The 140,350-nt window shown below is 51.3% G+C and overlaps 2 protein-coding genes across 4 annotated transcripts in view; both read left to right on the forward strand.

Annotated features, from left to right (window-relative positions):
• MFSD11 (major facilitator superfamily domain containing 11) overlaps positions 1 to 14,534 on the forward strand; it is a 16,789-nt gene extending 2,255 nt beyond the window's left edge. For all 3 annotated transcript variants that reach the window (XM_057397070.1, XM_057397069.1, XM_057397068.1), the window contains exons 4-14: positions 1,043 to 1,150; positions 1,512 to 1,591; positions 1,696 to 1,792; positions 3,904 to 3,962; positions 6,453 to 6,594; positions 7,416 to 7,456; positions 8,530 to 8,595; positions 10,535 to 10,660; positions 11,851 to 12,025; positions 13,153 to 13,288; positions 13,755 to 14,534. In XM_057397070.1, the coding sequence (XP_057253053.1) occupies positions 1,043 to 1,150; positions 1,512 to 1,591; positions 1,696 to 1,792; positions 3,904 to 3,962; positions 6,453 to 6,594; positions 7,416 to 7,456; positions 8,530 to 8,595; positions 10,535 to 10,660; positions 11,851 to 12,025; positions 13,153 to 13,288; positions 13,755 to 13,922 (1,198 nt within the window). In that variant the 3' untranslated portion in view covers positions 13,923 to 14,534. The remainder of the gene's footprint in view (positions 1 to 1,042; positions 1,151 to 1,511; positions 1,592 to 1,695; positions 1,793 to 3,903; positions 3,963 to 6,452; positions 6,595 to 7,415; positions 7,457 to 8,529; positions 8,596 to 10,534; positions 10,661 to 11,850; positions 12,026 to 13,152; positions 13,289 to 13,754) is intronic.
• Positions 14,535 to 40,332: 25,798 nt separating this feature from the next.
• On the forward strand, positions 40,333 to 105,002 carry MGAT5B (alpha-1,6-mannosylglycoprotein 6-beta-N-acetylglucosaminyltransferase B). Its single transcript, XM_057397071.1, has 17 exons — positions 40,333 to 40,442; positions 46,540 to 46,652; positions 63,557 to 63,701; positions 72,902 to 73,014; positions 74,372 to 74,445; positions 75,873 to 76,043; positions 76,675 to 76,839; positions 77,478 to 77,647; positions 88,401 to 88,532; positions 89,422 to 89,555; positions 90,261 to 90,391; positions 92,511 to 92,666; positions 93,887 to 94,033; positions 96,047 to 96,163; positions 102,306 to 102,380; positions 102,824 to 103,098; positions 104,385 to 105,002. Exons 1-17 carry the CDS (start codon positions 40,375 to 40,377, stop codon positions 104,581 to 104,583), a joined length of 2,385 nt encoding a protein of 794 aa, XP_057253054.1. The 5' UTR covers positions 40,333 to 40,374; the 3' UTR covers positions 104,584 to 105,002.
• Positions 105,003 to 140,350: the final 35,348 nt, after the last annotated feature.

Raw genomic sequence — 140,350 nt, forward strand, 5'->3', positions numbered from 1 at the left:
CTTTCTAGGGAGAAAACCCACCATATGGTCATCACATTGTCAGCATTTTGTCTTAGGAGAGGAAGAATGTGGAAGTTTTAAAATAAATAAAACTGCTCACTAAGCCCTGCTTGTTTGCCTTTAGAATCATAGAATCAGAAACAACCAGGTTGGAAACAATCTTTAAGATCATCAAGTCCAGCCGTTCCCCAGCACTGCCAAGGCCACCACTAACCCGTGGCACTGGGGCCTTGTCTACACAGTGTATGAACACTTGCAGGGAGGGTGACTCGAGCCCTGCCCTGGGCAGCCTGTTCCAATGCCTGAGCACCCTTTGGGGAAAGAATTGTTCCTCAGCTCCATCTAAACCTCCCATGGTGGAGGTCAAGGCCATTTCCTCTTGTCTGATCACTTGTTACTTGGGAGAAGAGACCTTTGTGTAGGATAGGTGGCATGGATAAGCTTCCAGGAGATACGGGAACATAAACATTAAAGATGCAGTCAGAAATGAGAAGCAAAGCCACGAGAAGCTGTTCTGTGTTATTGCACTGGCACATTCAAACTTGTCAAGCGTGAGCAGGGACCTTTTGTATCCCAAATTAACTGGTCATGTAGGAGAACCTGGTTGCTGCTTTGAGGGTTATTATCTTCTTTTAAACTAAAAATACAGTTGGCAGAAAATATATAAATTTTCTGTGGTGTATTTGGCAGAGCATAAAAACCTCACTGAGAGACAAGTGAGGCTCTGAAACATTCTCCTCTAGAAGTCCTAGGCACAAAGTACAGTAACTATTGTTGAGGCACAGTGTGACAAATGCATATTGTAAATTATTATGCTTGCATGCAATAGTCTATTCAGCAATCCAAGAAACACTCCCATACAGAGTGCAGTGGATGAAAGTAACAGAAGAAAGGAAGGAAAAGTTTGACCATGAAGGTTATGCAGTTACGTAAGTTGTGTATGTACTTAACTTGATGTTTTGGAATCAAGTGAACATTCCTAAATCAGTTGCACTTACATCCTATGTTCTAAGTACTTACTCATCTTTGTTTATTTTTGTAGCATGTCCATCATTTATGGAGTATTCTCTGCATCAAATCTTATCTCACCCTCAGTGGTTGCAATAGTAGAACCTCAGCTCTCCATGGTTGTTAGTGGTGTATTTTATAGGTAAGTATTACTTTTGAATTTTTGTCTGCTTCCTCTTAAATGATTGTCTTTTTGACATCTAAGGCTACCATGCCACACATGACATTGTACTGGCTAAGCAAAGCACCTGGGAGAGATACTGTTTGTATCAGTAGATGTGTAATTGCCCAGTTACTGGAAACAGTGTATTTTTCCTCCAGCTTGTCCAGACTTCGGAGTTCAGGTGTGGTCTCAAGGTAGTGACTAGAAAATAAAATTCTACATGCCTAGTGGAGTAAAGATTCCCTTTTTTCACATACAACCTAAGCTAAGTGAGCTATCTGATTGTTCAAAAGCAGTGTTCACTTGTCTGTATGCAATAAACTGATCTGTTCTATTCTAGCCTATACATTGCAGTTTTTATCCAACCTACAACATGGGCTTTCTACACTGCTTCTGTTTTTATTGGGATTGCAGCTGCTGGTAAGTGTTGTTCTTACCCTGCTTACTGTAAGCTATATTTGCTATATTTGAATATACCTGTAAAACATTTTTATTACTTGAGCAATATATTCCATCTCTTCCAGTCCTGTGGACAGCACAGGGAAATTGCTTGACTGTAAATTCAGATGAAAACACCATTGGAAGGAACAGTGGAGTATTTTGGGCTCTCTTACAGTCCAGGTAAGCTTTATTTGTGACTCTTTATTTGGTTGTGTACACATTCTGCTTTTTACATTTTTGGTAAGTGGAGACTGCATTAAAAAACACTCTGCTGGTACCTTATAGTCAGTGAATCACAGAATGGTTTGGGTTGGAAAGGACCGTAACATCACCTACTTCCAGCCCCAAGCTGGAGGGAGAGGTGAAAGGAACATTTCTATTGCTATTGTGCGTTATAGAACAGTGAATGAAAGTTACATAGTGCAAACTTCTGCTCTCAATGTGCTATTTCTGTTAGGGGAACATTGACATATGTGACACAAATCTTGTTGATTGTGAGGGCTGTGCTAATTAGTGTCAGTACCCTGATTGCTCTAATTAGCCCTGAACCATCTCACCTGGCACGTCCACCACACCCTTCCCATCTGCCCATGGGCCAGGCACCCCATTTAAACTCAGTTCTGGGCACCCAGTTCTTCTGGAGCTGTGTTGCAGGGGACTGGGTTTCCAGCTCACCTGTAGCCTTATATGTGCCTGGCAGTGGGTCTTGCTGTTCTGGTCTATAGGCTGTTTTCTTATTTTGGGTTTGCTCTGTCTTCTCACTGTGAAACTATGTGGGAATTGCTGGACCTGACTCTGGTCTGTGGGCTGACTTCCCAGCTTGACCCTCAGACCTGCCTTAGTAGCATGAGCTTCTATGGTGGTCAAGGCTTTAGTTGACCCTGCTTACAGTCTTTGGGTCTGCCCTGCTTGCCTTGCTTGAGAACTGTGGGGCTGGGCTCTAGCTGCTGAGGTGCTTTCTTTGCTGGATGTTTTATCCCTTTGACTTTTACCCTCCTTTTCCCTGAGGCAGCAGCCAGACCTTGCTGCTTATTGAGAAGGTGAAGATAGTGAAGTTGGACCTGTCAGTCAGAAAAGAGATCTTGTTGTTGATAGTACTCTGATAAGCTTGAGTGCTGTTGCAACAAAAAAAGTCTTGGCATCAAGAAAGGTAGTGGGTGCTGTATTGCTGCCATTGAATATTTTGTGTGGATATAGTTTATGGTTCTTGTGTAATGCATTTAGGGTATGGGGGAAATAAAAACATGCAAGAAGGTAGAGTTGCTGACTTCAGAGGCTAAGAAGTTTGGGACTCAGCTGAGGAGGATTATGCCATGTCATCAGAACATGGAGGTTTTCAGCAAGTGAGCTGAACGTAGAACTGTTGCTCACTAAATGCTGCTGCACTAGAACTCAGGTGGCTTGGTGAAACCAGAAGAGGACAGGCTTGAAACAGATAAGATGCTACTTTATACAGTGGGTGATTAAACTCTTACAGCTTGTTGCCACAGGAAAGTGTAGAGTTGGATGGTGTCAGCAAGATCAAAAAGGGATCAAACAAATTTACTGGCAATAGGTCCAAAAATGGTTCCTGAAGAGAGAGACCTTCTACTACCTCTAATACAGCAGTTCTGGATAGTGGGAGATGAGGAGAGGAATGAATTGCTGAAGGTGCTGAGGCTTTTGAGTCTGTACTAGAGGTCATTGATAATGTCTCAACCCGTGGCATGCTACTTCTGTTCCCCGAGTTTCAGGTTCCATAATTAACCTATCAGTATGTTATCAGGGTAGCAATTTCCACAAACCCAAGTAATTGTGTGTTTTACAGTGAGTAAAATGCCTGGCTTTATATGAGGAAACTTGACTCTGGGGCTGTTTTGAATTGCTGTTTATTCAGAGTTATTAGATTTTAGGAAACACTAGGTAGGAACACAGAATTTCCTTTGAGCTGTTAACACCAGTGTTGGAGCAATTCTTCAGTACTCTTCCAAGGAAGTGTTGCATTACCTCCAGAAACATGTCCACTTTCTAACCTATACCCTTCAAAAATGAGACACAGGCAACATAGATGCAGATTGCCTAACTTATGCTACCACTTGGGTCTTGATGGCTAGAAATGAAGAGCCAACGTTACAGGGAAGAATCCTCTGCTGCGTTTGAAGTTTTGTATAGAGTAAGTAGTTTGCATGGAGAGGGATTAGTGTCTTTATTTCTTTCACAGTGGCACAGTACCTTTTTTTCATAGTATTAGTATTATTGTGATGCTACACCCTTAATCTTGTCCTGTTCACCTTTGTCCTTTTTGTTTACAGCTTGTTTTTTGGAAACATGTATATATACTTTGCTTGGCAAGGAAAAACTCACATATCAGGTGGGTACTGCTTGCTTATATGGGAGGCCATCCTTTAAAACATGGTAGCATGTTTAAGTAAGGAACTGGAAAGTGGCAAGAAACTTACTCAATAGCAGACTTTTTCCCCCCTAATTTATTGTAAAGCTATTTTTGGAGTATGCTTTTCATTTAGTGTTCCATGGTACTCCCAGCCCTTGTATTATGTATGTTATTTTTCTACGTGCAGTACACTTTGAGTACCTTCCTTTAGGGTACTGTCTGTGAAAGTCTTCACAATGCTCATTTAGAATAAGGTTTTCCACGATAGCTATTCTGGGATTTTCCGTGCACAGACATGCTCATGCCAAATTACACATTTTGTAGAATCATAGGATGGTTGGGGTTGAGAGGGACCATAAGGTCACCTAGTTCCAACCCCCTGCTGCGGGCAGGGACACCTCACACTAGACTCTGTTTCCCCAAGGCTCCGTCCAACCTGGCCTTGAATGCTTCCAAGGATGGAGCACTTAACGCTTCTCTGGGCACCCACCATCCTCATAGGAAAGAACTTCCTTATATCCAGCCTGAACTTCCCCTGTTTAAGGCCATTAACTCTTGTCCTATCGTTACATTTCCTGATGAGAAGTCCCTCTCTGGCATCCAAAATAGAAATAAAAAGAAGGAAACATTCATGATGAAAGATAGCTAAGTTAGGCAGAAAATATTTTGGGGGAAAGGTATTCTGGAATGGCTGTATTTTTAATATGTGTATGATCCTATTACAAAGGAAATTCCTAGTATAGACTGAAATTGATTAAACTGTAACATAAAGGAAAAGAAAGGAAAGCTATCCCAGTTCACAGTTGCACTAACCACTGTGGTGGTGCAAAGTAGTGTAGGAAGACAGAGGTTGAGATATGCAGCTGCACTGAGAGTGGGCTGCTGCTGCTTAAACTGGCAGTGTTGCTGGTGGAGTGTTTGAGAACTTGGTCTTCCTTTCTTGGCATAATCTATGAAGACTAATTCCTGATGGAATTGTAAAGAGCAGGACTTTATATGTTTAAGAAGCTGGATAGCTGTTCGGACTCAGTGGTTTTAAAGCAGAGATCTATGGCAACTGTTTAAGTAAGCAAGGCAAGTAGGTGGGGGTATCCACTAAGAAAACAGAGCAAAATCTAAGATTGTAATTATAAAAACTGAACACTGATGGAAAAAAACAAACATTTTGTAAACAAATAGGGTTGATTCCTGTGCTGTAATAACTGTGAGAGTTTTCCTTATTGTAGTCTTGAAGTCAAATGTCTACTGGAGGTGTCAATTCCTTTTAACATCTAAAAGATCAGGATACTTCTGCTCTAGTCAATCAGGAATAACATGTTGCCTTTTAAATGATGATTATTAGCCTTCAGAAGTATTGCCCTGTTGAGATGAATAATCTACTTCATGCTGCTGTTAGATCTGACTTCAGGCTCTCCACAGACACAGGCTTGGTAGCACAGCACAGGTTGATTTTTGAAGATAATGTTCCATGTTCCTTCATCTCTAACAAAAAGGTTTAAGTGTTATTGAAAGTACTGGAAACACTTTGAACCTGGTGGGCCTGAAATTCCCTGTGTTCCAAATTTCATTGCTCTTGCTAACCACAGAATAGAGCAGTTAACTATGAGGGAGTTCTGCTCTTACGTTTTCCTCTACCTTTAAATGTCTTGAGACTCCTCTTTATTACAAAATGTTGATACTGGAAGGTTTGATGGTGTTTAAAATCAATCCCTCCTTCCTTTTACAACCTGTAGAAAATATTACAGGCATTTCAAGGTGAAGCCCATATTCACTTTTTGTCCTGTAATCGTACACAGGTTATATTTGTAGCAATTTTACCTTTACATTTAAGCTAAAGGGGAATTAAATAGAAGTGTAGACAATTTCTTCAGAACCATACACTAGTTCAGTCACTATTAGCTGTTTCTTGGTTTTTTTTTATTTCCTCTGCTTAAAATTTGTAAATGGGAGTGAATTCTGCATTGTGCTAAACAAGTGGCAAGTGCAGCAGTTACCTTCCTCTAGCTGCACATCACATGCTCTATTAGTTACTGAGGTTTTGGTGGGTTTAAGGCCTTTGTAATTTACAAGCCTTAGCAGTTCCTGATGTTATGGCACTAATATTTCTGGTGCTGCTAAAGAGCTTTTCTAGAAACCTGAAGGGGTTTGGAGTAGTTTGCTATGTCCACTCTGAATTATGTAAGTCTTGAAAGATGTACTTCTGCTAATAATTTATGCATTCCTCCTTAGTCATACTCTTTGCATGGCAGAAAATGCCAGTGACACTCTTTAGTATGCTGATATTTTGTTAGCATCATAAAACTGAGACAAATTTTCCAGCAGCTGGGTACCTTGTGCTCCTACCTTGTGGAAGGTAGGTTAGAAAATGAGTATGCATTTTAAACAGCTCTGGAGTATGTCTGTATTAGTTCTTTAAGGTATTTGAATTGCTTTTGCACATCTAGTTATGTCTTGTTTGTTTTTCCACAGAGAGTGATCGCAGAACTGTCTTCATTGCTCTGACTGTTATCAGTCTTGTGGGCACAGTTCTGTTCTTTCTGATTAGGAAACAAGAGGACACAAAAGCTCCAGGGGAGGAAAATTCTACTAACGAAATCCCAGGGGACAGCTCGTAAGTACTTGTGGCAAGAACATGTTGTTACTTTTGTGCTCCTAGTCCTCACTGGAGCATCATGCATTTAGTTTCCCCTGTACACTGGAAACATGAATGTTGTGAACAACCTGAACTTTTTAGATTTGATAGAATAGTGTCTGTACTTCAATAAGTGAGAATGAGTGTTCTTTATATGATGTATTGTCAAGGGTGGAGTGCAGTACTGCACATTGCTTTTCCAGTAAGTGCATGCCTTTGGAAAGCTACCTTTTACCTCTGATTATTATTGAACATGTATCTGCCTTTCATAGTCTGTCTTCTACTCGTTAACCCAGTTTAAAGACTGGAATCATCAGAAAACCCTTTTTATGGGTTATCCTTAACATATTGAAATATGCTTTTCATATGTTCTCTAAATATATATATATGTCACCCTAAGCAAAATAAATACACTAGAAACACACAGGTACACAGGTAGCTTCAGTACAGCTTTGCCCAAAGCATCAGTTTAAGTTTTTTTGATTTATTTAAAGAACAATGAAAATGTTAGAAAAAGATTAGTAAATATGCCTGTGAAAAAATGGTTAAAGCTATAAAAAGCTCAGAAGAAAGGTGCTGTTAAGCAGGTTAATTTTGGAATGGCATTCACTAGCACAGAAATAGTTGGTTTTTGTTAATAGTTTAGATTCTCAGAAATATTTAATAATATAATAGCATATTCCAGTATATAGTGCTGGGCTAGAAAGTATACAGGAAATTGGAACAATTGATCTGCCTTCCAGCATAGCAAGACTGTGGTTATTCTTTTTCCATTTTGACCAAGTCATTTATTTGCCCAGGTCTGCACAAAACAAAATGACAAGAGCGCTGGCTGCCTTCAGTAAGTACTGTTCCACATAAGAGTTGCTTTGAAACACACTGACATGTCCTTTCCAGCTCTCCATCATTCTGCTGATAATGTGATCATGTACTAATCACTTAGAGGACAAAATTGTAAACAAATAAGGTGTCAAGAATGCATTTCAGTTATTCCCTTTGAATATAGACCTTCAGGGATGGAAGAATGACTGCCAGATGATAATATCTTTCAGACTGGAGATGACAGTTCCCATAGGTACACAGGGCTGATGAGCTTTAAGCCTCAGAGGAATTGAGTTGTCTATGTGATCATTTGGGATTTTGAGCCTAGATGAAATGGGCCTTGCAACTGGAAAAGCCTGGGAACCACCAAACTCCTTTCAGGTGACAGTATCATACGAACAGATGACTGAAAGAGAGGAAGTGAAGTAGGCTTCACTTCAGTTACGTACTAGTATAGTCTTGGAGAAATTTGGAGGGGTACTGCTTTGTAAAGTAGCTTGGATCTGAAACTAAATCAACAGCTTCCTTATATATGAGCTTCTTTATAACAGCTGCTTTATATTTGTGCTCGTATAGATGAGCACAAAAAGAGCTTGAAACCTTAAAAAGAAAGAAGAACTTTACTACCAAGATAAAGAAGTGGTTACATACTGTTTTATTTAGTCACCAAATGAACTTAACAAGAATTTGAACTGGAGCACCTGCAGTTTCCACTGGAGCTTGATGTGCTCTGCATGTGACTGTTAAGCTTGTTTTGAGAACACAGGATCATCACTGAGAATTTATGTATCATTTTAGGAGACAATTGCCATGGACTGAGTACAAATACACAATGAACAGAAAATTGTATGCTCATTGAAAGCTGTGTATCCTGTGTTCAGCATTTCCCTCCTTGATTTCCTTACAAAACAAAGATTTCAGATCACAGCATATCTTTTAAAAGGCAGATCAGGGTCAGTTTTAGCTCTCTGTTCAATGAAGTCATAGTTTGCAGAATTTTAACCTGATTTTGCTTTAAGCAAAGCGCAGAAGAAAGTGTAATAATCTCAGTGCTATCAGAAGTTATTAATTTCCATTATTATGTCTTTACAGAGAAATCTATAAAGCTGAGCTTCACCAAAGAAATTATGCTGCTCAGTGTTACAACAGCATACACAGGTATGGAGCAAACAGAGTGTGTAATGTAGTAATGTCAGGGCATTGTTCGGAATGTTAACCCCAGGGCAGGTTTGCAGTTCCATATCTCTGCAAACATTACTTGAATATTTCAGTTAACTTTGAATAAGTTACGACATTCCTGTGTTCTGAAAAACATTTCTGTACAGGAGGAGGGGTGCACAAAGACTGCAAGTACTGACAGATGTTGTAACTCTTGGCTCAGTACAGCTCTGGGTCCCAAATTGAGGGTTAGGCAAAATGGCTATCAATATCAATAGGCTGTAGATTGTTCAATGCAGTTGCATTGGAATTAAAGTAATGCTTGTACGTTTTAATTTTTGTCACCTTCATTAAGGCATGGGAGATTTCTAACAGTTTTTGGTTTAGTCTTGGTTCTGTTGGGGAAAATTTAGCCATTTTCAACTATTTTTGTCATTAATATTTGCTGTGGCCAAGGCTCTCCTTAGCAACTTCTAGTTAATCCTGGTCTGCCATTATTAGACCAAGATATGAAATTTAAACCAAATAACATTATTTTTGCTGTATAGAAGTGGTTCTTCCACAGAAATACTCTTAAAATATTCAAAATGTAACTGAGATCTTTTAATGATTTTTTGGGGGGGGGGCTTCTTGCTACTTATTTGGCTTCAGAAATAGTTTTGTTCATGACCAAATTAAGTTTTAGGGAGAATAGATACCTCAGTTCTGAGTCACTGTTATGGAAAATTGTTGTTAGCTCTTGTAGGTGAAAAGAAAAACTTAGATGTGAACAGACTCTAAACAGTGCCACAACATCTGCTGAAGTTTGCAGTCGGCTTCTGGTAGAGAAATAGTGGTGGGAGCTATGAAGTCAGTTCGTACTAGCCACTTTACTGAGTTACACGTTGCTTCACGGCATCTCCAGTGTTGTGTTAACCCAGTTTAACTAACTTGAATTCCTCTTGTAGCACAGTGGGGATGTGAGCCAAGTAACAAGGGGAGGCGTTCAGGCAGGTTTGGCCTGATTAATCCTAAATTTGAGTTTACAGGTAGCAGGAAAAAAGCAATCCAGTTTGGGAAAAACAGCTGCTGCCACCTGGTGGCTCCTGGTCAGTATTGCCACTTTAGTAGGAAAATACAAAATCCTATCAATCGTAGAATCAGGTTGGAAAAGACCTTTAAGATCATAAAGTCCAACCGCTTCCCAGCACTGCCAAGGCTACCGCTAAACCATGTTCCTGAGGGTCTCATCTACATGGATTTTGAGCATGTTATCACTTACTCCTTGGGAGCAGAGATCAGGCCCCTGCTGGCTCCATCCTCCTTTCAGGTAGCTGTAGAGGGTGATAAGGTGCCCCCTGAACGTTCTCTTCTCGAGACTAAACCCCCCAAGGTTCCTCATTCATTCGTCATCACACTTCTGCTCTGAATCACAAAAGCTTTTATTAACAAAAGTTGATGGTTATATTATTAAGACTGCTCAAAGTTTACCCTTTTTGAAGCTCTTAAGTTCCTGTGCCATACAGGTAGCCTGGACTATATATATATATATGTGTAAATGGTGTACTATATATTTGCAGTAGCAAAAGGCAAAGGAGGTAAATCATAAACAGTTTTATTTTGAGCTATTTTTCTTTGTTTAGGCATAAGTTTGCATTGTTTTAAATACACTTTTTATTAAAGAAACAGGTATTTTTATACTGATGGTTGCTTATAGTCATGCAAGTTGGACTCAGCTTTGTCACCTTTCCTCACAGTAATGGCAATAAAACCGAGTATTTTAAGCAGCAGTTCTTTCTCATATTACATAGTTTAAAATTCCCTGTTGAATTCTCTTTCACATACCTCTTTTAAATATATTTACATGAAAGACACTGTAGAGAAAACCAGACTTTAGACATAAAGATTTGTCATTACTTTGGTAATGGTTCATTTATTATTTGCTTGGTTTCCTTCAAAGGTGTGGAATTAACCTTCTTTTCTGGAGTATATGGGACGTGCATTGGTGCTGTGAATAGGTTTGGCAATGAAGCAAAAAGCCTTATTGGGCTCTCTGGTATTTTTATTGGTGTTGGAGAAATTTTGGGTGAGTCTATATTTATTATCTGGTACACAAAAAAGGATTAAGATGATATAGTTATTCAAAGTGGGGGGGGTTATATTTAAACGGTGTCTTTCAAGCTTCCAGCAATGTGTATGTGAACAAAACCTGAAATAATAGGAGCAAAATGGGCAATGTGGCTCCTTACTGCACTGTGAATTACACGTCACGCTTTGTAAAGTGGTTCTGGAGTAGGAGGTGACATATTGAATCCTAAGAGTCTGCATTTTTTGGATTAGCACAAATCATAGAATCCCAGACTGGTTTGGGCTGGAAAGGACCTTAAGATTATCCAGTTCCAATCCCTGCCACAGGCAGGGACACCTTCCACTAGAGCAGCTTGCTCCAAGCCCCTGTGTCCAGCCTGGCCTTGAACACTGCCAGGGATGGGGCAGCCACAGCTTCTCTGGGCACCCTGTGCCAGCACCTCAGCACCCTCACAGGGAAGAGCTTCTGCCTTACATCTAACCTGAACTACCCCTGTTTTAGTTTGAGCCCATCACCCCTTGTCCTAACGCTACAGTCCCTGATGTAGAGTACCCCAGCATCCTTGTAGCTCCCTTCAGACATTGGAAGCTGCTCTGAGGTCTCCACCCAGCTTCTCTCCAGGCTGAACAGCCCCAATGTTCTCAGCCTGTCTTCATATGGGAGGTGCTCCAGCCCCTGATCTTCCTCGTGGCCCTAAAAGAAGAACAGAAATACCTAAATCTTAGCATGAGAGAAACACTGGGCTACAATGTCATTGAGGAGCTGTCAACCTTTTGATATTCTGTTTTTTGAACATTATTATGTTTACTTTTTTATTAAAGTCATGTTGTAACTTAATGTTTTAATAAATTGTTGCACTAAAGATGTCTTTCTTTTAAAGAGGTTCGCTTGTGTTAAATGAGATGTAACATTTGAATAAAATTGCATTAAGTAATTGTTTTTTGCTTAAACTTAAGTACTACAATGTTTAACCAGAAACCACTGTTCACTAACAATGTGCATGCAGAGAGAGAGGTGCATGCTCTTTCAGTTAAGAGCTAAGCACTTGTCCATTGATCTTTCAGTTATCCAACATGGAGGAATTTATAATCTTAAGTTGTCAGCACTTTTTTTACAGTATTCTAAGTTTGGTTCTATGTTTATATCTTCAGTTTTGGTTTAATTATTCAGCTTTTTCACTGCTACAGGTGGAGGAATCTTTGGTTTGCTGAGCAAGAAGAACCGCTTTGGCCGGAACCCTGTGGTGATGCTTGGCATCATTGTCCACTTCTTAGCCTTTTACTTAATTTTTTTCAACATACCAAATGATGCCCCTATTGCTCCTATGGAAGGAACAGATGATATTGCGTACATGATTCCAAGGTATGTGAACTTTTCCCTTTGGCTGCTATAACTCAATGTATATAAACAGCTTGTTCCTGTAACAGAAAATTCCTTGAAGCTGCTTTTCTGTGTAGTGACTAACTCCATAGAAAAAGCTTTTAGGAATTCTGTTTTTATGCAAGGTATATATTCTACCAGTGTGCATCCAATTTAGGCACTTGAATGGCATAAGAATTAAAAGCATTAGGATGTTTGATAGCAAATATATTGCTTTTGAACTGCCATTCCTGACATCTAGTCAGGACAGCCTGACTAGCGAGACCAGCAACTATTGTACTAGATGTCAGGAATTCAGTTTATTTTAAAACAGTGTTGGGTTCAGTTGTACTACAGCAGGAGCACTGAGAAGATGTTTTTAGACACTCCATGTGGCAGCCTTGTGCTGTTGCAATGGTTTCCAAGTCTTTCAGTGCTTGTTGTCAAATCCACTTGGTCTAACTGGTGCTGTCCTATGCCTGTCTTACAGCCCTAAGTGTTAGGGGAAGGATGCAGGGAGCTTTCTTATCACTGCAACTTCCTTTTGAAGTGTTTTTTGTCAGTTTGGGTGAAAATAGTGTTGTCAGTTTGTGCAGGCACAGCTGCTAACTTGCAACTAAGCATTTAGAATCATAGAATCAATAAGGTTGGAAAAGACCTTTAAGATCATCAAGTCCAACATTTACCTCTGGACTGCTAAAGCTACCCCTAAACCATGTCAGTGTGTGGCAGTGTGGGTGACTTTTCTTTAACTGGAGTGTTTTGCTGCAGAATGAACTGGTATTTTTCTAGTATTCCTGCAGATTTTATCAACTTGCCATGTGTATATCAGCTTCTAGTCTCTGCCTTGTGGGTTTTGTGGCTCCAAGTACCAATCAGAGTTCTTTTAGTGGTTCTAATTCAGACTAAAATTGACTGCAGGTAACAGTACCAGTAGTCTTGGCATTCAAGAAACTAAAATCTGATGAAACTATTCTTTTTTTGCCAAGCCAGGCAGTCCTAGTTCTCTTTCAGTGAGTTTTAGGTTGATAACTTCCATTCTCAGTTTCCAATTAGTCTGCCAATTAGTTTATAGATGTGTAAGCTGTTTGAATGAATGGCTTTTAAATCTGATTCACTCTCTCCTTCAGCAAAAACGTGGCCATATTCTGCAGCTTCCTGTTGGGCCTGGGAGACAGCTGCTTTAACACCCAGCTCCTCAGTATTTTAGGCTTCCTGTATTCAGAAGACAGTGCTCCTGCCTTTGCCATCTTTAAGTTTGTTCAGGTACTACTTAACAAAGCCTTTTGACAGTATGATTGTGGAATGTTATCAAAATGTTGGGTTGAGTTTTTAATGAGCTGAGAAAGAGAATGTTTCTGAACAGATTTCATCCTGAATTTTGGTATAGAATAGTTTGTAATGCTGTAAAACTGGAAGTAACTGACTGACTTCAAAGCCTTGGCTGTGTTGTTTGTAGACAAACTTTTAAAATAGCAGAGAAGTGCATTTGAGATGCTACAAGCACTTGAGTTTTCTGCAGTGAACACTGTTTAAATACAAGTAAAAACTAAATCTGTTGTATATCATACCAAGCCATATGTTGAGCTGTAATGAAGTTTTATGATTGCATGTCTTCCACAGAAGCATGCTACTGAGAGTTGAACATTAAACTGTATGTATCAATTTGATTCTTGTGCAGTAATACTGGATATCTCCACTGATAATCTCTTTACACTGTTTTTCCTCTCAGTCCATCTGTGCAGCAGTTGCCTATTTCTACAGCAACTACTTCCTTCTGCAGTGGCAGCTCCTCATCATGGTGGTTGTGGGCTTCTTTGGAACAATTACCTTCTTTCTGGTGGAGCGGAAAGCAGCAGCAACTCTTGCTGCCCGTGGCTCGGACTACAGCAGCATTTGACCCATATACTGTGCCTAGTCCAACGTAAGGAACAGCATGGGCACCTTTATTGTGAAGTGATGTGAGAAGGTGAAAAGATCAAGTTGCTGCAGAGTTTGGGATGAAGGAAGCTACTACTAAATCACCATCACTTTAACTGAATGGGGGAACATGAGAGAAAATGCCACATTTGAAAGGCTTTTCTTGCTTTAATCAGCTGGGTTTGGTATTTATGGTCTTAAAAAACCCAGTGTTAGAAATGGAAGGGAATGCAGAGATTTCTGGATTGAACAACTCTGGTTTGAGATGTACCTTTCAGGATGTAATTGCCTCGTTTCATTCTGCCATGCACTACAGAATTAGTGGGGTTTTTTTCCTCCCTAAACTATTTTTCCTATATCCTGGTTCTGCAGACACTTGAATTCTTGTATTGAACAGTGATATTTTTATAGGGTACATGGTATACAGAATGCCTGTGCAGCTGAGGAATCAATTTGTCATTGACTTTGCCAACAATTAGACATGCAGAAGTATTTCTGTGGGAAATGTTGCCTTCTTATTCTGTATCATACAGTTCCTTGTTTCCCATTTGTTTATTAATGTATTTCATGTGCTTAAATTTTATCACATCCATGTTTTGGAGGGTTTTTTGTGTGTGTTTTTTTTGTTTTCTTTTTTTTTTAAAGAAAATAGATGAGGCTGTAGTGTGATGCAAAAGATCTGAGAAGAATTTGAAGTAGTTGCCCTTAGCCACCTTAAAGATGTGTTCCTGAGAGCTGTGAAGTGTTGATAGTTGAAATGAGCCTCTTGGTTCAGCATCTCAGAATTGAACTGTGTTACTGTGTTGGGATTGCTGCTGAACCTTTCTCAGGGCAATGCTATGTGAAGGACCATAAGGCACAGCTTCGCTCCCAGACTCCCAAATCGTGCTTTTGAGTTCAGTGAAATTTTCATCACAATTGGTGATGGGAGCATTGTCTAAGGTAACTTTTTAAAGTGCAAACAGTTCAGAATGTGAGTTGCAAGAATAATCCTGCAGTGTTTGATCTACTGCATGGCCTAAAAAGACCTGAAAAACTTGATCCGAGTTGTTTCATTCAGGATATTTTTGGGAGGACTCTACTGTAATCTTATGCTGCCAGATGCAAAAGCCAGTTACTAGCAGAGTAGCCAAGTTTTAATCCTAAATCGTTACAGATGATGTAAATACAGGCAGTGAATACAGCTCACCTGGATTTTTATCTGTCTACATGACTGTAGTACTTGCAGTTATGTTTCTGTCTAGTGGGCAAACAAGATGCAATGCAAGAGCAGCTATGGGACAGTGATAGGCTGTTTTTAGACACTCCATTGAGCTATTTGTAAAAAGGTACCATTTTCCAACCTTTTTCTGTGCACAGATCAGGATATTAATGTCTCTAATAAGATAAGTAAAAAAATCAACTCGATATGTGTCAGTAGCTCCTACATGTCATAATAAAGTAGGTGTACCCAAGGTTAAGCTTAGTGAAAGGAGTATGGTATTTCTTGTGACATCAGCTGTCACTTCTGCTCTCGAAGAGCACATAACATGCAGCTCCCATGAAGCACAGCCTTCTTCATGCACAGTCAGACAGCAAAGAGGGATTATTTAACAGGCATATAGAAAGGGAATTTTAAATTCACTGCAGGCTTTTGCTGTGAGATCAGTAAGTTGTTAATGGGAGGATGAGAGGGTACCTGAACACTTGGCAAGCAATCAAATCCATGAGGACAGCCGGGAGAGAAAGCCCTTGTGTATTCACAGGAGATTTAATGAATGATGGAAAAGAGAATGAGGCAGAACACACACTTGAGCGGGGGGTTACCAGAGCCACTCCAATTTGTCAGACAAACTGGAAGAGCATTCAGTATTCAACCAATATGTATGATTAATGTGACTAGCAGCATTCTAATGCCTCTCACTGCTGTTATCCTGTAATTTGAAGCAAACTATTCTTATATACTAAGCACCATAAAAGGTATAACTGATAGGAGGCTGCCATTGATGAGAGTTCTCTTGTTGCTGCACATTTGTGTATTCTCCCAAGTAGCAAAATGGATAGCTTCCAGTATCTGCAAGGGGCTCCAAGGATGCTGGAGAGGGACTCTTCATCAGGGACTGCAGTGATAGGACAAGAGGTGATGGGTTCAAACTTCAACAGGTGTAGTTCAGGTTAGATCTAAGGAAGTTCTTTACTGTGAAGGTGGAGAGGTGCTGGCACAGGCTGCCCCAAAAAGCTGTGGCTGCCCCATCCCTGGCAGTGTTCAAGGCCAGGTTGGACACAGGGGCTTGGAGCAAGCTGCTCTAGTGGAAGGTGTCCCTGCCTGTGGCAGGGGGTTGGAACTGAATGATCTTAAGGTTTTTTCCAGCACAACCCATTCTATGGTTCTGTAGCTAGGTAGCAGCTCACAATTTGCCTTTTAAATTGATCCCTTTTAATGAAGAACTTCTGTGATGTTCATCTGCCATGTAAGAATTATGTGAACTATTTTCTTAGGTAGTTCCAAAAAGCATTTTGAGACTGAGTTTAAGAGATACTAATGAACTGAAGTTTCAGAACCTCTGCGTAGCTGATATTTTTTCCCCTCTTCTGCTTGGTTTGACAATATCAGATAATGTTACAAGGCTGTTCAGAAGTATTTATTGGGGCATTAAAGTGAAGAAAGTAGTACTCTGTGACAAATTGTACAAGAAATGATGGCATTCTCAACACATGCATCAGAACAGACTTAATGATTATCCTAATGAAAATGCTTTTATATCAGGTGAGTGTCCTGGCTCTTTACAGTATGTTTTTTCATGGTCACAGCCATACAAATGAAAATGAATCAAAGAGAATGCTTTTGTTAATATGCTTGTTCAGTTGTCAGAATTGCTCTTGTCATTGTTTTAAAGTCATGTTAAGGGCTGTAGAAAAGGGAGATGCAGTTTGATGGATCTCAGAAGTGCTTTGTGGGCACCTGTGAGGACCTGCTTAGGAAGAGGAAAATGTTTGGTTTAGTGCTAAGCTGCCCTTTGGAACCACTTAATTCTAGTTGTGGTGTGGACTAGTGAAATGTCTTGGGGAAAATCAGGGTGGCTGCTTCAGTCCTAGCTGGGTTCCTTTCCTTGTCCTCTTTGAGAGCTTGTCTTAAGACTGATGCTGTTGTTGAGAGGAGAATGTCTCTGTGCCTTCAGAGGCATCAGGCTAACAGAATAGGCATAAGACTGATGCTCTCTGTTGTTGTGTTAGGGCACACAGCAGGTAGACACTAGGCAGTGTTAAACTCACCAGTACCACAAGCATTTCTGCTGTAATTGGAAGTCCTGGAGCAAATACAGTGTGAGTGAGGCTGAAAAATGAGTGTTCCAGCACTCGCATTCACATGGCATCCTTACCTCACTGCAGAGTGAAATAGAGAAGCAATTGCGGACAAGTCTGAGTGACATTTATGGATAATTATTATTATTATACTTCATAAGAGCTTAATTCTGCAGATTCTCAGATGTGTTGGTGGGAAGTGAAGCGCTGCCCCATCGCAGTTAGTGGCAGAGGACAGTGCTTCTCATCCCTGTGGGTGTGCAGCGGCATCAGCATGGAACAGCTCTTTGCCCGTGCTCCATGATTTGACACATAAAACATGACTGCTGGGGAAGGAAAAAGTGTTATGCACACACTGGATTTCATTTCATGCACAAAGCAATTGGATTTACATTTTCCAAGCTGGTAAAATTATTTATGGTGTTCTACAGCAAACAAATACACCACCAGTCCCAGGGATAGGGAGAGGAGGATGACTTGAAATGCTGTGACACTGGAAGCTTCATGTTCCAGACACGCTTCCCAGATATACTGAGGGAGATCTAGGTGTGCTGTGTAATGCTATTAGTTAAGGAAAGTGCTGTTAGACTCCAGTGGAGAGGGGCTGTGACTGTCGATAACCCTGAGGTATTCTGAGGGACTGTTCCCCTGTGGGTTAGCCATGAGCTCCTTTGCACATGGCCATTTCCAAAGCTCCTGCCTGGCAGCCTTACTCTAACCCCCAACTTCCCTCAGGGCTTATCTTTGAGTCCAGGTCCTTGCTGTTGGTCCATGTTTGAGCTACAAAGAGGTAGCACCCCTGCGGATGGAGCTCTGGGGTGAGGACTGCATTCCTGGGGCTGTCACAAGGGCACTCAGACCTTGGGTGTTACCCACCATGATCATTATTTTTTTCCCCAAGTAAGTGCTGTATTGCTTGGATTCATGGCTGGGCTGGAGAATGGGTTCCAGGGCATAAGCTGGTTCTGCTTGGGCAGTTTTAAACATTCCAGTTTGAACTTGGGGGGGGGGGGGGGGGTTGGAATTAAATATATATGGGTCTCATTCTGCTTTCCAGCACCAGGCTGCAGATTCACTGCAGGATCAAAGCAAAAGGATTCAAGTTTGTGAGGGAGCCAAGGGCTCTAGCTATGTGTGGCCAGGTGAGGCTGGTAACGAGCCGGGTGAGCAGCAGAGGTGAGTGTTTAAACATGCAGGAGGAAAAGAAGGGGGTTACTTTTCATATTGAGGCAACTGAGAGTTCTGGAATGATGAGGTGTGGATCAGCAGTGCTAATGAGGAGCCAGCCAAGTTCAGGTTCTGCTTGTACATGTGGAGCTGGGAGCCAGGCTTGAGCGGAGCACAGGAGGAGCTCTGTGCCCCTGCTTTCACTGGCTCTTTGGCTCCCAACATGCAGTGGTGTGGCTTGGCTTTACCCTCTGTGTGTGTGTGTGTGTGTACACCTCACTTTATTGTGAGGGGAATTAAGGGTCATGTTGCACCATTAAAAATTCAGTTTATTTTTGGATAGTGGGCAAAGTCTGAAGGTGGAGGGTGCTCAGGCTGCAGAGGAAAGGAGTGAGAATACCCTGCTAAGCTCGAAGCAGTGCAGTTTGATGGTCAATATTTTCATGAGAGGCTATATTTAGCAAGAATGATAATGTTCCTGGGTCACTGGGTGAAGCTGTGGACTGAGAACTCACTTTGTCTCTGGTGGAATTAAAGGCTTAGGGTATCGATAATACATGTGGATACTGCTCAATATTTCCTCCTGCTGTGAAATGCTGGATTTGTTTTCCTTCTACTACTAAGTTACTCCCCAGAGAAACTTCATGGGAGGTAAATAATGCAAAACAGGAGAGCTCTGATGTGGTCTGCCCAAGGTGACAGGCATCCTCAGCGCTGCAGCTGGGATTAGCAGTTGGGTGCTCCCGGCTAATCCAGTTTGCAAACCTTCACACAGCACTGCCATCCTGGGAGGTGCTGGTAGCTGTGAACAGCAACTCCCCCCATTCCAAAAGCTCAACATGAGCCCTCCTGTCTGAGCTTGGGTGGGGGGGTGGGAACATCTGTATGGGAGGATAAAGAGAAGTGAGTGCTGGAGGGACTCACTGGTTTGTGAAGCTGTTTGAGGACCTGCAGCAGCAGAGCCTGGGGGAGGCACTGGCTTGTCCATACCTGACTCGCACCCTTGTGTTGCTGGTGTGATGGCTGATGAGAAGCAGCTGGAAAGAAAAGAGTAGGCATTTGTCCTGAGTGGAAGAAGCTGTGCAGTTCAGGGTAGCAGAGGGAAGTGCGCTGTATCTGCTTGATGGTTGGCAGAGGAAAACCTCTGCAGACAAATGCCTTGAAATGGTCTTGTGTCCAGGTGCTGTGGGACAGACCTGTAACTCTTTCTGCTTTGACATGGTTGGTGCTCTCAGTGCAGGGTCTGTATGCACACAGAGTGCTGCCCTCTGATCTTTGCATTAGGCTCATGCTGGCACAAGGCAAACAGGATGGATGCTATGGAGCAGGCAGGAGGGCAGGGAAGCAGCCCAGGGCTCTCCAGCCCAAGCCTGAAGAAGCCACTTTCCAAACCCAGGCTCTGGCCCTTCTCAGTGTAGCTGCAGAGGGAGCTCGTGTGGCTCCTGGCCTGGCTGCCCTGTGCAGAGCATCCCCAAGGTGCCCTTTTGGATCTCACTCCAGCTGCCAGCAACTGCCTTTCAATTAATGCCAGCTCAGGTCAGCTTTGACAAGCAGCTCCCTTGTAACTCCAGCAGGTTACAGCCCGCAGATCATCCAAATGCATCTTAAAAAGTGAAAGACTTGGGCTGGGAGCCAACATAATTTTCTTTCTTTTTCTTCTTTCTTGCCTTTCCATATCTGTAGCAATTCTTTCTGCAGAGCTGGGGCATAGATGGAGGTTGTGGGGACCAAGAGGTGGTAGACTGTGCATGTTAACTGTTTTAATTGCAGCCCTTCATAGACTGGTTTGTATTGGAAGGGACCTTAAAGCTCCTCCAGCTCCAACCCCTGCCATGGGCAGGGACACCTTCCACTAGAGCAGCTTGCTCCAAGCCCCTGTGTCCAACCTGGCCTTGAGCACTGCCAGGGATGGGGCAGCCACAGCTTCTCTGGGCACCCTGTGCCAGCGCCTCAGCACCCTCACAGGGAAGAGCTTCTGCCTAAGAGCTCAGCTCAGTCTCCCCTCTGGCAGGTTAAAGCCATTCCCCTTGGCCTGTCCCTACATCCCTTGTCCCAAGCCCCTCTCCAGCTTTCCTGCAGCCCCTTCAGGCACTGGAGCTGCTCTCAGGTCTCCCCTTCAGGAGCCTTCTCTTCTCCAGGCTGCCCCAGCCCAGTTCTCTCAGCCTGGCTCCAGAGCAGAGCTGCTCCAGCCCTCAGGGCATCTCCGTGGCTCCTCCTTCCAGCCTGTAAACCCCTGATGGATCCAGTCGTCCTAACTAGTGATCACAGAAACAGCAGAGGGGCTCTCAGACCTTGTGCTGGGGGCTTTAAGCCAGTTTCTAAGTACTAGAAACCAGGATAAGCCTTGAGTGAGGGTGGGTTGACCTGTGTGTTTGCAAAGTGTTTCTTGCACCCTCCTGAGCAGTCGGAGCATAGTGCTCAGTGGTTCAGGATGTAGGATCAAGTATAAGCTCTTCTGATGGTCTTTCTGCATTTACATCTGTGTCAGTAATTCTGATTGTCCTGCATTAGTTCCAAGGTGCTTTGTGCTGTACGGCACAGATGGAAGATGTGGGTTTAGCTTTGTAACTGAGGCTTCTGTGGCATGTTTTGTACAGAGCAAAAGGAAAGGAATGAAAGTGATGGTGTTTGCTTTGAGGCACTAAATGTGGGCATCCCTGTTCAGTTATGATAGGGCATGAAACAGGAATTACTGATGGGGTGGAAGAGGAGCTGGGCCTCCTGCAATGAGCAAACTGGCCAGTTTAGTTGGCTCAGCACAGAAGTGTAAAGGTAACTCCTCACTCCAGCTAAGAGGAGCTGCAGTCCCTGCTGGAGTGGCTACAGCGGCTGCAGGCCCTGGGTCTGGGATCAGCTCGGATGGGAAATGGAGGGAGGAATGGGGAGAGGTGTGAGGCTGACCTCTTCCCCAAGAGGAGGGACTGGGTTCTGGAGCAAATCCTCTGAGCTGTGCAGGAGGGAGGTTTGGAGAGGGGGGAGCGAAAGAAGAGCACAGGAAGGGGTAGGGACATGTTGCAGAGTTGGTGGGGAATTCATGGCCAGCTGGTAAGGATGCTGGTCTGGGTTTGGGGATGAGGTTCATCCTGGAAACCTCCCCTGCTCTTTGTGGGGTGGCAGCCTCATCCTGTTGGTTCGGGAAGGTAAGAGCCACAGACTGTTATCCTCTGAGGATATTGTGTGGAATGGGAGGCACTTTGTGATACTTCTGCATTTCAGTGACTCATCTGCAGCCTGGCTGGGGGTTGTGTGTGACCTCGAGCACCTTCCTCCTCCCAGCGTGACTGCACAGCCTCGGAGCAGTGACTGACATGGTCCATGCTAGCGCTTGGGTGCAGGAGGTGAGGTCCCACCTTCCTGCCCTGCTTTGTGATGGGGATGTCACAGCTGTGCCCTGGGAATTGGTCCTGTCCCTGTGGCTGCTGCTGACCATGGGGCATGGTCCCCCATGGAACTGCTGACCTCCTTTGCAAAACACCTGCAGATGCAAAGTGGGTGGAAAGAAGCAGGCAAAGAGCCCTGGGGGAGCTGAGGAAGCCTCTCCTACCTGGCTCCAGTAGTCCTGAATGTGGCAGCATCTCTCCTCCGCAAGGCATCACCATTCTGTGCACTGAGCTGGACCTGTCACAGGGGCAGCCTGTGGCTGGGGTGAGCTGAGCACACAGCACTTGTGTCATCCCCTCCCAGGGCTGGTCTGTACCAGCACTCGCTGGCAGGTTATTGCTCTGTTGGGCACGTACAGCTCTGACCTGGTTTGGCTTCCCCCTTATCCAGAAGAGAAGCAATTCCAGCCTCTGTAATTAATGATGCTCTCCCACCAGGGTCTTGGGTGAAGCATCAGCACAGGAAATTGGCCAAGCTAAATGGTGTCTGCGCTTGGATCCCAGCTGCAAAGGCAGCCCTTGGCCAGCTGAGATGAATTGTGCTTGGCATTTTTCATCCCTGGGTCTGAAGGCAGGCATGGGAATACCTCCTGGGCGCTCTGAGCTGCTCACTTGTCATGCTTCTGCTCTGCCTGTGGCCTCATTCACTGCAAATACCCCATGTGGTGATGGATGGAGACTGGGGCTTGCTGGTCTGTATCCCTGTGGTTACTTGTACTGGGCTTTGCAATGGCATTCGGGGACCAGAGAGTCCAACACCAATCCCCAGGGAGATGAGGTGACAAGATAAAGAGTGAATTCTCAGAGAGCAAGCGGGCTGCAATGCCACCACTCTGCTCTGAGCTGCTGTTTGGTTAACCTCAACAGCTCATCCTGGACTTTGGTTCTGCGGTGCTGTCAGGCTTCCAGGCACAGTCGCAGTGTGTGCTGTGGCTGCTGGTTCAGAAAAAGCCTATTAATTCAACTTGTAGTGAAGCATAAGATCAAACACGCATCAGCCTGATGTCCTTTAAAGGAGACTCCTGTTCCCATGCCCCTGTGCTCACTTACTGCATCCTTTCATAGGAATTCGGGTTCTGGCTGAATCCTGACTGCCGCCTCTGGCGTTGCCTGTGAAACCCTTCTCTTGGGGTGGCTGCTGCTGTGCAGGAGGACCAGAGAGCTGAATAAATGACAGTTGAACTCAATTGCTGATTCTTTGGAGCAGTGTCTGTACAACCTGGGCCCTGGCTTTCCAAATGCTGTTGCGATACGAATCCTAGAGTCACAGGCTGGTTTGGATTGGAAATCCAAGTTTCTTGTAGCTCCTTTATGCACTTGGGAGCTGCCCTAAGGTCTCTGTATGAAATGGCATGTCCCATTCAGAGCAGTGCTGTGGGTCAGTGGGTGGTTTTGTAGAGGAAAACGGGTGTGTGGTTCAGCTTTGCATCACTCGGAGTTGTGCACTACTAAACCCCACTAGCCAAGGGTTTGCACATCAGCAGCAAGCTCCGAAAGCAAGGAGAAACCACAGTGATTGGAAGTGCTGGGAAAGGAAAACCAGAATCCATCCAGGTGCAGTGTCTGCTTTGTTCCCCATGTGGTGGTTGCTTTGGCAGGGAGTAAAGGGCGCTGGCCAAGATGTGGCACAGCGGTGGCCGCAGTTAGTGGAGCGGATACATGGCCAGCGTGCCCTGCCCCTTCCTGCCGCTGCTCCTGGAGGTCCTGAAGCCTGGGAGAAAGGGCAGGGCTTGCTTTCCCCAGAGCCAAAGACAGGCCTGAGGCCAGACCCTGCCCTGGCTGCAGCACGGGTCCTGCGCGGCTGCACTGCTCTAGGGGTGACAGCAGCACACAGCAGCAGCAAAGGCTTGTGCCTGGAGAGAGCAAGTTAAAACTCCCCTGGGGGACTTGGGGTGATGAATGTGTGAGTTACCTCTCTGCTTTCCTCCCTCTCCTTTACTTGCCTTGCTGCTTGTCTGCTTCACTCATCACTTTATCTCTTTGTTCCTTGCTCCTTCCTTCCCCTGTAGCTACTGCTTTATAGCTAGCTGTGGTGCAGCAGTGTCACCTCGTGCCATGTCCATGTGTGGTACAAATGAAGCAGACTGGTGAGCTGAGCTCTGAATTTCTAATCCTGGCTCCTTTGCTGACCTTACACAGATGCCTCACAGCAAGTCTTGGCTTCCCCACCTGCAGGATGGAGCCATTGCTAAAATAGCCCACTTTTGGGGCAGCATGAGGCATGCTGGGTGGGTTAGGTTCAAGGAAAAGCAGTTGAAAATGAATTATTCAGACTTGTTGGGCAGCAACGTGTAGCTTCGGTAGCTTGCTTATCCCTGCAGGAATAGTCCTGCTTCAGGGCTGTGGTTGGACACACTGTGGGGCAGGAACGACTTTTGGGTACAGAGGGGGTTTCCAGATGTGGTGCCTGCCCTCAGGCAGCCTAGCTGAGCTGCCTTGTGCCCAGGAGTGGTCTGTGTATCTGCTACTTCCACGTTGCTGGAGGGGCAGCTGGGGCAGGCGATGCTGCTAGAAACGCTCTGTTGGTTTTGGTGACTCCATAAGGGCAGCATCTGCCTTTCTTGCTGAAGCTGAGAGCAGGGGCTGGAAGCCAGTCGGAGCCTGGGGGTGTTAAAACCAGTCCTTTACCTCTCCAGGATGGCCTGGGAGGTGCTGCCTGTTCCCCAGCCCCAGGAAGAGCCGGGCTCCTGCACCTTGTTGCAAGAGTAGAGCCAAGAGATGCTGTGAGGGCTGGAGCAGCTCTGCTCTGGAGCCAGGCTGAGAGAGCTGGGCTGGGTCAGCCTAGAGGAGAGAAGGCTCCTGAAGGGGAGACCTGAGAGCAGCTCCAGTGCCTGAAGGGGCTGCAGGAAAGCTGGAGAGGGGCTTGGGACAAGGGATGTAGGGACAGGCCAAGGGGAATGGCTTTAACCTGCCTGAGGGGAGACTGAGCTGAGCTCTTAGGCAGAAGCTCTTCCCTGTGAGGGTGCTGAGGCACTGGCACAGGGTGCCCAGAGAAGCTGTGGCTGCCCCATCCCTGGCAGTGTTCAAGGGCAGGTTGGAGACAGGGGCTTGGAGCAAGCTGCTCTAGTGGAAGGTGTCCCTGCCTGTGGCAGGGGTTGGAGCTGGAGGAGCTTTAAGGTCCCTTCCAACACAAACCAGTCTGGGATTCTATGATTCAAGGGGAATCCCTAGGGAAAGGCTGTGATAGTGCTGGGGACAAGCTGTCTCTGCCCACAGTTTCTTCTGTCCTGGATGCCTGACTTTTAAGGTGCTTACATTTGCTGTTGTCAAATAAGGACATTTTGGAAGCGGTTGGATGGCAGGGCAAGGGCTGCAGCAGCTTCCCATGGCACTGATGAAGCACTGCCAGCACACTGTGAGGGAAGGAGTAGACCTGCTCGGGTCCCCCGAGGAGCGAAGATGCTGAGTGTGTTCACGCAGGGTGGGTTTAAGCCTGAGAGGGAAAGTGCACTTTGCAGAAGTGGCTTTGCCTGGCATCGCAGTTCATCTTGTTAATAAGTCTTGTCTAACACTTCCCTACAGAGCCCCTCAAGAGCCCAGCTAACCGGGGGGAGAGATGAGATCAGAGATAAGCCTCCTAATCCATCATCAGCAAAAGCAATCGGACTCCATCTGCTATCAAAGGCCCCTGCAACCAGCACCTGGGAGCCAGCACAGATGCTTGGTCACTGCTGTGCCTTCGCTGCCTCTCTCTAGGCTCAGCCTGGTGGCATCTTAGATAATTGGGCTTGTGTTGAAAGCTTCCTCTTGGAGAGCCAGGTAGAGCTGATGGGCTGAAGTGACCACATGCAACTTGGTTAAGAACCCAGCGCTGGGTGGTTTAGAGTCTTGTTCAGTTTACTGCTCTCTGCTCCGGGATGGAAATAAGATCCCTTTCTTTGCCAGGATTGCTTTTGGGATGTCTGCAGGAGCAGAACTCTTGTGATGGATATTTACTGATGACGTGGGTGGGAGTGCTTGGTTTCCTTCTCTGCTCCCTCCATGTCCGAGCTCAGACCTGGGATGTTTGGATGGGAGCACCAGCGTGCTGAGGTGTGTGTGGCTCCAGCATGTCAGCTCTGTGGATGCTCACCAAGCAGTCCTGCCTCAGAGGAATCCCTGGTCTGAGCTGAGGACCCTGTTTTGAAGGTAATGCACAAAGATGTCCCCTGACTTTTCGATGGCACCTGAGCACAGAGCTGAGATCTGCAGGTAGGGCTGTGGTGTGCAGCATTGCCTTTACTGCAAGACCTTCTTTCCTGCTCTCCTGCTTCTCGGGTTCATCATAGAATCACAGTTTGGGTTGAAGGGACCTTAAAGCTCCTCCAGCTCCAGCCCCTGCCATGGGCAGGGACACCTTCCACTGGAGCAGCTTGCTCCAAGCCCCTGTGTCCAACCTGGCCTTGAACACTGCCAGGGATGGGGCAGCCACAGCTTCTCTGGGCACCCTGTGCCAGCGCCTCGGCACCCTTGTCATGAAAGTTTCCTTCCTTATATCCAGTCTGAATCTCCCCTCTGGCAGGTTCAAGCCATTCCCCTTGGCCTGTCCCTACAGGCCCTAAGCTGGTTTAGAACAGGGCTCACAGCATGGGGGGACCTTGGAGAGCTGCCACAGTGCTTGGGGATGGGGGCACCCCCAGCGCCCTGCAGCACAGCACAAAGTGGGCTACAAGCCTTGCTGCCTGCAAGCTGAGAGACAAGAGGCAGGAAGACTGCAGCTCAGCTCCAAACCTACACATGAGCCCTTTCCTGTTTAATCTTTTCTAGGGAAAAGGCTTCTCCCACCTTTGTCTGGAGCAGCCAATGAAACCCAAAGAACTGCACTTGGCTGTGAGGGGAAAAAAACCTCCAGGGCTATTATAAATGATGAAAGCCACCTTGACAGTGTCCTTTAATGTAATTAAAAACCTATTGAAAGGCATGCCAAATGTTTACTAGTTAAATGGGTGCTTCATTCTGGAGCCATAATGGAAGAAGTAATTGTGGTGCTTTTAGCAAATCCCAGGTTTTTAAAGGAATAATTACTTCATAGAGAATGAGGGACTGAACTCAACCATTCTTTACCCGCTGTTATTTCTTGCTCTTTTGCTCGTTTTATGCAGCAGGTTGAATCCTAAAGCTACCTTGGACAGGTTTTGTTCTGAATTATGAATGTTTCAAAGGAAATGGGAAGAGAGAAAGAAGGAAGTGTTGGCAGTTCCCCAAACTGTCAGATGTGGCCGGTGGGGGAGCACGATGTGGTTGGAATAGACTGAAATGTGCCCACACAGCTCTATCCCTGATGACAGATCTCCAGCAATCAGCTCACCACTGCTCCATCAGTACCAACAAGACAAATGAGGGGCACCAATGGAGGCAAAGCCTCCACGGAGCTGGCACAAAGCGGGCTCAGTGCAGTGAGCAAGGTCGTTGTGCTGTTGGTGCAGTCAGACACAGACAGTGCTGATCACCTGAGGAGAGATGTGGGGGTGTTTCCATCCTTGGAGATATCCAGAAGCCACCTGGACCTAGTCCTGGGTAACCTGCTGTGGGTGGCCCTGCCTCAGCGGGGGGGGGTGATGATCTCCAGAGGCCCTTTCCATGACGATGGATGCTGGAGAGGGACTCTGCATCAGGGACTGTAGCGACAGGACAAGGGGAGATGGGTTCAAACTGAAACAGGGCAAGTTCAGGTTAGATCTAAGGCAGAAGCTCTTCCCTGTGAGGGTGCTGAGGCGCTGGCACAGGGTGCCCAGAGAAGCTGTGGCTGCCCCATCCCTGGCAGTGTTCAAGGCCAGGTTGGACACAGGGGCTTGGCGCAAGCTGCTCTAGTGGAAGGTGTTGGAGCTGGAGGAGCTTTAAGGTCCCCTCCAAGCTATGCTGTGATCCTATGATAAATCACCCCGTGTTGTTCAGCACTGCTCCCTGCTGAAGCAGATGCCTTTACCACAGCCTTATGGCTCGCAGCTGCTCCAAGGAGTAGCTCTCCTAATAAATCACCAGTGCTGTAACCACGCTTGATGTGAGCTTCCAGAGGAAGCTCAGCTCTGGGAGAGTCCCCAGGCTCCTGTTTGCTTTCAGATACGCAGCGTGCTCCTTCCCCAGGCTCCCAGATGCTGTTGGCGGAGGCCAGCCTTGATTAACCCCATCCAGGGATGGGGGGTGCTGGTCCCCTGCTGGGGCAGGGAGCCTGGGCATGCCCGTGGTGCTGGTGGATGATAAATGAGGCTCTGAGCAGCAGCCCCAGGCATGGCAGAGGCTGCTTGTCTGCATCCCGTGCTCTGCCTCGCAGGACCTGAGCTTTCTGGCCCCTTCTTGGAAGGGCTTTCTAATTGCAAGGGATGGATGGAGGCTGCTGCAGGCAGAGGCAGCCTGCTGGAGCAGGATTCCTGGCGTGTCCCTGAAGGGAAGGAATAACAGCACAGAGCGTGCTGCTGGGGAGGCAGCGCTGGTGGCATCTCCCAGGGATGGGTGGCACAAGAGCTGCTCCTTTCTGCCCCTCTCTGCTCTGCTCCCCAGGCCTTTTACAGGCTGAACAACCCAGCTGAGATGCCTCTGGTTTAATTTCTGCTTGTGTTTCAGACGCTGTTGCAGTCCTCGGGGGAGCAGGAGCTGCTGGGAATTAACATACTCGGTGTCTCTGCTTTAATGGCATTGGCTTTCTGCTCTGCTGGGTACCAGCAGGCTTCCCTGCAGCCACAGCCTCCCCCAGCGTGGTCTGAGCACTTCTCCTTGGGTTCCTCAGGTTTTCCCCTTATTCCCATCTTTCTCCTCTACCCCACCCACAACCTTCCCCTTCTCCCTCTTGGCTCCCCACAAGGTTCTTTGCTTCTCCTGCAGTGACTGTCACACCCCTGCATGGCCTTGAGTGAAGGCACCAAGTCTTCCTGACCCTAAAGCAGAGGGAGATGTAGGGATGGCTTGTGTCCCTCCACAGCCTTGGGGGCTCTGAGCACTGTCTTGCCCACCATCCCTCAAGGCAGGCAGCAAAGGAGCCATGGCCTTTCATCCATCCCCCTTGTTGGAAGGACTTGCTGTGCTGCTTGTCCAATTGTTTTTCCTAAAGGGAAGCAATGCCCCTTCCTGCCTCCCACCTCAGCACTGGCTCCGGTTTCCAGAGACACATCCTCTGGGAAAGCCATGGAGGGCTGGAGCTGGCAGGACCGCAGAGCCCAGCCCCAGGTGATGGGTGCCCCAGAGGCCCCCTCTACCCCAGCCTGTATCCCAGGAGCAGCTCCTGTCTGCCCTGCTCAGCATCACTGCCGGAACTGACCCTTGGGTCCCTCCTTGGGGCCATGGAGCCTCTTTGCCCTGCAGGATCAGCCCCAGGGTGCCTGCCCCTGGAGGTACTGGGGCTGGATGCTGGGATGGAGGGTAAAGCACAGCCTGTGCGGGTGCCCTGGCCCCACTGCCATGGGGCGCTGAGGTCTCTGAGGTGTAACCTGCATCCAGGCTTTGTCCCTGCACCCGCCGCTGATGGAGACTTCTGGAAGGGAGCAAATGGTTGCAAATACGGTATCAGCTTTGCAAGACTCCCACCAGCTATGAATGCATGGTAACGTCTGCATAAATTATTCAAGCTAATCAGCGCGGGGGATATTTCCCTGGCAATTTCATGTGGGCTCCTGAAGCTTGATTGTCCCTCCCGCTGGCTGTGCTCCACCTCCCGCAGCACCAAGGGAAGGTCCTGAGCATCCCAGGTCTCCCAGCTCCTCCTTAAGGCTGCAAACTGTTCTCCCTCCTGCCTGGATGCGCTTCCCCCCAGCTCCCAGCGCTATTAACACCTCTAATTAGAGCTGCTTATTGATGTAGTGCTGTTTGTGTAAGTGCGGCTGATGAAGGCAGAGGAGCCATCAAGCCGAAGTGAATCACACCTCCCCACCTCGCGGCACAGCAGCCTGCACACCCATCACCCTGCTCCTTAGGCTGGGGGGGCAAGGAGACAATGAAGCCAGATAGGAAAGAAAGCACAGGACAAGTATGTGGTGCCAGCCGTGGCCTTGCCTTGCCTTGCCTCTGAGTAAGTGGCTCCAGGTATTCCTGGCATATCGCTGTGCATGCAGTATCCATTGGGAGAAGGGTGTCCCTTCGTGTTCAGTGTTCCAGCATGAGGACTGCCTTGTGTCAGGGAAAATACCCCTCAGTACAGTGGGTGCTGCAAGGAGGAGGTGCGGTCTGGGCACTTACAGAAACAGCCTCATGGCGTCACCCAGGAAGTGGACTCAGCACCCAGGGATGGACGGATGGACGGATGGATGGGTGCTCATTTGCAGGAGAGCCATGAGTACAGGGGGTTCATGGACATGAGCAGCAGGGCAGGATCCAAACTCCCAAAAGCAGCTTGGCATGGGGTCTACCCCCATGGCTGGGGGACACGATCCTGCTCTCTTCCCCCCCCTCCCCAGCACAGGTATGTGGGAGAAGCTTGGGTGTTTGCCTCTCTGTTAATATCATCCCCAGGTAAGAGCAGTTCCTGGTGCTGAGGCAGTGCTCTGAGGATGCTCTGAGGATGTGCTGAAGACTCACTGCTACTGGTGTAACGAGAGAGAAAGGATTAACCTAGCACCGTGAGGGCATGCTGGACCTGGCAGGACTGCACAGTCCAACCTCGGATCATGGCTGCCCCTCTGTCCCAGCCTGTATCCCACCCAGGTTCCTCCTAGACCACTCACACTGACAAGGGAAGGCGGCCCTTGCCAAGCATCTGAGTGCTGCAGGAGGCAGGATGCTGCTGCCCCTAGAGCGCCCGCTGGTACCTCAAACCACCAGACGTTCCAGGGATGAGGTGGGGAGGGTGATGCACTCCAGAAGGAACATTTCCCTTCCCCCTCGCCGTTGGGTTTTATTAATTCCTCATGCAGTGAAGTCTCTATTAATAATGGCTCCAGGAGCTGGCTGCTAAGCTGGGTAATGAGATTCTCTACCTGCTGTTCCTGCTCTGCTGTGATTGTGTTTGGAGGACAAAATTCTATGTGGATTAATTAAAATGAAAAACAAAAGGAAAGGAAAAAAATAAAGCCAGGGTTTTGTTTGAATTATTTACTAGTTTCCAGGAGACAAAGCAGTAATTGCAAGTGCCTTATTGCAGGTGTTTGGAGGGGGATGCTCCCTCCTCCGGGCGAGAAGCAGTGTCTGGTTATTTACTGGTGCTGGAGGAGATGTATCAATCCTCACGGATGCCAAGCACAGCCCCGTTGCTCCTCGATTTGTTGGTTCTGATTTGCTCCTCTTGGTTTTGGAAATGCAGAGGAGACAGGCTTTGAGACAGCTTTGCCATGGGGGAGTGTAGGAAGATGTGGGGAATGTGCCAGCAGCTCTTCCCTCGTGTGTAAGGAAATGTAAGGGGAAAAAGCCAGAACCATCATACCCTGAGGAATGACTGCTCTTGGTCAGCTTTCCATCCCTGCCAGGCCCCTCTGGGCCATACAAATACTGCTTCATGTTCCTCATGGTGCCCCTTTCTGGATGCCCATCGTGCTGGAGGGATTCTGAGCCTGAAGCAAGGGGAATCCCTCTGGGATGGGGACAAGCAGCTGAGCCTGGTTCAGTCTGAGCCTGGCTGAGGTCTCATCTCTAATGGATGTGTCTGGGTCCCTAATCCATGGCTGGATCCAACCCCAGGGACAACCCCCTGTGTTCTATGTCGCAGCTCTCCCACTGTTCGGGGGTCTTACTGGGGTAGCTTCAGCGTGCCCCAGCCTCTGTGGGGTCGGGATGGAGGGCTGGTATCAAACCAAGTGTTGAGGTCCTTCACGGACCCTCTTAGCTGATGGATCAGCAGCATTTTAGGGAATTGCTCCATGGTTTTAGTGCTCTTTTACTCAGCTGCTTCTCCCCCGATTGCCTCCATCCACCTCCTCTCACCAAGGTCCTCAGGAGCTGTCTGCCTGACTTCAAAGGGAACAGGACTTGCTTGACATTGCATTCCTCAGCCTCTGTGACAGAGCGCTTGGTGACCCCAGCACCGGCTCCTGCAGCACTTCTTCTTCACTGGTTTGTTAGAGAAGAACAATAGAAAGAAAAGGGGAAGAAGAGAATGCAAAAAAATCCATTCCATTGCATGATCAATATTCCTTTGTCTCCCCATTCAAATTGTGAACCCCGCTGAGGAGGAACAAGTGGAGCTGCCTCGTTGGAGATGAGAAGCTGATCTTTGAAGCCAATAAAGATTTAGGATGGTGTAATTGCTGTAAGATTTGACACTTTAGACTGTTCAAACTTCCAAGTTTAAACCCAATCGCGCAGACCCTTGGCAACAGAGAGGATTCAGGATGAGAAGCAATGACACCTCGGCGTCCTGTAGGTGATGCTGTGCGCCTCGGGATGCGCACCCTCGAGGTCACTCCTAGCTCAGTGGTGGTGGGAGACACGTGAGGTGGATGCTGCCTGTCCCCAAAAACACGAGCAGGGAGTGAAGGTGAAGGGTAAGATGGGAAAGAATAGAGGGAGGCGAAGCAGCGTGCATGGAAGGCAGACCCATCCTGGGGCATCGAGGATGGAGGAGGCAGAAACACTTTTCTCCCTTTTCCATTGTCTCCAGTAGGATGAAGGCGCAGGAGCCATCCTGGCATCAAACCACACAGCAAAGCAAAGCTAATGAAGCCTTTAGTGCAGGGCAGCCCCGATGTTCATCGGACGGGGGAGCCACCCCACCATCAGCCCAGAAGACAGCATCCTGCTGTGGAGGAGAAGGCTGGGATCTTGCTCCAAGCACTCTCTAAGAGGTGGGCCAGCCCTAATGGGATCACTACAGCACCCTTCCCTTTCCCTTCCCCTTTCCCTTTCTCTTCCTTTCCCTTCCCAGTGGGATAGAATTAAATCCCAATCATTTCTGCCTCTGTGATTTTACAGTGTTTATATGGGAAGGCAGCACATCGGTGACGAGGCTGATCATTATGTGCTTGTATTATCAGCAGTAAAGCAAAGTCACGTTTAATCCCTAATTCCACCATTGTCTGACACATTTCTCTCTGAGTTTTCTATTCATCCATATATTCTTTTTCCCTGGGTCTCCACTAATGGGAATTGCTTTGTTGCTAAACTCAATTTCACTCTTGACTGGATTGGAATATGCTTATTTCCCTCCTAAAATAATAATAACAATCTAAACTGATTTCCACTCATTGCATATTAAAAGTGAGTGTTTCTCTTCCTATGGCCCTATCAGGCTTCAACCTCTGAGGGTTTCACAGGTACTTTTTAATGGTCTCAGTTGCCAGATCTCAGCCCATAGCTGGAGGCTTCCAACTGTTGCTTTCTGAGTTTGAACCCGGCAGGACAGGATCTGATTTCCTTGGTGTCTTTTGGGGGAGATGCTGCAAAATGAGACTTCTCCCACTTTCTGCCTCCCAGTGGAGCAGCATTCAGCACAGCTACGGGTTGGTGGCACCCAAAGACACCACCTTGAGCACCCTCCTGTGCTGGCTGTGGGCTGATGCCCCCTCCTGACCCCGATTGCTCTGTGCTCAGATCATCCCCAGCACCACCAGCTCCAGAGCTCACCTCTGGATGGGGCTCAGAGGGGGAGGAAGGTGCTCACCAGGTGCTTTGTGTGAAGAGGGAGGGTTGAGAACAAAAGCAACCTGTGCCCCGTGTCCCCATCTACCTCCATCAGCCCTGGGCTGGGTGCTTGGTTTGCCTGGTGCAATCCTGCCGCGGTGCTCAGTGCCCAGCATGGCTGCTCTTGCTGTGCGTTTGGGGGCTGTTGGGGTGCAATAGCTTGGATGAGCCCTATGAGGTGGGTCCGGGCAGCATCCAGAGCATGGTAGGGGCCCTGTCCATCCAGCTCCTGAAGGGATGGATGCTGGAGGCTCCTGGTGCAGGGAGGGCAGCCAGGGAGCTCTGGCTCATTCTGGGCTCTCCTCTTCCCCTGCTATGTCCAAAACAGGACCCATCCCAGCACAGAATTGTCCCTGGTGTCCCCAGGATGCATCTGTCTGAGTGAGATGAGGCTTGGCTCCTTCCTGGAGCCAAGCACTGGCGTTCCCGCTCGGCTCTGGCACACTTGGGCTGTTCTTCCCCATCTCCTCCCACCAGCCCCCAGGGATCAGCAGCAGCTGAGCCCTTTTGCCATGATCTGGGTGAAACGGGAGCCAAGAGGAGCGAGCCGCTGGGGTCAGTGTTGCGGAGATGCCCTTGTGAGCTCTGTGATAGTTGTCCTGTGGTACTAAGCAAGGCAGCAGCCTCTGGAGCCGGGCTGCATCACCTCCCTGTTATAATGTGCCGGGCTCTGCACCCTCCCCTGCTCATTTCCAGCCAGGGTGAGAGGAATGGGAGCTGCCGTGGAGCATCCCAGAGCTGCATCCCCCCCCCCGGCTGCTTGGGATGCAGCAGCCAGGGCTGTATTAGCCAAGGAATAAGCAGGGTGGGTTGATGAGATGTGAAATGAAGAGGTTCAGCTCCATCACAGAGGGATGTGCTTGCTGCTGGATGCATGAAAGCAGAAGTGCTTTGCCTGGAGACCTGGGGGGAGCTTTGGGGCTGCCTTGGCTGAGGCAATGGCGCTTCTCCCCTCTGATGGGATGCAGGAGATGGGGTACGGGGACGCACGGACACCTGCAGCTCCCCTTTGGGTGCTCAGAAAGTGGCTGCCGGGTTCTGGGACACTGAATGTGGGGCAGAGAGAGCGAACCCCTTACAGCTCCCAGCAGGAAGGGCTGTGGGGGCTGTTCTGTGGTGGATCTCCTGCAGTAGTGAAAGGCTGGGACAGTTCTTGCTCCTCTAACCCCTGACTGTATTGTCTTTGCTGACAGCTGAAGCTCGGCTTGCCTTGTCCCTCTTCATCTGGCTGACGCTGGTACAAGCCTTACGGCAGCACTGCTAAACCCCAGCTCCTTTGGACTGTCAGGGTGAACCCTGGGTCCCAGGCTAAGGCCAGGTACATTGAGGGGGGGTTACAAGCTCTCTTTTATTCCCAGCCCTGGGTTGCACCATTGTGCATCCCCCTTCTTTCTTGAGCTCAAACACTTCTCCAAATGGTGTGTGTTGGTGCCACCGGGTCAGTGAGCTCCTTCGGCTGAGCCCTGGGGGTATAAAATCCATCCAGTGGGATGGCTGGGGGGGCACTGGTGATCCCTGGACCCCCCCTTCCCAGGCTGGAGGAGCCTCCCAGGCTTATTAGGACCTTACACTGAGCTCCTGCTGCAAGTGCTGCCTCCCCGCCTGCTTCCATTTGGGAGCTGTGGTTCAGCATCTTCCTCCCTGCCCTTGCCTTGGTTCCTTCTTGGTTTCCTCTTCCCTGGAGCTGGGCAGAGCTGCCTGCAGCAGGGGCTGTGTTCCAGGGGAGCTGCAGCCCCTTCAGTGCACCACAGCGATCCAAAGGCACCTCCAGAACCCACTGCACAGCTCTCCCTCCCTCTTCCATTCCTCATTGCTGCTCCTGTTTCCTCTGGGCATCTCCCTTTGCAGCACTCGGGAACCGCTGCTGCCCGATGGAGCTGGTTCAGGCTTCCCTGTAACCTTTTGAGGTTTATTCATTGCTGGTTTTAATTAAAACTGTGAGAAAAATGCACTGAGTTCTTTCTGCAAGGAAGAGAAAGGGGAATTCAGCTTCCCCTCTGCTCACAAAACACTTAATCCTACCGGGAGCTGAGGAGCGATCCTTACCTCCCTTTCTTTTTCCTTCGCTGCAAGTGACTTAGCATCTAATGGAAGTGAAGGATTCACGGTGCTGACAAGCTTGGAAGGGCAGGAGCTTCTCCAGTTCCCCATGCAAGGCTGTGCTGACACTGCCCTGTGCTGATGGGAGCTGTGGAGCCCTGTGTTCTACACCTGACCTGGCTGTGCACCTCCAGCAGGTACCCGAGTGCCAGAGCTGCATGACCTGTGCTGTGCTACCGGCCATGCAGAGAGCCCCAGGGCCCCCAGAACAGCCCTAAGGCCCAGAGAACAGCCCCAGGACTCTCCTAATGGGTAAAACACCCATTGGGTAGCATCAGGTGCCCTCTCACTGCCTTTAGCTGAGCAGCACTTCAAGCTTTGAAGGGGAATGTTGCATCTTTTGGAGGCCGCAGTGGATGAGTCCTCAACATCCACAGCATCAGTGCTGTGGCAGCAGCAAAGCCATCCTCACTGCTTGCTGCTGGAGATGTCCCACCAGCCACGGTCCATCCCAGTGTTGCTTGGTCACTTTCAGCAGCCTTATGTGTATAACCCTAATGTAGCTCCTGAGCACCCTGTGCATAGAGATTCAAAGGTGGCTTTAGGATGCTGCCATCCCCTCTCTGCTTTTTGCCTGCTGCCCTCCCCAGACACCAACGTATGAGCAAATTTAAGGCTGGTTTTGCTGCCCCTGGGAATAGGCAGAAAGCCTTGGGGGGGTGGTACAGTGAGAGCACGTTGTGGCACTGGCAGGCAGCTCTGCACCCATGATCATAGAATCACAGACTGGTTTGGGTGGGAAGGGATCTTCAAGATCACCCAGTTCCAACCCCCGTGATGCTTGCTGGCATGGGAAACTGGTACCAGGCTCAAATCCTTTCTGCCTTGCTGCTCAGAGATGGACAGAGGCGTGAATGCAGTAATTGAGGCTGAGCCAGTGATGGAGCTAAGTTGTTTTACATCAATAAAGAGTGCCTTGTACCCGGCAATGTCGCTTGAGGGGGATGGAGAAGTTACTGTGACTAAGTGATCTGATGCCCAAAGCATTTGGGCATTGCAGCTCCTGCAATCAAATCGTATTTCTTATCTCAAGGGCAAAACTGTGTGTGGGGAGAAGCTGAGGAAGTAGCTTGTCTTAGCACATTGCAGCTCGTGTCGTGTGTGCTTTGTTTGCTGTCATCCTCCTCTGTGATCATTATTTTTCCATGAAGACCCAGTATCCTGAGGCTCGAGAGGAGGCTTCAAGCAGAAACCAGAAGAGTTCAAGCCCAAGGCTTTGGAAAGCATTGAGGAAGGGGTCTCTGGAGGGCCCTGGGGTAGCTTTGGAGCCTCGGCAGCACTTGGGCATCGCTCACCAAAAGCCGACACGAATGCTGTCACTGGGATGTGTCTGGAGATGCCTATGGCTGTGCTGCCTGCAGCTGAGCAGTGCTGACTGGCATGACATTTTAAGCTTTACCTATGGTGGTTTACAGCCCACTTTTCAATTATAACCCCTTTGCTCCCGTTGTGGTGCTCTGACCCATCATGTTCTGCCCAGCGATGGCAGAGGATGCTCTGGTGTTGGAGCTGGCACCATGGCTCTGCCCCGGCTTATGGGCGGTACCATGGAGGTGGCTGTATGGATCCCATCCTGAAGATGCTCCATGTCTACCTTTGCCAGGCAAGGGTTTAACTGGTGGCAAACTGGTTTGTGTCATACCAACCAGCTCTTGAGTTGGTTCCTTCCATTCCCTGCTGCTGCCTGATTTGTAACAACAGCACACACGGGCGTTGTGTGTACGTATAACTTCAGCACATTGATTTTTGGGGCCATTGCTCCTCGGCTGCCGAAGAAGATAATTCACTGTTTTATTACCATCCTTGGATTTTAGATTTATCCCTCTAAACAGGCACTGAACTGGTAGTTAATTAAGCTTCTGTTTCAAGCAGCAGCACAGGGAAGGGACTGTCTGCTGCAGTGCTTTTCCTCAGGGATGAGGACCTTGGCTGGGGGCAATGAATGCCACATTCCTGCCTGAAGGGTGATGGATCCTGTCTGGACAGAGCTGAGAGCTGCCGAGGCACTGGGTACTGCTCCCTGCTGACCCCAGCCCCCTGCCAGGACGTGTCTATGGGACAAACCTTTCACCAGCTCCAAACACCCCTCTCCCAAGTGGCCTTGGGGACTCAGGATGAGGCTGAATGTCCTGCAGCAAGGGGAGCAGGGGGCTCTGGTGGCCTCCTTTCCTTACCTGGCCATGGCGGTGTCCCTGCACACTGGGGTTCCCCACTAATCACCAGGTTTACGGGGGTTTACACATGGCTAATGGGGCTCTTACAGCATCACTAATGCCCATGTGCTGCCATGCAGGGGAATAGAAAGCTGCTGTCTAATGTGGAGGCTGGAGCCAAAATATGAGCTTGTTGAATGGGAGTTGCCAAAAGCAGATTTCTGCCTTTTATTTGATTCAATTTTATGTTGTTTTCCTGGCTGGAGCTGCAGCAGGCGCCTGCAGGAGGCCAAGGCTGAGCTGCTTCTGCCTTTGGGGTTCTGTTTTCAGCCCAGGGTCAGCACTGGAGGGAGCTGGGGGGAAAAAAACACCTTCTTCCCTGATACCCTCACCCCTGAGTCTTACAAAACTGATGTGTTGGGTCTCGCCATACCCCAGCCTCTTCCTGCTGGGATGCTGCTGCCTCAGGGAAGAGCTGTCCCTTGGCACGACCGAGAGCCCGTGGGATGCGCAGGAGGACCTTGTCACCATCCTCATGGAGATGAGAACTGGGGCTCCTGTCCAACAGCCAAACTCACCCCACACTGGAACTCCATAGCCCCCCGCTCTGCACTCCCGTGATGGGATTCTCTGTTGTCCTCCCAGGCTGGCTCCTTGCACACAGGAGGCAATGACCTGGCTGCTCCCGTTGACTGCTTCATGTTGTGTGTTTATGTGCATTAGGAAGGTTTCCAGCCCCTTGTGCTGAGCTGGTCTCAGAGCGAAAGGCTCTGGCTGCAGTGGTGCTCTCGAGAGCAGCAAGTGGGGAAACACCAGGCTTTAAGGTGGTTTTAGAGCTCAGAGGACTCAGGGTCTCGAAGGGAGCAGGCAGGAACAAGATCAGGGGTGGCAGGATCCCCACAGCACCTTCATTATTAGTCTGCTGCTTCCCTCCTGGCCCAAAGGCCAGGTTAGGAAAACCAGGTGGGTTTTTCAGAGAGGGTCAGAGATGCACCAGAAAGCTCCCAATTGCCCCCAAAACAGCAAAGGCCGAGGCACCCCAGCTGGGGTTTGGTGTCTGTCCAGCCCCGAGGGTCTGCGCAGCCATGTCCATGTGGTACCCATGGGATGAGCTCAGGGAGCGGTGTCCTTGCCAAGATGTTGGTGTTGAAGATCAGGGAGAGCTGACCTCAGGGTTGGTGGTGCTGGCTGCTGCTTCTGAGCCATGCTTTCTGCAAACCCTCTGTCTGGGTGTCCATCTGCTTCAGCCTTGTATTATCCTGCTCAGCATCAGTGTGGCAACGACTCCTTCCCTGTCCTTGCCCATGATAAGTGTGGATGAACACAAAAATCCTTTGGTATTTATGAAACCCTAAAGGATTTGGGTTTTTCTCCTCATTTCTCCTTGGCAGAAAGTGCTGCTTCATGGAGAGAAAATGCTGTTTTGTGGGAAATTTCCAGCTGTCTTTTGTCTTTGCGCTTGCCTGTGGCTGATGCTGTTGCAGCATCTGCTACCTGGAGCTCCGCTGCCTGAAGCCACCCCTGGTCTACAGCAGGGAGAAGGAAGCAGAATGGGATCCCTGTGGGAATTGGAGTTACAGTATCACAGCAGTCATAACACAGCATTTCCTCTTCATCAGCCTCATGGGAAAACACCAGGATTCTGCATGAGCGAAGGAGCCCATTAGTCTGTAAAAGGGGTGGTTGGCTCCTTGGTGATAGGGAGGTTTTAACCTGCCAGAGGGGAGATGGAGATGAGCTCTTAGGCAGAAGCTCTTCCCTGGGAGGGTGCTGAGGCGCTGGCACAGGGTGCCCAGAGAAGCTGTGGCTGCCCCATCCCTGGCAGTGTTCAAGGCCAGGTTGGACACAGGGGCTTGGAGCAAGCTGCTCTAGTGGAAGGTGTCCGTGCCCGTGGCAGGGGTTGGGACTGGAGGAGCTTTAAGGTCCCTTCCAACCCAAATGGGACTGGGATTCAATGAAAGACCATGGAGAAGAGTGGCAAAGGAGCAGCTTTGCCCCATTGTCACCCCATGCTTTATGGTGCCAGCTCTCTGTGATGTGCTCACCCCAGGGGGGGATGTGCCCCCTCCCTCACCACCGGGGGGGTGTGCCCGTGCTGATGGATGCCCTTGGGTCAAGGGCTCGAATCAGGTGGCCTCTGGGCTCTGTACACATTCGGCTCCTTTAAGTCCCAAGCTTTTGGAGGGTTTTTGTGCCTGTCACCGTTCCTGAGCCAGGAACACCTCTGCTGAGCTCAGCTTCCCCTGCCTCAGCTCTTATGGCCCTTTTGTCTTCCCAAGGACACCTCCCTGGCCCTTCCCACAGCACCCAGGGGTGCCTGGGGACCCTGAGAAACCACACGGGCTGTGACTGTGACACCCCTGACCACAACACAGGGCGATGGGGAAGCGAAGCCGCAGGCGGCTGCTGTCAGAGCCAGACTCCAGGCCCCCTTTGCCCCTTGCCCTGCTCCTTGTAGCCCCCCCCCAGAGCAAACAGCACCCCCCCCCCCCGTCCCCACAACACCTTTTCCCAACGAAGCCACCACTCCAGGGGTGTCACCCGCCCCCCAGATCGGGGGGGGGGGGAGCCCCGCGGTACCAGGGGCCGCTAGATGGCACAGCGCGCCCGGCGCAGCCTCCGCGGGGCGGTGCGGGGCGGAGCTGGCTCCGCGGAGCGATGCGGGGCAGGGCGCGGTGCCCGCACGGAGCGGCGATGGGCTCGGCCGGCTGCGGGTAGCGGTAGGGCGGGCGGGGAGTTGCTCCGCGCCCCGCCCGCTGAGCCCCGCTTGGGGGGTACCTGAGGGGGGGGGGGGGGTGCGGGTGTTCGCCCCCTCCTCCCTCAACTTGGAAGGATGATCACAGTCAACGCGGATGGGAAGATAATGGTCAGGAGATGCCTCGTCACCTTGAGACCCTTCAGGTAAAGTTGTTTTCTTGCCTTCCCCCCCCACCCCGCCCTGCCGCCGCGGGCTGGGATGCGGTCGTCGGAGCACGTTTATCTTGGGGCGGTGGGGTTGAGTCCACAGGAGGATGTCAGGGTCCAGGTAAGTTTGCCTCCAGGTCCTGCAGCACTCGCTGCCTGGCGGCCCCGGTTCGCTCCTCGCACGGTATATTGGGGGGGGGGGGTTAATTACAGGGCTGTTTGGCACTGCTGTTTGTGTGCCTTTCTGAGAGCCGTTGGTACTTAGGGAAGGGGGGAATCGGTTCCTCTGGTTTAAATCTGCTAGTGCTGACGGGGGCTTTGAAACCCACCCCGAGCTGGGGTTGCTGTCCAAGCGTGAGACCCTCCGGCTCCAGCACGCCCGTGCCCACCTATTGCCTTTCCCCCCTTTTTTGCCTCCATGCATTTGCTTCCTCTCTCCAGCCCTTTCTCTCCAGCTTCCTCATCGCACCGGGGACTCGCTTTGATTGCTGCCAAGCTTGAAACACACGGGGGATGCTCGTGATGGCTTGGATTTTCTATAGGAAGAGGGACCAAAATCCCACAGAAGAGGATAGTGCTGGGGGGGGGGGGGGGGGGGGGGGGCAAAGCACAGGGTGAGCCCAGGCCAGTGGTTGCCAGCACTTCCCGCTGTGCTGGGAGGCTGGGGATCAAATGGGATCACCGGAGGGATCTGCCTGGTGCCTTTTCGCTTAGCCCATTCCTGGCCGGAGCTGGGCACAGCACTGGGGCTGTGGTTGTGCTGTTTGCTCGTGCTCACACTTGGAGACGTCTCCCTCTCCCTGGGAGCTGCCTGGCTCTGCACTGCTTGCCTGGAGGGGTTCCTGCTGCTGGACCCCGAAGCGGTGCCCTGGGGCGGGGGAACTTGGCCAAGGGGGTGTCAGAAAGCGGTGGTGGAGCAGGAGCATGAGGGTCTCCACAGCTCGGGCTTGCTCCGAGCGTGGGGAATGACTGTGAGAGAGGTGGGAAGGACTCGTGCACCCCAGGGGTACGCTCTGTGCTTGGCTGTTTGCTTTCTTGAGTGGATTTAAGGTCTGGTGAGGAAGTGACTGGCTGGAGCATCCCTCTTCCCCCTGCCCTGCGCATCACCCCTGGGGCAAGGGAAGCCCCTCTTGAGCAGTGACCTGGCATTGGGATGGGGGAGCACCGGCAGTGAGTTGCACGGTGATCTCAAAGTCTCGTTGGGGATGAGGATGTGTGCGGATGAAGGGTTTGTGATAGCAGGAGGGCACCAGGCTGGAGGGTCCCTGGTGTCGTAGCGAAGCACCTACATCATCCTATCTGCATGCCCCAAGGTGGCTTTTGCTCCCAAACCATTGCAGACCCGCATGGGTGCCAGTGGAACCAGTGGGGTTACCCTGCTGTTAACAAGTCAGGCTTCCCATGTGTGAGAACAGAAATTCCCAAGGCTCTTTCCTAGCTGTCCCGCAGTGTCCAGCCCTACACCTCCTCCATGCTGGTGTGATGCTGAGCGTGACCCCTCCACATCACAGTCCTGTGTCACCTTGTTCCCAGCCCATAGGCACTGCCCAGTTGTAACCTGGTGCAAATCAGTGCTGCTCCTCTGAAATCAGCACGGCACATTCTCAGCTGATGTGAATCAGGGCTGATCTACAGGAGTGCGAGAAGATGCTGGCAAGCAGGATGGGTCCTGTAAATCCACTGCTTGTTGGTGGCTGGGCAAAGCCTAGGGAAGCCGTGGTCCCCGGCCTGGTAGAGGCTCCCGGCAGCGGTGCCATCAGCAAACAGCCATCAGGAAACCTGACCCTTTGCACCAAAACATTTCATTAAGCGTCCTCCAGACACGCTTACAAAGCAGAGCAAAGTCCTGAGCTGTGAAAGCGCCTGCAGCAAACTGAAGGGGAGAGAGAAGAAATCAATGTAGAAACCATTTGTGGAGATGCCCAAGGATGGCTCTGACTTCACCTCCGCAGCAAAGGGGGTTTCAGTTGTGACAGGGCTGGGTTCAGGCAAGGACCCAGCTCTTGGGTTTGCAGAACATGGGGAGTTCAGGCAAGTTTGCAGCAGGAAACCAAAGCCAGGCTTTCTGTGTGTCTAGAACAGTGGCCAGTAAGAGAATTCACCCTGGTCCCCTCTGTGGAGGATGATTCCTATGGCTGAGCATCACTTTGGCAGTGCTGTGGTGGTGTCGGAATCTGAGCAAAACAAGGTTTGTGGGAGAGGGAGCATCTTTTATTAGCCTGGCTGCTGCTGCTGCTGTGAGAAACCACGGCTCAGGTTTGGGGCTTAAAGAGAGCTGGGTGTTGAAAACTTGTCTAATAAAAGCTGTTAGGTGTCTCTGTAGCCCTTGGTTTCCCCATGCACCTGTGTAATAGTCCCCTTGTGTAGGTCCCTGCTGGGTGCTGCAGCCCCAGTGTCACAGCCCCATCCCACTGGGTACTTCTGGCCCTGCTTCACCTATTGCCTCCCCTTCATCACTCAGACCCTCCTGTCCTCATCACACCTTCAGTTCCATGGGCCCAGATCTGCAGTGACTGGGGCATCGCTTCCCATTTCCACTAGCAAATTGAACAACTTGACTTCCTTCTTCCAGCACCAAGCCAGGCCCGGAGCTGTGAACGTGTCAGTTTGGGGAGGATGTGGAGAGGGACTTGGCACCAGAGCCGTGTCTGGGTGATGAAGTGAACGTGATGAGGGATGGCAGGCAGAGCCAGCAAGCAGAGGAGATGCTACTTGGTCATTGGAGCTCCGTGCTCTTCAGTGGGTTGGGCTGGATTTGGGGGGCAGAGGACCTAGTGCTTTTGATGGGTGGTTTGGAAGATCTGGGGCCTGGTGTCTTTTACCTCCTTCGTGCTATTTGCTTTCTGCATGAGGAGTTTCTGCTCAGCTAAAGCTGGGCCAAGCATTTTTATTCACCCGGAGAAGATGAGCACCAAATAGAAGAGATCGGGTCCTCATGCTGAGAGCCCATCCCTGCATCCTCCCTGCTCCTGGAGCACTGCTGCTGGGATGGATCTGTTCTTCTCCTAAGCACATCAATCCCAGTTAGGCTCTGATCCCTCTTTTCTATTTTTTTTCAGGGAAAAAGCATCCTGTGTCTTTCCTGCTCTCTTTGTAATCCAGTCAAAATGAAAATGATTGTGTCTACTAATGAGACACTCCAGCACAGATCACCTCTGTGTCTCTTTCTTTCCTTCATCCTTTTCTTCCTCCTTTTCCCTCTCCTTGCTGTTTAACCATCAGTCCTTGCCAAGGTATAATTATGAAGATGACAGGTCTTGCACAGTGATGAAGATGTTGTCAATAGGAGGGGTAAGAATGAAGAGCATCATCAGATCTGATTATTTCATCAGGTGATGCTTTGTTAAAGTGCCCCTTGGGGAAGGGGCAGCTGGCAGCAGGAAGGCGCCTTTGGGTGGGTTTTGTGCCATGAGGTGCTCCTAGGGAGGACCTTTGCTTGTGGGGCATGGCTGGGCTGTGACCTCCTCTCCAGCTTGGGCCCCCTTCACTGTGCAGTTGTCCTCTTCTGACGAGGAGGTGCAACAAGGACAGTGTCCCCCCCTCCTGCTCAAAGGATAGATTCAGCCCTCCAAGGCCAAGCTGGGTGCTGCAATCCCCAACAGTCCCTTCCAGATCCAACGCTGTGCTGTGTGGCTGAGCACAGGGTGTGATAATGGGAACAGACTAATGTCCCCAGATCATCCCCTCTCCAAGCCATTTATAGGCCACCACGTTGCTTTGCAGCATCAAGGATGCTTTGCTGCCTCTTCAGTCACCTCTTTGCTGGACCACAGCCCTCTGGAAACCCTTCTTGAGGTCTGCTTTGAGAGAGGGGCGGAGGTCTGGACTTATCTCTGTGTGCAAACACTGCCACTCTGGGCTCATCAGTACTTGGGGAGGGAATGGCTGGATGAGCTGGGTGCATGATGCTCTTTAGAGCTGATTTCCACCTCCCAGGGCAGGCTCGCTCAGAAATAAAGGGACTTGAGCTGCTTCACTCCCCAGGTACCTCCGCAGGGATGGTGGGCAGTTCTACTGATGCACTTGAACACCCCCTCTCCCTGGTTGTAGCTCTCCAGAAGGGTTTGTGCTGGTGTTGGGGGTGCTGCTGGCAGAGCAGGTTGATGCTGATGAGCACAAGGTATCGCTTTTCCTCTTGATTAAGTGGGAGGTGAGAAGGGGGTGGGGAGCTGCAGGGTGCTGCTGGTCCAGCACCCATAGCCAGGGGACCCTGATTAGCTGGCATCCAGCTGGGGATGGGGCAGGGCTGCCCTGGGGTGTGGATGGGGGTTCCATGTCTGTCTGTGACGGGCAGGGATGATCCTCCTGGGAGCAGGCAGGGGAAACCCTTTGCTCTTGAGCTGCCTGATGCTGGGAGCAAAGCTGCCCTGGGTCTGGTGTGTGTTGCTGTGTGAGAGCAGTGTTGGAGCTGATGGGATGGAGGTAGGGAGCTTGTGAAGGCTCCATGTCCAGGCAAGCCTCTCTATACCATGCTGAGACAGTAGGGACCTACCCTGGGAGCTCCTCCAGTAGGTCTCCTTAGGGAAGCCCAGTCCTTGAGCTGCTTGATGCTGTACTGCTCTCCCGTACAGCATCTCCCGTAGCTAACAAGTGCTTTAAAGCAAGTTACTTTGTCTGCCAGCCCTTTCCAGCAATAGATAATTGCAACGCTGGCACACTGTAGCCCAGACTTAATGGCTGGCTCCTAATCCTCTGCCTTTTAACTGCACAATAATGATTAGATGGAGGGTTGTGGTGTTCCTTTCTCTGGAAAAGCCCTCTCTTGGTGTTGGGTGGCTGTGCTGTGTTTCTGTGAGCAGCTCCAGAGCCCTGTGGATAATGCTGTGAGCTTGTAAAGGAGCGTTACTGATTCCTGTCCTCAGTGGCTTGCTTCCCTTTGGCTCGGAGCCCTAAGGGCTTGCTCAGCTCCTTTATCCCACATAGATTCATCTCCTTCTCTTTCTCCTTCTTGAGTCTTTCCTTGGGTTTGGCTGCTGAGATTCCTGGTACAGCCGTGGCTCTGGGAGCTGTTGTACACGGTGCCTGGCAGCAGCACTGCCCATGTGCCTGCTGAAGGATGCTGCACCTCTGTGGAGACTTAGAAGCAGCAGCAGCATCTCTAAGAGGTGGAAAGAGGCCAAGTGTCCTTCCCTCCTTTGTGCACAATAACTCTCCTCATGCGCAGAGCTCCTGCCTTCAGCCTTTTCACCCCCAAATAAAGTTACCAGCCTGAATTTGGCCTGAACAGGAGCAGTGCTGAGAGCTCCTGCCTCTCTTGTAGCTGGGGGTGACTGTGAGCTCGGCTGGGGATGATGTGCAGGTCAGCGTCCTGGCTGGTGTGTCCCCAGGGTACCACTTTCCTGCCAGCAAAGCAGTGATGGGATGGTCCTAGGTCACTGTGTGTGCCACTGCACTGGTCCCTTCTCATCATGCTGTGCACAGGCTGCGTGTGCCATGCAGGCGATGCCGCACACAATGGCAAGTACCAGTGGCCTAGTTACAGCAGGAACAAAAGACTTTTCTTCTTAACAAAAATGTAGTTTGGGGTTCTTTTTTAGCTCCTTTTGGAGGAAGGCAAGGTACAAGGTCTTCTTTTCCCTGGACTTTCCCAGGAGGAAGATGGGTATTGTTTATTGTAGGGGTTCCTGTGGTGTGTGTTATTGGGCTGGGTCTATAGAGCATCGTAAGGGCATGTCGAGGTCTGACTCAGCTTTCCCAGCTAAGGTGCAAGCCCTCTGCTCCCTCTCAAGGCCTGCCATAGGAGTAGGCTGCAGGGATTTTGGAGGGTGTTCTCAGGCAAAACCCCCTGCTCAGTGCTGGCCTTTGGGCAGAAGCATCCCGGGGCATCTTTCCCTGAAGCATGTGTGGGTCAGGCTGTCATTGGGGCGAGGCACTGGTGTGCTCTGGCAGGGCACGTTGGGGTGAGATGCTCCTTGCCCAGCCTGGATGGGCTCAGGCACAGGGATTGAAGCAGGGATTGTCCTGGCTGCCTCTTCCAGACACCCCAAACAGCAGCTCCTGCTGCTGTGCAGAGGGGTTACCGCAGGGAAGTGAAGGATGGGGCAGCACCAGTTCCTTGTCACACCTCTCTACAGCTCTGCTTTCCCTCCCACAGGATATTTGTGCTGGGCATTGGATTTTTCACCCTGTGCTTCCTAATGACGTCGCTGGGAGGGCAGTTCTCAGCCAAGCGCCTGGGGGACTCGCCCTTCACCATCCGGACCGAAGGTGAGCCCAGATGCCCGTCCTACCCCACAGGATGCTCCGTGCCCCACGTGCGTGGTCCAGCTCCGACAGGCACCAGGGATGCAGGGAAGATGGTGCTCGGTTGCCTCCGTTCCTAAGGCTCCCTCCTTACCCCTTTCAGGGATGTCAGGACAGCTTGGGATGCCGTTGGTCCTTCTTTCCATGGTGCGGGCACTTCACAGCCGTGTGGCTAAAGCCTGGCTGTGTTCACATCCAGAGGTGTTCACAGTGGGATGTGCGTGTGTTGGAATGTGGATGCTGACCCTGGCTTTGCAGCAGAGGGATGGGGACACAGCAGTGACTGGGGCTGATGACATTAGACCTTCAGCTGGAGGTGGTGGGGGTTGCATGGGCTGCACCAGGGCTGATGTGCTGAGGATGCGGCTTGGGTGCTTGGAGGGCTTTGGGGCAGTTTTGGGCAGTGTTTTGGGGCAGTTTTGGTCTGCAGGGAGTGGAAATTGTCCCTTAGGGATGGGAAAATAAAAAACATTTGTAGTTTCATGGAGGTACTAAAATGTAGACGATAAATACTCTGATTTTTAGCAAGTGTGCTTTCTAGCTTGCTCAGCACAGCATGGTCTCCTCCTCCACACCAAAGGTGTGGATGGATTTGAGCTCCCCAGCTCACCTGCAATGGGATTTGGGGGCAATTTCCTTGTAATGCTGGAAGTGCTAGTTGCTTTCCTGCAGAAGAAGAGGACTAACGTGCTGGCTTCCAGAAGTGGAATGGTGCTTGTAAGCCGCTTAGTTGACTTTACTGACTTACACTGTAGTGATAGGACAAGGGGTAATGGGTTAAAACTTAAACAGGGGAAGTTTAGCTTGGGTCTAAGGAGGAAATTCTTTCCTGTGAGGGTGGTGAGGCACTGGAATGGGTTGCCCAGGGAAGTTGTGAATGCTCCATCCCTGGCAGTGTTCAAGGCCAGGTTGGACGAGGCCTTGGGTGCCATGGTTTAGTGTGAGGTGTCCCTGCCCATGGTAGGGAGATTGGAACTTGATGATCTTAAGGTCCTTTCCAACCCTAACTATTCTATGATTCTATGACTTCCAGAGAGATGGATGTGCAGTTGGCTTTGTTTTCTCCCCCATGGATGGAGCACACGGCAGCTGGCTTTGCTCCCCCTGTGCTCCCCTAACTGTCCCCATCACCAGCTCCATTAAGCCCCTTCTCCAAGGGACTGCTGCTTGCCTGGCTGACCTCAGGACTGGTGTTTTACCATGGTCGGGGTACCTGCCCTGCAAGGTGCTGTGTTAATGTCCCTGTCCCCATGCCAGCCACAGCTCCTGGCATGGCTGGTGAGTGAAGCCTGGCTATAAGGGATTTCTTCCTTCTCAGGGTGAGAAGCAGCCTGAGCTGAGGGATGGCACAGGCCCCCTGGTCTCACCCCAGAGGACTCTAAAGTTGTGGCACCAAGATGATTATTCAGCTTCTTTATCCCCTTTCTGGATGCTTTGGAGTGGAATAACTTTTCCCGTCCTTATTCTTGTCTTCAGTTTAACCCACATTTTACTCCACTGGTTCCCATCCTTACGTGTCTCTTGTTTACTGGGCACAGTCCTGGAGCTGGATCCAAAGAAACCTCCCTTTTCAGGCTCTCACACCTCTGAGTCCCCCATGATTACTGCTTTGGCGATTAAATCGAGGGGTGTAAGTGGGTGTGAGGTGTGAAAACCACCTTGCATCTGAGATCTCAGCCCTCTCCCAGCCCCCTTGGCTCTGCTAAGGGTTGTGCTTTGTTGGGAAGCACAGAAATTCAATGTGAAACCATTTTTCCCCCTTATTGAATGGATTTGCCAAGCAAGGAAGTGCTTCCAGATGAATTGCTGCCAATTTGGCTGTTGCTGCAATTCTTGTTGGGGAAGATTTGGTTCATTCATGGTCTTGCACACAGTTTTGAAACACGAAGCATCCTCTCTCCTGTCTGTGGAAGAAGGGATGCTGTTCTGGAAGGTTGTATTCTTTGTCCCCAGGATTAACCTGAGAGGCTTTTTTCTAGCTCTGTTAACACCAGGTTCAGGCTATTGGGGATCAGCCTTCCTTGTCATACTGGTACATAGGGACAATGAGCACTGGTCCCACTGGGAAATAGGGAGTCAAAGCCTCCGGGAAGCTGTAAGGTGGAGAAACTCCATCCTTGGAGACAAACACATGAGGCTGTGGGCAGGTCTAACCCCAGCTCTGCTCTGTGGGGAGCAGGAGGTTGGGGAAGGGACTTGGAGGTCCCCCCCGTGTGGAGTGGTGCTGAGCTCACGTGGAGGAGCGCTGGATGCACATTGAAGCCAGGGCAGGTTGATGGGAGCAGAATTGGATGTGCTGCTTATTAGTGCTGTGATGTCTTAATAGGTCTGTGTGGATAACAAAGTGGCATTTAATTAACATGTGTTATGGATCCCAAGGAAAGCCAAGAAATGCTGCTAGTTATTGCTGCTGGTAAGTGCAGTGTGGTCTGAAGGTGAGCGCTAATTTCGCCTGGCTGATCAGCTCTTGATGTAGGTAATGGTGGGAACTGGGCCAGTGCTCACACCAACATGGACACGTTCGGGGCTGTTGGCTTTGGAGGAGTTATTGGGTGCGTGGTCTCAGGCCTGCCGTGTGCTGGGGGCTGGAGCATCTCCCAGTGTGAAATGCTCTGGAGTGCACTGGTGGTCCTGCCTGGTCCCCGCTGCCGCTCTCCTCTCCACATGAGCTCATCTGGTGTTGATTTAATGGCCCCTTTTGAGCATTATTCATTAACTGATGAATTCCTCATGACAAGCTCTCCCCGTGTGCCCTGGGTGCAGGCTGCCTTGCCCATGCAGCTGGTGTATTTAGTTGGGTACGTTGTGTCTAGCGAGTGCTGGCTCCGGTGGTCCTTCCTGCGGGGGGGTGATCCTGGCTTTTGTGGCTCTTTGCTCTAGTCCTTGCTCCCATGTGTCCTGCCTGGCTCAGCAGTGATGCTGTGCAAGTGGAGCTGCCCATGCCCTTAAATGTCTGCGTTTGGGTTGGGTTGGGGTGGCTGCAAAGAGCCAGGGGTTCAAATCCAGCACCCAAGGGATTAAAAGTCATTCACATCCAAGGAATACCATTTGTGGACAAGTGGTGAAGCTCATGGTTCAGGGTCCCATCTAGGCTAGGGCTGTTCCTGTTTCTCCCTGCGTGTCCTGACCAGCCCAGCAGTGAACCTTGGATATTGCAATCCAAGGGGAAGCTGATGAAAATGCCCCACACTTGGCTTCTGAAGTGTGTAAGCAGCCGATCAAAACCAAAATGAAGATGGATGCAAAGCAGGAGCCTGAAAGGGAGCAGTGGGTAATGTCAGAGTCCTGGCGTTAATCCCATTCTGAATTTTACTTTTATATGTGAATCCCCTTCTCAGAGGCTCAATCCAAAAGCCAACTTTCTCGGCGTGTGCCAGAAATCGTTCCTCAGATGGACTCTGTGCTCGGTGATTCGATGCAGCAGCAGCTTAAGGTCTTAACAAGAACTAAAGCACCCCTTCTGAAATGCAAGTTATTTTATCCTAATCCGCTGCTGCCAAGTAAACACAGACAAAGGTTCCTTTGTTTTGAAATGGCCACCAAGAGAGTTTCTTCTGCAAACAAAGATCCAGATAAAGGGGAGCAGACAAGTCTGTACGCTTCGGATGCGGGAGGCGCGCTCGGAAGGGCTCTGATTGAGTTTTCTGTGCCCTTTTCTCACCTCTTCCTTAGAAATTAAAATGCTTGGATTTTGGTTTTTCCAAGCATTTTTTACTTTTGTTTCACTGCTGGAGTCAAGCAGGGGCAGGCGCTGATCCCCCCCAAATCTTTAATGGTGGTGCTTGCAGCATGGCTGGGGAGGGGTTTGGCCATGGTCCCTCTGCCCAGTGCCGTGCCCCAGGCTGGTTTTGGTGGTGATGAACATCCTGCTGGTGGGGCTTGCTGCTGCAGGGGATTAGCGGAGGAAAATGGGTTATTAAGTGTTAAAGCATGGTTAGATGGGGCTGGAATATGGCCTGAAACTGCAGTAGTTAGTTTAAAACATGGGAAGACCTCTGGTTTCTCCTGATCCTGGGTGGTGGGGTAAGAGGTGCTGGAGGAATTTGCTGCAGGTGCAGGGGATGTGTAGGACAATTCCTGATGTCCCAAAATGGCTGGAGCTGAGCTTTGCCCTTGCTGATTCTTGTAAGAGGGCTCTGATTTCATTTCAGCTGACCTTGGTGGTACTTGGCTACAAGTGCTTTGGGTGTTTCATATAGATATATAGATAGATAGAGATATATAGAATCATAGAACAGTTTGGGTTGGAAAGGACCTTAAGATCATCCAGTTCCAACCCTCCTGTGATGCCCAGGGACACCTCACACGAAACCATGGCACCCAAGGCTCTGTCCAACCTGGCCTTGAACATCACCAGGGATGGAGCATTCACAACTTCCCTGGGCAGCCCTTTCCAGTGCCTCACCACCCTCACAGTAAAGAACTTCCTCCTTATATCCAATCTAAACTTCCTCCCTTTAAGGGGAATATCTAAGGGAATATGTTAAGGGGAATTAAGGAAATAAGGGGAATATATATCTATATAGACAGATACAGATATAATCTCAGTGTTTAGCCTGTTTATGCTGCACCAACAGCTCTCACGCTGAGGTCCTTGATGCTCAATGCCTTTGGGAAGTGGTAGCCTGCTGAGCACTGGAGCTGTGTGTTTACTCTTCCCATAACTGCCTTTTCAACCTGTTTTCAAGTGTTTCCTGCCTGGGTTGCTGCTCAGCTTGAGAGCTCAGCACCTGCCTTTTTCCACCCAAAAGCAGCTCCCAGCAGCATCTCCACCTGGTTTCCTGTTGGTGACCAGAGTCAGGCTCCTGCGTTGTGTTTCCTCAACTGCTTTGGAAACAGGGGGAGAGCCGATTTCAGAGCACAAGCCTGGACATGCAAGAGAGCAGGGATGAAGCACATCCTCTGCCAGGCTGCTCATCTTGTCCTAGGTTGCTGAGAGGAGTTTTGGGGTCTGATCTCCTCAGCACTGCAGGATGTGAACCCTGATGGGTTATTAAACAGCTTGTGGGCAGGTTTCCTAGTCTTATGCCGCTAGGATTTTCTGCAGCTGGGCAATGTTAACTTCTTTGACCTGGAATCTGTCTGGAGGTGGGCAGTGAACAGCTTCTGCTGCAGAAGCCTCTGGGATTTGTCCATTCGCTTTCATTTTGTAGGGAAAGGAACCTAACTTTTACAGGTTATGGAGAAAGCCAGCTGGGGTGGCTCCCCTCGCTGCCTTGGGGCACCTTGTCCTGAATGCAGGCTGTGGGAGAAGCTGAGCATCGCTGCTCCCCTGGGGAGCTGGAACAGCTCTGGTTTGCTATGTTGGGACTCAGGAGAGGTCCAGCAGACAACAAGCAAAGCGTGATGCACTGGAAACGGTGTTTAACACCCTCTGGCAGAAATCCTGCCCTGCTTTCCCAAACCCAGCACCCCATCTGTGTTCCAGCTACTGGAGTGCTCTGCCTTCCCCGCAGCTGTTGCTTGCTCCAGTTCCTGGAGTCTCACCTGCATAAAGCGATTTCTTCCATCAATGAACACAGAAGAGGAGAGAGGGAGATGCGGCGCAGCTTTATCCCTTGGTGTCTGCGCTTCTGCTTCATCCCAGAGCAGTGATGTTGGTGGAGGGGTGGGAGTTGTGCTGCAAGAAGGGAATGTTCAAGGTTGCTGGGGTTTTGTAGGGCATCCTCGCCGTTCCAGGGCCATAGTGCCGTGAAGCAATGGGATCTCATGTTATTGCAATCCCTTGAATTGCTCCCCGAGGAGCAGAGCAAAAAGGTCAAATGGAAATGCAGGAACCTACATAATCTCCTCAGAGGGGTCCTTTGCTCCCACTCCTGTCTCTGCTGGTTTTCCTTTTGCTCCAGCAGCATCCCCGCTGGGTTATCATGGCCAGGTACCGTCGATGTTTGTTCTCTCAGAAGATGCAGAAAGGTCAAGCTCAGATTTGCTAATGATCAGAGGGAGCTTGAATAACCCTGTGCTCGGCTCTCACAGACACTGTGCTGGGAAGGGAAGAGGAGAAGGGGCAGATCTGTGTGCATGACCCTGACCTGCTGCGTTCCCTCTGTGTGCAGCTCATGGTGAGGGAGGACAGCAGAGGAGGGAATGGCTTGGTTCAGCTCTGCCTGAGAGGTCTTGGCTGCAGCAAGGTGCTGCTCAGCCCACGAGAGCTTTAAAGCAAAGCACAGGTGCGTTCATCCTCACATCCCAGTTCCCTCTCTCTGGGGAAAAGTAATTGCTGGATCCATTTGCAAACTCAGGTTTCTGCCACTTGTGGTAGATCCCAATTTGCTCCTCAGCTGTTTTTCAGCAGAGCACATAGTTCTAGCAGGAGCTTGGGTTGCTTTGTGGCTTTGCCAATCCCCTTTCTTACCTGACCTCACTGGAGAGAGCACCCTGGAGCAAGGGACTAGGCTGCTGCCTCCTTGAGACCTGATGCAGAGATGTGGTTCCAGGGATGCTCCTGTTCCCTTTGCTTTCAAAAAGTCAGGTGAGTTATAATTTATCTTATTGCCTTCAATGCGTGGTGGAGGTGACAGAAAAACCAGTTGCAAAGACTTGTGTAAGCAAGTGATGGTGATGGAGGGGCATGGGCAGTGACAGAGGGAGATGGGCAGACCCTGCTCTGCAAGCCCAGCACTGCTTATTCCCAGTTTCATCCTAAGTGAACAACCCTCTCCCAGGCTGCTCGTGCTATGTTTTGGTGTTGTCTGCTGGGCAGCTTTGGGTGACGTCTGCAGCAGCTTGGAAGCAGCTTGTCAGGATCTGCTGCTTGAGCATGCCTCACCAGGCAGCATCGGGATGCTTGTCCAGGAGCAGGGATGAGGCCGCTCTCACAGTCTGGATCCAGAATTTGCTTATGGAAAACCCTCTCATAAGGCAGCAGGAGGTCTTCTCTCTGATCCCCTCTTCCCGCAGTGCCTGTGGGGCTGTTATCCACAGGGATTCCACAGTCCCCATGGGGAAAGTGTGGGTAAGGGAGTGCCTGTCAGCTCCCTGATTGCTGCAGATCCTGCACATCCCCAGCGCTTCATTATTCCTCTCCTGCATTCAGAGCTGGATTAGGGTCTCCTGGAGCCTGTGTGCTGCTGGAGGGGTGCCAGCCAGGAACACCCGTGGGGAGGAGCGTGCTGTGAGCTCTCCAGTGCCTGGGGCTCGTTTCCAGCCTCACCGCTTCCATCCCATCCAAAGCTGCTCCAAGCAGCCTCGGGCCCGGAGCAGCCAGCTGATGCTGTCAGAAGTTGCCTGGTCAGTGCCAAGCCAAGCTGGTCAGTGCTGGGAGCACCTCCTTAGTGAGGAGCTGTGCTGGGGAAATCATGGGCTTTTGATGTTCCCTCCCCTATTAAAACGCTGGGGCTGACTCCAGCCAGCCCAGAGATGGTGTGCTCCAGCTCCTGCTGCTCAGGACTGTTCTCTTGCTTCCTCATGTGCAAGCATCGGTGGGGAGTAGGGGGTTAATGGAGACCCCAAAGCAGAGCCCAGATGCAGGGTGAGGACTTTTTGCTCATCCCCAGCCCTGCTCCCTGCCAGCTCCTGCCAGATGCTCAGTTGCTCCAGGGGTTCCTTTAAATGGGTAACGCTGCATGCAGCAGCAATAACAACTTATTCTGCTCTGCCCCTTGAGTACAGGGAGGCTTCTTTAATTATGGGCTAAAGTGTTGCTCTGTGCTGAGCAATGGGCGTTGGTGACCGTGATGGGTGCTGCTGTGGGTGTCATCTGCACCCTATTGTCCTGGTTTAAGCAGCACTGTAGAGTGCAAGTGCTGTTACAGGGCTCTCCTTATTTTTCATGTATTAGGGAGCAGACCATTGCTTTGCCTGGGTGGAGAAAGCCACGGTTGATTAAAACCATGTGTCATCTCCTGCTTCTTCTGGTGTCCCCATGGGCCACCCTGCTTCGGTCCCAGAGCGCTGCATCCCCCATTGGGTTGGTGAACGTGCAGCACGCTCCCATCTCCAGCCCACACTTGGAAAAGGGGATTTAAAGTGGAAGTGTAAAACTTTACTGCTCTGATTAAATCGCTATTGCAGGCAGGGAAATGAGTGCTGTTAAAATAAGGGAAATAAAGGGGTCTTTGGGGGCTCACTGGGGTCAGTGAGGGGATGTGCTGGGGGGTAAATGCACATTGGAGCTTTGCAGGGTACAGAGGGTAAGGGCTGCTGTAGTAGTGCTGTAGCAGTGCTTAATCCACCCTGGGAGCCCCTCTCTTCCTGCAGAAGTGCCCATTAGATACAACTGATGCTCAGAATTTCATGCCTGCAGGCTTGAAAACAAAACCCATAATGCCACCAACGTGGCTGGAAAATGGAAGTGTGAATTCCCCAGTCTTCAGCTGGTGGAGGGGAAAGGAAGATCTCCTTGCCCCCTTCCCCGCTGCTGTGTTGGAAGAGGGAGGAGCAGCATCCTGCTGGCCCCGGGCACTCAGTTATCTCCATAAGCAGCGACTCCCAGGGCATGATTAAATCAATTAATAGATTTTCTATAGCTCCTAAGGAAGTCAAATGGCATTTCCATCAACGTGTGATGAGCAAACACCCCACCAGGCCGGGAGGAACAGTAACGGCTCTTTATGCTTTTATTATCCCTTTTCACTCCTAAATCAAAATTCATCCTGAGCCCGCCAGGCAGCAGGTACTTCAGAAAATAAAACTAGCACAGTGGGAACCATAGCAGCCTCTCTAAGAGCTGGTTTTGCTGCTGATTTATTTGTTCCTTGGCCTTAAATGAGAGACCAGGGCTCAGTTTGGCTCAGGGAGAGATTAGCCAAGGCTTGTCCTATGCTGCTACCAATGACCCCGGCTCCTGTGGGCTCTGCTTTGGGCTGCTGCCCCACTCGGCTGCTGTCGGAAGGATCCAGCCACTGGGCTCCGTGGGTTTGAGGCTCTCCTCCATGGGTTTGGAGGAAGGGGATGGTTTACCCATCCCTGGAGCAGAGTGGCAGGATGCCTGGCACTGTTTGGCCGATGGGTTTGGCTGAAGGAGAAATGGTAATGATTTTGGACATGTTAAATGAGCGAGTTCTGCCGTTCCTGAAACACAGCGTTTGGGAGCAGCTGTAAATAAAGGCTGTGGGCTCCAGTGCTGGATGGGCAGAGCCAAAAGAGCCCTGGTGGTGCCCAGCTTGCTGAAGCCTTCCTCTGCCTGATCTTGGGGTGGGCAAATTGTAGAATCCCAGCCTGGTTTGGGTTGAAAGGAGCTTAAAGCTCCTCCAGTTCCAACCCCTGCCACGGGCAGGGACCCCTTCCACTAGAGCAGCTTGCTCCAAGCCCCTGTGTCCAACCTGCCCTCGAACACTGCCAGGGATGGGGCAGCCACAGCTTCTCTGGGCACCCTGTGCCAGTGCCTCAGCACCCTCACAGGGAAGAGCTTGTACCTTATGTCTAGCCTAAATCTCCCCTCTACCAGAACTACTGGGGTTGTAGTAGAAGAACTAGAGCTCTTTGAGATAAATACCCATGGAGAGGCACCTCTCTTATAAAGACAAGGAACTGAGTTGAGGGTTAATGGTGGAGGGGTCTCTGGCTTGTCGGATCTCTGGAGCTGCTTTGGGACCGGTGTGTGCTGCTCCTTGCCTGGAGCTGGGGGTCCCAGTTGCAAAGCTGGGTTCCAGTTTGCTCCCAAAGCCATCAGCATCCAGCCAGTGCAGGGTCCAGCTCTGCCCAGGGAGCACTGGTATCTTCAGGGCTTTGCTACCACCAACTGCCCTGGAGCCAGCCTGTGCTGGAGCCCTTGTGTTTTAGGAAGCAATTTAAACTTGACGTTAATCTTGTGCTTTGAAAGCGTCGTCTGCAGCGTGAGGTGCCTGGAGCACTGCAGAACGGCTTTAAAATACAATTTAAACCGGTGCTGGCTGGCGATAGGGGAGCAACTAAAAATACCCTGCTGGTGCTTTGAAAGCAAACAAGTGATGGGGGATGAGGAGGAGGGAAAAGATGGGTTAAAAAGAGATGATAAAATAAATAAAAGCTCGTGCTGGGGTTGTGTGCATCCGTCTCTTCTTCACCAGCCCATCTCCTGCGGCTGCTGGAAGAGGAGACCATGACCGAGATCGTTTTGCTCACTTGCGGAGTGATGGCTTGTGGCAGGCCCTGTGGCACTGTCCCCATGTCCCACAGGGGACACCAGATCTCTTACGTGTGTGTGTGTGTGTGGAGGTAAGAAGTAATGAAAGTTGGTGGAAGAGCCCTGTGCTCTCCCTTGCAGCAATGAGACCTTCCTGTCTGTGCATGTGTCTGTTTGTATTGCTGGGCTTCCTGCCTTTTCTTATTTATATGGAAATAGGGAGTAAATGTGTGTTAGGGTAGAGATGGAGCTGCAGCCTGCTCCTACCGGTGTTTCCATTCAGGTGATGGGGCAGGGGGAGCTGCACGGGGTGGAGAAGTGGCAGAAACCCCTTCTGCAGGCTCAGCTTGGGCTCCTACAGCCAAAGTGCTGCCCTTAGGGAGGGACCCAGTGGGGCTGGTAAGGGGACATGGGGCTGGCACCCTCCATCCAGGCTGGGGGATGGCTGGTGGGACCTTGGGTGGAGGCTGAGCTTTGCTCAGGACCTCTCTGGCCTCTCTCTAACCAACCTCCTCCATGAAACCTATTGGGGCATCATCCTTCCATGGGGCATCATCCATCCATGGAGCATTATCCATCTATGGGGCAGGACCTACAGTGCTGGGACATGGAGACCAGGGATGTGGCTTTGCCATGGCTGTCTGGGAGCAGGGTGGCCAGAGGGGTGTCTGCCTGTAGGGGTTCCATGGCACTTGTGGACGTGGTTTATGTGACTGAGCAGCATCGCTTCCCATCTGCTGGTGCTGCTTTGGACATGAATGCCACGGCACAGATGGTGCTCGCTTTCAGCCAGGGGACTTCTGCATGCATTGGTCCCCATCCTGCGGTGTCTTGGCTCTAGGGAAGCTGCGGGGTCTCTTGATCCCATAGCATGGTTGCAATGAGAGCCTGGATGGGTTATGGCACACAGCTGATGGTGCCAGAGCTGGCTGTGCAGGGTGCAGCAGGACCTGATGGGCTCTGCCTGCTCCTGGATGCAGTGAGAGGGAGAGAAACACCACTGAGGCTTCATGTTTGCTGCTGATTGCAAGGCAGGGATGAGAGGATGGATGAATCCAGAGGGTAGATGATATCAGGGGGACATAATCTACTTTACCAGCCCATGACTGAAGGCTGCTTAAGTTGGCTGCTTACCAGGGAACCGCTCTGTTGCCAGCCTTTTGCAGTGGCTCAGCAGCACATCAGTGGTGTAGCTGGAGCTGTGCTCAAGCGTCCGCTTCACTGGCTGCTTCTTGGGGCACCCCCAGGTACTGCTGGTGTGACAGGTCCCTGGGCAGCTCCTTGTGCTCTTTGCATTGGGGCATTGGCAGTTGTGTACAACTTAGAATCATAAATCCATAGCAGTTTAAGGGCAAATGTGGATGGGTTTGCTGTAGGCAGCAATGGGCTGCGAATGGGCGCCTGCAGGCACCCAGCAGGACCCCGTCCATCCCTGGAGCAGCATCCCCCAGGCTGGGGGCCAAAGGGATGGAGATGGGAGGTAGAGGCCAGCTTAAGCCAAGCCTGGCCTTGGGCTTTCTTGTTGCTAGTTAGTGCTGGGTCCCTGGGCTGTGATTGTAATGGATTATGTGTCAGGGTGAGCCGGAGCCCGTGGCTAGTTGGCTCTTTGGTGTTTTAATCTGTTTGAACCAAAATCAATAGTGAAAGTGAATAGAGGAGTTTGGGAGGGGAAGAGAAGTGAAGGGCTGGTGTTTTGCTCCCTGGGAACCAGGGAGGTGCTGGGCTGGGGTCCTCCCTGGGAGGATGGGGTTCCCCTTGAGATAATGGGGTCTGCAGGCCAGCCCTGGATCCCAGCCACCCAAGCAGCAGGGTGGTGAGGTCTGGGTCCAGTTCCTTCTTCAAGAAACCTTTCATTGTCCTTTTGGGGGGTGTAAGCAGCCTGGAGTTGTCCTTTAAAGGAGAAAACCAAAGCAAAGCAAAAGATGCTTTAGAGTGAAATTAATTCAGCTGGTATTTTCACTGGACATAAGTAATGTCTTACCATCTCTGAGCAAATTCCCGCCTTGTACCAAAGCAGTCTGCTGTTAAAAGGCAGCCAGGCAGGGATATGAGTTATGTTTGAGAAGTGGGAGGGGGGAATCAACAACAAATCAGACATGTATGGACGGTGGAGGTAGAGATATTGTAGAATTGCATTTTAAATGTCAGGGGGATGCTTTGGTGCTCTCCATACTGGTCTATGGAGCCTTGGGCTCCTCCCACAAGGATGATCAGGGGCTGGAGCACCTCCTGTATGAAGACAGGGTGAGAACATTTGGGCTGTTCAGCCTGGAAAAGAGAAGCTTGTGTGGAGACCTCAGAGCAGCTTCCAGTGTCTGAAGGGGGCCTATAGGGATGCTGGGGAGGGACTCTTCATTAGGGACTGTAGTGATAGGACAAGGGGTAACGGGTTCAAACTTAAACAGGGGAAGTTTAGATTGGACATAAGGAAGAAGTTCTTTACTGTGAGGGTGGTGAGGCACTGGAATGGGTTGCCCAGGGAGGTTGTGAATGTTCCATCCCTGGAAGTGTTCGAGTCCAGGTTGCACAGAGCCTTGGGTGCCATGGTTTAGTGTGAGGTGTCCCTGCCCATGGCAGGGGGGCTGGAATTGGATGATCTTAAGGTCCTTTCCAACCCTGTTCTATGATTCTATGAGATTGCTCCCAGTGTGAGCAAGGGGGGGGGGGGGGGTGTGTGGCTTGGGGAGGATGCTCAGCACCCTAAACCATGATGCCTGAGCAAGGAAACTCCTTCCTGTCTGCTCCTTCTCCTGTGGCACAACCTGGCCTTTACCAGCACCACTTCACATCACCTCCACTGGTGCCAGCGGTGTTGGACTGCCTGCAGGGAGGCACTAAGCCGTGGCCATGCTGGAGATGCTCCATGGAATGAAATGCTGCTTTCTCAGCTCTCTCCACTGCTGCGTAGTTGTCCTGAGGCATCTGGCGTTGAACTTCATGCTCGTGTCCAGGTCTGCACATGCAGCAAAACTCACCCGTGCTCTGTCCTGGCTCCCATTCTTGGAGGCTTCAGTGGCAGGGGTTGGGATGCCTGCCTGGGGATGTTTTCATCCAGGAAGGTATTTTAAAGGCAAGTGTATCATTAGAGAATTCCCTTGGGGTTTGACCAAATTTGAGCATATGTGCCGTTGTCTGTGCCACTGGTTTCACAGAGAAACCATTTCTTCTTCCTCCAGACATCACCCTTAGGGGATGCTTTCTTTTTTTCCCCTGATTTCATCCAATTACTTAGCTGTATGCTCTTCTGAAGCACCATAAATAATTCTCCTCCCTCTGCTGTGTTTACCAGCACGTCTCATGAAATCCAGTAAGATATGATTGATTGCAATCATTATTTCCTAGTGCTGCTATGAAAACCTCCATCAGGTTCAGTGATTGCCTTTAAAGAGTGGCTGCCACTCAGGGAAACTGTCAGAAACCTGCCCTGCTTTAGCAAACTCCAATTAATCTGTTGATCAGTTTTAGCTGGATTTTCTTGCCCATCATTGCTGCTTATCAAAGGTAACGAGAGTATCTTTCCTTTGTGATTAGCAGCTTGCTTGCTATTTAAGAAGGGGTTCACGGGACTATTCCATGCTCTTGTGTTGGGGTTGGGTTTACCCTGTCTGCCTGCAGTGCTGGTTGCAAGGCTGCTGGGGATCTTTGTCACTGGTTTCAGTGGGGGAAGCTGCGGGTACTGACCGGGCTCTGCCATCCTCTGGATCCCCATCACACCCCAAAGCAGCCGTCCTCCGGGTGCCCGGCTCTCTGCTGCAGGTTAACAAATTAATCCTGGGTTTAAAAGAGCCACTTCAGCACTTTTCCCCTTCTCTTTTGGTTTTAATGAGACACGGCTTTCCCAGAGATGCAATAATCGTTGCCAAAAACGTCAGCTCATTCCTGTTATCCCCCTTAAGCTTCTGGAACAACGAAAACAACAGCAGCAAAGACCAAGAACTGAAAAAGAGAGGCTTTGATGCAGAAGGGCTTCAACTTTATCTCCGAGAGCAAGGGGAGGGCTGGGGGGGAGCCGTGCCCTCGCCTGCTCTGCTCTCTGGCAGGGTGCTTGGAAAGGTAACGCAGGGAAGGCTGAGATTTACTTATTTTATTACTATTTCTTACTTAGGATTGGGGCTGGGTTTTCATTTCTTCATTGGAGGAGGAAAATCTCTGCTCGCTGTTGACAGCAAAGCTCAGAGCTTTGAAAAGCTTTGAAAAGCATCCTGGAATTGCTCAAAACCGGCTGGGAAATTGGATGGTGGCAGTGACACGAGGGGAAGTCTCAGTGAAGGCAGAGGGAGAGCCGGGGGGGTGGTGGTGGTGGTGTCAGCTGTGGGGCTGGGACTTGCAGCCTGCAATCCAGGGGGAAACTGTTTCATTCCAAGTGGGAATATCCTTATCCCTCCTTTGTGATTTGGGAGCAGAGCTGTCTTGTCAGCCATGCTTCCATGGTGAAGACTTGGAGCAGGCATCCTTGGCTGGGTTGCCTGGGAGGTGGATGGAGCCCAAGCAGTAGGAGATCTCTATTGCTGGCTCCTCACTGAGCATGGGGCAATCTCTGGGGAGGTTTTCCTGGGTGGTAGGGATGCAGCTGAGCACCCCTGGGTGCACTTCACGGGCATCAGCTCACTGCTGCTGCTGGAAATGTGAGCCCTATGTAGCCTCGTGCCTCAGTTTCCTCCATCCCCCTGCCCAAGCAGCATTAGGCTGAACAGGCTGGCAGGACCCATCACCACAGGACCCCCCCGCTTTGTTCTGCAGGGATGAGCTCCGTGCCTGTGTCTGGGTTTTAATCAGGGCCCAGAGCTCTTCCTCTGCCCAGGCTTTTCAAGCAGCCATTTCCATTTCAAATGAGCTGCACCACTAAACAGGCCTTTGTGATTAACCCAATGCAGCCCTGCTACAAACTGGGGCGACAGCCCAGTCCTGAGCGGCAGCAGCAGCTCTCAGTCCTCTCCATTGCCTTCCCAGGCATGGTCTTGCATCTTCAAGGATGTTTAAAGCATGTCCAAGGCCAGGTTGGACACAGGGGCTTGGAGCAAGCTGCTCGAGTGGAAGGGGTCCCTGCCTGAAGCAGGGGTTGGAGCTGGAGGAGCTTTAAGGTCCCTTCCAACACAAACCAAACTCGGATTCTATGCTCTTCCTGGAAAACCAGCATGGCTTAATCCCCCCACTCCCCTCCCTCCTGACCCAAACAAGCTGGAATCCAAATCTTTAGGCCAGGGGTACCACTCCGTCCATGGAAACGGGCTGGTCGTGGTTTAAGCCCTTCTGGGCAGCTCTAGGGTCTGTATTGGGTCCTTTTCCTGACCTCCAGACTGACCCACTGGCACAGGACCGTGCAATGGGCAAAGCACAATCTCCGTCTCACCCAAAACCTAACGCCCCCATATTTGTAGCACTGATGCAGACCCCTCCACAGAGCCGAAGAACCGAGCGCAGCATCTGGAGCTGGAGTTAGCTGTGATTTACTGGGAGAGTGGGGAGGGAGCCGGGGCTGCATCTCTGCCGCAGCGGGAGCTGTCGCCATGAGCCGGTTCCCACCATAGACACACGCATCGCTCTCATCTGGACACCAAACCATCTAGAGCTCACCCTTTGTGCTGTTTGATGTGTTCAGCAGCCCCAGTTGGCTCCTGCGGTGAGGAGAAGCCTGTGCTGGGGCTGACCCTGGCACTTGATGCCATTGGGAGCAGCCCCACTGCCAGGGCTGAGCAGGGTGCTGGGGGGACGCAGCCACCCTCTGGTTTTGCACGACCTGTTTTGGGGTCTCTTTGGAGATGTGTGACGTGCCCCTCATTCCCCATAGCTGCCCAGGTGTCCAGCACCACCTGCCCAGCTCCTGCTGCTCCCTCAGTTCAATGTGTGCTGCCTTCTGAAAAACACATGGGAGTGGAATGGGGGAGATAAGCAAACCAGGAGGAGTTCAGGGGATTATGCACTGATTAAGTTATTACCAGTGTGAAATGAGCAGCCCTGAGATGAAACAGGAGCTTTATTTTCTGTTCTCTGGCTTCAGGCTCGGGGCTCCTGTCACTAAGACCACACATCAAACTGGGAGCCTGCAGCTCCTGTATCCCTCGGTGCTTTCAACGCAGCAGTGGGTCGGTGCTGTGCAAACCCATAGGAAGCAGAGCATGAAATGGGGCTGGGAATTGGGGGCCTTCCCTTCTGTGGGGGGTTTGAGGAGGTGCAATGCTTGAGGCAGAGCTATACCCAGTGCTGGGGCACCCACGCCGTAGCAGATGTGGGTAGTAAAGAAACTCCCTGCAACAGGAAGATCCAGTGCTGCTGGGAGGATGTGCTGGGGGAGAACCACCTGTGTGCTTTTGCTTAAGCATCCCCAGCAGGCTGCTGGCAAAGGCAGGATACTGGGCTAGGTGGGTCTCGGAGAGAGGAAAACAGAAGTTCAACGGGAAGGGCTGGGGTTTGTGTTTGAGAATGAAGTTGGCTTCCTGTGAGTACTCAGGACAGGTTGGATCTGGGGGAGAAGTCAGGAGTTAATGCTGGAGAGGCAGGGGAGGAAGCTGGACCCAGAGCTGGTTTAACCACTGGTTATCAGGAGCTGCAGCAGCCCAGCTGGATGTGGGCACAGGCAGGGAATAACCCATGCTTGGGCAGGATGATGCGGCTGTGGGTCTGTTGGCAGAGCCAGGGAGGGAATGTCAGGACAGCAGGGCACCAAGATGGTCCATAACCCACCCACCGATCCCATCAGTGGGGCTGGGAACACAGGACCACGGGCAGCTTTGTGGCTGAAGCTGTGGGGAGTGGGGTTTTCCTGGTGAGACAGAGCAGTGGCAAGCCCGTGGTGTGTCTCACCTTGCTCTTTGTGTGCCTGCAGTGATGGGTGCGCTGGAGTCCCGAGGGGTGCTGAGGCGGATGAGCGACATGCTGGAGATGCTGATGAAGAGGATGGACATCCTGGCCAGGCTGGAGAATAGCACTGACTTCCACAAAGGGGATGAAGCACGATTCCCTCTGGACAGGTCAGTCAGCAGTGCCAATGCCCCATACAGACCCTGTGGAATGGCTCGGGGGGGGTTGCAGGAGCAAAAGAACCCCAGTGTGCTCTGAGGTGTTGGGCTGAGCTGCTCTGTGGGGATGATGGAGCCCATGGGGCTTGGGCAGAACTTCCGCGGTCCTGTTGTTTGCCAAGCCTGGAGCCCTTTTCTTTTGGGATTTCTGAAATTACTGTGATTTTGGGGGGTTTCCTATAACACCTCTCCCAGCTACTACTGCTGCAGGGTGTCTACTAGCTACTGGTGTGGAGGGTGCCTGGGGTGGAGCTCGAGGTGGGACTCACTGGTGCCTGGAGCAGTACCTGGTGCATGGGCTGCGCTCTCTCTACCATGAGGATGGTTTCTTTGTGCCCATATCCCGTGAGTTGCTGCAGATGTGGTTGTTGGTTGGAATCCAGGGCTGATCTGTCCAGCCTTGGAGTCAAGCAAGGCTTAGAATAAACTACAAGCAAACTGTCGGGCCCTGCAATGCTCGCTGGGCAGAGCTGGTGTCCTGATGCTCACGTTGCATCCATCTGTGCCAGCCTGAGAGCTGCTGTCAGACCTCCCCGTCGTGACATGCTGCTCTGCTAAAGAGACATTTCCCTTTGCTTTGAGAGACTTTAAACATTTATTAATCCTAATGTGGCTGTCATGCCAAGGCCTGCAAAAATGAGAGCTAAAGCAACTTGAAGTGGTGTGGACTTGTGCCATCCAGAGGGACCTGGACAGGCTTCAGAGGTGGGACAGTGTGAACCTCATGAAGTTCAACAAGGGCAAATGCAAGGCCCTGCACATGGCTTGGGGCAATCCCAAGCACAAACCCAGGCTGGTTCCAGAATGAATGGAGGAGCCCTGAAGAGGATTTGGGGGTGTTGGGTGATGAGAAGCTCCCCATGACCTGGCTTCAGTGTGCGCTTGTGCCCCAAACCCCCTGTAGAGAAGAGAAGGCTCCTTAAGGGGGGACCTTAGAGCAGCTCCAGTGCCTAAAGAGGGGCTAGAGGAAACCTGGAGAGGGGCTTTGGACAAGGGATGTAGGGACAGGCCAAGGGGAATGGCTTTAACCTGCCAGAGGGGAGACTGAGATGAGCTCTTAGGCAGAAGCTCTTCCCTGTGAGGGTGCTGAGGCGCTGGCACAGGGTGCCCAGAGAAGCTGTGGCTGCCCCATCCCTGGCAGTGCTCAAGGCCAGGTTGGAGACAGGGGCTTGGAGCAAGCTGCTCTAGTGGAAGGTGTCCCTGCCTGTGGCAGGGGTTGGAGCTGGAGGAGCTTTAAGGTCCCTTCCAAACTGAACCATTCTGTCTGTGAAGGTGGAGGGGCAGAGATGAAAAGACCGAGGGGCAGCTCTTGGGACAACCTTTGCAGTGCAGAGGTCAGTGTAGGTTTTGCTCAGGTGGAGTCATGGGTGCTGTGTGAGCAGTGGGTGGCAGGGATGTGACATGCAGCGGTCACACCGCCCTGTTCCAGGTCACTGGAGGTGGAGTGCATCCTGATTGCTCCCACCTCTCATTCCCACCTTTGCCTCCTGCCGTGGCTGCTCTCAACAGGTGCTGGGGTACCTGCGCCTCCCTGTTTCCATCATCACTTCCATTTCTCTCTCTGGCTTTCCTTATGTGGCTCTTCTGCGCCTACAATGGAAAATAGCATAAGTGAGCCTGTAATTAAAGGCTGTGCTGTGCCATACTGCATGCACACGTGAGCTAACGCTGCACAGGCAGCATGGAGCGCATGGTCTTGCCTTTTAAGTAACATCCTTTCAACCCCTGAAATAACATAATTTACCTTGGTGTTGAGGATTTTGTCTTTTTGAGGCTGGATGGTACCCAAGTGTGCAAGGAGAACAGCAGTAACCTGGAGAGGAATGGGCAACACTGTTATAGCCAGCGACTGGAAGGCGATCACGCACATTTGATGCTTTTCTTGCCATTCTCATATTGAAAGAACCAGTAATTTCAGGTGGTGGTGGCTCTGTGCTGCAGCAGATCAGGGAGAAACTTAAACACATTTGTGTGTGCTGGCAGCAGGCACCGCAGATGGGATCTTGTGTTTGAGATCTGCCGTCTGGCTGGTGACTCCAGGGCTGTCACTTGGAGAGACTGCAGAGGATAGGAGCTTACGGATCCAGCACGTCAAAACAGCCTTGGGTTTGTGTGTGTGCTGAGATGGGCTGGAGCGGTGAAGGTTGTCTTAATTTTCAGGAGGAGAAAATCAGGGACAACAACTTTATTGCCTTTTACTCCTTATAAATTACCTTATAAATTATAAATAAATTTGGTCATGGGGCAGAGCAGCTCTAGATGAAACAAGGATGGTGGGCTCTTGTGGATGGATTTTTGCTGTGATGTTCTGTATGAAGCACTGACAGCATCTGCAAGTACCTGTGAAGCATTTACCAAGTGTTCCTCTCCTGCAGGTCTGTGGTTGGAGGAGCTATGTTGGAAGTGTTAGAGCTGTGCTGGGTCTCAGTGGGTTTGAGTGGCTCTATCTACTGTCATGTTCCCTCATCTGTAGTGCCCATTCTTGGCTCATCCCAGTCCATGACCTCCTTTGTAGGGTGCACGAGACAGTTGGAAGGGTGCAGAGCCAATGCACCCTGTCTGCTGCCTGGCTCCAGGCTGACCTGCTGCTCTGATGGATGATGCTCTCCAGAGCTGCGTGGAGCATCCCAGGGGAGTCAAGCAGCAGCTGGTGCAAAACCTGGGCTGAGACCCTGCAGAGTGGGGTGCTGAGGTCCCTGTCCCTTTGGGGGTAACCCCCAGGGACCCCTCTGTTGAGGGGGATTGGGCACCACCAACTGCACTGGGACCAAATGGTGTCTCCTGAACCCAGGTCAGCCCCATTGCAGCAGAGACACCCTTGTGCTATTCAGTATTAGGAGCATGGGACTCCACCGAGGGCTTGTTTCCTCCTTCCCTCCCTGTCTGTGTCTCTTTGATCACCAGTGACCGACTTGAAGCTGCCAGCAAGAGATAATACAATTAAAGGGTGCTGATTTCAAAGGGATTTTATTCTTTAAAGCAGCTCTGGTTAGCATGACGGCCGCCTTCATCTCCGCTGCTCAGCAGAGCCGTGAGCATGGGCTTTGCAATTCCACAAAAGTGGATTAATCCTTGTTTTCACAAAGCACTGTCCTGCTTAGCACTGGATCCCCAACACAGTCAGGAGGGCTTGGTTTTGCAGAGACCACATGAAGAGGAAGGAGGTGAAGGCTTCTGTGGGCATTATGGAATAACCCGTGAGCAGTATCCCTTTCCAGCACTGCTCCAGCTGAGGGCAGGGGTGGCTTTTCCCCTTGGAAGCACAAGGAGGAGTTTAAATATAGGGGGTGTAATTAATGACCTGCCTTGGAAAGCCTCCCAGCTGCCCAGGCAAGCAGCTTTATGTGGCCAAAAGGTGCTCCAGGGTCTTCCTTGCTCTATAGATGCTATCTGATTGAATACTGTACATGTGCCTCTATATGTAACCTACCAGACCCTTGCAAAGCTTTGGCTAAAACTCTTGGAAAACCCAAATGTCCACATCCTCCTTAGAAGAGCTGCCCAGGGGGTCTGTGGGACGTGATGCTGGGTAAGAGGACACAGACTGCACCCATAAATCCACTTGCTGTGCCCCTGGTGCTGCTGCATCTCTTCTCCAGCCCTCCCTGGGCTCCCTGCTGCCTGCACCCTGTCCGCACTGGGAAGGTGAGTGATGGGTTCCCTAATGACAGGCAGCAGCCTGCCAGTCAGCTGCAGAAAAATCAATACCCCTGTTAATTGAATGCAACCCTGGTAAGTCATCAGAGGGGAAGAAAATTAGAAGTACTTATGGAAGCCTCCTGGAGAGCTATTTACTGGGCTAGGGAAATATTAGTTTGCAGTGGAAGTGTTGCTCTCCTGCTGGAAAGGGCTTGGGAGGGAGGGAAGGAATCTGAAGTGGTTGACCCAGCCAGTGCTGGGGCTCGGAGAAGCCCTTTTCCAGGAGCTGGGATGTCCCTGCCCACCCCATGCCCACAGGGATGTGGCAGAGGGGAAGGCTGAGGTCTGCAGTGCTGGCGTTCCTGGTGATCCCTCATCCCCACATAGTGGTTAGCCTGCAAAGGGTGTTATTTGCTAACGACTGATTAATCGTCAAGCTTAATTACTGCCAAGGCTCAGTTAATTTCCACACACTTTAAGTATTTGTTCTTGTAATCATTACATGACTCCATATTCCCCAGTAATTGAAAGTCGCCCAATATGACACTAAATGGGTGATGTTCCTGCCTCCTGCCAGCCTAGCTCTATTAATTCCTGGATCGTTGCTGTCGGTGAGCTGGCTTTAGTAAAATCACTGCCAGATGCTGCTGTCCCCTGCGATCCAAGTGAGTCCCAAGCAGTCTTGGACCCCTCTGTACATAGTCCCCTTGGTGTGCTGCAGGTATCAGTGAGGGCATCTGCAAGGTGAGGCTGATGTCTGTGGTGTGAAAGCCTGTGGGAAAGGTAAGAGCCTTCCTCCCTGGTGCTCTCCTTCCTCACAGGTAGCACAACCCATTCCATCCTGGCACACGTGGTGAGATGTTTCTTGCCAGCTCCTGTAGACGTCTCCAGCCCAGTCCTGGATGCTTTCAGGATTAGCTTGGGGGGATGAGCACAGAACAGGGGTTCAGTGAGGCTCCCTCCGTTTGGGATCCCCACCAGCCTCAGGGGAGGACATGCATGGGAAGTCATGATTGGACAGACAAGATAAGGTGCCTTTCTCTTTAAGGCAGAGCAGAGAGGTGGCTGTGTACCACGAGCAGAGTCCATCCATGTGCTCCCACCTTGCCCAAGGGGCTCTGGGCTCATTGGGAGAGACCTGAGGCTGGAGCAGCAAAAGCCCTGCACGGTCTCAAGGCATCTTTCCCTGCTGCTTTCTGCTCTGCCTTAGGTCTTTGGGTAGAAACCCCCATCTTCAGAGTCAAATGTCAGCACAGACGTTGTAATGAGCAAGCTGAAATCCTCTGGTAAACTGCTCTGTGCAAACGCTGCATTTGTTGATGTATTAGCTTCAAAACATCTGCTTTTCTCCATCTGCATCGGCCTTCCCAAAGTCACTGCTTTCACCACTTAATAGCAAGAAATATCAGATGAGCAAGCAAATATGTTTTGGGCTTGTATTACGGAGACAACGCACAAATAGAAAGAGATTCATCTTTTCATAATGACACTTTTATAAAAGGCAATAAAAATACAGTGCCTTGTAAAGGGATAAACAGGCTGAATCTGAGCTGCTGCTGAGGGGTTGGGGACAAGAGACAAAGTGAAGGCAACCAAATTAATGCATAAAAAAGTAAAGGAAAACTTATCCTCCAGCTATATTATATGGCAAATGATCTGCCAGTGGGGAAAGATACATCTTAATAGCAGTTTTTGAAATGAGATGAATACTGTATATGGTGCATTATAAGGCACAGCGTGATCTGAATTTTAATCAACATGGGGAAATATAAATCTAAAAATAATAAAGAAGAAATCAATATTGATGGTTAGAAGTAAAAGGACTGTATTTGCTGTAGTAAATGGTTTTAAGGTCCCAGGGAAAAAAGTGTTCTGAAAAACCCATAGTAATTTACCATAGTTTCAATGGCTGGCACAGCCCCAGTGCATTTTGGTGGCGTTTATATTGTCACTGTAGGAAAGTTTAAAAAGCAGCAAGAAAAAAAGGAGGCAAAATAAAGCTCATTGCTGCTCCCTGGGCAATGGTAGCACTGGAAGCCAGTGCTTTCCACTGGGTTGGCAGAGGCCATGCTGACAGCTGAGGTCGGATGGAGACACACGGTGGGACATTCCCCTCCTGGTTAGCTATCACTGAGCAGGATGTGCCACTTACCTTGTCCTGCTCCTAGTCTCCAGTTACTAAGAGCAAGGCATCAAATTCTGACGAGCTGCAGAAAACCTTTTCGCATTAGAGGTTTTAAGTGCCTTATTTTCTTGTCCTCTGCCCAGGTGACACATGGGTGTAATGGCAGGTGGTGGAACTCCTGCTTCGCTTTCTTGTCATCCCTTAATACGTTAAATGAAATTTGCTGCTCAAGTGATGGCCTTGTTTCCCAGCAGATAAAAACACTGAGGTGGCTGACTTGGTGCTGCCCATGTTAGTGCTAACACTGAGGCACATCATTGCTCCCAGTGTGGGAGCAGGGCTCTTCACGCATGAAATTTTCAGCCTGGAGAGGAGAAGGCTGCGTGGAGACCTCAGAGCAGCTTCCAGTATCTGAAGGGGGCCCATAGGGATGCTGGGGAGGGACTCTTCATTAGGGACTGGAGTGATAGGACAAGGGGTGACGGGTTAAAACTTAAACAGGGGAAGTTTAGATTGGATATAAGGAGGAAATTCTTTACTGTGAGGGAAGTGAGGCACTGGAATGGGTTGCCCAGGGAAGTTGTGAATGCTCCATCCCTGGTGGTGTTCAAGGCCAGGTTGCACAGAGCCTTGGGCACCATGGTTTAGTGTGAGGTGTCCCTGCCTATGGCAGGGGGGTTGGAACTGGATGATCTTAAGGTCCTTTCCAACCCTAATTATTCTATTATTCTATGATTCTATGATTCATAATATTTGCCTGAAGTCCTGGGGATTTGGAGAATCATAGAATCCCAGCCTGGTTTGTGTTGGAAGGGACCTTAAAGCTCATCCAGTTCCAACCCCTGCCATGGGCAGGGACACCTACCAATAGAGCAGCTTGCTCCAAGCCCTGTCCAGCCTGGCCTTGAACACTGCCAGGGATGGGGCAGCCAGAACTAGTGTATCCAAGTTAGAAAACTGGTGTGACAAGTAAGGGTGACGAGCAGGCAGCTGATGGGAGGTTTGGAGAGGCGTTTCCCACTGGTTTTGCATCTTCTTAATACATGCTAAGAACCTCGGTGGGCATTTTTGGTGTCACTTTGCAGTAACCCTCTGCAATTCAAGCAGAGCCTTGCAGAGCCTGTGCGATGTGGCTGTCTTGTTTGGGAGAACTGGAAGAGCTGTCTGTGATTATCAGGCAGGCATTTTACATCAAAGGGCTATGAAGGGAAATCTGTGTGTTTGGGGGCAGCTGTGGCTTACAGGAGCTGGGCAAGCTGGCCAAAATGCTGGGCCAGATCCATCACCTGGTGCAAGCCTGGCTGCGGCTGGAGCTGTGACAGGGCTTGGGCTGGCTGCGAGGCTGAGCCTGGAAGAAGGATGCTTATTTAAGATAATGATCCTGATTTGAGTGTGTTCATGGGTGCCCAGCGCTCTGCTCTGCCTGAGCTGAGGTCTGGAGATCATCAGAGAGTAGATGGGGACCCAGGCTGCTGTTGACTTTTGAGATTCACCTCATTACTTGGCTGTCCGGGAGCAGGTTTGGATCCAAGTGAGAATTAGGATAGCTTCTGGAAGGAGAATTGGACTGTGGGCTAATCAGGGTGCTCTGAAATGAGGGAGCAGGGCTGCTGTGGATATCCTCTCTCCTTGCCATGAAGGATGGAGAAACCTGAGGATCATCACCAAGCCAACATCCCTCTCCTGTTGTTTGAGCAGGGCAGCCTCACTGGCTCCAGAGTCACTGCATCCTTGTGACATTTGCTCCTGAGCTGCCCATCCCAGCCATACCCTGGTTACTGAGTGCCTGTGCATCGCCTGCATGGTCTAATGGCTCTTGCTGGTGCAAAAGGCTTGCAGGAATGGGAGTTGTGAGCTGGCTGAGCTGTGCAGCCCTTAGACCAGGAGCATTCTATCTTCTCAGAGCCGTGCTGTCAGGCAGAGCTTGTCACAGGTCATTTTTGTGCCTGTATTTTTCCATGGCCTCCTGAGCAATCTCCCTGCTGCAGCGGTTACGGTGGCTGGCTGGATACCTGGGGTTTATTCTCTGCAAAGGTTGAAAGTTACTCGGGGGCAATGATGTCCTCTGCATTTAGTTATTGCTTCTTAAAAGCCGAAGATCTGTGGCTCTCTGTGGAGGTATGCAGGCTGAATATTGATGGCCATATATCATGCCAGGAGGAAAAATGTGGGCTGCTTGCTGCTAGCGAATGGACTTTAAATCAACAACTGAAGCAGTATCGGTTCATAAACCATGGGGGTTTTTAGCCTTGAGGACAGAGGGACTTTAAATCCCAGCCTTCAGGTTCACTCATCTGCTGGAGAGCAAACGTAAAACTTCACTGGGATGGACCTGACATCAGCACATATTTTTTTGTGCCCGGAGTACTCCAGGTAGCCCTTTCGGATTCGCTCACTGGGTATGACATTTCCTTGCATTATAATGATCCCGGCAGCAGCAGCAGCAGGAGAAACTTATGACCCAGATGCTGCAGAAGGGAAATTATTTACTGCTATAACAGCACTCGTTGGGACATGGTGGTTGGTTGTGATGGAAATGGCAGGCAAGATGCTGGAGGGGGAGAGCCTGCTCCTTATCAGGGCACTGCTGCTGATGGATTGAGTTCTCTTCTCCTTTTGTATATTACACCAGGTTTTAATAGACACCCGCCTTCTCTCCAGTGCTCAGTGTGTTATGTAGATGAGTTTAATGGTGCTGTTTACCCAGGCCGGTATTGATTGCAGGGTTGAATTCAATAGATGGCATATGCAGCGATTCAGACTGGGGGAATCTGATCTCAAGCCTTAGTGGAAGGTGCCTGTGGGCTTTGTGCTGGGGCAGCAACACCCGGCTCATGCAGTGTTGGTGATGCTTATCCTGGCACTCTGCCCCTTGCCAGGAGACCTGGGAATGCTCTTGCCTAGACCTTTGGTGGATGGCGTGATGCCATCCGTGTGTCCTGGGTGTTTTGCATCTCTCTGCAGCCTGCTCCAGGCACACAAGCTTCCTCAGCCCTCCTCCACTTTTGCCTTCCTTTCTCTGTGTTATTTTGTCCCTCCCCTGTTTTTCCCAGCACGGCTTCCACAGCAGAGGATTTTCAAACCCAGCACAGCCGAAATAAGGAGAACCATTTTTTCCAGCCTATTTAACATTTCCCCTGTCAGAGGCACAGATGTACCCGTGTTTATCAGCACACAGTGAAAAAAAGGCAGAACACTGACTTTTAGGTCAAACCTCTTGGAAGGCAGTGAGCTCTTTGGTCAGTCCGCACTGGACCAGGCATTCCCATGCTGCATCCTGGTGCCAAGTTCGACCTGTTGGCAGCTCCCAAGGGCAGCAAGTTTGCTATAAGCATCCCTGGGTGTCACCAGTGGGAGACAGAGGGTTGATTTGGTTTTGTTTTCCCAGGTACCAGCCAGCAGCTGGCCTGATGGAGAGGATCCAAGCTATAGCTCAGAACGTCTCAGACATCGCAATAAAAGTAGATCAGATTCTCCGGAACAGCCTCCTGAATGGGAAAGGTGAGTGTCCCTGGGGGTCCCCGTGCTCCAAGCCTCCTGCATGTTATGCAGCTGCGATAGGGAGGTCCAGCCAAGCCTACCATGAAAAGTTTGGCAGCAATACAGGGGTGCGGATGCTGGTCTGAGCTTACTCATTCATCCCAGTCTGCAGGAAGAAGGAGGGCACCTGAAGCCCTTTTGCAGAGCTCCTAGGGCTGTTTGTGTCCGGCTCTGTGTGATGCAGCACATGGTCACAGCATCTTCTTGAGGGAAAGGAGGTCCAGAGCATGGTCTGAGCTTCCTCAGAGGTTTGCAGGACTTCCACCCTGCTGTTAGAGCCAGGGAGGCTGGAAAAGCTGGAGGCTGCACAGGGAACCCCTCTCCGTGGTCTCTGACAGCAGCAGTCTCCTCCGATGGGTGGTGCCTCGATTGGGCAGGAGGACTTCAGAGCAGGGAAGATCAACCTGCAGAGAGGGAAGACCTAGGGCACGGCTGCCTGCAAGGGGCAGGAACGGGGACAAAGCTGAACTGCTGTCAGAAGGAAATGCTACCGGATTGAATGCAGAGTTAAAGAGGAGGAGCAGCGCCAGCAGAAACACCTGGATAGAAAAATGTGGTGGTTTGGATCCAAAGCCCAGGGGCTGGGATCCAGCACCAGGAGAGATGTTCCCATCCCACTCTGGCAGTGCTGGCAGAGCACCTGGGGTCTCCAGATGTTTCTCCGCATGGCTGCATGGTTGCCAGGGTTTGGGCTGGCATCCCAAGTAGAAGACGATTCCTTTGCCTCTTCTACCTCATGCTTTTTCAGTTATAGGCTAAGGCTTATAGGAAGGGTGGTGTCTTTTGTTAATCCAACCAGAGGAAGGTAAGATTCTACTGCCTTTTTAGCCATTTCTGTGCCTTATTCCAGGGCTGACCCCAGGGCTGAGCGTTCTCTCAACAGCTCAGCAGGACAATTTTTATTGCAAGTTTACAGTGTGAAGGCTGCCAAGTGCTTCCTTAGATACTGCAGCCTGTTTAAGGCTGATTAACAGGAGCATGGAGAGCTGGGACCTGGGGTGTAGACCTGGCTGGGAGGAGCAGGGAAGTGTTATAGAGAGACCTGCTGAGATTTAGGAAAGGGGAATGCGCTGTTGGCATTGAAGTAGGGCTGGGGGGGGGTTCCTCTGTGTCCTCCCTGACCATGGGGAAGATGCTTCATATCTATCTTGGTGTCCTGCACCATCAAGCAGGATGGGGCTGTTTGCCTGCCCAGCTGTGATGCCTGTGAATGTGCTCTGGGGCAGGTAGCTCTATCCCATCCCATCCCATCCCAGCATTTGTAGCAGTTCTGCTGGCACATCCCAGCTCTCCCCACACCCAAATTGTGTTTCTGCAGTGGCGGAAGGCAGGAGGGACCAGTGCGAGGTGCCCAGGGACCCCAAGTACCCTGACTGCGCTGGGAAAGTGGAGGTGAGTCGGGATGCCCTGTCTGGGAGAGGGTCTCGGGCTGGGGTGGAAGCTGCTGGGGAGGGCAGAAAGCATCAATCACAGGGGTTAAACTGGGAAGGTCTGTGGGGAGGGGGATGCTATCGGGAAGAAAACTGCTTTACAACAGGAAAGGTGCAGACCATTGCAGGAGCAGAGCCAAAAATGTGGAAAGCAAAGCATGGCTGTGCTGCAAGGAGAAAACACAAGGGAGGTGTCCAGCCTCCTCTAGGAGCCTTTGCTGTACAAGTGTGACTGTTTCCCATCAATCATAAGGCATATACCTTTAGTTCTAGTGCACGAAGCACTGAAATCACAGTACCCAGGGGTGTGCAGGCAGCAGCAGAATCAGCCCTGTGGCACCACCTCTGCCTGCAGCTCTCCTTGCCTGTAGTTTCTGTGTTTAATGACAGAAGCACAGCGAGGAGAAAGCGCTGTCACATCATTGTTAAATATCTGGAGCCTTAGCTGCTGTCTGGGGAATAATCTGAGCATCAAACAGAAGAGCATCTTGTTAAGGTGGCCGGGACCTCCATCTCAAGCAGGATGTCCTGCCTGACCCAGCCTGCTCTTTACACCTGAATGCAGCCTGGCATTTGGCCTGGAGCATGACTGCTTTGTCAGAGAACATATTTATATGAACTAATTAAAAACACTTCCCTCTTCCCTCCCCTTCCCAGTCTCCCGCTTCAACCTCAGGCTGAGTCTCCCTGAAAAGATGTGCATTAAAATGACACCTGGGGAGGGTTGTATTTTCCTCTTCCCCTGGTGCTGGGCATCCTTTCCTTCCCCAGTTTGAGTAGATTCTGAAGGTAATTTGATTATGGAGGGCTGAATTCGATCTCCTGTCCAGGTGATTGCTGTGTTTTACATATTGGGCACAGCAACTTGTCTCCTGAGTGGATTTGTTTTTGTAGTTGAATTAGGAAGCGGCTGGCAAGAGCTGTTGTGGGGGATGATAAAAGACTGCTCTGGTCGCTGGTTATTCTTCTTCATGGGAAATGATCCTTGGGGACCAGGGGTGGATCTGTCTCTTGCCCTGCTATGCCCAGGGTGATGAGATCAGCAGCTCAGCTCGCTCCCCAGTGAAGCAAAGGAGGAGAAAACCCTGTGGTGTATTATCTCCAAGGGATTAATGGCTGTGTCCCAGGGGAAGACTCGTGTTGGTGCTGGAAGCAGTGCTAGAAACCTCAGCAAAACCTCCTGGCTCTTCCTCTGCCCCATGTGCCCTGGAGGCATTGGATGGGCAGACATCAGCATCACTGGTGCTGGGTGTGCGCTGGTTTGCAGCCCTTTCCCACCCTCTGCCCTTCATTTCTAGCTCCCAGCTAGGGAAAGGTGATGGAGAATAGGGGTTGCCCATAGCAGGGCTGCCGGAGGATGAGCCCAACGTTTTTCTTTGCCCCCCGCAGTGGATGAGGGCCAGGTGGACCTCTGACCCCTGCTATGCGTTTTTTGGCGTGGACGGCACCGAGTGCTCATTCCTCATCTACCTCAGCGAAGTCGAGTGGTTCTGCCCTCCCCTGCCCTGGCGAAACCGGACGGCGGCTCCTCCTTCCCCCCCACCGCAGCCCCGTGCGCAGGTAAGGTGGGGACAGCCTGCTCCTGCCGGTCCCTGGGCCTGCGGGGATGCTGGCTTCAGGGATGCTGGACTAAGTGTTCCCAGAGCCAGCAGTGCCAGCAGGGCTGTGATGGCTGCCACGGGCAGGGACCCCTTCCACTAGAGCAGCTTGCTCCAAGCCCCTGTGTCCAACCTGCCCTTGAACACTGCCAGGGATGGGGCAGCCACAGCTTCTCTGGGCACCCTGTGCCAGCGCCTCAGCACCCTTGTCATGAAAGATTCCTTCCTTATCTCTAGCCTGAGTCTCCCCTCTGTCAGTTTAAAACTATAACTCCTTGTCCTATCACAACAGGCCCTACTAAAAAGTCTGTCCCCAGCTTTCTTATAAGCCCTCTTCAGGCCCTGGAGCTACCGTGTGTCCTTCTGTACCGAGCAATCTGGGATGTCATGAGATGCTCTGGGTGCAACAGGGCCCCTGGGATGGTGCATTAAGTGGAGGAGCTCTGGTGGCACCAGGGGAAGCTGTCCATCCCTCACCAACGCACAGCACATCAGCTGTGATGGGCAGCCCTCCACCAGCCCCCTTGGCATCAGGGGCTCCTCTGGCAGCTCCTTTCCCTACACTCAAAACGCAGAGCGGGCTCCTTCCCTAGGCAGCATTCCGGAGCGACCTGGCTCACCTCCTGGAGCTCATCGGCACGGGCAAGGAGTCCCTCAGCTTCATGAAGAAGCGGATCCGGCACTTGGCCCAGCAGTGGCTGCGGGCAGCTCGGCGCCTCGAGCAGAAGCTGAAGGGCCGGCAAAGGGACCAGAAACAGGTACGGGCACATTGCAAGGTAGGGGGGGTTGCGGTGGGGAGATGGGGAAGTTGAACCTTTGGAGACACGGAGGCTGGAGGCAGCAGGGATGTGAGTGAGCTGGGAGGAAAAGTCCTGTATGGAAGCACGTGGGTCTGCAGGGTTGGGCTGTGGTTCACCGGCACAACTGTGCACACTTTTGGGGTGTTGCAGGACTGGTGCTGCTGAACAATGGGATGCATTTTGGAGGTGGGTCCAGGTGGTGGGAGACATCACCCATTTGCAGCGGGCAGGGTGTCTGACACCTCTGTCAGGGTGCCAAGGTTGTTGGCCCTCCCATTCGTGTTTTGCGGTGCCTTGGCAAGGAGATCCAGCTCTGGTCCATGGGACAGGCTGTGATGTACATCGGGAACGTGATCCTGGTCCCAGGATCCAGGCTGCCAGCCAACGGGAGCTGGTAAACTCTGACTATTGGGTCTTTGCTAGTTGGACATAGATCACTTGTTTTACACCCAACTGATTTCCCTCATGAATTTCAGTGATCAAAAGGAGCTGGAAGGAATCAAGGACCGTAACTCATTTTGGGCTGGAAACCCCAAATTGTCCCTTTTCCCCAGCACCACTTTTCCCAGTGCTGACCCCTCTCCTTGTGTCTCCAGATCTTGATTCACATTGGCTTCCTGACGGAGGAGTCGGGGGACGTGTTCAGTCCACGGGTGCTGAAGGGGGGCCCTCTGGGCGAGATGGTGCAGTGGGCTGACATCCTGACTGCCCTCTTCCTCCTGGGACACAGCCTGAGGGTCACGGTCTCCCTGAAGGAGCTGCAGAGGTGGGTGCTGCGGTGCTATGGGTCCCTGGTGCCCTCCAAGAGGGTCTGCTCCTACATGTAGGGGTTACATTGAGGTCTTCCATGACAGCACAAGGTCTGCAAAGGCTTGGGGGGGCTTTTCCCTTACCTGCATTCTGGGCAGCACTGGTGCTGTACCAGCACAAGTGTTGGGTGGGGGCAGACCACCAGCATCACAGCTGGGATCAATCCCATCCCTTCTGCATCCCAGGGAAGTGGGAAGGACTGGTGCAAAGCAAGGCTTTGCAGCAGGGTTTGGCATGGGGCGCATGTGGAGATGTCTGGGGCAGGGTCCTGGTGCTGGATCTGAGCAGCATTAACCAGTGCACAGCATCACCTGTGTCCCCTGATGCCTGCCTAGAGGTGGGTATGGGAAAGGCTCCATTTTACCCCCCCATAACCCAAGGATGCTCTCTGTGGGGTTGGTGGCCATTCAGCTGCAGGATACAAGTGTAGTGCAGGTAGCTGGCTATTCCCACCATGCATGGCTGTGCTCAGCAGCCGCAGCTTCACCAGCGTTGTTTGAGCAGTGACTGTGCTCCCTTCCTTCCTTCCCTCCCTCCCTCCCTCCCTTCCTGTTCTGCCTCAAGGAAGCTGAGGTGGCTGCCAGAAATAACCGGGGTGGCAGCCACCAAGGGGTCCCTCCACAAGAGGTGCTGGTGGGGGGAACTGGCTGCTTCTGGGGGCACTGCCCGCAGAGAGATGGGCTTTTTCTGCCATGGGATGTGGGGTGGTGCAGGGTGAGGGTGTGCAAACAGCTCTGCTGCACACACAACACCTGAGACAGCACGGAGACAGCTACAAGTGTCTCCGGACAGCACCTTGCCTCCAGGAGGGACCAATACTGATGGAACAAGCAAGAGGGAGAAGATAACGCTGTGCTGCCTTCCCATCCTGTTCCTACTGCTGCCTCCTGTAACCTCACACAGTTTCCTCGCCTCCTGTGAGACATCTGGGGTGCATGGCAAGTGCCGGGGAAAAGGCGCATTAGGATGGGTTATAAATCAAGAAAAGCCTGAAGCTGCCTCTGGGCCTGGGCAGGTTTGGGGTGATGCTAAGCCAGCATCGGCCACGTACTGAGCTGTGCTGCAAAGGGAGGGAAAAAACCCAAGGATCCTGGAATAAAACCAGCAAAAACCCCAGCCCAGCCCCTGCAGTGTTCAGAATTAATGAACAGAATTAGCTCCCGACTAATTAACTCAAAACCATAATCCTGGTCCTAATGCAAAAGGCAGCGGCTTCTCAAAGAGGTGGGTATGCATCACAGTGATCAACATGTGGCGTGCTGAGCTAAACTGATGGGCTAAATAATACCCGTGTGCTCAAGGATGAAAGAAGCTAATGGCTGGGAGGGGTGTGTTGTTGTGGGGTGGTGTTCTTGTTTGTGGTTGTTAATGAAGAGCCTCACGGTGGTAGTTTAGTGAGGGGAAGGAGCTGCAACAAGCGGGTTGCAGCATCCCTGTGGGGTGGCTCAGGAGAGAGCTGCGTTGCTGCTTTTAGTATTTGGCCGTTCTCAGAAGCACAGGGGCTTTGAAACTGGTTGGCAGTGATGAGACCTCCCCTTCTGACATGGGTTTGAATGTGTCCCCTGGGATGCCTGGGAACAGCAGCTCCATCTCTTCCCCTCCTTGCTGCAATGGGGGATGAGCGAGCCAGGCTGCGCTGCACATCTTGCACTTCTCTCTGTCCCGGTAATAGAAACCATCCCCACCTCCCTGAGCACATCCTGTGCCCGCCTGTGATGACGTTGAAATGCTGGACACACATCGTGAGCTCACATCCATGTCGATGGGGCTGGGGCTGTAGCGAGGTTCCCCTTTGTCCCTTTGCAGACCGAGGCCAGTGTTCACTGGGACCTCCTGCAGCCCATCAAGGGATGGGTTAAGGGGGTGCTGGAGGGGGAGCAGAGGTGTGCGTCCATCCCCAGGGGAGGCAGCAATCCTGCTGGGTGCTCACGCATCTCTCGGCAAGGTCCCTGCACTCAGCGTTAGTGGTGGCTCTGAGCAGTGCTGAGATAAGCTGTCACCCAACCACGAGCGTGTGGGAGGCTTAGCAGAACACGTGTAATTAATCCTGAGCGGTGCTAATAGTTAATCTTGGGCTCTTTGTTAAAGCCTGGAGGGGACTTCACCTGCAGCTGCAGCTTCGGGCAGGGGTTGGTATGCAGAGAACCAGAGGATGTGTGAGGGACCGTAACTGAGCTGCAGGGAGAAGCAGAGCTAAAGCCGTGTCGCCATAGAAGGATCAGCCCAAATACTCTCATTTCCTACCCCTCTTGCCCTTGTGCAACCTGAAGCAGCAGAGCTTTGGTAAACCTGGCCTCTCTCATCCCTGGTGCCTCTTGCTGAGCTTGCAGCAGTGCTGGCGGGGGGGGGGTTGGGGCTAATTTGCTTCAGCAATGTAAAATGCTCAGTCCACTTGTTTATTTTCCTTTGGCACCCCGTGCTCCTTTCATGGCTCGGAGCTGTAGCTGCTTTTGCCCAGCACGGCCTTCAACAGAGCAAACACTGGTGCCCATAAATTATTCAGCACGGAATAACCTCCCTCCTGGTTCGTTCTTTGTCTCTTCACATTTCTGAGCTGATTTTTCTATGCATATTGATCATTGGCAAGGGATCACTGGCGGCTTCGCCTGCATAAGCTTCAGCCCGTAGTTATCTGAGAGCTGTTCATTATTAGCATCTATATTGATTGCAATGCAGCAGTGCCCGGAGGCACTGGTCAGGACTGAGTCAAAATGCTGGGGATCAGGGATATATGGAGGAAAAATAAGTCCCTGGCCCAAAATATCTGGTGATGGAGGGTTGGGGATGAAAACGGGTTGGGGATGAAAACAGGTTGGGAGCATGGCTGTGGTGTGCTGAGCATCTCTGCTGTGGTGTGCTGAGCATCTCTGCTGTGGTGTGCTGAGCATCTCTCCCTGCTGGTGGGCTCCAATAGGGAAAGCAGCAGATACCAAGCAGTGAAGAGCAGGGGGGTTCAGTGGGTCTTCCCCTGTTTGGGGGATCAGTGTTAATCCCGAGCAAAGCCAAGCATCTCTGGGATCTGCAGGCTTACTCCATGGCTCTGCTAAGCACTGTCCAGATGCCCCTGTGAGGTCTGAGGTGGAATCCACTGAGCTCAGCCCTGCTTTTCCAGGGTTAGCTTATCTTTTGCCCACTGTAGACCTCAAAGACCTGTGAATTCTGCTTCTGTGTCCTACCAGAGGCTATTTTTTCTCCTATTGGAGCTAAGTGCAGGTTTTTGTCCTCTTACGTTTCCTGGTGAATTTTTTAACTGCTTCTGATGCATCTTGAGAAACAAGGGGTGAAATATGGGGTTATCTGGTGGCTGCTGCATGTGTAGCTCCCCGGGAGGAAAGCAAAGCATCAGCCTGGAGCAGGGACTCTACTTGCACCCAAGGTTGGTGCTGGGTGGGTAGGGGCAGTGGAAGGAACCAGCAGTGTTTAGAACCCTGTTTTGAAGCAGCGAGGGTAAAAACATCCCACATCTGCATGCAAACACTGCAGTCTTGCTGAAGACCCCTTGTGCTGCTTTGGTAGCCAGAATGTGCTTACAGGGAAGTGGGAAGGTGTGTATGTGTGTGTGTGCTGCTGCTCGGTAAAGGAGGAGTGGGAAGTACCTGGAAGACCTGAGCTGTGTTGTTAATGAGGCAACTAATGATTAGATGTTGGACAATTGCAAGCAGCACTTCGGAGCTGTGGCAAAAGCCTCGACAAGCCAAACCTCTTCCTCTGGAGCAGCCATGCCCCATGGAGAGGGATGTACCTTGGTCTTTACCCCCAGGAGAAGGGGTACTGCTGGGACCTTCAGCTCCTACCCCTGTCCTTAAGTCACGGGAATGGTCATGGTGGCATCTGCAGCTGCTTTTGTGGGGCTAAGGCGTGGGGAGTCGGGATGCAGTGCTGTGAGCTGCTGGAGCCACCGGCAGTATTGATCTCAGCAGTGCTGAGAGGTGTTTTTTGCAATGGGCCCCTTGAAATTAACTGCTCATAAGGCAGGACAGAAAGTCGAAGGAAACAGGATTTGATGCCTCGTGGGGTCAGAGCTTTACAAAGTGTTCTCGGAGCTTAATTGCTCTGGTGCCAAGCTCTGGACTCCTAATAATGGGCCTGGCAGGGCACTTGATTTCCAGCACGTGCTTGTATCCCGTGCTGGCAGCCCTTTCCCTGCCGAGCAGTAGCTGTGGCCAGCGTGTGCTCTGGGCAAGGGGCCACCTTCTGCATGCCAGGAGCAGCACCATGGTGGGACAAAGCTGAGTGCCCGCTGCCACCACTCTCATCACAGACACCTTCCCACAGTCCCCAGGGTGTATCCAGGCTGCACAAAGGGCTGATCAGATGGAATCAGCATGTCATAGAATCATAGAATCATAGAACAGTTAGGGTTGGAAAGGACCTTAAGATCATCCAATTCCAGCCCCCCTGCCATGGGCAGGGACACCTCACACTAAACCATGGCACCCAAGGCTCTGGCAAGCCTGGTCTTGAACACTTCCAGGGATGGAGCATTCACAGCTTCCCCAGGCAACCCATTCCAGTGCCTCACCCCCCTAACAGGAAACAATTTCCTCCTTATATCCAATCTAAACTTCCCCTGTTTAAGTTTTAACCCGTCACCCCTTGTCCTGTCACTACAGTCCCTAATGAAGAGTCCCTCCACAGCATCCCTATAGGCCCCCTTCAGACACTGGAAGCTGCTATGAGGTCTCCACGCTCTCTTCTCTTCTCCAGGCTGAACAGCCCCAACTTTCCAGACAAAGGGATTCCTAATTATTTCCTGGCAGGTAAAAGCCATCTTTCTTCTTGCCTCTGTTCACGTGCAGTACCCAGGCTCCTGGCTTCACCTTCCAGTGCCAGTTGGCAAATACAGTCCTGCCGTTGTGTGAGGAGCCAGGAATTCCCTGTGGAAGCAGCCAGAAGTGACCTGCTGTGTGTGGTCCTGATGGAGCTGTGTGGTGTGGCTGTGGGATGTATCAGCTCCACGCTGGTGGGGAGGAAACCTCAGTCTTAAATCTTTAATCAGATGTTCCCATTACTGGAGAGCGAGTGTTGCTGTAAGCCATTACGGCTGCTGGGATGTTCTTTTTCTGGCCAGGCTTTGATGTTCCTGCTGGGACATGGTTATGTATAGGATGTTGTGAGCTTTGGAAAGGCTGGATGTTTGGTTACAGGTCTCAGTGGGAGCTGAAGATGGGGCCCCTGACTGTAGGTACCCAACCACTGCAAACCCTTGCAAAGACAGAGACCATAGAATCCCAGCCTGGTTTGGGTTGGAAGGGGTCTTAAAGCTCCTCCAGCTCCAACCCCTGCCACGGGCAGGGACACCTTCCACTAGAGCAGCTTGCTCCAAGCCCCTGTCTCCAACCTGCCCTTGAACACTGCCAGGGATGGGGCAGCCACAGCTCCTCTGGGCACCCTGTGCCAGCGCCTCAGCACCCTCACAGGGAAGAGCTTCTGCCCAAGAGCTCATCTCAGTCTCCCCTCTGGCAGGTTCAAGCCATTCCCCTTGGCCTGTCCCTACATGTGCTTTTACAGAGCCCGTCTCCAGGTTTCCTGCAGCCCCTTTAGGCACTGGAGATGATGGAGACTAAACGAAGAGGTTGCACAAATTTTGGACCCACCGCTGTGTGTGTGGACTTTATTGGATTCTCCAGCTTGTAGTTTAACTGGGGCACGATTCCAGCAGACAGATCTTACTTAGGGTTAGGCAGGCGGAGGCGGCCGGGATGTTAGTGGGTATTTATTCCCCTTTCCTGGGAAGTTCCTTCATTATTTGCTGAATTTCTGATCTGGAAGAGCTGTTTGCTCTGGTACCCTCCTGTGCATCTTCAGGGGCTGACTTTGCCCAGCCAGGAGGGCATCTCTCATCAGAGCATCATGGATCCCATCCTGCTCCTCCTCCCCTCTTCACCTGGGTACCACTGTCTGCAGAGTTGCAGCCACATAGCTCTGCAACGAAAAGCCTGGTGCATCGAAAGGAGACTGCAGAAGCTGCTTCATTTACTTCCAGCAGCTTCCCAGCACCTCTCTTGGGGTAGCTCAGGGCTTTGCTGGCAGCAGCTGCTGGAGGAATAGGGATGAGCCACCCTTCTGTGGTGAGGAGGGGCTGAGAGGGATTTCTTCCACCTTTGAGGGCTTCATTTTGCAGGAGAGGAGGGAGCATAAATGAGCAGGAATTACCAGGCTGTTAAACTGTGCTCCTTCATGAAATATGTTTATTTTGTAGCCCGATGATTACTCTCTCATTGGCTTCTTTGCTATTGCAGAAACCTCTGCTTTATCCCACAAAGGTTATCATAACCTTAGAAATTGCTGGGTAGTTTCCATAGGTGAGAGAAGGTTACTCCTGGAGTATGGGGAGGGTTGATCTGGGGTGGCAAAGTCAAGGAAGATGGAGGTTTCAACACACCCAGAGATGCTTCAACTGGGAGACTCTGGATCAAACCCAGCCTCAAGCAGGACTCGACTCCCCATTTCTGGAGGCTTTCAGTCTCTTTATGGATACGAAGCATCCAGCAGTCTTCACTCCACATGGCTTATCTTTGCAGCCCAGACAAAATGCCTTCCCATGGAACTCCCTGCAGATGGGATCTCCTGGCAGAACCCTGCCTGGACCTGCTGGAGCTGCTGCTGCTTGGATGAGCAGCAAACCCTCAGCATTAGCTGTCTTCTGGGGACGCACTGCAAAGGTTTCCAGCAAGGGTTGTGTCCTGCAGTGACAGGAAAGCAGGGCTTTGTTGGACCTCAGATATAAATGCATTGATTGCTGAACTTCACCCCCTGGATGGGTATGGCTGTGTCACACGGGATCGATGATGGGCCATGGAAACAGTCCAGATGTGCATTGCAAAAGTAAAACCAATGCAGGTGGCTTAAAATTGCTTGGAAAACCTCACTTTTGAGGTCGTCATGTCCATTCTAGCAGGAGAAAAGGCTGGGAGCAGAGGCTGGGCAGTGGGTGTTCATCTCCTGGGCTCTGGTTTGCACTTTAAATTGACTGTAATGGGCTTGTTGCAGACCCCTGGGAGCTGCTTGGGCTCCTCTCATCCCCTGGATAATGGCCCTGTGCTTGCTGGGCTCTTGTAGACAGGGAGAAGCTAAGGGAGCAGAAAGGACAGAGCCTTCCTGCAGTCTGCCTTGCTGATGACAGCAGATGCACACGGAGAAGATGCAATTAAATATAATATAAGCTATTGGCTCAGTCTGCCAGCAGATGCCCACGAGATCCATTTAGTGCTGGACTTTTGAGCCCCAGGAGTGATAACATGGAAGGAAACGTTGGGTTAATTTGAAAATGGGTCAACGGGATGTAAAGATAACCCTGCAGTCATCTGATTTCAGGGAGCCTGCACCGCGCCGGGGAGGGGAATGCGTCCCCTGGTTGATTAAAGTACCTATAAGGGGAAAATAGCAGGATAAGAAGCTGCTGTAGATTTATTCTGGAGTAGGCACAGCTGGTGGAGGCAGCTGGTGCAGAGGCGAGCACGGCGCCTGCATCCGCTTGGATTGAAGCTGCTTCGGATGCTGCCTCCCAGAGAGGAATGAGGGTTGAGGCGATGCATTAATCCGGGATGCTGGGATGGGACTCTGGAGGTGCTGAGCTGGTGGCCATCCTTGGCTGGTCGGGGAAGGGAGGTTCCTCCAGGAGCTGGGATCAAGCAGTTTTCAACCCCAAATCTCTTGGCTGCGCTGGCTGAGGAGGAGGCATTTGAGCTCATCAATTTTGTTTGCGTAATTTCAAGCGCCATTAATAGTACATGGCACAAGGAAAAATCAGGGAAATTGCACTCCAACCATGAGTGAAATTGGGTTTAGTAGAAAATTAGTTGACTTAACTGGCAAATGATGAAAGCTTGAATAAAGAATGTTTAAATAAGGAGGAATGATAAAAAAAAGTCATCGTCATTCCCCCCCCCCGACCTTGGAGGTGCAGCCTGGATTTGCATGAACAGAATATTAAAGTGGTTATAAAATGGTTAGGAAGGATAAGGGGGTAAATGAGAGAGATGCTCTGCTTCAGAGATCTACTTTTAGATCTACTCCAGGGAGTATAAATGGACGTGGCAAGTCCTGAGCACGCGGAGAAGGAACATGTGGCAGATCCCAGTGACGAGGAGGAACCATGCTTTACCTAACCATCGGAAAGGCTTTTTGGAGGCTTCAGTATGAGATACACTGATTATCACCTGCAGCTCCTTGCCAAGTTCGGTTGGGGCTTTCCAGCCTGACAGGTGATTTTGTAATGCAGCAGCCTGGGTGATGGGCACCAGCTAGAGGATGAGGTGTGCTGCAAGAGACGTGTTACAGTTGGAGGGTTTGGATGATGAGTGAGGAGAAAGCAATATGTATGTGAGCAAATCTGATGGGTAGTATTGCATCCCTATAACATCCTGGCTTAAAAACTCCCCTTCAGCCTCCCTGGGAGGGGTGGCTCTCCTCATTGCCCTATTTATTGCACTGAGCTGAGAGCCTTTTCATTCCTGCCACCTTCCCAATGAGCCATGTCATCTAAATTGGGTGTAAAAGCGATAAAACTGGAGCATGTTTGCCCTGCAGCTGACCCGGGCAGGTGCCCTGAGCTCATATCCCTTGTGACAAGAGCAGTGAAGCAGCTGCAAATGCAGCTCTTCACCTTCAGTTGAAATCCGGTGGTTTTCCTGGTTTGCTGAGTGATGTGGTTCCACGTTTGGTCACTCTCTGGAGTCATGGTCAGGGTTTTGGGATGACCCTTCACTGGTTTCAGGTCGGGATGGGGCTGGAAGAAGGATCAGGGTGTCCGGTGCTCAAGGGCTTGCCAGCCACATCAGAAGAGGGAGGTACGATCAGGAGCAGACCAAAAGCCCTTTATTGTATCTATAATGGCCAGCCAATTTCAGTGACTACATATGATCCCTTTTGATAATGTTGGTGAAGAATAGGGAGAGATTGCAGAGCAAATGCTTGTGATAACTCTGTCACTTGGCTATTCCTCAGGTGGGAGAGCCGTGGATTTCCTCTGCATCAGCCATGGGATCAGTAGAGGAAATGCTTTTTATAAGTCTGGGTAAGGGATGAGGGCCTTATGGAAGTGCTCCTCAGAGGATGGACCCTTGGACTGTGGGTTCATTTGAGGTTCAGCTGAGCAACAGATAAAACCCACGGGCTGGCAGGAGGATTCTCAGGTTCAGAAAGGGAAATGAAGAGAAATTAGAAAAACCAGTAAGGGAAGTCATGTGGAGGGAAAGCTCCAAAGCTTGGGAATGTAAAACCTGGCTGGACCTTCTATTCCTAAGGAAAAGGAAAGTACAGGGATGGCTGGGATAAATTCCCATCTCCACATAGGTGCTAGGAGTAAGTGAAGAGCCCAGAAGAAAACACAGACAGACATCTTGGCAGACAGGAGCTGAGGGTGAGATTTCACACTGTCTGAGCTCCGGCTTGCAAAGTAAAGCAGGCATTCCTCAGCCCTGTCAGAGGGACTCGGAACAAAACAGGGCAATGAAGTGGTGGGAATGGGGCAGAGCCCTCCTGGACAGAATCAGCTCAACATGTTGGATTTCCATGGGGATGTTGCTGTTGCTCTTTGGATGCGAGTGGGGTTATGAGGGTGAGGATGAGGAATTAGTCTTCAGGAAGCAGGAAAACCACAAGCGCATTGAAGGCAAGGATGGATCATTTGTATTTCCGAGCAAACTGGCACTCGAATCCCAAGTATGAGTAGCGAGGAGTTTTGAGCAACCTGCTGAAGCTGGAAGGTGTCACAGGGGGGTTCTTTCTGAGAAGGAAGAAACATGGTCCAGGCAAGCAGATGGGCTGTCAGGCTGACATCAGTGGTGCACTTAGCGCAGCAGCTTTGGAGAGAAGGATTCATCAATTCACAGAGGTAATTGAAAACAGGAGACATGCCACAGGTTTACCAGCCTTGTATCCTGCCAGATTAATCACACATCACCCTGGCAGCAAGGTAACTGATGAACTTGATAAAGAGATATTGCAGTCGATCTAGTTCGTCTGGACTTTCATAATGCATTTTAGCTGCTGGAGCAGGGAAGAGGGGCTGAGTATGGCTGTTGTAAGGAGCTGGCTGAAAACCCACTGAGGTCCAGGGTCTGGCTGCTCCGGCTTTATGGAACTGTTCATAAATGGGACAAAAGGTGAGAAATGTTGATGGAATGTGCACAGCATCCAAGGACAGGCAGTGCCCCCAGAGTCAGGGGGAAGCTGAGGCGCTCTGGGATGTGGTGGGTACCTGTAAGGACTGGAGTGAGGGGAACGGTGGATGGGATGTGCTGGGAGAGCTATGGGGCTGGGAACACGGAGATCTTGGCGAAGTTGGGAGCCTTGCAGGCAGGGAGGAGGGGGAAGATGTGGTTTCACAAGTCTGCCACTGATGTGACTGCAGTGAAAGCAAACGAAATCTGGTGTCTGCGATGAGAGAGGCCCAGGGGGATGTGTGTATTGAATGAGAAGCTGGTGAGCCCTGGCTGGGAATGCTGTGCAAAAGCCTCATCTTCCACATGGGAGGAGCAGGAACCCAGCTGGAGCAGGTGGGAAGATGGGGGGGGACCAAGGCTGCCTGAAACCTCAGAGTTTTGGCCCAGGAAATAAAGACTGGGGAGAAGAGAACCATCTGCATCCCCCTCCATCAGCTGGAGAGCTGGTTGATGGTCCCTGTTAACTCCCTGCAGGGAAATGAGTGTTGGTGTTACAGGGCTGTTGTGGTGCTGGGGCTGATCCCTCCTGCTTCCCCCCAGTCACTTAGGGGTGCCTCCAGGACGGGGAAACTGCCCCTTGACCAGTCCCTTACCTTTCGACCTGATCTACACTGACTACCATGGTCTTCAACAGATGAAGCAGCACATGGGGCTCTCCTTCAAGAAATACAGGTGAGCAAAGCCACTCCCTTCTCTTACTTCGTATTACATCAATTAGCAAGCAAAGAGTAATGCTAATGACATTGAAGGATAGTCCCCATGTCCAAAGAGTGAGACCTTTTGATTTGTGCCTGGCTCGGCCTTGCTGTACCCCCCGTTGTCATGGCGTGAGGCGTTCTGCTCACTCTGCAGCCTCACATGTGCAAGATAAAACCTCATTAAAAGGGACTGAATTGGGAAAAGGAATCCCTGCATGTGCCTGCAAGTGTGTGTGTGCTTCCACGTACTGTGCCTGCAGTCTGCAGCCAGGGGTGGCCACACCATAGAGGGAGACATGAGCCTTTTGTGTTTGCAAGAAACCCCATCCCTGGCTCCTTCGGCATCAAGACAAACGTCATCATTCCCTGGTACATCACCAGCCAGAAAAATATGCAGTTTAATTCACTGCTGATAGTCCTGCTATTTATTATGTTTTCTCCCATCTCTTCCACTATCCTACACAATTTTATTAGAGAGAAAAATGACAAGCGGTGTTATTGCTTTTATTATAAATACATTTGCTCTTGCATTCAGCTTGTTTTGCTCTTCTCTTGCTTGATGTTCTCCTTCTCTCCTCAGTCTTGTGCTGGTAATGCCTGCCTCAGCATTCCCAGGATACTGGGAAAAGCATTAACAAGTCTTCAGGAGATGCATCATTCTCCTGGCCATCAGGGTGATGAAAGCCTGCAAGGGGAAGTTGCTCCTTCCAGGAGGGAGCAGTGGGTTGGAAAGAGCTGCTTTGGATGTCCCTGTACCCTCTGCTCAGGGAGCAGACAAGGGATGAGATGCTGGAGAACACCACATGTCCCTGGTAGTGGGACTTGGTCAAACCAAGGCCCCTGGGTCCTCTTCTCCCTCTCAGATGCCGTGTCCGGGTCATCGATACCTTTGGGACGGAGCCGGCATACAACCATGAGGAGTACGCCACGCTGCGCGGGTACCGCACCAACTGGGGCTACTGGAACCTGCAGCCCGCCCAGTTCATGACCATGTTCCGTAAGTGGGGCATGAGGGCACGCAGGAGGTTTTGGGGGCTCACAGGGACCACAGGGGCAGGTCTCACCTCCATCAGGAGGTGATGCCTGGGCAGTGCTGTCCTTCCCTGCTCCACTCCTGCTTCCCCCTGCCTGCCAGCGGTTCCCACATCTGCTTGGCCATCTCTTGGCTATAGAAATGATCCAGGGAGAGAGACCTGGCTTCTTCCTCTGCAATGGATTGCTGGCTCCAGCACAGTCACGGCCAAACACAGGGCACAGCCAGGAGCTTCCAGATCCTGGGAGGGGAAAGCTTTGTAACCTGGGTTGCAAAGCCTGGTTTTAGTTCAGCTGGGGTTCTACAGGTGAGAGGCAGCTCAGTGATTGGTGTATGCCTGTGGCATGGAAAGGAGAAGTGCTTGTCTGAAAGGAGCCCAGTGACCCATTGGGTGCTGGGTGGCTCAGACGTTGCTTTTTCCTGGATAAAGCCCATTTGGCAACCTTAAAAATGTCTTACTTCTTAAAGAGTCACCCAAGTGAGTCCCAAAACCTGTATTTTGTGAGCTGCTTGGATGGGGATCCATGCCATTTTTAACTCGAGCTCCAGGAAAGCTCTGGAGCTGGGCTAATCTCAGCCCCGTGCTGCAGTGGGTCTGCATCCTCAACCTTGGTGAAGTGCTAGAAAACATCCGTCCAGCCGCATGTCTTCTCCCCTTGGTGTCCACAGCTCACACCCCTGACAACTCCTTCATGGGCTTCGTGTCAGAGGAGCTCAACCAGACAGAGAGGCAATTCATCAAGTCCAACAAAGTGAGCAGCATGGCAGTGGTGTACGGGAAGGAGGCCAGCATCTGGAAGGTGGGTGCACCCAGGCAGGATGGGGCAGTTGTAAGGCCAAGGTGTGAGGTAGCAGCAGCCTCTGGCTCTAACCCTGAGCTTTTGAGGCTCAGGTCTCAATGTGTTTGTGTGAAACATCCTTGTCCCATCCATAGAGGGGAAGCTGAGGCTGCTGCAGTGGTGTGGCATGTCCAGCACCTCCAGGCAAACAGGGCAAAGGCTGATGAGATCCCATTCCCTTTGCTTTGGGTGATGCTTCCTCCGCTTAGACTGAGGATTTCACACCTGTGATCTTATGCAGTTGGTTACAGTGATTGCTGTTAGGTGATGTCCTGTGCCATGATGGGGATGGTTGGTCTCTGCTTTCATGCACCCTGTGGAAGGGGGACGTGCTGCCCTCCCATGCCTATAACAGTGTAGAAGAGGGGTGGGCAATGCATGGGGCAATATCCCCAAAAGAAAACATCCCCCCTGCATCCCTATATCAGCCAGGGGATATATGTCCTCCCCCCTGTCTTACCCAGAGCTAGCCAGCTGGTTTTCCTTCCAGGGCTTGGAAAAAAGGAGGTAGTTCTTGCTGTCTCTTGATTTATTTCTATTTCTTTCCCTTCATGCACCACCTGGGGCTGCTCCAGTTGCAGGTACTGTACCACACACACCGCTGGGCTTTACCTCTGCGCATCCGCTTGTGAGAGAAGAGGTTTTGCTAGACTCGACTTTGCCTTGTTACAGGCTCAGTCCTCCTGAGCTGCTGGATCAATGCAGTCTCCTCTCCATCCCCATCACCTCACAGGGGTGCCTGTGGTGGGCCAGGATCCAGCCACATTTCCTGTTCACTGGTGTTTGTGGCTTTCCCATCACCTCCCATATCTGAGAGCAAACGCCCCAGCATCCAGCTATTTCGGGGTCTCCGTAAGGACCTACTAAAACCCGCTTCATCTCAGTTTAGGGGAACTGGAGTATCTTGTCTTTCTTTTCTATCATTCCTCCACCCTTTCTTATCCATTTGGGCTTAGTTAGGTTAATTTGGGAAGGCACTAAAGAGACTTAAAACCTCAGACCCGACATTTCCCTCCACCCTTATTGCGGCAAACATCCTATTAACCTGAATTCACAAACAGCATCAGTTCTCCCAAAACTGAATATTTGGGGTAGTTTCTTACCAGGTAAAGGGGCTGGTTCTTGCTGGTCACTGTATCTCGAGGCCAGGCTGCCTGAGTATTGCTTTGTGTGATAAAATAAGAGGGAAGAGGAGCTTCTCCTTATTTTGAGTGATTTTGAGGTCTAGGAAGGAAAAAACTACCTCCATCTTCTGGGGCTGGGTGCTTCTTTACAAGCATTGGACCAAGCACTGTCTCCAGAGCAGGATCTTTTTGACATTTGGAACATCTCATGAAGCACCCTTTCGTGCCATTTCTCATTTCCTGCCCCTCTGAACTTCTTGTCTCTGGCTTGCAACAGGAGCCAAGGTTCTAATAAGCTGGGAAAGGCCGTTTCCATTAGATGCTGCCCAGCTCCCATGGGTTAAAGCAGCTCTGATGCAGTGCTTGGAAGGGAGTCTCCTGTGCCAGCCCATCTTCCAAAGACGTTGTATTAGGGAATTGATATCCAGCTCCAGGAACACCTTAGAGCAGCTCCAGTGCCTAAAAGGGCTACAGGAAACCTGGAGAGGGGCTTTGGACAAGGGCCTGTAAGGACCTATGCTATTGACCCCCTTAATGTTCCAGGTAGTGAAGCAGGATTAAACCTGAGTTAGGAAGTCCCGAGGACTTGTTGGAACAGGGGGACACCAGCAAGCTTTGGTCTTTGCAAACTTCCCTCTGAGTCCCATGAAACCTTTCATTCAGCTGCTCCAGAGTGGAATTTGCCCTCGGAAGTGGCAGGGGAGGCAGGGCTGGAGGTGCTGGGTTCAGGGTGCTGGGTCCTGCAGCCATCCAGGCTCACTGGGAGTCTGGGATGATCCAGGATGCATGCCCAAGGGAAGCAGAGGGGAGGATGTGGGTTTTGCACTGCTGTGGGTTTGCTTAAAGCATCGCAAGTGCTCCAGGACAGGAGTTTGAGAGTTAAATCTCCCCCTCATAACATGGAGGGGGTCAGGTCCATCTTCTGGTGCAGGTCACACCTCTGCCTTCCTCCGCAGGGCAAGGAGAAGTTCCTGGCCATCCTCAACAAGTACATGGAGATCCACGGCACGGTTTACTACGAGACACAGCGGCCGCCCGAGGTCCCGGCGTTTGTGAAGAACCACGGGCTGCTGCCACAGCACGAGTTCCAGCAGCTGCTGAGGAAGGCCAAGGTGGGCAAGTGTCGTGGTCTGAGCCCAGCCGGTAACTCAGAACCACGCAGCCGCTTGCTCTCTCCCCTCTTCTTCCCCCCTGCTCCCAGAGGGATGGGGAGGAGAATGGAAAGAATGTAAACCCCACAGGTTGAGATAAGAACAGTTCAGTAACTAAGGTATAACACAAACCACTGATGCTACCACCAATAGTAATAACAATAAGGGAAATAACAAGGGAAGAGAATACAACTGCTCACCACCCACCGACCGATACTCAGCCCGACCCGAGCAGTGATCTCACCCTCCTGGGTAACTGCTCCCAGTTTCTATACTGGGCATGACGTGCTGTGGTGTGGAATACCCCTTTGGCTAGGTTGGGTCAGGTGTCCTGGCTCTGCTTCCTCCCAGCTTCCCCTCCTCCCTGGCAGAGCATGAGACTGAGAAAGTCCTTGGTCAGAGTAAACATTACTGAGCAGCAACTAAAACATGGGTGTTATCAGCACTGTTCACAGGCTAAAAGTCAAAAATACAGCTACTAAGAAGGAGAAAGAAGGTTACAACTGAGCCCAGGACAGCAAGGGGCAGTGGGACAGATCCTGTTAACCAGTGGTAGTGAGGACTCAGTTGCCTTGAGACAGAAAACCCAATTAAAGGAGGAGGCAGGCTGGGGAGAGGCTGTTATCTGCGCTCTTCCCAGGCGCTATCAGCAGGACTAATTAGCTGGGAGCAGAGCAGAGCACATCATTTCAAATGAGGATGTGTCTGATGAGTTTCTCCTTGCACACTGTCTGCAGATGGAGCACAAAGTTCCCTGATTAATTCATTTATTGCTAAGGAAGGGGGAGGTTCCCCCCATCCCAGCTGTGATAAGAATAAATGTGATTCTCGGAGTGTGCAGGTTATGGGCACATCCTGGTCACCTTCAGTTCTGTCCAGGGGAAATGTTGATTCACCAGCACAAATGGTGTTGGCAAAGCAGTTATTTCTCCATACAGGGCCAACCATAGCCACATGGGGAACCTGCAGCTCCTGATCACCCCATTGCCTTGCACAAGTGTGCTGTGAGCTGTGGGGCAGGGGGAGTTTTAGCACGTGTAACCTACAGGGTGTAGAGCTACATGGAGCTGCCAGAGAGGCAGGGTGAGAGCAGCAGAGGGGGATAACAGCAGGTTACTTTAGAGACTATCCTATGGGGCTGGCCACGTTTGCTCACCAGCACATGGGTTTCTCCTTTGCAGCTCTTCATTGGCTTCGGGTTCCCCTATGAGGGTCCTGCCCCACTGGAGGCGATCGCCAACGGCTGCGTTTTCCTGCAGGCGCGCTTCAACCCCCCGCACAGCTCCCTCAACCACGAGTTCTTCCGTGGGAAGCCGACGTCCAGAGAGGCAAGTGTGGCAGGAGGAGGGCGGATGGGCTGGATGGAGCCAGCCCTTCACAGCAGGGCGGGGGGCAGCCCGGCGGGGAGCAGCCGCTAAACTGGGATGCTCCAAGGGGGCATCTGAGGCTGGAGCAGCTCTGCTCTGGAGCCAGGCTGAGAGAGCTGGGCTGGGTCAGCCTGGAGAAGAGAAGGCTCCTGAAGGGGAGACCTGAGAGCAGCTCCAGTGCCTGAAGGGGCTGCAGGAAACCTGGAGAGGGGCTTGGGACAAGGGATGTAGGGACAGGCCAAGGGGAATGGCTTTAACCTGCCAGAGGGGAGACTGAGATGAGCTCTTAGGCAGAAGCTCTTCCCTGTGAGGGTGCTGAGGCGCTGGCACAGGGTGCCCAGAGAAGCTGTGGCTGCCCCATCCCTGGCAGTGTCCAAGGCCAGGTTGGACACAGGGGCTTGGAGCAAGCTGCTCTAGTGGAAGGTGTCCCTGCCCGTGGCAGGGGTTGGAGCTGGAGGAGCTTTAAGGTCCCTTCCAACCTAAATGAGGCTGGGGTTCTATGAGATAATTTTCTTCTCCAAATGCAGAAATGCAGATACCTGCAGATGGGGTCCCCTCTCCCATCCTCACAACATCTCCATCTCAGAGCTTAGATGCAAGGGGCCCTGCCTTAGATTTGGGGTTGCAAAGGTGAAGGTGGTGCAGGAGGCTTCTGCAGACCACAGACAAGAAACCCCAGCTCCTTCTCTTTCCCCATCAGCCCAGATCCACACACCCCTCATACCCTGCTTCCAAACCAGGGTGACGCTCCCCTGTTCATCCTTTTGTAAAGCCAGGGGACACCAGGACCCCGATGGTGTATGAAATCCCTTCAGGCTTGCCTGTCACTGGGAATTTGATCTAAGTGAAGCAGGAACTCTTTAAAAGTTAAAGGGTTGAGAAAATTGCCTCTTTTATTATTAATAAAGTAGATAATGTGAGTAATGCAGAGCAATGCTCACTCCCACCAAGAAGGGCTTCGCTGGGGGACTGCATGGCTCAGCCCTGCCACAGCTCAGCTCAGCAGCACCCATCACAGGGAGGGGTGCAATGGGATGTCTTGGACCCCCATGTCTGTCACAGGCACCCCCTAATTTGCTGCTGGTGTTATCCCCCATCCCTGCTGGGTGCTTTGGCTGTATTTCAGCCAGGAGCCAGGAGGGAAGCTGGGGATGAGGGTTGTGAATTGCCCTAGGGTGTTTATTCATTGAGGGGAAGGAGGTGATCAACTGCCAGGGAAAAAATGGGAAAGGAGAGCAAGCTGGAGAATGAAATACAGAGCGAGCAGTGCTCTCCTCCTCCAGCTGGCAGGTTTTCAGGCTCCTCTTCAACACTTCATGGTGCCCCCGAAACACCTCCTCTGCTCAGCATCCTCTCACTTCCCGTTCCAAGAGCAGATCTGGGCTCTGGCTCTGCAGCAGCGTGGGGCTGAAAAGACAGTTTAGGGGCTGAAACAAGAGGTAGATCCCCCAAAATCACCTGGTGAGAGGAGGGTGGCTGTGGAGTACCAGTGTGTGGGGCTGCTTGTGCCACTGGTGTGATGCGGCTTCCAGCACTGCTTTCTCCCAGTGCCAGGCTTTCCCCAGCCCTTGGTGGTGATGGGTTTTCTCTCTGCCTTGTTTCTGGAGCTGGCAAACCGGGGAGACGTGGTGCCTTCACAGACCTTTGCTGGCTTGGTCTATTTTTGCCACTCCAGACCCACAAATGGCTCAGGTCAAGGTTAAATTGTACCCATATTATGCAGGTCCTCAGGGCTGCAGAGATGATTTCAGTGTTGGGAATGAGCATCCCAACCCAGTGGGAATTTTACACCATCAGCCTGAGGTTGGGGCGGGGAGCAGCTGTGTTCAGGGGAAACCTTTTTCCAGCACATCTCTTTGTGCAGTGGGTTAAACCCAACGTGCCTGTGCCTGAGCCTGCTGCTCCTCTGCTGCGGTGGCTGTGAGTGGTAGACAGCAGGGACTGCAGAAACCAGCTCGTTGTGCTGCGGTTTAGGTGTCCTCCCAACACCCGTATGCTGAAGACTTCATCGGGAAGCCACATGTGTGGACTGTCGACTACAATAACTCTGAAGAGTTTGAAGCTGCTATCAAAACCATCGTGAGGACCCAGGTACGGCTCAGAGGAGGTGGCAGGGCTGGCTTTGAAGGGATGGGTATTGGTTGCTGGTGCCTGATCCTCCCTTTTGAGTGTTAACTGGTTGTCCTTCCTTGCTTCCCCTTTGAAATCACTTGCGTGTGCAAGGCAGAGAATCATCCTCTCATGTAGCTTCAGGGGGACACATGCTCCCACCTTGCTTTGGTAGGGAGCTTCCTAAGTGTTTCCCCGTGGCACAGCCATGCCTTTGAGGGATCTCCTGGGAATCCTCCAGGCAGATCCAAAGCAAGGGGAAGCTGAGATAAGGGAGACTAGGTTTGGGAGCAGGAGGTTGAGGTTGCTGGAGATGCTCGGCAGTGCTGGGACCTGGTGTGAAGCAAAGATAAACCCTGAGTGCACTTCCCTGCAATTACCCAGAGAGCTACAGACCTCTGCGCCTACCATTTCCCCGTTTCACTGCTCATCATTATCGTTAGGTTTGAGCAAATCAATAGGAATAGCTCCAGGAGTTGCCTCTGTGAAGGATGAAGGGATGTAAGGAAGTAAGGGATGCAGGGACCCTCCAGGAAGGCAGCACTCCCGCTGCGCCTGCCCTGGAAATTCTTCCTCATGAATATTTCCCTCCTGCCCTGTGGCAGGAGCCTTTCAAGGTGTCCAAATTATTAAAGTCAATTTTCCTGGAGGGGAGAAAAGTGCTGATACCCGTTTTGCTTGCAATGTGCTTTGCTTGGGATGAGACTCATGAAGACGGTGATGCACGGTGATGCACATGGGAAATGGGGCTCTGCGTCGGGCTTCACTGTGCTGGGTGGGATTTTGGGGTGGGCAAGGATGATGCTGGAGATGCCATCCTTGCTTTTTCCTGCTTTACAGGCTGCAGAGGTGTGTGCCTGTGACAGTCTGGGGACTTTATTCAGCTGATGTGGCCATGCCATCTGCCCGGGTCTTGTACCTTATTGTGGCTGGTGGCCGCAGCACTTCACCTCAGGCTGATTTTCTCTAGGAGTTCACAAAGACCAAACAAACCCAACTTAGGGAAGCAGTTGTTGTTTGGCACATTCATTCCCATAGCTCTATTAAAATGAAATTGAAAATCATTACCTCCCTGCTGCTGTGCTGCTGGGCCAGCTGTCAGCGCTTGACCCTCCACCATCTGGCCTGAAGAGATGGCCTCAAGGCAATGGGCTCTGTTCAGGAGAGAGAAGGGACTTTTCCCTTCTTCCAGAAAGGAGAAAGAAAAGAGTGAAGCCTGGTGCTATTCAAATAATTAAGGAATGATTGGAGAGTTCAGGGAGGGAGGGAAAGGGCTCTGCTGCCTCCCGAGCAGCTGTGTTGCGCTGCAGTGTTGATGCGCACCAGGTCATTTAGATGCTTAACGATAACCTCTGGTTAAAAATAAAAGGAGAAAAAAGGATTCTGGGGAGAAGACTTGGTGGTGTGATGGATGCTGGGCAGGAGGAGCTAGTGAGGGACCCCCTGTCTCCAGCATTGGGTGCCCACCCAGAGTGTGCCGCCCATCGGTGAAGGACCAGGGACCCTCATCCCAAGGTCCCTCCGGCAGAGCATCCTGACTGCTGTATTTACCCTCTGCTGCTGGGAGGTTGAAATTGGCCTCAAATGAGTAAAACCAGCTGCTGATGTCCTGTTTGCATTGAAAACATGCGGTTGCTCTGCAGAGCATCTCCTTCCTACTAAGAAATGCACTGGGTTAATCCCACAACTCTCTGGTTTTGTTTTAAAGATATTCTATAAATCCTCCTGAAGCAGAGCAGGGAGTGAATGTGAATAACTTAGAGCAATTTCTTTCTTTTTCCGATTTCCCCCCCCCCCCCCCCCTTTTTGTCTTTTAAATAGACAGGTTTGCTTTATTTGAGACGCTGCCAAGGGAATTAAGCCTAAAATTGCCCTACCTTAGAGGTTTAAAAGCCTTATTATGGGCTTTGGCTTCAGGAATCCCTTGGTATCTTGTCTTTAAAATGCTGTTTGTTATGGCAGAAGAATGGAAAACAAGGGCGTTAGCAGGAGGAGCAGCAGAAAACACAGGGGCTGGGCAGTTCTATTCCCAGCCAGGTCCTGAAGCTCAAAGAAACTATCTAAGTGACTCCCTTTTTCTCCTCCAAAGGCAAAATAGGGTGTTTTGTTATCAGAATATCTAACAAATTTGTGTGTTATTTCTGAATACCACCATCAATTTAAATTTCTTCAGTCAAAACATTTCATTTCAGCGTTACTGGAATGAAACAAGATGGTTTTGTTTCCCATCTGCCTGCCTTTAAAAATACCCTGCCAGTTTATTGAAAGGAAGGCTTGTATCCGAAATGATGCATTTCACCACCCCAAACAGATTGCCAAACCTGAAACACGGCATTTTTCCCCTTCCGATGGGTGGAAACATTAGAAATTGAAAACTGACCTGAAGCAGATTCTATTTCTATTTTTCTGTTGTTGTATGACTGAAAAATCCCTTTTCCCACAGCTTTAGTTTTGCACCTTCCAAGCAAAACTTGATTTGACATTTCTGCTGCTATGGGATGTTGTGGGAAGCTCTGAGGTGTCTCCTTTGCTTTGCCATCAGGTGTTCCTGGCAGCAGCCATGCTGGGTGCTGGAAACCCCTCAATGGCTTTGGGAGATGGTTTCCTGACCCTGGTGGTAGCTCTGCTCCACTTGGGCTGGCAGAGCTTCCTTTGGTGTGTTCAGCGCCGGGCTGGCTGCTGTATTAGTGCAAATGAAGCAGCTGAGATGCAGCCGTGTCCTTCCCCAACCTAGACTTGCTTGAAAGAAGCCTCTTCCTTCTGGACAGGGATCTGAGCCGTGGCTTGGACATGGCTTGGGTTTGCAATACGGGTTTTCTCCCCCCTAAAAAGTCCTAGTGGTCTTGTCCTTTCAGATGTGACATCTGCTCCAGGTCACCCTGCAAGTGCTGGGGAAGGTTTTTGGCAAGCTGTGCCTCTGCCATTCATCCCCCCTTGGGGCAGATTTGGGTTTCCCCCATAGCTCTCATCCCTTACCTATTTATAAGGAAAATTGAAATCACGGAAGCACCAAAACCCCTCTACCCCAGAGATCAAATCCTGGTGCAGTCGCACAGGGCCAGGAGACAAATTGTGTCCCCCTGGAAAAGGTGATGCTGGAAGGTTTGTCCCAGTGATGGATGACAGCCATTAGCCAGGGGTTAGCAGCATCTAATTCTTGGAGAAGGAGAGAGGCTTTCAGGCAGCACCATTTTCTTGGCCTTCAGCTTTTTCCATTGTCAAAAATAGTCCTCAGACAAGCAATTCAATAGTCCCAATATTCTGATGTAGTGAAGGGAGAAGGCTTCATTATATTAAAGTCAAACATAGAGGAATATAATGGGAAATTATACATTTCAGACCATGCTTGAAAGAGTGGCGTATTAAACATCATAGTGGAAATAGCTGGTTAAAATGTTCCCAGCCTGTGGTACGTGCCAGCAGAGAATTGCATTATTTTCCTGCTTATTTGTCTGATGACATTTAGGTTTATTATTTTTTTTCCTCTTTCTTTTCCTTTTGAATGAGGGATACTTACTGCCCTCCTCAGCTCTGGGATTTCTGCTGCACGCTCAAAATCCAGGGCTCTCACAGCAGCATCCCCATGTGGCACCAATAACTCCCTGTTTGGCTGATGGAGAGCATTGGGCTGGAGAGCTCTGGCCCTGTGTCCCCCCCCGATGCCCAGGGGAAAGAATAGCAAAGTCCATCTTCACCAACCCCTCTGCTCCCTCCTGTGCATCCCATGCACGGCTCCACTGGGCAGTGGGATGCAGCGGTGCTCACCTCAGGTCCTTCTCCTCCTCCTTCCTCGCAGGGCTCTGGGGAGATGCTGAGCTCCCAGCCTGGGGAGTGCCATTAACGCTGTGGCTGTCAAGAGGAGGCCAAGCCTGTCAGATTTTTAATTAAACAATTATCTTCTTGAAGTTGTCATTTTCTATCAGGCCCGGGCACACGAGCTGAATCCCAACGAGTCCGGGAGAGGGAAGCAGTGAGGAGCAAGAGCCTCTGGGGAGCCCTGGAGGGGAAAGGGGCACATGAGGGTGCTGGGGATGGAGGCTCAGGAGCTGCAGTGGGTTCTGACTGCAGCCTCCTGACCTGATAGGGCTCCGGGGAGCCTGTGGAGCATCACCTCTGGGTACACATGCAGACACAAGGAGATTTTCTGCCTCCACCTGTTGTGGATGTGCTGCATCCCACTGGGTACCACGGGGGTGTTTTGGGGTACAGAAGCTGTTTCATGGAATTACATCTGCACCTTGTCTGGTGATAGGGGTCCTGAGAAAAGCCTCCAACGCTGCAGCCACAAAAGCAATGGTAAGATGAGAATGAGCATTGCTGATGCTGAGCACAGAATTGTTTGACTCCCCCAAATCAGCGCCATGCAGCATCCACCCACCCAGCTTAGGCTTTGTGTGACTGAGATGAGAGGTTTTGCTTTGTGTAGGGCTCTGCCCCAGTTAACTGAGCGCCCATCAGCAATGCAGAGGCAAGAGCAGTGCCTGTCATTGTGTCAGCCCTGATTAGTGTGCACATCTGTAATTAGACAGAGCAACTGTGATTTCCAGCCTGGCTGAGATCTCAGGTGGGATATTTATGGCAGGGAGATGCTCGGAGGGATCTTCTCATCAGACTGAACCTCTGAGCTTGGGTTTGACAGGTACTTCAAAAAGTGATAGCTATTTTGGAGGTGCAGAGCTCAGAAAATAGAAGCAGCAGTGTTTTCCAGGTGAATTCTCTATGTGGTGTTTTTGCTTATAACCCTTTCGCATGAAGCTCTGCAGAGATTCATGGGGGAAAGGGGATCCTAGGACCAGCCCCTTCCATGCACCAGCATCCTGCTGCTCACATAACATCTCTCTGGCAAAATAAGGGACATGGAAAAATCTGTCTTCCCAGGGCAGAAAGTTCCTTTAAAAATAGTTTGTTCTGGAGGGAAGGGATGCATCAGTGATACAGCCCTCATGGAAATGCTCTTCCAATGGGGAAGTCAGTGCTGACCCCAGGACAATGGCCATGCACCGGCTCTGCTGGAGGGTAAGAGCCTGGCTGCCTGCTCCTGCCTACTCTCCCTGGAGCCTATGCCACTGCTGTGCCAGGGACGTGCCTGTTTTGGGGCATGCTGCTGAGCTGCTGCACAAAGGAGGGGTTTGCCATGCACCCAAGGTTGACTCTCAGGGCAGGGAGATGGGATGTTGGGAAGTGAGCGCAGGCAGAAGTCTCCCAAAGACCAGCAGTGTTTCATAACACACGCTAAAAATACTCTGTGGTCTAAGTGCTGCCGGCTCTGTATAAATAGCAGTTATCAATGTGGAGGTGCAGTGACAACAGCATCAACGTGGGCATCAATGTTTGCTCCATCCTGGTGTGCAGCTAGGTGCTGCCTCCCTGCCCCATCCAGTGGGGAGCTCTGGGGCTGGGAGAGGCACCAGCTCCCACCCCATCACAGCCATCAGCACTGGGCAGCCAACCCACAGCAGAGCGGTGGTGGGAAAAGATTTGTTCCCATCCTTTTTAAGCATCTGAGGTTGTTTTATTTATTGATCTATTTGTGCACAGGCGGTCCCAGCCCTAGGCTTTTCACTGGCTGGTTTGGTGGGTCACAGCACTGGGGCAGCAAAGCCTGGACCTCCCTCTGAGCAGGCAGGGCCATGGCAGGGGCAGAGGAATAGGGGATGCCAGACCAGACCCGACCCAGGGCATGGCTGCAACGCTCTTGCTCTGGATTATCGTTGCATCTTTAGCAGTCCTAACTCCTCCCCTGTATTATTACTCCCCCCACTACCTGCCTGCAGCTGCAGAGTGTTTCTTGGGCTGAGCCAGCTCATACTTCTATTGGAAGTGACCTTTTGCATGAAAACTGATTTTTAATTTTATATCTTGGCAAAAATGAAGAAAGGCGAGACTAAAACGGAGCAGGGGGATTTCATTTTCACCGATACATGTGCTGAACCCAGATGAATCCTTCACCTCTTTCTGTAGCACTTTATGGCTTGTGGAGTTTTCCCAGCTCTAGTTTTCTGCCCTGCTTCCTTTGGTGGGCAGACATGAGCTGTGGGCTTCAGCGGGTGGGGAGAGCCATTGCGCAGGAGGAGGGCAAGATTGTCCCTGCTTCTTGCCTGCACTCTGCTCTTCTCCCTCACAGGTGGACCCTTACCTGCCTTACGAGTACACCTGCGAGGGGATGCTGGAGCGGATCCATGCCTACATTCAGCACCAGGTCGGGAGCATCCCTGTCCCTGGGGAGCCATCACTGACCTCCTATGGGTTCTTCTGGTCAAGTAGAGAGCTTACCCATTGCAGGTCCCCAGCAAGGGACCCCAGGTCCCAGCCAGTGGCCTAACTGCAGAGCAAACAAGAGATGGGGAATGAGGGAGGTTTGTTGTGAACCAAAGATGCTGGAGGGTTGCTGGAGGGTCTCTGGGGGTGCCGAGGCTGGGTCAAGGCCATTCTGCGGAGAGTAAGGGAGAAGAAAAGAAGAGGTGGCCAGTGCCTTCATCTCCCACAGCTTGAGATGCTATCCGTGCATGCAGGTGACCTCAACCTGAGGATCAAACTCAGCATCCCAAGTGTCCTCCTGTCCCACCAGCAGCCTCCCTTCCCCATCCCCAACATCTCGCCCTGTCCCTCCGAGCACTGACCCATTGTCTCCTCTCCCACTAGGATTTCTGCACCACCTCACCCTCTGCTCTGCCTCCCAAGGCCAACAGTCCTGCTATGCAAAGCCCTCCGAGCGTGCTGGCGCTGTCCCCCAACGCCACTCACCTCGTGTGGTCCCCCAGTGCCAGCCGGGACCCCCGCGCCTGGCCGCCGGTGGGCTCGCTGCAGGTGTGGGTGTCGGAGGCGCGGCACTCGTGCACCGAGACGTGCCGGCGGCGCGGGCTGGTCTGTGAGCCCACCTTCTTCAGGTTCCTCAACAGGAAGGACGTGTTTCTCCAGTGAGTTGGGACCTTCTTCCCTGTGTCCTCCCTGATGAATCCCATTGAGGTGCCTTCGTGCCCCAGATGATGTAGGCAGGGCAAAGCAGCCCATTGTCATACAATCCCAGACTGGTTTGGGTTGGAAGGGACCTTAAAGCTCCTCCAGTTCCAACCTCTGCCACAGGCAGGGACACCTTCCACTAGAGCAGCTTGCTCCAAGCCCCTGTGTCCAACCTGCCCTTGAACACTGCCAGGGATGGGGCAGCCACAGCTTCTCTGGGCACCCTGTGCCAGCGCCTCAGCACCCTCACAGGGAAGAGCTTCTGCCTAAGAGCTCAGCTCAGTCTCCCCTCTGGCAGGTTAAAGCCATTGCTTTCATGTGTTGGTTGACCAGCTTCACACTTCAGAAGGCAACGATAGCCTTTCCAGGCACGTTTCCGCATCTTTCTCACCCCGTTCCTCTCCACCTCCTCCGTGTTCTCTCCTAGTCTCTCTTTTTTTATGTTTTTCTCTATAAAGGTGCATTTGGAACACAGAGCAGTGAAGTTTTAATGGGGTATAAATCTGCCACCATGCTCTGTACTGCTCTGAGGGCAATTAAAACGTGAGCATCACCACTGCTGTCAGGCAGGTGCTGTGAGTCCCACTGACATTTTTATATGATAAATTAGATTTCACTCTCTTCCCTCCATTCCCCCTCTCCAGACTTTAAACTGAGCTGCACAGGGACTCATCAGTTGAGAGGGGTTAGTGGGAGGGCAATGTCAGTGCTGCTGCTCCATCTGAAGACACAGGCATGGGTGGGACGAGCAGGATGCTGAGATCGACACTGGGCATTTCTGCTGCTCCTCAGGGTGTTTGCTGATGCCCACCCCATTTTTGCTGGCCAGTCCAGGTCAGCAGGGGTGATGTGAGCATCCCCTGAACTCATGTGCCCTTCCAGAGAACATTAGCTGCTGAGGGAGGTGTCCATGAGGAGCACAGACCTGTTGGTCAATGGGGGATATAGAAGATCTGGGAGGATTTTTGTGTGTGGTTTCCTGAGCTATCTGTGGCCAACACAAGGGTTGGGGCGGTCTCTGGTTGATTTGCAAGGCTCCTCCATTCCTGCATGGCACGTTAGGCTGACGACAAGCATTCACGTCTAGCCACGGTGCTTATGGTTCCTGGTGCAACCAGCAAAGATCTGTCCCAACACTTAGTGAAGGAACCTGTCTGGGAAGGACTGAACAGCACTAAAACCCCTTCAGTGAAACCCGGCAGCCTCTTCACTGGAACTGACCCCCCTCTCTCTGCGTCCCCAGGCTCAGCATCACCTGCGACAGCACCGAGTACGAGATGAACCACCTTTACCCAGCAGTGGCCGAGAACGTCCACGAGTGCTACCTCCAGAAGGAGCCGCTGCTCTTCAGCTGCGCGGGCTACAACACCAAGTACCGGCGCCTCTGCCCCTGCCGCGACTACCGCAAAGGACAAGTGGCTCTGTGCAGGGACTGCTTGTGACCTGGGGGTTGTGTCCGCCGCACGCAACGTGCAACCAGTGGCTTTATCTCAAAGCTGCTGCAATAGCCGAGGGAGGTGGGACAGGTCCCTCCCGGCGGCGCGCAGACCCTGGCGTTGTGTCGTCCACCAGTCAACTGTGAATGACCATGTCCTGACCTTCGGTTTCATTGTCTCCTTGAGGAGCATCGTCCAACCGCATCCGAACCCGCCTGGACCTGGTGGCGCTGGGACAGGGTGACGGGGAGCGGGGGGGGTGGGAGCATCCTTCCCCTCCTCTGGCAATGGGACAAGCCACCAGCAGACTGCAGTTTCAGGGGTTTCATCCTCTTCGAGCATCTGAGGTTGTTTTATTTATTGATTTATTTCTTTTTTAACCCTCCCCCCCGACAAGTGGTGAATTAAAGGGGAAGCAACACCCAGCCCTTCTGTGGGAGTTCTTGGGCAGAGCTGTGCTGGGGGCATAGGGAGTCTGACAGTGTCCACTTTGGTTGTGGAGCTTGGGGAGGAGAAAGCCTGTATAAGCAGCCGGGTTGGATGGACACAGAGGGGTCTGCACCAGCGCTGCCCCCAGGATGAGCCAGTGGGAGATGGTTGGGTCCCAGGAAGAGAAGGATGGGGCTGGGGAGGGCGCTCAGGAAGGATGCTGGTCCCTTGGGCGATGGTGCTGACTGGGCAGAGGTACCCAAAGTGAGTCTCCCAGGAGCCTTCAGGCTGCTCTGTGCCCTGCTGGGCTGTGCATGGAGCTGTACAGCATGGAGCTGTACGTTCCTCCAGGGACCAAGGTGCTGGAGGTGGCAGTAGGGGTGTGGGGAGTGCTCCATGTTCTGAGTAATGTCCTATCTCAGCGTGCCCCAGATGTCACAGACACAGGAAGAGGCGAGCTCCAAGCAACCATCTTCCATGAGCAAGTGTTGGTGCTCAGACCTCCTGTTGCTTGGAAGCATTTGATGGTGAGATTCCTGCATCCCACAAAATGCACAGCTTGAAGGTTACAGGCTGGAAACTCCCTCCCACATGGAACATTCCCGCATGGAACAGATCCCAGCCCAGCAGGTGAGGTGGGGTGCAGCCTGTCCTGGCAGTGGGCAGTGTCACCACAGGGTCCCAGGCCCTGGTAGGCTTGCCCCCCTGCTCGAGGTGACTGATGGAGAGCAGTGGCATGTCAGGATAAGTGCATGAGGTCCCCCCTGCCATCCAGCTACTCGCTGGGTCTGTGTTATGCAGTGCTGGCATCTCCAGCCCGTCCTCCCTGTGCCTCGATGGCTTGGAGCCAGGTTTGGGGAGAAAATCCCCTTCCTTCCACTGTGCAACAGCCCCGGGCAGATCCCAGCTCCCCTTTGCCATCTCCCTGCTCTGGTCCCAGGAAGGGGAACACCACAAGGTGCTCGTGTCCTGCAGGCAACCCTTCACTATGCCACATCCTGCGCCAGCTGAGGCAGGAGCTGGAGACGCTGCCATTACCCAGAGCAATTTGTCATCTTCAGTGCAGAATTGCACAGGCAGCCTCCATCCCGCAAGGGGAAGGATTGATTAAGTAATTCTTGTCTTGCAGCCAGCGTGTGTATAAATAAAAGTGCACAAACCTCTCTGCAGAGCCAAACATCAGCACCCCCTGCCCCTCTAACAGCACCTTTCATCTCAGTCTCAAAGCCTGGCAAAGGCTCCTGCTGCGGGTGCTGGGTGGGCAGGAGCCAGCCCAGGGTGTTTGTAAGCAGGCAGCAGCAGTGATTCACTTCCCGGAGCTGTGAGGACCAAATAAAGCCTGGTTTTATAAGGGATCTAAGCGGGCTTTAAAGACCAAGAGGCTCAGAATGCCTCCTGGGGCAGCGCTTACTGCACAGCAGCTCCTTGGGCAGGTTTCTCCAGCGGTTCTGCTCAGTTGCTTTTAAAATAGGCTTCAGCCCAGTGCCTGCCTCCCACCACAGAGTCCCAATTATCCCCTGGCAGGAGCATCTTTCTGCAAGCTGAAAGAAAAGGCAGCTGGCTCACCTTGGCTGCTGCCATGGGGAATAAGGATCTGTCTGGAGCCTGGCTGGATCTTGAGCCAGCCTCTAAATTTGGGTGATGGGGCTGAGTAATGCTCTGGTATCGCCTGTCGCTTGTGGATGCTGGATGTAACAGGGATCGGAGTGTGGATGCTTCAGCCTTGTCCTGTGTGGAGCATCCCCTGGGAGCAAGGGGTGTCTTGGTCTGTAAAATCCCACATAGGGATCCCCCACGTAGCGGGGGGCTTGGCTGGTTCAGTAATGCTAAACTGGGAATTAATGGTGCCTTTGGGTGCAAAATTGGCACCTAATTGTGCTGTGTGTGGGGCGTATGCCAGGGCTGCCTGTGGGGCATATTGATTCCTGCAGCGCTGCTGGTCCTGGGCTCCCTGACACAGAGGTGGCTGCAAGGGACAGAGCTGCTGGGTGAGCAGCAGCTCCTGCAGGATTTGGTGTAAAAGACAAGGGATTTTGTCACATGGAAGTGCTTTTTCTCTGCCTGTTTCTGGCCCTGGCTGTGTCCAAGCGATTGCTGAAGCATCCTGCTGCCTTCCTGAGCTCTTGCCCGAGCAGGTCTCCAGCATTTGTGCTGGTCTGCCAGCCAGGACACATTTCCATCTGGAAGGAACAACCTGAGGATAACAGACATTAAATTCACTTTTTATTAAGTAGAAGCATGGAAGAGATGTGAAGGGAAGCCGAGGCGCTGCCGTATGAAAGAGATTCTAATTACCATAGCTAATTACAAAGATCAAATCCTCAGCTGGGAGGGGGTTACAGTGTTAAAGCTACGAATTTAATCAAACCATTCAAAATCAAATGAGGTGCTGTCAGCTACACCCCGTGATGCTGGTGGATGGGACAGTCTATTGAACAACCAGAGTGTGTGTGTGCAGAGCCGCTGGGGTCTCCTTGAAGCAATGGGTCCTGACCTGTTGATGGCATCCCTGGTGGCGTCCATTGGGCAGAACCTCCCATAAGGTTTTATTCTTCAGCCTGTTTTCCTCTTCTGGCAGCAGTAAACCCAGGACAGGCGTGTCAAAAGAATGGTCCTGTTGAGGAAATCAGTTTTCCATACCTAGAAATGGAGCCAAGGGCGACTTTTGTTTCTGAGACTCACTCTTGTTAGTAATTCCACTTGGAACTTCGGTTTTGGAGTTTGGGGAGGATTTTCCCCCCTGTTTCTAATGCTGATAGCATCAAACCCTTCCCTTGCCAGGGAGGGGGGGACTAGTGAGAAGGTCCTAGCCCCGGTGTCCCAGCTGCCTGCTGGACATCTCTCCCTGCACCAGCATCCTCTGCTGCAGAGGCTGGGCCGCTGTTGGCTCCCAGAACAGCAGTTTGGGCTGTAAATCACAGCCGGAGGGAGGTAATGGGGCTGCTCTGCTTTTGTCTGGGGCTTTATTAGGAAATCTTTAGGCGGCTTTTCCCTCCTGATCCCTCACTTATCGGCAGCCGGGTAAAGCGGCAAATTTCATCCACAATGTGGACAGTGCAGGCAAAAAGAAACCCATTTATTTCCCCTAACGGGTTTATCGCTAGATCAAGGAGCTGCTGAAGATGTAAGCACCGGTGGTTATTTCCCCAGGTGATGGATCTAGCTGCCACACAGCCTGCGGTAACCAAAGCACGCTGCCTGACAGGGATGTCTAATGGACCTACGGTCAGGACTGCTGGCTCATATATTTCAAGGTCTTGATTTAATTGAGTCCTGTCTCCCTGGTGTCAGGCTTTTCTTCTCTTTTCCTTTTCTTTTATGATTATTTTCCCCCCTTTCGAAAGACTTCCCAAAATAAACTCGCCCGTTTCATCTCCTGCCCCTTCCCTCATCGCTCGCTTTCAATTAGCAAATTGAAAAGCTGTCCTCAGACCCTGACTGAAAAGAGCAATGAAATCTTCTGCCTTTTTTCTGCCTTGTTTTTCTTCTTTTTCCTTTCTTTTTCTCTTTCTGTGGTAGAAAGGACTTGGAGGGGGATGAAAACCCTCTCAGAGCTGTGGGTCCGAGCTCTCCCTTTGTTATCAGCTCAAGCAGTGATGCCCAGTGACACACACTCACCGTACTCCTTGGTGGAAAGCCATTAAAACCCTGGATCACTATTTTCTCAGGAGAGACAGAATCCCTTCAATGTTATTCCCCAGGCCGGCAGAGAAACACCAACGAGCCATCCACAAAGCAGATGAAAACTGCTGAGGATGCAGGTTCTCCCACCAATGCCTGTGGAGGGAAATGGGATGCCCTCTAGCCCAGGCAGCGTGGGAGCTGAACCAGGATCCTGCCCTCAGCATCCAGGTCTTTGGAAAAGGGGGGAAAATTAAAGGTTGAGAGGCTGGGGAGAGGGAGAAATGTATCTGGGGGGGGGGGGGTGTAGGTGTGTTTATAGGGCTTGACTTCCAGCCAGGGCCCCCCACTGCCTGCAAAGGGCTTCAGGAGGGCAAAACTGTATGGATAATGTGGCCATTCCCAACACATGGCTTCTGGCTTTGGAAAGCCAAGGACAGGGGGTGGCGGGATGTGCAGCCCCTCTCCTCACTACCTCTTGGACACTTCCCATTACCTCTCAGCTCCCAGTAGAGACCAGCTGGAAACAGGGCAGAGGTTTGCTTTAAGTTTTAGAGCCAGCCATCAGACGTATCAGCTTTTCTATAAATACAAACCAGAAAACAGGAAATAACCATCTGCCCTAATTTAGTTCCTTTCATCTGAGGATTCGAAGCAGCTGACAGCATCTCTAAGAAATAAGGAAAGACTTCGCAACCCTCCAGCCCCAATTCCTTCCCAAATGACCCCAACTTCACGTCACTGAGACCAGAACCTGGCGCGTCAGCCTGGGAATGGGTGATGTGCTTGCAGCCTGATGTGGCAACATCTGGATCAGCTCCAGGAGGATTGTTTATTTCTTCAATTAATAGAATTAATTAATTTTCAAGAGAGTGTTGAGAAAAATAATCGAAAGCTGTTGTGCTGTGTGCACTGGGGGGAACAGGGCAGGATCCATACATGGGAGTGAGGAGAGCCCGGCCGTGCAGTGCTGGGGCAGATGTGAACCATAGAGTCCCAGGCTGGTTTGGATTGGAGGGACCTTAAAGCTCATCCAGTTCCATCCCCCTGCCATGGCAGGGACACCTTCCACGCTGCATCTCCCTCTCCGTGGCATTGCCAGCCCTTTGCCTCTGCTGTCCACTGAGCCCCTGCGCGTGCTTTCCTCCCCACTTGTCCTTTACTCTCACCAATTCCTTGGGAATTCCTTGCACAGTTTGCCCTGGCAATGAGGGAAGGTCCTGCCAAGGATCCTCCATCACCAGCCCCTCGGTGCACCAGCAGCTGCAATGAAGATGGTCCTCAGCCACGGCTCTTGCAACATTTCTATCCCTCTTCAAAGGCTCATTGACTTTAGATGTTGTAGTTTCAGCCACCTCAGTTCCTGTCCCCCAAACCTTGCCATCTCCCCATTAGGTCAAATGAAGGGTGCTAAAGTGAAGCCTAGCTGGGTGTCACCAGCAGAAGCAGCACCACAGCAATCTCCCCATCACATACAGTAGTGAGCAGTCCTCTGCCCTTCCAGCTGTGGCCAGAAGTGGCCAGACAGAGGCTGGGCTTGGGAATAAGAAGTTCCTAAAAGAAATCTGGGAGGCAACGGATTTCCACACTTAATTAACTCAACAAATTAATCCCAATTAAAAGCTGTAATTGGGATTATAGTGGTTAATCATCTTTCCCCCCAAGCAACAACCGCGCTATCTGCCTTCACTTCATTGTAAAAGCAGAGCACGTGGAGTTCCATGGCCCTGGCACCAGAGCTACCACTGACACCACCCTGGAGGGGATTGCATCAGGTCTAGTCCCCTTGACACGCTGCTCCCCAGGATGGGGGGGCATGGAAGAGGTGTTGGGGTTCTGCTGGGTTAGGGAGCAGTGGGGGGAATAAATGTGATCAGCAGGTCTGACCCTCCTGTATGGCTCTTGATCACATTTATTGTCCCATGGGTGCCAGTGGTCTCTGGACCCCTTGGACTCCCAGCAGCAGCTCAGGACTGAGCCCAGCACTGGCTCCAAACCCATCCTGCTTTCCCCCACTGCTCCTGAACCCAGTGGAATTCCAATGCCTCTTCCCTGCACCCCTCTCCTGCTCCTGGAGCTCCCATGGGAACATCGCAGAACAGCTTTGTTATTCATAGAATGATGCAATCCCAGACTGGTTTGTGTTGGAAGGGACCTTAAAGCTCCTCCAGCTCCAACCCCTGCCACGGGCAGGGACACCTTCCACTGGAGCAGCTTGCTCCAAGCCCCTGTGTCCAACCTGGCCTTGAGCACTGCCAGGGATGGGGCAGCCACAGCTTCTCTGGGCACCCTGTGCCAGCGCCTCAGCACCCTCACAGGGAAGAGCTTCTGCCTAAGAGCTCAGCTCAGTCTCCCCTCTGGCAGGTTAAAGCCGTTCCCTCGGTCCTGTCTCCTTGGGGAATTTGTTTTCAGGGCTGTGGGATCAGAACCATGCCTGGCAGCCACAATCGCACTGGGAAAGTTGCTGCCAGTGCCAGTTTGGCTTTGAATCCTTTCCTGCCCTGCTGAGGACTGGCCAGGGGGCTGAAAGGGGAACTCCTGGAGATGTTTCACCCCAGGGACTGGCTCTCAACATGGTCCTAAAGGGATATTAGATTCCCAGTATCCAGGATGCACAAAAGCAGTTGGGCAAAACACTATTAAATGCCCCGGAGAGGACAAACTGCAGCAGCCCCCGGAATCACTACTGCCAACGTTTAGCAGCACACAAAACACAGGATTGTGCTTCTTACATTTGGCTCTGCTTTATCCAGAGCCTCAGAGAACTCGTGCACCGCAGATCCCGGGGGCTATCATCACCAGCAGCCTGTTTTGCTGCAGAGGAAGGGCGATGCCGTTCGCATCCTCCTCCGGCCGCCCCGCGCACAGCCGGTGCCTTCGCACCTCCCCACCTCCACCTCCTGCCACGAGGGGCTGGGTCCGGTGCTGGGGATGCTATTTTGGTTGGATGTTTTTGTTGGAAGTGTTGGTGAACAAGGAAAATAAATCTTGAGGACCTCGGTGGTATTTTTAGCCCCCGTATTGGTGACTCGCTCGTAATCAGTGCTGCGAAACAAAACTCATCTTCATCTGCTGCGCATCATCTTTACCAAGCTTGCCTCCTTCTCCTACCAGAGGGGTGGTTTACAGCCCTGCTTGTCTGGCGTGAGAGAGCACCCAGTACCTGCCAAGTGGCCCCAGTTACAGCACAGGGCAGGGAGAAACAATCAGGGTTGGGAATAAGGATGGGGATGGGGATAAGGATGGGGAATGGCATAGTGTGGGCAGAAGGAAGAAAAACTGATGCTGTCACTTGCTGAGCTCACAGGAAGCCTATGCTGCATCTCGCTACTCGGGTACCTGTGCAGACTTGGTCTGTGCAGCTGCAGTGAGCTGCACTGGTTGTACTGGTTTGCTGGCTGGGCAGAGCTGCTTCGGGGAACTGAGGAAGGTGCTGGGGACCCCGAGGATCTCTCCAGCTGCTGTGGGAACCCCTGAGCAACACCTTACCCCCCTGGATGGGGAGGGAGAAGTGTTATTGCCATAGAGACTGATGAGACAGCTGAAAACTGGCTGCCATGGAAACCAGTTTGGAAGTCTGCAGGGCCATCCCACCAGGCTGGTGCCCAGGTGATGGGGATGGTGCTGGTCCATGTGGCATAGGATGGCTGGGACAGTTGGATGCCCAAGAGCAGGGCTGAGCCCCACTGCATCCCCCAAATGGGCTACTAGGGAGGTCCCACTGAAGTTACACAGCCCCAAACTGGGGAACTGAGCAGCCCAAACTGGAGTAATGCGGGCTGGTGGGGAAAGAGGTGATGGATATTTCTGGGCTCTCAGCCACAAAACCTGACTGTGAGTTCCACAGAAGCACACACATTAAAGGGGCTGAGGATGGAAATGCAGCGTGAGCCACATCTCCCAAGAGAAATTACATGGAGCTGGGAGAGAAGAGCAGGACTGGATGAGGGGCTGGCAGGAGCAGCACGGGAGACAGGGGATGCTCTCAGCTTGGCAGCAGTGAATAGCTCTTCCTCCCCACCCAGAACCAATAAAGCATCTCCTGTTTGGGTTCTGTGCTTGTTTTGCTTCCTTTGGGAAAGCAAGGGAGGCTTCATCACCCCTCCTGAGACTCTCATTTGCGAGAGAGAGGTGCCCTCAGTGGGGCCTGAGGTGGCTTTTGCTGCCCTTCCCACTCTGTCTGTGCCATGCAGCATGTTTTATATGTCCCAGGATGTCTCCGTGCCCTTCCAGCCTTGCTTCTGGCACAGACCAGGCTGCCATGTGCAGGCCGGTGGGGGCGAGGGTCACCTCCTGACACCCATTCCAGAGGAGAAACATCTCTGTCTTCTCCCACTGTGTCCCATGCCCTGCATCCAGCAGCATCCTCTGGGAGAGGGACCCTCCACACGCAGGTGATGAGCACCTCACCATGAGCTGCTCATGGTGACAACACAAGACCTAGTAGGGGGAAATGAAGACTCCTCGCAGCTGTGGTCCTAAAAGCACCTTTGTGCCCTTGTTACCTACCCCCAGGGGTCCAGAGGCAGCAGCCTGGAGTCAGCCTGACCCCTGCAAGCCCACCTCAGGGTGCAGGGAGGGTGGGAGAAGCTGGAGCCTATAAAGGGCTGTTGGAGGTGACTGGGGCTGTGCTGCTGCAGGTGTGGGGCTCTGGGTTATCCATAGAGGAGGGGTGTTTGGGAGCCTCAGGGCTGGCTCAGTGAGTTGATATCCCCACCCCTGTGGGGAGGTTGGGGTGGTGTTAGCAGCGACATGGGTGATGGTTTGGGGTCCCCTCCCTCCTGATAGCCAGCCAGAGCCTCAGGAGCCAGGCTGAGCTGGGCAGGGCTTGTGGCTGGGAGCCCCATGGGTAAGGGGTAGATCCTCCTGTCGCTTCTGATCCCCAAAACCTAATCTTTGCAGCAGAGGGAGGGATGGAGAGGCTGTACCCCCCCCCCCCGCCTGTGCTGAGCTGATGCCCAAGAGCTCAGCTTCCTCTTCCCCAGGGCTGAGCACAGCTCTCACACTTAACTGCAACCTCAGGATGCCCTTTAAATTTTTAATGCTTCAATAAAACAGTAATTACAAACACTGCAATTTGAGTTTTTAGGCAGAAAGTATCAGCTTCCCAGGGTTTAATTATTCAACAGAAATTAGTGAAAGTGTGCCTGGATCCTGCTGGCTGTCTTGGCTTTTCCTATCGGGTCTGGCATGGATCTGCTTTGCTTTGGGGAGGATGAAGCCCATCTCCAGTGCCTTGGGGCTACTGGGTGCCTCACCAGCTAAGGCAGCCTGGCTGTGAGGGCACCAATGTGCTGGGCTGGAGGGTGCAGTGAGGTTCCCCCATAAATGTCTCTTCCTCTGATCCCTGCAGGGTTTCCAGCTAAGGCAGTGCAGGATCCCAGCTCCAGGATGGATCCTGCCTGGGACTGAGCTCGAGTCTTTGTTTTCTGGAGCTTTCTGCAGCTTCCTCTGTGCTCCGAGCTCCCTGGGAAGATTTCAGTGCTGCTTTTACCTACTCTGCTACAGCACAAGGTAGTTCAAAACCACCTTTAGTGGGGAATGGGTCTGTTGAGACCAGGAGTGCTCCCAGGGCTGGTTAAATACAGTGAAACCATGGGTGTCTTGGCAAAGCTTGTGGATTCAGGCCGGCTGGTTGGGAAAGCCTTGATGGAGAGGAGGGCAAGGCATGGGGGAACAGGGGGATAAAATGCTCCTTGCCAGGAGCGGGATTGTGCTGAGACGGGACCTGTCAGGGTTGTCCAGTTCCTTGCAGCCATGCCAGCCCTTTTCCCACCCACACAAAGCTCCTTTTCCAGAAGGCACCAGCCTGTTGCTTCGTCCCATCCTCAGCAGCATATTCACAGGGCGATGGCCTTCAGCAGCAGGCATCGGATGGGGTCCCGGGGAAGCATGCTTGCTAGGAAAGCAAGTTGTCGTCGCCGTTATTAATAGTCGACTGTCATAACTTCATTAAGAAGCAGACTTGCCTGATGAACCATCTGCAGCGAGATGGCAAGAGCCCAGCAGCAGCCAGGGCTCCTTGTGAGATGGAAGCGGCTGGTTTTACTGGGAGCACAAACTGGAGCGAGCGGAGGAGGCGGTGGCGAGGGCTGGTGGGGAGCGGGGTGGAGATGACGGCTCCGCCGAGGAGGTGCTGGGGATGGGGAGGGAACGGGGCCTCATTTGCAAGGGAAATGAAGGCATCGTCTGCAGAGCCTGATGAGCTGTGCGGGAGGTGATGGAGTGGGTGCACGGAGCACCCAGCACCCCGGCGTGGGAGCACAGTCTGGGGGAGCAGGTCCTCATGCAGAGGGGGCTGTGATAGCCCCTGAGGGGCCGGGGCATAATCTGCTGCCCATGGGATGAGTTCTTTATCTCCTTTTCCATCTCTCCGCCCATCAAAGCCTTGTTTTGCACTGTTTGGGATGTTTAAGGAAGGTGATGGCAATGAACGGTGACCAGGCACTCCTGAAATAGGAGTGGTGGGAAGAGGCGGATGGGAAGGAGAGATGATGATGCTGATCAGGATGAGGTCTGTGGTGGAGCACGTGAATCCTGGTGCGGTGGCACCCAGGGCGCTCATGCTGTGACACTGCTGTCAGCCACATTCGTGTCCCCAAGTGGGTCTCATCACATGTGGGATGGCTGGTTTGTCCTGCCTGCATGTGATGAGAAGGTTGGGGGCTTTACAGGCAGTTTCTGCCTGTGGTTGGGCAGCAAGTCTGTTCCTCCGAGCATGGGACAGTGCAGGCAGCCTGCATGAAGGACTGGGTATAACCAGCTCCATCCCTGTGCTGGGGATGCTCCTTTTCCATGAGTATTTGCTCATTCCTGTCCCATTATGCACAGCATCAGTGGGTCCTGGATGGAAACACAGCTCCCTGCTCTCTGTCCCCTAGGCTGCTGTCTGCTGGGCTGGAAACAGAAGGGAATTGGGTTTCCATGAGGGGTGAGCCAAGGAGTGATTTAACTGACTCAGTTAATCAGTTGCTGGTCCGGGTGACAGACCCGGCTGCTCCCCGCCAGCTCCACAGGGAGCGTTCAGAGCTCTGACAGCTATCATTGGGGTGGTTTATTTGGGTCTTAACTTTGATTTCATTTCAGTAGTTTATAAAGACAAAGAGTCATTCCCGGGCACTTTATTCAGGGGAAAAAAGAGAAAGCCAAAATGGGGCAGTTTGAAGTTGTCAAAATGATTTTCCACCCCTTCAGAATAATCTCACAAAACTGACCTAGATTTTACAAGGCACTCTGGCTTTCAAAGAGCTGCCTGTCTCTGCAGAAGATGGGGCTGTAAAATACATATTATTTCCTCTCTCCCTTGGTAATTTTACAAAACCTGTGTCTTGCTTCGTTCCTGTAGGATCTGTCAGGGCACGATGCTCTGCGGGAGATGTGAGGTGGGGTGTTTTTAGAGGGAGGGGTAGCAAATAGGGCACAACAAGGGTGTTGTGGGGCTGGGCTGCCCCATGGTCATTTGAGACCTGTGAGATGTTTGGTGCATGGATGAGGCACTGAACAGTCTGGGGATCATAGAGTCACAGAATCCCAGCCTGGTTTGTGTTGGAAGGGACCTTAAAGCTCCTCCAGCTCCAACCCCTGCCACAGGCAGGGACACCTTCCACTAGAGGAGGGTGCTCCAAGCCCCTGTGTCCAACCTGGCCTTGGACACTGCCAGGGATCCTCTGGCCTGGCTGGGACTCAGCTGTAGTTCAACAAATGGATGTAGTGAAGGAAGGAAAGAGCAGCTCTCTCCTGATCTGAGACCAAATGCTCCGAAACTCAAACCCAGCATGAACAAAAGGTCTTGTCAGATCCCAGCAAGCCCCAAAGCCTTGCCTCCATCTGTGTGCTCCTGGTCTTCCTGATCTCAGTAACCCCTTGCCTCAGTACTGCTCAGCACCCGTGATGCTAACTGTGCCTCCCAGACCTGGGGGATGCTGAGCAGTGCCTAGGCCACGTGCCATGGCGGTGTGACCAGATGCAGGGGCTCGGCCAGCTCTTGAGACCACCAGTAGGCACTTGCATCCATGAATGTCCCCAGGCTGTGAGGTGCTGGGAGAAGCAAAGCTCTTTGGGTCTGATTTCACTTTAAAGGTATCTGCTGGGTGCGTTGTGGTGGGGGCACAGGCTGGAGGGGCTGGGGACCACAGATGGGGTGGTGGAGGGGGGCAGAGGGTGAAAAACGATGGCTGATTCTGTGCCCTTGAACTGTCTGGAGTGGCAGGGAGGGCTGTTAGCGTTCACACCGGGAGGATGGCAATCAGGGTGATGGAGAGGCCAGCGCTGGCTTGATTGCTGCTTCCTTCTTTATTTAATTAATTGGTTGGGTGCTGGAGAAGAAGGCAAAGGCAACATTGGGCTGTGCGTATGGAGAAAGAGCTGGCTGCACTGAGCTCCCAGCTATCGGCTGATGGACTGTGCTTGGCTTATCCCTGTTTTCGGATAGAGGCCATGAGTTAATGGTGATCATGAATGGATCTTGCTGATTGCCCAGGGTTCCTACCAGCTACAGGGACTGGAAGTGGGGAGAGCTACAGGAGCAATTGTCATATCCCCCATCCTTGGATGTCCAGGGGTAGATGAGCAGGCAGGAGAGGTCTTGGATCAGCACCATCCAGTGCCTGTGGCTGCTGCTCAGAGCCATTCCGGCCACATCCGGATTTGCATCTGGCACAGGGCAATTCAGGTCTAAATCCTGGTTGTTGGATGCTCGTGGTCCCCATGAGAGTCTGCAATGGGTGCAATTGGACTTGCTCGGACAAAGCTCAGCAGTGAACAGCCCTCAGGCCATGCCCCAGGAGCTGGTCCTGCAGTGAGCAGGGAGGAGCAGGACCCTGACAGGTCTCTTCATGCTCTGCAGAGCCCTCCTCTCTTCTTGCTCATTCTCTGGAGCTGAGCCACTCATGAGCTGGTACTGGAAGAAACTAGATTTGAATCTGAGATTTTTGGGGAGGGTTAAACAATTTGTCATCTGACCCGACTAAAGCACTGCTCGTGCTGCATTTTGGTTATTCATTCCATTGTATTCTGCTCGAGCACTGCATTGGCTTCAGGGAGCAGCAGAGCCTGCCATCCCAGCACTGGTCCTGTCCTTTCTGAGGGTCAGACCCTGCTCTCATTGGAACCTATGGAGGTCTCAGCCCTGTTTCTATTACTAGTGTGGGTGAGGGAATTGAATGTTACGGTCTTGCAGAAAGCACCAAGCATGGGATGGGGTCTGCAAAGGTGCTGGGGGGCAAAAGCTGAATGGAGGAATGGTAGATCTGCTGTCTGCTTGTGGGAAGGGAAAGGAAAGAGATGCTGAGGTTCAGGCAGGATAAGTGCCAGTCCCAGGCAATACTGGCTCACAGCTGTGGCAGGGAGCTAGAGGAAGATGCTCACAGCTCTGCCTGCTTCTGTCTGACAAGAGGCAATGCCAAAAGGGAACAGTCTTCTCTCCGGGACCATTCTGACATCCTTCCTCTTCGGCTAGGATCCTCCCAAACCCTGCTGCTATGTCAGGGCCTGCTTGAGGGCAGCATGAGCAGCCCTCATGGACTTTTGAGCACCCAAAGGCCTCAGGAATAAGAAATGGATGATGCTCATGTCATGAGGGATGTCTCCCCAAATCCACAGCCACCCTGTCCAGATGTGCAACTGGGAAGAGGCAAGAGCTCTGGTTTAGGCACTGGTTTGGGGCATCAGAGCTTCTTGTAGCTACCAAAATAGAAGTATTTTTTTCCACTGAAGCATAATGTGCAAAAATTGGCTGTTTCCTTCGATGGGTAATTAATGATGAGGCAAAATGGGCCCACCTGAGGGGTGGACGCTGCGCTGCCTGATGCTCCTTGAGTCACAGTGCTGACAACCAGGGCTTTGGTCCGAGTGAGAGCCCGTGTGAAGTGAGCTGTAGGGCAGCTCCAAAGGCCTGGGAATAAACAGGACATTTAGTTTGTATCAGTTCTTAATTCATGTCCTCCTCAAAGCTTAACAGCTTCTCAACCTACACAGCAGCCTCCCAGTGCCTGAAGGGGGCTGCAGGGATGCTGGGGAGCGACTCTTCATCAGGGACTGGAGCGACAGGACAAGGGCTGATGGGTTCAGACTGAAACAGGGGAAGTTCAGGTTAGATCTAAGGCAGAAGTTCTTCCTAGATGCATCCCCCTGGCAGCAGATGGAACCCAGGAGCCTCAAGGGGCTCTTCTGCCCTGAGCAAAAGCAGACGCATGGGTATTTCCAAAGCAGGTTGCTGTAGGCAGGCTGCCTGTGAAGTAGGCAGTTACCTTCCAAAAATGGGGAGGTGGGGGAGAGAGGAAGAGAAAAACAAGCCAGATCAAAGCAGGGACTGTGCCAGAAGTGCCTTCTATTTATGATTTCACAAGGTCAACAATAATCCCCGCAGCTACAAGCACATAAAAATTGATTCTTTCCTGAAAAGACTGATGGATTCGTGGTCAGGGCATGTTCTCTGATCCTGGTGCCCTCCAGACATTGCTGGAATTTATGGAGATGCTGTGTGCTTCTCTGTAGAGGACTAAAGAACTCCTCCAAAATGGAGCCAACGCTTTCTGTTCAGACCTGCGGTCCTGGGATGTTGCTGTATATGAGGGAAATGCTTCCTCCAGCTGCTGGGCTCTATTTCCACAGGTAAATGGCTTCACTTTACAGTCTGCCTGCTGTGGGTTGGAGGCTCTTTGTCCTGCCTTATCCCTGGTTCAGGGTGAGTGGGGCTGATGCTCCTCCCATGGCACATGCAGGAGAACTCAACCCTGCTGGTAATATCCCACTGGAGCCCAGAGTGGAGTGAGGTGGTGCAATGCAGACCCCCTGAGGCCGAAGGCTCTCTCAGGAGGTAAGAAGGAATGAGCATTTCTAAAGCCTTCAACTCCTCATCACTTCCCAGTCGCGCTCATCTCCCTGCTCACGCATCAGCTGGAAATCTCTGATTGCTCTTATTTATTTAACTTTACAAATACCCCGCTTTCAAAGCAGTTGAAGCCACTTCGCTTTCCACAAGTAGCAAGAAGACACCGAACAAACCCCATTTATTTGTCACAGCTTCATCCCTGCAGCCATTCAATCCTCGGTGCAGCTGAATTCCTGGGAAGTTTGCTGGGTAGCGATGGGGCTTGCGCGCAAGCAGCACGCACGAGCCATGAAATCACAGCAAGCAGTTTGTGCTCTTTGAATCCCCCTTCTGGATAACAAGCAGCTTGAGGTGTGCTCAAGAGATATTTCTGCGAGTCCTGCCGCATAGCTTCATCATACTGAGTGTGTTGTACAGCGCTGCCACACAAAGGGATCCGAGTGCTGGGGAAGCAGCGGGTTTGGGAGGTCAGGGAGGGATGGGTTGCTGGAGATGTGCAAGGAGAACTGATGCTAGGCTTGTTAACACCATGCACACATCCAAGGCAGCTTTTTAGACGCCTTGCAGACAGCAGTAAGCTTTCTCCTTATAATGGGCCGGGGTTTATCATGCCAGAAATAAGGAGATGAGGAAATGCTGCCTGCTGTGCTCAGGAAGTGCTTGGTGCTTGGCCTTACCTTGGTGGTGGTGGGTCTCCAAAGTGCAGAGTGAGGCTGGCTTTTGGCACTGGTGAAGCTGCTCTTGGCTGGGGCCATACAGCCTGTGGGGCCATAGAGTCTGCTGATGGCTCATGGAGGGCAGAGGGACCCCATGGGTTTTATCTACCTCTGATGTCTGTGTTGCCTCCAGCCATCCCTTTGTATTATTGAAGAGAGGCACGTCCCACCTCTGTGGTAAAAGGATGGGACAGTAGGAAGAGGAGCTCAAGGTCAGTTGGGAAAGAGCAGCTTGCAGCCAGGAGAGATGGAAATGAAGCAGCCTGGCAATAGGCAGGAATTTCATATCCACAAATCTCAGTAGGAAACATCGTTGTTGCTTTGTAGGTGCCCCTCTCCATGCAGGTCCTCTGGAGCTCCACGTGCTGAATGGGAGAAGCCCTCACAATGCCCCCTTGGACCTGGCAAGCATGCCTTCAGGTGTTGGGAAGGAAAACGGTTGACTCCATCCCTTCCTTGGCCCAAAGCAGTGCTGAGCTTCCCCTGCAGCAACACTTGCTCTGCAGCTCCCGTGCAGACCCTTGCCTGGAGGCTGTCACTTTCTGGAAGCATTGCTGGGGTTTGCTGCTGCCTCCTTCCTCGCAGCAGTGCTGAGCCCTGCAGAGCATCCCTTGTGACCTGGCCTCCTCATGCAGCACTGCCCTGCTGCTTCATCCTTTTGGCCCCTAGCTTGTGATCTGCTGGGAAGCACAAACTGGGATTACAAAGCATCAGCTAGAGGGAGATGCCACTGAGCCCTGGCCAACCTTAGGCATTAAGATGCAGCGGTTTTCATCCCCTGGTATCCCCCAGCAGTGCCTTTGCTCATAACAAACCCTTCTGCTGCTGAACAGCAATCCCACACAAATCCTTTGGTATAAAGCTGCTTCCTGGAGGGGTTTTGATAACACTGGATGAAGCCTGGTGATGCCTGCTGTGGTTCCCAGTGCATCCCAGTACCAAAACACCCCATATTTTTATCTCCCTTGATGGACAAGCTCTTGCAGCAGGGAACAGAGGTTATGAACATGGCTCTGCGTTCCCTGCCCGCCTTGCAACTGACTCTTGCTTCCAGTTTGACCTCCTCCTCCTTCCTACAAGTGGGTGAACAGAAAAGCTATTTTCTCCTTCAGCTCCAGCCCTTGGTCCCTGCACTCTGGCTGCCAGATGGCAGCGAGCAAAGTCTTTTCTGCCCGTCCCTCCTGCCTGTGCGTCGCGGTCGCATGGCCGGAGACGGAGGAGAAGCCAGTCCCCATCCATCTCTCTGTGCTTTGTTCCATCTGCAGCAGGACCCCGCAGGGCTCAGCCACTTGCTCCAGGCACTGCCTGGATAAGCAGCATCCTTTGGAAGTGTAAAATCAGAAGCAAGGAGCGCCGGATCAAAGGCGATGGGTGTGTGTAAACGCGCTGCCTCCCTTGCGATGCAGCCAGGGTGCATCTCCGCAGCCTTGCTGCTTTTGTTCGTCCCCCTTCGCTTCCTCACGGTGTCTTTTGATGGTGTTAAAAGCAGCCTGGCCTCAGAAGACACAGCAGCACAGAGCTTTTATAGGTGGCTATAAATTGTCTGCTGAAGGAGCCCTAATATGAAACTTTGCTGCCTGCAAATGCTCTTTTTCTCCTTTTCTTTGAGGCTGTTACAGCTTCACAGTGTTCTGATTGACTGGGGAAAGCTCAGCCTGAGCCAAAGAGGAGCCATGGGTCCTCTGTGAAGGCAGCTTCTTGCCCCAGTACCAATGCCCTCAGCAGGGAAGGGGGCACACAGAGTCCTGCCCATCACCTTCCCCTCAGTGCTGAGCACCACGCAGGGATGCAGGATTGCACGTGAGCACTGCTATCTACTCTCCACAGGGAGATGTTGGGGCAGGAACCACAGTGACTACCCAGGGTGAGCAAAATCTGCAGCCCCCTTGGATTATTTCCTCCTGGAAATAAACCAGTTTTCCCCTTGGGGCAAGGCCAGAGGCTGGAATAGTTTTATTTGCTTTAGTTTTGAATATTTGCTTTCAAAGTGGGAAATGGGAGAAAAGCATCCTGCTGTGTGTGGGGGGGTGACTGATAGACCTCCAACCACAGAATGCTTGGGAAATACACTGTGTATTGTGGTGAATTCCGAGAGCTGGCATACCTGAAGCTCAGCTCATGCCCTGCAAGCAGCCAGTCCCTGCACTGCAGAAAGGATGAGAGGCCATTCCATGCTGTTTTCCCAGTCTTTAATGAAAGCTGGGATGCTATGGGAGGCAGGGATGATGTCTGTAGCTGAATTCAAGGTGCTGGTTAGGCAGCTCCCACAGAGGAGCCCTGAGGGCAGGGACCCATCACAGAAGCAAAGTCCTGTCTGTGTAAAAAGCCGGAGCTGAAGCTGCTCCGCTGATTTCCCAGGTGAGATCTCTGCCAACGTTTAAAAAGGATAAATGAGATGACCTGGATAATTACAGTCCTGTCGGCTCCACTTCGATCCCGGGCAAATTGATGGAGTGGCCGATGTGGAATTGATTAATAAAGCATTAAAAGAGAATAACATCAGTAAATGAAAGTAAAGGTGTTAATGTCCAGCAACAGGTTAAAGGCAGGGGACTTTGCAGAAGCAGCCTTTTGAGGCAAAGCGGGGGGGCTGGTTTGGAAAGAGTGGGGTTGTGTGAGGTGTTTGAGGATAAGGAACCAGGGGAAGACCAGCTCAGTGGGTCTGTGCTGGCTGTTATCCTGGGGTGAGAAGCCCCTTGCTGTGCCCCATTAGGCAGCCGGTGGCTTTGGTGGATGGGCAGCACTGTGGGTCACCTGGGCTGATATACATGTCATAGAATCATAATTATTTAGGTTGGGAAAGATCTTTAAGACCATCAAGTCTAACTGTTAACCCAGCACTGCCAAGCCCACCACTAACCCATGTCTCTCAGGGACACATCCATACATCTTTTAAATCCCTCCAGGGATGGTGACTCCATCACTGCCCTGTTCCAATGCTGGACAAGCCTTCCAGTGAAGGAATTTTTCCTCATATCTGATCTAAACCGCCGCTGGTGCAACTTGAGGAAATGTCCCTGTGGTTAAATCCACATCCCACTGAGAGCCGGCTGTCTCCATCCCACCCCAGCGTCAACCACAGCATCCTGTGCCCCTCCGTAACGAGGCAAGTACCATCCAGCAGCCCAGCGGAGCCGTGTCCTGCTGAGACCCAGTGCAGAGCTGCTATGAGGTGACCAAAAACCAGGAAACACCAGGATGAGATGCTTCTGCCCCTCTCATCCCAGCATTGCCTGTCCCCCCTCAGTATCCTCCTGGCCTCTTTGCAGCCATGGGGGTGTCAGCATCCATGCAGGATCTATCCCCGCGCTGGCTGCAGTGCTTGCCTCTTTTTCCAGTTGCCATAGGAACAGACGAAGGCCTCTAAAGCATCGTGGTGGGGTGTCGTGCTCTGGAGCAGGAAACCATTTTATAGTGATAATAAATTCGGGGAATTGGAGAATTTGGCCAAAGTAGCATGTAGGGAAAGGACTTGAAAAGGCAGGATGGAGATAAATGAACAAAACCAATCTTATGACAAATGGCCATATGTTGTGCTAGACCTAAATGAAATCCTTTACCGGAGTTCAGGTGTAAGGGTCTGGGAACATAGATTGGAGGGAATGGTTTGTCCCTGAAGCAGGAAGATAGAAAGGTAAAAGCTACCACCCAAAAGTGTTTAAGGACTATTGGATTTCAAACCCCTTCATTATCTTCAGTCCCTGCCATGTCTAGATGTGAATTACTGCTGGCCAAAGATTTACCATCCCTCTGTTTGCATGGCAGGAACTGGAGAGGCACCAAATCATTGGAGACAAGAGCTGGCCAAGCAGACACAACCCTCTGAAGGTCTTTAAGAAGCTCCTAGAGGGGGGATGGAGGCAGATGGCTTGGTGGAGCTTTGCAGATCCATGCTGAGGTGGAGACCCTGAGGGTCTCCCAAAACAGCGCAGGGCTGTGGGGTCTGCTTGGGATCTTGGGGAGCACCTGGGTTAGCTGGTGGTGGCAGAAGGTTGGTTTCTGGAGCTCTCACCCATGTATTCGTGCTTGGCTGAGCATCTCCTGCATCCGGGCCTCAAGCTGCACCAGGACAGGTTTAGATGGAGCTGAGGAACAATTCCTTCCCCGCAGGGTGCTCAGGCACTGGAACAGGCTGCCAAGGGCAGGGCTGCAGTCACCAGCCCTGCAAGTGCTAACACATCATATCTGGCGAAGGCAAAGCAAACTCCTTGCTGAAATGCTCTTTGCTAACAGAGGCTGCCCTGGGGGAGCCCGTCTGTGTTAACACCAGCTTCAACACATCGACCTTCTATAACAGGAATTTGGTGCCAGGAAAACAGTAGGTGTGGGAGATGGTGGCAGATCACTGGCACCTATTGCAGCCTCATTTGCAATAATGGGTAGCGGGGGGGGGCTGAAAACTGAGTGAAATCAAGCAGATGAGTCAATGCAGACCCCCGTTCACCCCAGTGCTGCTGGCATGGCACAATGAGCTCGTTGAAGCCCACACCAGTGTTCCCCTTCCCAAACCATGCTCCCTAATTGTGCTGAGATTTGATTTATCTTGTCGGGTCCTGTTGGCTTCAAGAAGCAGAATTTCTCATGCTGATTTAATCACTTCATTATGTCGAACAAGTCAGAGTTATTTTGAGGTGCTAATAGGTGCCAAAATTGGCAGCATGAGGCTCATGCTTAGCCTTAGTGCTCGGTTTTTGGCAAGACAAAGAAAGCCTCGAGGTGGTGCTTTTTACAGTAGACAAGGCTCACCCAGGACCTGGGACATCTGGTGCTGGCTCTTTACAAACACGTCCCTTGCCACGGTTTGCTTTCAGCTTACACCCAGTTGGGTTTAACAAGGAGGTGGTAGGAACTCAGGAATTACTGAGCTGGGATGTGGCCAGAGCTCAGGCAACAGAAATCGCAACAGCTTGGTCCCTGCTGCCTGCTCCTGGGGCAGGGAACTGGATGTGGGGTCTGCACCCTCCTGGGGCTGAGCCCTTCTCAAGGTTGAGCAGTGCAAAGGTGCTCTCACCCTTCCCAGAGACCAAACCTCTGCTTGGGTGTTCCAGCTGAATTCCCAGTGCAAATCACTGTCCAGGTCCTTCCATCATCCCATCCCCAGCAAAGAGCAGATCCCGGATCCCTGGCTATCTTCTCCATGCTGGCTGTCACCAAGCACCTTGTTGATTTTCATGTGCCTTAGCATGCCTTCCAGGAGAATCTGCTCCAGGATTTTGCCAGGCACAGAGGTGAGACTGACTGCTCTGTAATTCCCTGGGTCATCCATTTTCCCCTTCCTGAAAATGGGGGTTATATTTCCCTTTTTCCAGTCATTGGGAACTTCACCTGACTGCCATGAGTTCTCAAATACGAAGGCCAGCGGCTTCGCAACTTCATTCACCAGCTCCTTCAGGACCCGCGGATGGATCTCATCAGGACCCATGGACTTGTGCACGTTCAGGTTCTTAAGATGGTCTTGAACCAGATCATCTCCTACAGTGGGCCCAAGGTCTTCATTCTCACAGTCCCTGCGTCTGCCTTCCAAGTCTTGGGTGGTATGGTCAGAACCTTTGCCAGTGAAGACCGAGGCAAAGAAGTCATTGAGAACCTCAGCCTTCTCCAAACCCAGGGTAGCCAACTCTCCTGACAGCTTCCGGAGAGGGACCACGTTATCCCTTATCCATCCCTGCTCAGCCCCCTGCTGCAGGAGAACCGAGTGCACCCTGTCCATTGTGCACCCTTGCCTCAAGAGGTAAGTCGAATAGGGAACATTTGCTCTGTTCCAGGGTTTTCTTTATTCCAGAAAGCTTCTCAAGCTGCACAGAAATTCTGCCACTATTTTGAGGTCCCTTTCCCTCCCCACCATCCCCAGAGGCTCCTCTCTGAGCAGTGGAATAGAAAACAACAGATTATTGCTACATCTTGCTCAGCCTATCTCCTTCATATGAAAGAAAGATGGTCTGGTTTGCTCGGGAGCGGGGGTGTGCTTTGGAAGTGAATCAGAGTGAGAGGTGCCAGGAAGGAATTGGAGTTTTTTCCTGCATGTCTTCCCAGGAAGCTGCAGTGCCATGTCCCCACATGGTCTCTGGCTACCCCAGGCCCTCCTAAAATCCAAACGCATCTCGGCAGGCATCTCCCCATCCCTTCACAAAGATTATGCATCCTCAAAAGCAGTGTGAAAGATGACAGGAGCCCAGCATGGAGGGATGTGAAGCCTTGTTGCTCCCCAGTGGTGGGGAACCTGTCTTTGGTGACGTGGTCATGTGGGGGGGGGATCTTAGTGTGGGTGCTGTCATAGAGCTGTATGTACACAGCGCATCCCTGGGCTCCCTAGAGCATCCTTGTAGTGATGGCATTCCTGTAGTACCTCAGGCTGGGATGGGTTAGCAGATGGGATGCTCCCATGGGGCTGGCACATATCTGCTGCCTCTTCTCACCCCATCCTGCTTGTAAGACACCTACCTGGGAGGATCCATGTTAAGGCTTTCCTATAAAACCTGCATATCCTACCCGTATAAAACTTGGGAAGGGATGGATTCAGTGGCTGCCGGGTGCCAGGACTATATCTACATACTCCATGGCTCTGGGCCATGTTTCATTTCCAAAACATCCTGGGTTGTGCATCAAAATGGAGCATCAACTGCTTCTTTTCTAATACCCCTGACTCCCCACATCCAGGTCTTCTTTCCTTGATCCGTGCAGGCAGGAACAACTATGGAACAAGCGTCTTTCCAAGCATGCAATGTTTGGCAGAGCTGGAAGATAGTTAATGCCTGTGGGCAGCTCTTGGCACTTAGGGTTTTAATCCACGAGACCTCGGCAGCAGCCCAGGATCCAGCAGATCCCCTGCCACCATCCCATCGTGTCCCACTGCATCGCACTGCATCCACCTGCACGCCAGCAAGGAAAGGGTTTTAAAACTGAAGACTTTGGAGGTGATTGATTTTAGCCACCCATTTTAATCATGATTTAAGTTAGCAAAGCAGAAAGCTCAGTTTAAATGATCAGCTTTAATCTTGTTCCTCATTTGTAGGTTTTTCTTACTTTCTAAACTCAATTCTCCTTGTTTGCTAGCCACTAATCTGGAGGTTTACATCTTCTACAACTCCTTTTTTAGCTGTATAGAAGAAAACACTATGTGTGTGAGGTTACTTAAGCAGTTATGTAGCTTAATGTACATTTATGGCAATGCTTTGTGTTTGCATTTTCTTATGTTATAATATAGGGAAAATGTATTTCTTTTCTATGAGATTATTATTAATTTTATGCTCACAACATATGCTATGGTCTATTCAGATGGAAATTGGTTTTCAATTTCAGACACCACAAAACCAGCATCAAATCCCGGTTTTATTAGTAAAATAAAACCATTTTTAATGTGTTAGCTACAGGTTAAAAACTAAGCTCATCTGAGCATGCAGTTAAACCTGGTTTCCCAAACAAGTGAAGCACTCTCCTGTATGAGGGAGCTGAGAGCTTTGTTCCTGATTTTTCCGTATAGGTTAACAATTGATGCATTAGGTTTTATTCACAGTCAGGAACAGGCAAATGACCTTTTCCATTTCCTCTCATCCCAAATCCCTCTGGTTTGCAATGGCTAAATTAGTGGGAAATGGCGATGCAGGGAGGTTTTTATGTTGCCTGCGATGCTGGTACTTGCCAGAGCCAGCCCTTCAGATGCTTCAGTAGTTTTAGTGCATCTTTATGGAGCTGACAGCAACCATGTGCTGCTTAACACTTTTGTACAAGCTACTTACATTGCATGAGTGTAGGTCTCAACAATGCACTCCTTTGTTTCTAATAGAACAGGGTGCTTAACGTAAAGCAAAACCAGCCTGAAACACTCCAGATGTAAAGGTTGAAGCCCAACAGAGCAGGCAGGGAGCACTTCAGCCCCTAATTTTTCCAGACACAGAAATTACCATTATCATTTCCCTTGCTGCAGCACCAAGTCCAGTCCATAGCTTCTCTTTCTCCTTCCTAGGAAAGGGAATCTTTCCCTATTTGCAGGTAGGAGCTGACAGTAATTGGCCACCACTGCCTGGCTGGTGTTTTCTCTTTAACAATACCACACAAAATGCATGACCCCGTGTTGTTATCAACCGTTATCTGCACACCAGCTCCAGCCGGGATATATTATCCCATGGAAAAGAATCCTGCAGGGACAGTGCCACCTTAACAGAGGTATCACATTATTAGCATCGTGCTAATAAAAACGTCTTGTGGGAGAGCTCTCATCTTTTTGGAGAGGCTGAAGCAGTTTTCAGGGCTCATCTTGTAGCTCACTCCTAAAGGGCAGTGATGCCAGAAGGGAGCTCATGGTGCCGTGGCTCCATTGGGCTCCTTGGGTGCAGAGACCGCTACTCCTGGGATCCCAGCGAAGCAGCCTCAGTCCCCACCTCAGCCTGGGGATGTCTTGGGAACTCCTCAGGTGTCTGGCTGCAGATGCACAGCCCACGAGCGTTGCTCACACTGCAAAAACGTGACAAAAAGGAAGACAAAAGCAAGAAAACGGGCAAACGAGGCACTTCTGTGCTTTCCAGTCTCCAGCAACTGGCAGCAGTTTAATGCGTACACATCACCAGCGCTGGTTTATGAGCTCCAGTCCTACTGGCACAATTTCTTGCCATTCCCTTTCCCAGTTTAATTGCTGTTTGTTTTGCCATTTCTCAGTGACAATTACAGTTCAAAACCAAGAGCGGCATTGAAAATCGCAAGCGGCGAATGCGGGCTTCATTAATACGCGGTTAATGCACTACAGAAGCGCACTTGAACTCTACGTGCCCGAGGCCTGAAACAGAAAAATCTGGGTTTGAAAAGCAATGATTATTTGATCTATTTAAAACACTCCCAGCATCAGCCTGGTCTCCTGGGTGCATTTCAGCGTCAGCACTTCGGGAGGCTGAAATATCTCCCGCAGGTGTGCTCCATTGCTTGGTCATTCACAAAAACCCCAGCGCCGCAAAGCGTAATCCTGTATTTTTTCTAGAGGAGGGAAAGGGAGATACAAACCTCCCCGTGGGCTGGTTTGTCCCAGGACAGGGTGCTTTGCCTGCACCTGATAGAGGGAATGAAGTCATAAGAGGAATAGAAAGAGATTTGATTCAAACAAGCTGCTCCCCAGCCAGCCGTGGCCAGGGTCAGGCACACGATGCCTTTGTGAGTGTACTGGGAGACTTTCCAAGCCCATCTTGCTGCATGCAATCCCTTGGGATCCCACCCCATTGATCTCATCCTGCTGCATCCCATCCACTGCCCCTATCCCACCACATCTCACCCTGCTGATCCCTCCTGTATCCCACCCATCCACTGCATCCATCCCATCCTGCGGGATCCTATTGCACTGCATCCTATCCTAATGATCCAATCCTGCTGCACGGCATCCTGTCTGCCATCCTGCTGATCCCATCTTACTGATCCCATTCCACTGCACCATGAACTCGGCATTAGCAGCTTTAGCTCTGAGTTTTCTGCTCGTTGCTGCTGTATTCGTTGATAAAAGAGAAATGTGCATTTGGGGAGTAACTCTGGCACTGGTTGCACAGGTTTGCAGGCTGGGGCTCGGTGATGCTTCTGGGGCCGGATGGAAAAGGAGACTGGAAAACGGAGCTGGTTTAACAGCTGCCATTAAGGCATTCTTTTAAAGCTGAAAAAGCTTCCTTCAGTCAACCTGAGGAGGCTTAAGAGACTGTGTCTAGCAGGGAGGTGGGCAGCCCTGGAATTACGGCACAGTAATTGCTTGGTACTTAAAGTCCAGGCCTAGAAGATCTCCGAGTAATAACTCATTGGAAAGATATTGAGCTCTCATCACAAAGAGGAAATATGGTCTCTAAACAGGCGGCTAATGGCATGCAATTTATCTGATGGCAAATCACCCACGTTCATTACAGTCTGCAGCACAGCCAGAAAGAGAAATACAAAATTAGCTGAAGGATGGAGGGAAGGTGGGAAGGACACGTTTCCTTCCAGTGTTTCTCCAAGGGTGGCTCCTGAACTCCTTGCAGCAGCAATTTACACCCGAGGCTGCTGCCAGCACAACCCAGCCAGGAAAAACCCCTTTATGTGCATCTTCCTCCCTGGAGGCAGAGAAGTATTTACACTATTATTTTCACACTATTCAGAGTGCATGTTGAGAAAATCCCTCACGATCATCAAGGAAAAACCAGGACCGGTGGAAGTTTTATTGTTCTTGCTCATCTATTTCAGCGCCGTGGCTCCAGTGGTGAACAAAAGCCAGAGACTCTTTTATTCCTTTCCAGCTCCTGAGCGTCGCCGTAAGGAGTGTTTGAACGCCTTAGAGCTTCCTCTGCTTTACAGCTTCCTTCCTCCCCACTTCTGTTACTCTCTTCCAGGTAGTTCTGCTGGAGGAAACAGCTTTCTGGCTGCCCCTGTTTTTTTTTTCCTATGGGATGGGTAATGTTTTCCAACTAAAGAGTTAGGTGGGTGCCGGGTGGGGGGACCAGGAGATGCTGCAAGGAGCACCCCAAAAAAACAACCACAAGCTTTCTCTCCATCATCCTGGACATCGTTTCCCACCTGTGTTTCCTTGTTCACAGGACCTGTGGTTTTCCTTTGTGGTCCCCAGTCGTGGCAAGGTTTCTGAAGCAGATGGGGAGGAGGGGGACCTGCAGGGTTACTCAATGCCATCAGTGATGGGGACAGCAGGGCTGACAGACCATGGACACCTCTCCTCCTGCCTCAGGGGGATGCTTTCTATTGAGCTGCAGCCAAACTCACTGCCTGAATCCAAAACATCCTCAGCAGCTGCTGTTGAAACACCCGAAGGACTGATCCCTGCTCAGCACCTATAAATGATCCAACCCCAGCACAGCAGCGCCTGAGGATTGCTGAGAGCCTGCAGGCTGCTCATGCCAAAAGAAACAAAACCTGCCAGTTACAGTTAGCGTTTCTTTGCAAAGCAAAGTAAATGCCTTCATCGAAAGAGGCTCCTTCATCAACTACCCTTCACCTTGGGGTTATGGAGAAAGTGCTTCTTAACACCGAGTTTGCCTTTCCCAGGAAATCAGAGGGATTGGGGTTTGATTGAAGCTGCTGTTGATTTTCCCTCCTGTTTTCTGATGGCCAAAAGGAAACTATAAAACCTTGAAATAACCTTGATTTTCTTGGGGGGATTACTTTGCTTCCAAGAGGACCTTTTCCTTTCAGCACGACTACGAGAACAACATAGAAACGATGTGAATTCTTATTTCCCGTTGGCCATGGACAAGTCAGTGTTTTGTGTTCGCCACAGGTTAGAAATCTGTCATTTTTACGTGACTGGAATCCTGCCGCAGTCTGAGCTGTCACCAGGACAAACCCCTGCTGGGATCCTCCCCCAGCAGCCTCGGCCTTGGGCTTCTCTGTAAGGGAATTCATGCAATTGTGGGTCTGGAAAAGAGCCATCAGGACCGGGCAGGGAGGGGACACACTCTCCTCTTCCTTTGCTTGGCCACCATCTATTTTTGGAAGGTGGCTCAGCAGCATTGCTGGTATTTCCTGCTTTTCATCACCTTTTCTCAGATTCCCACAGATCTGCCACCTCCTTCCCCTGGAGCAGTTGTGATATGGTGATAGATATCCTTGGAGTCCAGAGGTGGGAATGAATAGATCAGGTTAAGGCTTGGGGCAGCTTCAACGGCCTCATTCTTGGAAACCTTCCTAATGAGGCTGGTTGCTGGCAAAGTCCTGCCTGACTCTGGTACAAACCAACTGGGGCCATGAACGGCCACAGGACACCAGCCAAATTTCCCCAAAAGGCTTCACCACCCCACTGCAGATACCTCCAAATTGCATCCCAGCCTCAGGATTTCCTGGCATAGTTTTTAGCCATTCAGGAATGCCCGTGGGACATCAGCAAAGGGTGATGCCCCAGCTTTGTGCAGGGCAATAGGACAGCCCAGAGCCCTGGGGACCACTGGGGAAGGAGGAGGGATGTTGGCACCCGTGAGGGCTGCGTTCTCTCTGCCTGGGTATCGAGATGGGCTGGATTCATGATGGGAGCCGTGATTTGCAGAGTCAAGCCAGGAACACCAAGGATAAATCACTCATAACTGGGATGACGATAGCAACAGAGGCCTCTGGGGAAATCTCTGCTGCTGAATAGTGGAGTTTTGGGTTTTTTTTCCATGTGAAGTCACTTAATGAACCTTCATATTGAAATCTTCAGACTCTCCTTGAGGGGGGACTGGGAAATACTGACAAATAGTGCTTGGCGCTTCTGAAGCTTCCAGTGAGTGGCACAAACACTGTCACAGCAGTTGGACTGGGTCTCTCCCTTTTTCACCCCTACTGTGGCTCTTTCCACCTGCAAGGCGCAGGCATGGTCCAGCAAGGGGTGGGAGATGCCCACCCCAGCCCGCTGCTCTGCATCCCCCTGCACCCCTCGGGGGAGCCTGATCCCCAGGGAAGGTGCTGTTAGCTCAGCAGGAAAATGCATTTAGTCCGAAACTTTCCCCAGAAGCAATAGATTAGCTGCAAAGCAGCTTCCACACTTTATTTGCTGGTAATTTACAGCCCTTACTGTGAGACAGTGTAATATTTGCAAGCCATTAAAGAGAGGATGACTCAACAACAGCCACCTCGGGTCAGGTTTTCAAGTGTTCATCGCTCATAATTAAGGAAGGATTTGGGAAAGCAACGGCTCCTGCCTGCTTCCAGCGCTCCTCTGCCCCAGCAGCTCCTGGGGTCAGGCCTTGGGGGCTCTTGCCCAGATGTGCTGCCGGAGGAAGAGGAGGGATTAAAGAGAGGAGGAACGGTCTGGAGGAGCTGTGGGCAAAGCCGCTCCTCAGTAACACGGTGTCTTCAGATGCTGCCTGGGGCAGTTTCAGCTCAGCCCTGCTGATAATGGGTTGTGCCGGGTCTGGCATGCGGGTGACTAACGCAGAGGGAGGTTCTAATGAAACCCAGCCTGTTGCCTCTGACAGCGCTGCCAGGCTCAGCCTCAGGCAGTGCAGGAAAACAAGGAGGATTTCTTCAGCCTCAGTAAGCACCGAGCAGGGCCTGCACGTGCAAAACCCCCGGTTTCTCAAGCCTGACCATGGGTGGGATTGGAATTCTCCGGCAAAAAAGCTGGGATTCAGCCCTAAGCAAGCAGGAGGCTGTGCTCCCGCCCGCCTGCCAGCCGGGGTCTGTCTGTCAGAGCCAATTACGGTCTCGTCTCCCCAAGAGGTACGAAGAAGAAGTGTTTGACTTGGATTTACATCTCTCTGCAGAGGTTCTCACTGTACTTTGGACGTGTGACATGTCACTAGTGACACTGCTGATGGCTGCGGTCAGCCGCCGGGTACAGGAGGGGGAACTGAGGCAGGGCACAGAAATGATCACTTCGTGTTACCCAGCAGTGCCAGCAGCATCTCTGGATGTCACCAGGGCTGGGCACAGGCCAAGCTTCCCAACAGAACACAGTTTGCCTGTTGGATGGTATCATTCTGGTGGGTGCAGTGATCCTAGACTGCCCTCCTCTTCCACCTGAGGAAACATTGCACCTTCCTTCCCTGCCCACCATATCTGCCCCGGTCCTTGGTCCTTCAGCCTGCTCCTTTTTCCCCTCTGCTGTTTATTTTCCAGGTTAACCTTGCTTTAGAAAATGAGTCTATTTACCATCTGCTTTTTCTCATCATGACCAGTAGCAGCCAAGCAACATCCTGGGTAGCAACAGGAGCTGGAAAAGGAAGAAAGATGCTGGGATAAATACCGAGGCACCAGCTCTACCCATGATTACCTTTTGCTGCCCAGCCTGGGGGCAGCAAGGGTCTGTGGGCAGGGAAGGGTTAATGGTCCCTCCCTGGCTCAGGTGCTATAAAAGAGAGGGCTGGCAGGGGATGGGGTACCCCAAGGGATGTGAACCTCTGGATCCAATGGTGCTGCATGAGACAAGGCTCAGGCTTGTGGCTTGGGCACCCCTGCCCTGCCCTGCCCTGCCCTGCCCTGCCCTGCCCTGCCCTGCCCTGCACGTGGAGGCAGCAAACACACACACACAGAAGTAAAATGCATTGCTCTACCTCATGGCTCCTGCTAGAAATAAAGCAGCATTTCACAGCCAGGGATAAAAGCAGGGTCTGGGATAAGCCCCAATGGACACAGAGGTGGGTGCAGCTCCCTGGCCATAGCAATTGAGCAGGGACATCATCATTGGCAGGGCTGCCTCGAGTTTTCAAGGTGTCCATGTGCCATTGCCCTCCTGGGGACCTCTGCTTTTCCGCTCCCTGGTGGGCCACGGCACCTTGCCTATCAATTCCCAATGATTAAAGAAAGCCAGGCTGTATAATAGCTGCTGATTTATCAGTTTTGCCATAAACCATTATTCATTATCTGTGTTTCGCTGCACAACCCGAACCCTGTTGAAGAAACTGCTATTTCTTCTGCAGTCAGCTGTATTTTAATAAGTTACATTACAGGTAAAACACCCCCAGAGAAAATCCAGGCATTGTTCCATTTATCAGGCCCAGAAAGTTCAGGAAAAGAACTATTCCAAGGTGAGGTAATGGACTGTGACATTGTGCGAGTTCATTTGTAAAAGAATTAGCTGTATTTAGAGCAGTAGGAGAGAGGAAGAAACTGCTTTCTCCAGCAGCTAGTGCTGGAGTGGCCCTAAAGTGAACCATGCTGGTAGAAAAGCATTTGTTCCTTAAGGGATGGGGTTTGGTTTGGTTTTCTGTTTTGAAAGGGTTTTCTTTACAAGTTCAGGTGCTAAAAGTGCAATGAATAAAACCAGACTTGAAGTGGAAATGCAGCAACATGGGCAGGTCGACCCAGGTAACTTGCCATGTTGGGTAATTCCCATCACCTGGAGCACTGCTACACAGCCTGGTGTCCTTATGGCTGCTAATCAAGTGATGAGAGCTCTGGGATGATAGGGGCTATTAAAGGCTTGTCTGAGCTACGGCAGCCTTGTGGGGCTGCCCCAAGAGCCTTAGAGCAGCCTAGGGGAGGAGCGCTTGCAGCACTAGGGTGTCCTGGGTTTTCAGGCTTCCTCTGAGTAATGCTTGCATCCATTTGGCCATCACGAGCATCCTGTGTACTTCAAGACACTTGACTCAAGCAAAGGCTGCTGCAACCTGTGGGTGCCAGCTCTAAAAAGCCTGGAATGCCATTATCCCAGCTCATTTCCATGCTGTTTGCTGCGGCTGTGCTTTTGGGATGCAGGATCTCTTCTGGGTAAGTCACGGCACCTCCTCAGTCTCCTCTCCCTTCCCTAGTGCAGGTCCCGCTCCCACTGCATGCACCTAGAGACGCAGACACATCCCAAGGCAAATCCATGACGCCTGGGTAGGAAGGGGCATCACACCAGCCTTTCCTGGTCCTGCAGTGATGGATCCCACACACCCCAGCAGCAGCCAGCAATAGCCAATGGAGCTGACACAGACCCTCCTGGGCTCTTATTCCTATGAATGTTTGCAAATAACTTCTTCTTCCTAAGCTGGCAGTTTCTGCCTCTGTTTTGGGAAGCAGTGAGGAGCCTCTGTCTAGCACCTATTTTCCATATCATGATTTATAATAGGCCAAGCAAATGAAAGTGCTGGAGGAAGAGAGGACCGGTGTGGGTGCTTGATGGCCTAATGAAGTCCCATCGAAGTCCCTGTTTGTTGTCAGCCATTAATTCTCCTCTGATTCAATCCCCAAATTACTTTCCCTAGAAGTGAATCTAAATATGAAAATCAATTAAGAAGGGAACAAGTAGCTACATCGGGGAGAGGAGGCAAATATAATGACAAATCACCAGGTTCGTTCTGAGCATGCAAATTAACATTTAGAGTGTATTTTGGGGAAAGGGAGCTTGGAAATGCTGCTTCGCAGACGGCACTAAATCAATTTTCCAAGCGTGAGCGCTAGAGATGCTTCGGAGTTACCGAGAGCTCCGTCTCGGGGTAACAATATAAAAGAGACACAGAAATCAATGGTGATAATTAATTAAACAGATTCTGTTCGGTCTGTCTCCTTCCAGTCAATGCAAAGAGAAAATCGGAAGTGGCTGAGCTTTGCATTTCCACTCGGGTTGCGCTGGGACAAAAGGAATGAACGTTCATAAATCGCTGCTGTGGTGTTGGAGGGGGGCTTTGCAGTTAACTGCAGGGATTTGTCAGTGCTTTCCCCACCGCCCTCGCAAGGGAAAGCGATGGCCATCCGAAGCGCTCGGACAGCCCAGCCCGTCAGGGATGATGCAATCACAGACAAGAATGGGGAAGAACTTTAAACTGGAAAACATCCATTTTGTGCCCCTTTCTTAGGGGTATTATTTTAACACTGGTTTCAGCTGGTGCCTGGCTTGATGAGCTCTTAGGCAGAAGCTCTTCCCTGTGAGGGTGCTGAGGCGCTGGCACAGGGTGCCCAGAGAAGCTGTGGCTGCCCCATCCCTGGCAGTGTTCAAGGGCAGGTTGGACACAGGGGCTTGGAGCAAGCTGCTCTGGTGAAAGGGGTTGGAACTGGAGGAGCTTTAAGGTCCCTTCCAACCCAAGCCAGGCTGGGATTCCATGGATATTTGGGGGGTTTTTAGGGTTCCTAAGCAGTTCAGGAGTTTTTCAGGTTTAATGCACAGTGCTGGGGTCCTGCGGAGCGGCGAGCAGGCACAGCAGCAGCACACCTCCGCTCCATCCAGAAACAGGCAGGCAGTGAGGAGATGGCTTTTAATTATTCAAAACTCATCTTCCCTCCCATTAGAAACAAATGGGAAGCGGTTGGATTTTGGTAATGAATCCCCAGTAGGGTATTTTAGGTTTAAAGCAGAACCTGTCCAGTTAAATGTATCCTGTGGAAATGGATTTGATTGCTCTAATCTTCCAGCTTCAATTTGGTGGCAGTGGTAGCATATTGCCAGACAGAAGGGCTGTGCTAAGAATATGAAAGATAGAAAATAAGGAACAAAAATGGTCTCTGGCAGGTTTTGCCTTTGGTCTTTGCTTCAGCAGTGAGAAGTGGGGTTGAGGGGCGAGAGGAGCTGTGGATCCATGGCTGCAGCATCCATCTGTGTTTGCCTGGCTACCCAAACCCTGCCAAGCAGGGTTTCCCCACAGAGCTGGGAAAGAGCTGCACTGATTTATCAGACCTATTTCATGTACAGGGTGCTGTGGGGTAAGCCGTGCCAGGGGAGGTTTCCTGATTATGCATGGGGAAACTCAGCCAAGGGTGGTGGCTTGGCTGTCCTGGGGCCTTCATCACCCATCCCGGGAGCATCTCCCCCAGCTACCCCAGGAGCTGACATCCCTGGGCCTTTGGCCCAGTAAATCCCAGGTTTTGCCCAACACCTGAGCAGCAGAAATGGGATTTTGCTTGGGACAAAACTTGTGCTTTTCAAACTGGTTCTCCATGAACATAGGGATGGATTTTTATTACCCCCAGGTTGAATCCTTTACTTCCTGCAGGTGGGGTTGTGCTTCTGGATCCGTGGTTACCTTACTAACATCCTGGAAGAATTAATACACAATAGCAGTATCTAAAGCATCTGGAACCATGTCCAGAGGATGCCACTTGAAAACAATCAAACCCTTCTAAGTCCTCCCCAAACCAGTGGCTGGAGCAGTTTCTTGTTGAGCCTGGATGGCCCAGTGAGGAGCAGCTGTCACAGATTTTCCATCCTTTGTGAGGATCCAGCCCCTGGGATCAGCCCCAGATGCTTCCCACCAAGCTGGAGAAATCACTTCATGCTGTGCCAGGCAGCCAGGTCTGCTCAGTACTGAAAAGGAGGAAAAACACACTTGGTGATTTGGAGTGAGGGAGGGCAGCTGAGGAGAAGTTGCATTTATTATCTTTGTCATGTCTTTTATTACCACAGTTATAGGGTTTTTTCTTTCTGCTTTCTAGTTGTTTTCCCCTAGAAGTGACCAGGCTGTTCCCCATCAGTTGGGTAATGAGGGTGCAAACCCCATTAATGAGAGCTGGGTGGCATATTGCCTATCCAGCCTCTTTTAACCCTCACTGCTCTATCATGGACTCATAGAATCACAGAATGGTTTGGGTTGGCAAGGACCTTAAAGATCGAGTTCCAACACCCTCCACGGGCAGGGACACCGCACTAGACCATGTCACTCAAGGCTTGTCCAACCTGGCCTTAAACATTGCCAAGGATGGGGCATTTACCACTTCTTTGGGCACCCTGTGCCAGCGCCTCAGCACCCTCACAGCAAAGAACTTCTGCCTTGCATCTAACCCGGGCTTCCTCTGTGTTAGTTTAAACCCATCACCCCTTCTACCAGCCGGAGCAAGCTCCCATCCCCAGTTCAGCAGCACGGGCTCAGGCTCACCTGATCCCAGATCACTTGGTGCAAACCCACACGAGCTCCAGGGCTGTGTTTTGCAGCAGCATCACTTGGAGCAGAACTGAGTCTTGCGTGGGCCTGTTGGTTTTTCCTCCCTCGTTAACAAACAAATGTGGATGATGTCTGTGATGGATATTGGCCATGATCTGAGTAGAGCAAGTGATCATGTCCAATTACTTTAGGGGCAAAACAAGGCTCATCACGGTGACTCTGTGCATTGGCTCTGTGCTGGGTGTGACAGGTCGGTGCTTGCAGGGGGGTCAGATGCTGCTTCAGTCCCATCCCCACTCCCCAAGGCTTCTGAATGCATCTGGAACTGGCCTGGGCCACATGGGAGATGCTTAAAATGAAGGAACTTATCTTTTCTTTATCTTAAAATTGCGATGCCACAATATAGGATGATCAAGGGTTTTACGTTCACTTTGCATTCACTTTACATTCAGTTGCGTGTCAGTTGGAGTTTTTGTTGAGTTCCTGCCCCCAGTTTCCTCAGCATCAAAACTCAGCATCTTCGTCGTGGAGAAGGAGAATAATAACTGACGTTTTTAGGCCAGAACCACACACATCACTCATCAGTGCAGCCATTGCTATGCATTTTCCAGGGAAGATGGGGGGACATTCCCTGTCCTATTTGCAACCATCCTTTTGTCCTGTTTGCATTTAAGCCCGCTGTGCCCAGATAAACCCCTGAGCCAGAGCCTGCAGGGGCTGCCACAGCCATTATTGCTCATGAATTTCTTCAGCCTGGAGGGGATGTGGTCCATCCCTCGGGGGATGCTGCTGCAGGGACAAGGCCCATGCCAAGTTGCTCTATGAGACCCCTGCAGTGATAGAAACGTGTCTGAAGGTGAAGTGAGCTTGTGCTTTGCTTTCTTTGCACACAGAGCGAAGACAAAGACAAAACCCACGCAGGGCTGTGATACTGGGGCTGGCTGGACCCAGTGGGACATCACAGAGGAAGAGTCAGGGTCCCCCACCGGCCCTGCTGTGTCCTTTTTTTCCCGCACCATCCATCCCAAAGGGCTTATACAAAGCAACTTTTATCTATTGCCAGCCTCAAATAAACTCAAGACACTGTTAAGCCTCTGAGGAGAGGAAAAACCCTTCCTAACTCCTTGGATCCAAGCAGGAAAGGGATTACAAGTAGTCCTTAATATTGCCCAGAGTTGAGAGGCATGGAGGGGAAGGGGAAGATGAAAGACCCCATTAACACCCTAAGTATTACATGGCAGGCACAGCAGCACCCTGAAAGCTGGAGAATTTAACCAAGAAACATATTTCATGCTGAATGCCATGAGCAGGAAAGGCACCAGGGCTCAGCGTGGTGGTGGTGGCAGTGAAGCCCATCCAGCTGCTGTTGTGTGAACTGATTCTAATTTTGGGGGTCAGCGGATGAGTGCTTGATCCCGGGGTGAGCAGCCTGGGATCCCGCTGTAGGAGGTGGCAGCTCTGGGATTGTCCCAAAGCGTGTGATGTGTCCTCCCTCTGCGGTGGCAGCATGGGGGCACAAGGACCATTTGCACACAAGAAAGCAGCTCTTTGGGAAGGAACAAATGTAGAAAGGCCTGGTAAGGGAACAGCCATGGGGGAATCCCTCTGTTAAAGCCCTGGGGTAACGGTCCTGCAGCCATCCAGCTCCTGGCTTGCACCTATGGGGATCCCAGCCCCAGGCTTCCTGTGTGCCCTTCCCTGGCTGTTTTCCACAGCAATCACAGAACTTCTTGTTCCCAGCAAAGATGTTCCAAGGGGGATTTGCTGCTTCTTTGCTCTGCCACCTTCTCTCCCTGCCAGCCCTCTCCGGTGTGTGCTGGGCTTGAAATTACTCATCCCTCCCCTTGTCTCCGGGCTCCATCAGAGGAAAATTGGTTGATAGCTTTGCCTTCAGCTTGAGTAACGCAGTGCTAATAGCACAAATGGTTTTCTTTGCCATCAGGACACAGGGTTGG

This window comes from Pezoporus wallicus, unplaced genomic scaffold, assembly GCF_028554395.1.
Source record: "Pezoporus wallicus isolate ANWC-B61680 ecotype Strahan unplaced genomic scaffold, APGP_CSIRO_Pwel_v1 contig_12281, whole genome shotgun sequence".
NCBI lineage: Eukaryota > Metazoa > Chordata > Aves > Psittaciformes > Psittacidae > Pezoporus > Pezoporus wallicus.

Coding starts and splice junctions, on each gene's coding strand:
- MGAT5B (XM_057397071.1), top strand. CDS start 40,375: ATGATCACAGTCAACGCGGATGGGAAGATAATGGTCAGGAGATGCCTC. Junction 63,702..72,901: donor GCACGATTCCCTCTGGACAG/GTCAGTCAGCAG, acceptor TTGTTTTCCCAG/GTACCAGCCAGCAGCTGGCC. Junction 89,556..90,260: donor CCAGTTCATGACCATGTTCC/GTAAGTGGGGCA, acceptor TGGTGTCCACAG/CTCACACCCCTGACAACTCC.